This window comes from Dama dama, chromosome 9 (assembly GCF_033118175.1).
Source record: "Dama dama isolate Ldn47 chromosome 9, ASM3311817v1, whole genome shotgun sequence".
Classification (NCBI taxonomy): domain Eukaryota; kingdom Metazoa; phylum Chordata; class Mammalia; order Artiodactyla; family Cervidae; genus Dama; species Dama dama.
This window is the reverse complement of record NC_083689.1, coordinates 32,787,065-32,931,243: the sequence shown is the minus strand read 5'-3', so window position 1 is coordinate 32,931,243 and position 144,179 is coordinate 32,787,065. Positions and strand designations below refer to the sequence as shown.

At 39.8% G+C, this 144,179-nt stretch overlaps 1 long non-coding RNA gene across 2 annotated transcripts; it reads left to right on the top strand.

The window, feature by feature from the left end:
• Positions 1–38,573: 38,573 nt before the first annotated feature.
• LOC133061318 (uncharacterized) lies at positions 38,574–143,560 on the top strand. Of its 2 annotated transcripts, XR_009693975.1 has the most exons (4): positions 38,574–38,725; positions 119,948–120,081; positions 133,322–133,409; positions 142,856–143,560. It is a non-coding gene; the product is annotated as an uncharacterized LOC133061318 (long non-coding RNA). The 2 variants fall into 2 exon arrangements; XR_009693974.1 differs by lacking the exon at positions 133,322–133,409.
• The last annotated feature ends 619 nt before the right edge of the window (positions 143,561–144,179 follow it).

The following is a 144,179-nucleotide window of genomic DNA, read 5'->3' as shown; positions in this document are numbered from 1 at the left end:
GATGTATTACAGAGAAAAGATTCAGATCAAAATCAGCAAAAGGAAAAAGCTCAGGGGCGAAATCCAGGAGAAACAAGCTTCCAGGTATCCCCTTCCAGTGGAGTTGAACATCGGCATGCTTAATTCTCCCAGCAATGATTTATGACACGTGTGAAGTGTTGCAAAACAGGGAAGCTCACCTTTGTGTCCAGGTATTTTATTGGGGGTCACTCACATAGGCATGTAGCACCTATGTGGTCAGGAAACTAAGATTCCACATCCTGTCTGGCGTGGCCAAAAAAAAAAACCAAGAAACAAAAACAGATATAATAGGGTCCAAGACCTAAGGCAGTCTTCTTTTAGATAAGCTATTTTTGGAGTCATTTTTCTTTTAAAAGCATCTGTATTAATAATTGGCTTTTCCAATAGCTCGGCAGTAAAGAAACCACCTGCAGTGCAGGAGATGCAGGACACATGGGTGGGTTTGATCCTCGGGTCCTGACGATCCCCTGGAGGAGGGCATGTCAACCCACTCCAATATTCTTGCTTGGAGAATCCCATGGACAGAGGAGCCTGGCAGGCTACAGTCCACAGGATCACAAGGAGTCAGACGCAGCTGAGCATGCACACACTTATACCAATCAAAGAATGCATTCCAGTGTCTCCAAGGGGGGTTAAGATCTTCTCTTTTAAAGGGTGCCCCTTCATCAGTAGTTTCTAAGTCCAAGTTTCCCCAAAGCGGCCACTGCAATTACGAGTGATCCAAAAGTTTACCCATTTTCCAAAAAGACACAATATCCTGATCTTCAGTGGTTATACCTATAGGAAGCAGTTTTTGAGAGAGGCAGAGTTTTTTACCAGGTGGAACCCATATTGCCTTTAGTATCCCTAGACCATCTTAACGATGAGGGGCCCTTTTTCCAACAGCTGTTACCAACCACAGGCAATCACGTTTCTTCTCTTTGGAACAGGGTAAGAAGACTTACTAAGAAGTATCACCAAACAAAATACAGGTGTGCACAATAAAGTCAGACAGCGCAGAGCACAGAGAGTGGAGCTCAGATCCAAGAGAGACCCTCGAACTCCCGGATCTGAGAGAAAGCAGTGAATCAGTGGGCTCTGTGGATGTTGACACCTAGTTACTCACTGTCCTCAGAATCTTTGGGAGTTTTCCTTGGGTCCTTCTTCTGATACCAGAAACTGTAAAAATCCAGGAATAGTGAAATTAAAACCACTAATCAATAGACAGTACTTAGTAAGAGTTTATTGTCCATATAAGAAGAGTTCGTAAACTGGGAGCTTTCAAAGTCAAAGACTGATCTGAAGCTCAGGGGCTGAAGTAACAGGATGGTTTATAAAGTGAAAATGAGGAAGCTGTTACTCTTTCCAGTGATTGGTTATTACAACCAGGGTTTCCAGATTGGAGGAGATAGGTTAAAAGTGATTTATTGTTTTGTTATTGTGTTGGTCCCAAAGTCGTGTCCAGCTCTTTTGCGACTCCATGGACTCTAGCCTATGGACTGTAGTCTGCCTGGTTCCTTCTGATTGTTCCAGGCAAGAATACTGGAGTGGGTTGCCATTTCCTTCTCCATGGGATCTTCCCCACCCAGGGATCAAACCCATGTATCCTGCATTGGCAGATGCAGGTTCTTTACCACTGAGCCAGCAGGGAGGCCCTAAAAGTGATTACCTTATATCATTTTTAGGAAGATGACTTAAACTTTTTTTATGATTGTCATTTATGGCATTTATTGTCTTATGTGGCATTTCTAAGAAATAACATATTCATGTAATAAGAGGTTTCACTTAATGTTCATGTAATAAGATATGTTCAGTTTTGTTTACATGGCTTAAATGGTTTTGTCTGCTCAAGGAATTTTCAAGTGCAATCTCCATTTTGTGTTTAATTGTAAGAGAAGGTATATGGTCCCTGTTACTCCACGTTAGCCAAAAGAAGAAATGCCTCAATGTTTTAAAGCATGAAAATGCTTCCATTTCAGAAAGTACTGCATACGATTCAATGACATATTTAGCAATCATTCTTTTTCATAATTTACATTCTCTTCAGCAATCTAACAATTCCATCTGAGAAAGGCATTATGTGGAAAGATTTTCTCTCCCTTTAATTAGGAATACAATCCCCTGGAAAACTCAAAGGAGAGGTAGAATCAACATGTCTCCCTGTTAAAAAGAAAGGGGAAGACAATTTAGGTGATGTAAAATGTCTTACTTAACACTTCATGACGCGGACAACCTTTTTACAGAGAATTGCAAGATGAAGAGGAAAGCGGGAAGCTTTAACAGGGTTCTCCAGGTGAGAATATTGGAGTGGGTTGCTATTTCCTTCTCCAGGTTTAACAGGGTAAGGAATACAAAACAGCTAGGAGACAAATAGAAACTATCTGATTGGCTGGGGCCACGCGGTCACGTAGTTGCTTCAGGTGAGAAGGCGGGACGTTGGCTTGGCGTTGGGGAGCGGCTCACGCCGTAGGCTGCGTGAGTTCCTGGTCACGTGATGCACTTACACGTGTTGCGCCGTGTTTGATGACGTGGACCCTGGGGGCAGAAGCAGCTCCATCTTGGGCTTAAGACGGTTAGTTCAACAACTGAAGTAGAATTTGCTTGTGCTGACCCTCACCCCTTCTCCTCATCCTACCTGGGGCTTTGTTGACTTGGAAAGCAAAGCTAGAGCGAGCCAGTTGAGCCCGGTCTGTGTGAACGGTGGAAGGACTTGTCTCTGCCCGCTCAACGGAACATGGGAAAAAGTACGTGAAATCTTAAGAATATATTTATCAGGCATGTGAATTGTAATGTTTCGGCTTGGTAAAGGAAGTAAGTGGATTAAACTGTGTTGCTCCTAAAGTAGGCTCTTGGACGGAAGACCCTCTGCTTTGAACTTAGAATTGGCTTGGTTTGGTGGGTAATTCAATCCCTCTGGCTTGTGTTATTATTACAGGATTGGGTTAGTGTGTTACAGTGTAAGCCTAAGGGGTTATGTCTGTGATTGTACCCTAATGTCCTGAGTTTAGAGTTGTTTGAAGTTCATGGCTTATTTTATTAGAAAAATACCTGGGCTTTGGGAGAGAGCCAGTGGTTCTCAAGTTTCATATATTGTGGTAATGGCCGCGTTTTCTCCCTTGTAAATATCAGCGGCATAGATTTTATTGGTATTCAACAACTTTTCAATCCAGCGAGCCATAGATTCAGCACAGATGTCTGGTTCTTATGACTGTCACGGGAATGTACCTAGTGACATTGCCTCAGCTGGTTACCACGAGCCTTTAATATCTCACCCCCAAAGGAAACTTAGAACTGCAGTCTGAAGGTCTCCCAGCTACCACTGCATCTGGCTTTCCTTAAGTCCTCCGGGCTTTTCCTTCTCCTCTCGAGGGAATTTGGCACTGGAATAGCTTCCATTCCACACGAGACAGGAAAACACATCGTTTGGATCAAAATAACTTCTTTCTTTTTTCAAGGATTATGATATATTTTTAAAATCACAAACATCTGTCAGCAGCATGAAGCCCGCATGATTTATAAAAGGCATTTCCTTAAGGGCTTTTGTGTATGATGACTTCTTACTGGTCTGACATAATTTAATGTAGGCATCTTTCTGCGTTTATTTACTTTTAAGTTTCAATGTACCGTGTGAAGGCTATTTTTGGCGCCACTGTGAGGAAACTACTCACATGGAATGCATTTCCCAGGAAGACCATGTGTTTTCAGTGATGAATCAAACAAAGCCTTGCCCCTTATGCTAATAGAGAAGAATGCGTCTCCTTCTGTCTGTCTCTCTCTGTCTCTCCACTCCTTGTATCCTGAGCCAGGGAGACAGCTGTTTTCTCCCGCTCGCGGGAGGAGAGGATGAATGCTAAACTGAGGTATCTGGCTGTCTGTCAGAACAATAGGAAACTGCCCACCTGTGGGCTCTTGGCAAGCAGGGCTGGTGAAATGACTAACGTTGCTTTCCTAGCTCTCCTGACAAGCACACCACTGGCGACGTTTCTCTCTCTCTCGGTTCACAAAGGCTTAGATTTCTCCCCTGAGGCCTGGGGGGGTATTAAGCAGTTTTACTACTGCTTCTAATAAACAGCTTCCTTTAGACAAGGTGGATTTTCTTTGCAGGAGGTGGTTTATGGCCACTTCTCTGCCCCTTTCCCACACTGGTCCCCTCACTCTCCCTGGAGCACTGGTAACCAGGGTTCTTTCTCGCTGGGTAGTCGCTGCTTTGCATCTGTAAGCGTTTTTCTTGTGCAGCCTCACTTGGCTTCCTAGAGGCAATCTGAAAGCCCCTTCAGCTAATGGCTCATTTAGCAATCAATTTGTCAAATAATGTTCACAGATGTTTTTCTGATGGAGCAGCATGCAGTGCAGGTAATGACTGAGTGAGTGATCATTTATGATAGGTGACAGGATCAAGGCATTGCTTTGCCAGGCGACTCGGGAGTTAGGGGTTACTGGTCACCTTGAGAGAGAACATACTCCTTTTAAACACATTAAACCAGCCCTGCGATTCCGTTACCACTGAATCATGGGCTTGCAGCTGAAGTATTTCCTTCTATCCACAGCTGGAAGAGTCACACCAATGTGAGACCTAGAGGAATAGAAAAGCAGTGTCTCTCTTAACTTGGTGCTTCCTGGTGTTTGAGCTTTGACCATAATGCTGGCGCTGGGAACATAAAAAGAGCAGAAAAATATTACACACATAATAATATCATAGTGGTTTGCAACTGTCTTCATACCTGTGGACATTTTCCAGCCTCAAACACAATTCAGAGTCAGTCAAGAGAAACACTTATTTTACCAGAAATGTGGAAAACTTTGTAGCTATTAATGTGGAATGATCTGTCAAAGTTCTAGAATATTGGAATCCAACTACTAAAGCCAGGACAGAATTGCTGAGCTGAGCAGTCTTAAGATTCCCACAGCTGTGCTGGCTATGCTTTCTTTCATGGTCCTGAATTGTTTCCATTACCCTGAAAAGGGTTATAAAACCTACAATCAATTTAGTTTCTGGGGCATTGTGTTTTGAATACCGTTTAATAGGGTGTGACAAAAACACATAATTTCTCCACATGTTCTTACGTTGCAAGCAGATCTTCCGTGGTGCTCGGCAGTGCACCAAATCATGTGAAGAGCACCGGAAACTTTGGGATTAGAAATAAAGGAAGAGCAGCAGATAGCCAGAATGTTAACTGTGTGAGGAGAATTTTAAATTTACTAGTTGACCACAACGCCATCAGCAAAATCTTTATCCTCTACTTTCAACTGAGCTCGGTGCTAGCCGGGAGATAAACAAATTTAATTATTTCATACATGAAAAAGAGAATCATGTTTCAGAATGCACAAGATGAGCTTGAACACAGATGGACAGAATACATTTAATAAGAACATTAATAAGGAGAGATTGGTTGAATCTGATCTGCAGCTGTGGATGTTGGAGGATAAGGATTTCTATTCCTTTTGATGAGCAGGAACTGAACTGCTCTTCCAACTCAATGCCCCAAACGTTTGTTTTTTTCTTCCTTCTCAAATGAGCAGGCTCATTTATTTTAATGAGAGTTTTTGACTAAGGAGAGAGACCAGTGTGTAGCTCTGTCACTGCTCCTAATCCGTTTCGGCACTGAGAGTCTAGATGTCTCTCTTTTACGGTTGTGCTGTCTTCTTACACTGCATCAGATTACTGAGGAACAGGATCTGTTGGTGCTTATTAAAATTGCTAAATTTACATACTCCGGAAATTGCATTATTGGGCATATGTGTGATGTGGATATTTTAGGTAACTTAACAGCATACAGGAACACACGTTGTTCAGCTGTAATAGACAACTTACGGGAACAGATGAGCCAAAAAATTGTCAGAGTGTTCCTCAGTGGCACCAGCCCCACATTACTCTGTTTCAGAGCAGGTATAGGTTTGTATATTTTGAGCTGCCTATGGAGATCTTTCTCCTACAGGGCAAGAAATACTCTGTTGTTCTAGCTTTACTTGACCTCCGTGTCTGGGAACCTGGGTTGGTGGAAGTTTTTAATAGCCTTAGCTGTCCAAGTTTTGTTTGGAAATTCAGCTAGGTTGTGTGAAAAGCTTTTCTAGGCAAATTGATTTACCATTTACTGAACATTATATTAGCACTTTGTAGATATAATTTATGCCTCAAAAGAGGTATATGTGTTAGATGTTACTGTCTTGTTTATAAGTGAAGAATCTGAATGTTAAGAGAGATTTTTAAAAATTGCCAGCACATTTTTAAAAATCACAGCACAAGCTGTGATATGAACTGAACTCTTAATCCAAAATTCATGCTGTCATAGGCTTTCATTAAAAATATGTTGCCAAAATTTCAAGCAATCCAAAAATGTCAAAAAGAGTTAAACTCAGTTCATGCTAATGCAAGTTGTGAATGTTTTGATCATTTCACCATACATATATACACCTATACTGTGGGTCTGAAATTTCATATAAATGAGATCATAGTAAACTTTGTAAATTGTTTTTAAGAAGTAATATGGATATATTTTCAGTAAATTTCTATGCCATTATTTAAAAGGCTGTGTAATATTAATGTATATATCAACCAAATTGATATAACCAGTTCCATATTGATGGGTATGTAAGTTTCACTATTAAATATAATGTTATAATTTTTGTGCTTACCTCTTCCCTTTTTCAGTTATGTTTTAACATCTCTCTCTCTCTCTCATTTTAGAATTTCTTTTTTTTTTTCTTTCTTTATTAAATGAGAGAAATTTTTTTTTTCTTTTTAGAATTTCTATTTGGGTTGAAGATGACGTGCATTTAACTGTTGAGGAAGGTTATAAATATATACTTAATGAGGATCATAGGCTCTGGAGTCAGTTTGCCTGGGTCTGAATTTCAGTTCCTCTACTTAATTTTTAAAATCAGGAGGATAATAAAAAAGAAACTACTATTTGAAGTTTGTTGTGAAAATGAAATGACATGAGTGGGTAATGTAGTGTCCAGTGTGTGGATACATAGTATGAAGTGGTTCATTACTGATAGCTCTGTTGTTGTTGTTATTACTGGATATATTTTGGAAAGCTATTTCCTAGAAAAGATTTACCAATTTATATTCCCACCAACAGTCTAAGACTGCCCATATCACCTGTTTCCTCCTTCCTGAAAAAAAAAAAAAAAATCCGAAACAAACTCTGGCAAATTGCATTCCTGGGATAAACTTTCCTAGCTCAGGCTTGTTACAGTGCTGAATCTAATTTGCTAATACTAAGGCTTTTTATGTCTTTGTTCGTGAGGCAGTTTGGCTTGTAGTTTCCTTTCCTTGAAATGTCTTTGTCTGATTTTGGTATCAAGCTAGTACTGGCACATTCTTGTGTGATTTTCTGGAAGATTGGTATGTCACTGGTAATGTTTCTTCTGTAAATGTTTGATAGAACTCACCACACCAGTGAAGCCAACTTAGGGTGTTTTCTTTGTGGCAAGGCTTAAATTGAATAGATATAGAAATACTCATATTTTCAATTACTTCAGGGTCAGTTTTGATTAGTTGCTTTTTCAAGGACTTACTCAAATTAGCACTTACTGTAACTTTTTCCTTTTAAAATATGCTGGATCTTATGATACATTTTTCAGTCTAGACATTGATATTTTGTGTCTTCTTTTAGTTTCCTCACCAGTTTTTCTAGAGGACTATCATTTTATTAATCATTTTAAGGAACCAATTTTATCTTTGTTGATTTTTCTCTATTTCAGTGATTTCTGCTCTTTATCTTTGTTCTTCTGCTTACATTAGGTTTAATTTGCTATTTTTCTGTGTTAAGGTAGCATAGTATTTTAAATTTTTGTTCTTTTTAAAACTGTAGATTTTACTCAATGCTGTATTTCATTGTGTCCCACAAATTGATGTATAATATTTTCGTTGCTCATTTCAAGATATATGCTAATTTCCTTTGTGATTTCTTTACTGACCCATTGGTTATTTAGAGATATGTTCCTTAATTTCCAAATATTTGGAACTTTTCTAGAAATCATATTGCTACTGTTACTTTCTAACTTACCTCCATTGTTGTTGATCATATTTGATAAGCCTTCGAATGATGTTTATTGGACTTGTTATGCACAGCATATGGTTTAATCTAGTGAATCCATAGTTTGCACTTGAAAAGAATGTTGGGTATAGTGTTACATCAGTGTCAGTTAAGTAAATTGGTTGGTAGTGTTGTTCATATCTTTTATATCTTCTGTACTCTTGTTAAAAATTTTTATTTTGGGCTGCAGTTGGTCTTTGCTGCTGTGCGGGGGCTTTCTTTAGTTGTGGCGCGTGGAGCTACTGGCTAGTTGTGCGTTGGCTTCTCATTGCAGTGGCTTCTCTTGTTGCAGAGCATGGGTTGTAGGGCACGTGGGGTCAGTAGTTGTGGCACATGGGCCTAGTTGCCTCTTGGCATGTGGGATCTTCCTGGACCTTGGGTTGAACCTGTGTACCCTGCATTGGCAGGTGGATTCTTAACACCTGGACCACCAGCGAAGACCTTTAGAACAGTTTTAGAATCACAAAAAAAATTGAGAGACTTTCCATGAAGTACATGCCCCACATAGTAACAGCATCCCCAGCTATGAATATTCTGCATAAAAATAGCACATTTGTTGCAGGTAATAAGCCTATAGTGGCACATCACTATCTCCCAGAGTTTATAGTGTACATTACGGTTCATTTCTGGTGTTGTAAATTCTTTGGACTTCTGCAAATGTATAATGCCATGTGTCCACCATTATAGTATCATGCAGAATAGTTTCACTGCCTTCAAAATCCTCTATACCTATTTGTCCTTTCCCTAATCCCCAGGCCCCAGCAACCACTGAACATTCTATTGTTGCATAGTTTTGCCTTTTCCAGAATGTCATATCATTGGAATCATATAGTATGTAGCCTTTTTGAATTGCCTTTTTAAAATGATACCATTCATTTAAGGCTTCCCTGTTGGTTCAGATGGTTAAGAATCTGCCTGCAGTGTAGGAGATGTGGCATTGATCTCGGGGTTGGGAAGATGCCCTGGAGAAGGGAATGTCTACCTATTCTAGTATACTTGCCTGGATACTTCATTTAAGATTCTTCCAGGTGTTTTCCTGGCTTGATAGTTCATTTTTTAAAAAAGAGATGAGTAATTCTCTATTATCTGGATGCAAATTTAGGAAATTATAACTAAAGCTGATGTAAACATTCATGGACAGGCTATGGTATGGACATAAGTTTCCATGTCATTTGCATAAATATCAAGAAGTATGGTTGCTGGATCATATAGTATAAATATGACAATATTTAGTTTTGTAAGAAACCACCAAACTGTCTTCCACACTGTCCCATTTTGCATTTCCACCAGCAATGAATGAGAATTCCTGTAGTTCCATATCCTTCTGAGTATTTGATGGTGTCAGTGTTTTCAATTTTGGTGATTCTAATAGGCAGAAAGTGATATATCATTGTTCTTTTAATATCCATTTACCTCGTGGCATATGATGTGGAACATCTTTTCATATGCTTACTTGTCATCTGTATGTCTTCTTTGATGAGAGATCTGTTAAGGTTTTGGTTGATTTTTAAATTTCTTTTTTATTGTTTTAAGGGTTCTTTGTATATTTTGAATGACAGTCCTGTATCAGTTTGTGTCCTTCACAAAATACTTTCCTCTAATATATGTCTTGACTTTTCATTCTTCTTTTTTTGGCTGCACAGTTTAGTCTTTTACTTCCCTTACCAGGGATTGAACCTGGGCCCTCAGCTGTGAGAGTGCAGAGTCCTAATCACTGGATTGCCGGGGAATTGCCTTGACATTGTCTTTTGCAAAGCTTATTAACTTTCTTTCATGGATCATGTTTTTGGTGTTGTATATAAAGTGTCATCACCATACGCAAGGTCATCTAGATTTTCTCTCTCATGTTATCTTCTAGAAACTTTGTAGGTTGTTACATGTAGACCTCTGATCCAGTTTGTGTTCATTTTTGTGATATGTTTAAGATCTGTGTCTACGCTGATTGTTTTTTTTTGACATATATATGTTCCGTTGGTCCAGCGTTGTTTGTTAAGGTTATCTTTCCTGCATTGTAGTGCCTTTGATCCTTGGTCAAAGAATAGTTGACTATATTTTCGTGGGGTTTCTGTCCTATTCCATTGGTCTGTTTGTCTCTTCTTTTGCCAGTACCACGTTGTCTCAAATACTGCAGCTTTATAGTAAGTGTTGGGTATTGTGGATCTTTTGCCTCTCCATGTAAACTTCAGAAATTGTTGCTATCCATAAAATAACTTGATAGAATTTTGATTTAGATTGCATTGAATCTATATATCATGGGCTTACCTGGTGGCTCATATGGTAAAGAACCTGTTTGCAATGTGGGAGACCTGGGTTTGATCCCTGGGTTGGGCAGATCTCCTGGAGGAGGGAATGGCAACCTGCTCTAGTATTCTTGCCTGAAGAATTCCATGGACAGAAGAGCCAGGTGAGCTACAGTCCTTGGGATTGCAAAGAGTTGGACATGCTGAGTGACTCTTTATTTCTGTATATCAAGTTATGAAGAATTGACATCTTCACAATTTTGAATCTTCCTATTTTGGGGATCTCATGATATTCCTTTTCATAAAATGGAATATCTTTCTACTTACTCAATTCTATTTCTCATATGAGGATTGTGTAATTTTTTTCATATAAATTTTATACATATATTGTTAGATTTATACCTAAAGCTTTCATTTTGGGGGGGAGCCGCTAGTGGAAACAGTATTACATTTTTAATTTTAAATTCTACTTGGTCATTACTGGTATGCAGGAAAATTAATATTTGTATATTAGCTTTTTATCCCCAGACTTTACTGTAATCACTTATCAGTTCCAAAAGGGTTTTGTTTTGATTTTTGGTTGTTTCTTTGGGATTTTCTACATTTATGACTATGTAATCTGTAAATACAGTTTTGTTTCTTCCTTCTTTATATATATAATGTATTTATATATACTCTATACACGCCTTTTAGTTGCTTTTCTTGTCTTTTATTTATTTTTGGTTGCGCCGGATCTTCATTGCTGTGCAGGCTCTTCTCTAGTTGCAGTGCGTGGGATTCTCACTGCAGCGGCTTCTCCTGTTGCAGGGCAGTCTCTCCAGAGTGCACCGACTTCCGTGGTTTCGCACGTGGGCTCAGTATTGTGGCTCCTAGGCTCTAGAGCACAGGCTCGATAGTTATGGCACATGGGCATAGTTGCTCCATGGCACGTGGCATCTTCTTAGATCAGAGATCAAACCCCGGTCGGTTGCATCGGCAGGTGGATTCTTTACCACTGCACCACCAGGGAAACCTTTTCTTGTCATATTTCATTACGTAAGACCTCTAGTAAAATGTTGAAAAGGAGTAATAAGATGGATATCCTTGCCTTTGTCCTAATAAAAATGGAAAAACTTCTGTTTTTCTTAACTTTAGGTATGATATTAGCTATAGGTTTTTTGTAGATATTCTTGATCAGGTTGAGGAAGTCATTTCCTATTGCTAGCTTGCTGAGGATTTTTATGAGTGTGTGTGTATTTTGTGAAATGCTTTTTCTTCATCTATTATCATGTAATTTTTCTTCTTTAACCTATTGATGTGAGGATTATATTGATATTTTTTTTAAATTTTGAACCAGGTTTGGATACATGGGATAAAACTCACTTGGTTATGGGTATATGATTCTTTTTACACCTTGTTGGATTCAGTTTAGTAAAATTTTTTGAGGGTCTTTAAGGGTATGGTCATGAGAGTTACTGGTCTGCAGTTTTTGTTTTTTTTTTCTTAATTGTCTTTGTTTGGTCTGGTGTTAGAATAATTTTGGCCTCATAGAATAAGTTAGGATGTATTCTCTCTGACATTCTGAAAGAAATTGTAGAGAAGTGATATTATTTTTTCCTTAATTACTTGGTAGAATTCATCTGGGCCTCATGCTTTCTGTTTTGGAAGGTTATTATTCAGTCTCTGTAACAGATGTAAGCCTATTCACATTATTTATTTATCCTTGTGTCCATTTGGGAAGATTGTATCTTTCAAGGAATGAGTCCATTTCATCTAGGTTATCAAATTTGTAGACACAATTGTTCATATTCCTTTGTCTTTTAATGTCAGTGGGATCTATAGTGATGTCACTTCTTTCATTTCTATTATTAGAATTTGTGTCATCTCTCTTTTTTCTTAATTAACTTGGCTGAAGGCTTATCAATTCTATTGATCTTTTCAAAGAAAATTATTTCTTCTGCTTACCTTGAATTTAATTTTCTCTTCTTTTGCTAGTTTCCTAAAATAAGAGCTTAGATTATTGATTTTAGACCTATCTTCTTTTCAAATATATGCACTCAATGCTATAAAATTTCCACTAAGCACTACTTTTGCCACATCCCACAAATTGTGATAATTAAAAACTTTTCATATTTAGTGTTTAAAATTTGAGATTTCATCATTGACCAGTTGTGTTATTTAGAAATATGTCGCTTAATCTCTAGGTATTTGGGGATTTTCCTGATGTCTTTTATTGATTTATAGTTTAATTCCATTGTGCTCTGAGAAAAGGCATAGAATAATTTATATTCTTTTAAAGTTGTTGTGATGTGTTTTATGGCCTAGAATGTTATCTCTGTTAGTGAGTATTCCATGTGAGCTTGAGAAAAAGGCATATTATGCTGATTCTAGAAGGAGTGGTGTTATATAGATGTCAGTCATATCCAGTTGATTGATATCTTCTTTAAGTTCAACTATGTTCTTATTAATTTTCTACCTGCTGTAGCTGTCCATTTCTGAGTGATGTTTAAGTCTCCAACTATCATAGTGAGCTAATTTATTTTTCCTTGCAGGTCTGTCAGTTTTTGCCTTATATAGTTTGATGCTGTTGCCAGACACATACACATTAAGAATTGTATATTCTTAGAGAATTGACCCTTTTATCATTATGGAATGCCCTCTTTATCCCTGATAAGTTTCCTTACTCTGAAGTCTGCTGTGTCTGAAATTAATATAGCTCTTCCTACTTTCTCTCAATTAGCATTAACATAGTTTTTGTGGTTTAGTTGCTAAGTCATTCCACAAAAAGAGTCGAACTCTTTTGTGACCCTGTGGACTGTAGTCTGCCAGACTCCTTTGTCCGTAAGATTTCCCAGGCAAGAATACTGGAGTGGGTTGCCATTTCCTTCTCCAGGGACTCTTCCCAACCCAGGGGGTTGAATCTCTGTCTCCTGCATTGGCACACAGACTCTTTACTGCTGAGGCACCAGGGGAGCCGTATTAACATGGTGTGTATAAGTATAGATTTTTGTTGTTGCTGTTCCCTACCCCTTTACTTTTAACCTATATATGTGTTTTTAAATGGATTCCTTGTAGATAACATATAATTAGGTCTTATTTTTTATCCACTCTGACAGTCCCAATACAATTGTAATACCAATACAGTTAATTGGTGTTTGTACCGTTGATATTTAAGTGATTATGAATATTATTCCGTGATGTGCGAACTGAAAGGAACACTTGTTAATAGGTTTTTAGTAATGTGGTGGTAAGGTGTGGAGGTAAGAGAAGCATTTGTTCATCTTAAGATTATATCTCAGGTTTTTAGTGAGCCAGTGGCCCTGGGATGTGAACTTCCTAAGCGCTTATCAGTTTTTTTCCCCAGCCTTAAGTGGGCCCAAATGACCGAGGGGCTCTGAAATCCAGGATTTCCCTTCCCTCCTGTGGAAAAGCTAGGGCTGGCCTAACTGGAATATTTCCTTCCTCCAGGTTGGTTAGGCACTGATAAGGTAGTTTATGGTGAGGAGGGCTAGTGTGGTTAAAAATTATAAAATACTCTGGCATATTTCAAAATGACTGCTTTCTCCCTTCCCATGCCAGAAGCCTAAGAGGACTTTTTCTTCAATATTTACTGTGAAAACCTGGTGGAATTACAGGAAGTTATTAAAGCAAGAGTGTGAGAGCTTCCCTCCCTCATTTCTTCTCTGGAGTATTTACTCTTCAGACTTGTCTGCACTGAGCATTTGGCAGTTCCTGTATTAAAGTCCAGTTTTGCCTATCCTGGCACTGGATCTCATGGAGGTTTCTGTTTGTGGGTTTCAGCTTTAGTAAGTTAATGCTTCTCTGTAACCACATGTTTGTCTCTCCAGTGTTGGGAACAGCAGTCTGCCCTGTGACTTGACCTCCCAAGGCGATCTGAGAAGAGTTGTTGATTTTTCAGTTTGTTCAGTTTTTAACTTGTTAGGATGCAGTAGAGATTTGTAAGTTCCTTATATGCTAGCCTGGAAAATGGAAGTCCTCTAATTGGCTATTTTATTTAGCAATTTTTAGTCATATTTTCCTTTCTCTTAATGCTTAGTTTTTTTTTTTTTTTTTAATTATATGCTGGAAATTATAATTGTATGTTGTAGGGGGAATGTTGAATTTTGTTCATGAAGGCAGTGAAATTCTAGCATATCCTCTTGATCTTGTCAGGGTTTGTTTTTTTGAGTCACTTGTGTGGGAATGTTTTGGTTTTGTTCTTAATCCTAGGTCATGGTCCTACTCTAGTCTGTCAGCATTATTACTAATGTATGATCTTTTGTGGTCTCTTATGAATGCCTGAAGTGGTCAAGAAGATAATTCTTTTATGGATTGGCTGAAATTTAAACATGATCTTGTAGTCATCTCAGTTAGACTGTTCTGCTTGGGTTCCACTTCTTGTTTCACAGTCCCGAGAAGGATTCAAAACAGGAAGGAAAGGTAACAGGGGGCTCACCTCACATGTTTTTTTTTTTTGTCCATGATCTGTTTTGTGTTGCCTGTTGTTGAATACCTAAAAACAGTGACTTCATAAGTTTTGTCTGGTTTTAGAGTTCACAGTGGGAGAGCATGGTTGATACTTTTCACTTTTGTCTTTCCTTTTTTTTTTTTTCATTTATTTTTATTAGTTGGAGGCTAGAAACTGGAGCCCATTATACAGAGTGAAGTAAGCCAGAAAGATAAACACCAATCACTTTTGTCTTTCCTGGATGAAGTCCAACACCCTCTTTTACTAATGTTAAGCTTTACTATGTTTTAATATCTTATGAAGACACTCTGTCTCTTTTCTCAAAACATTATCTTTAACTTTGCTTTAATTGTTTGTAGATATTCTCTCATAAGTACATAGGTAACTTTGCCAAGAAATAATTTTGTTGAGATTTTGATTGTGATTGCATTACATTTGGCCTTAATGTAGGGAGAATTTACATTTTTTTCAACATACGTTTCTTTAGTAGCAAGAGTTTATATCTTTACATTAAATCAGTTTCCCTTAATATTTCTCACTTTTAGTAATTATGCAAACATTAATAGCTTTTATACATTTAAGTTTAAGAAAAATACATTGTTGCTGTTGTGATTTTGTTTTATATTATAAATCTCCATTATTTATATGAAATAAGCTGATTAAAAAATTTTTAACTTTAACCAGTCTTTGAAGTCTCATTCGCTTCTAGTTTTCTAGTTGATCATTTTGTGTTTTCTATCTATGCCATCTAGATACAAGCAATAATATTTTTTACTCTATCTTTCAGATGTATAGTCTTAATTATTTATGTTGTCATTATAGTAGATAGTACTTCCAGAATATTGTAATCTAAAAGCATTTTTCTTATCATCAAATTTAATGGTGTTTCAAAATTTAGTGTCATGTCCCAGAAATAAACCCATGTACCTATGGTCATTTAACCTATGACAAAACAGGTAAGAATGTACAATGGAGAGAAGACCGTCTCTTCAATAAATGTTGCTGGGGAAACTGGATAGCTACATGTAAAAGACTGAGATTAGAATATTTCCTCATACCATATACAAAAATAAAGTAAAAATAGTTTAAAGACCTAAATGTAAGACCTAAAACCACAAAACTTCTAGAAGATTATATAAGGAATTCATTCTGATATAGAATGTAGTAATAGGTTTTTGGGTCTTTCTTCTGAGGAAAAAGAAAAGCAAAAATAAACAGGTGGGACCTAATTAAACTTAAATGCTTTTACACAGCAAAAGAAACCATCAATGAAATGAAGAACCTAATGAATGGGAGAAAATATTTGCAAATGATATGATAAGATAATGGGTTAATATCCAAAACATACAAACAACCATATACTCAGTGTCAAAAAACCTACAGACAGCCTAGTCAAAAAATGGGCACAAGACATGAACAGACATTTTTCCAAAGAAGAGACGTGTATGGTGAACAGGTACATGGAAAGATGCTCAACATCACTAACCATCAGAGAAATGCAAATCAAAACCACAATGACATATCACCTCACACCTCTCAGAATGGGTATCATTGTAAAGTTTACTAATAACAAATATTGGTGAGGGAGTGGAGGAAAGGGAACCCTTGTACACTGTTGGTGGGAATGTAACAACACAGTGTGGAGGGTTCTCCAAAAACTAGAAATAGGACTACCATATGATCCAGCAGTTCCACCCCTGAGTATATATCTGAAGAAAGCAAAAACTCTAATTCAAAAAGATACATGCACCCCAGTATTCCAAGTAGCATTATTTATAACAGGCAAGATATAGAAGCAACCCAATGTTAATCAATGGATAAAGGGATACAGGAGATGCCGTGTGTATACACACACACACACACACACACACAGAATGGAATATTATTCAACTAGTAGTTGAATAATAAGAATGAATGAATGAATAAAAAGAATGAAATTCTGCTGTTTGCAACAATGCAGATGGACCTAGGAGAAGGAAATGGCAACCCACTCCAGTGTTCTTGCCTGGAGAATCCCAGGGACCGGGGAGCCTGGTGGGCTGCCGTCTCTGGGGTTGCAGTCGTACACGACTGAAGTGACTTAGCAGCAACAGCAGGAGCAGATGGACCTAGGGAGTCATATGCTTTATTAAATATTAAATAGACACAGACACAGAAAGACAGATACTGTATGTTATCACTTATATATGAAGTCTGTAAAACAAATATATATTAAGAAAAACAGACTCACAGATAAAACTAGTGGTACCAGTGGTGAGAGGGAATGGGGAAGGACAAGATAGGGGTATGGGATTAAGGGGTACAAACCACTATGTATAAAAAAGATAAGCAACAAGGATATATTATAAAGTTCACAGAAATATAGCCATTATTTTTTTAGTAGCTTTAAATGGAGCATCATCTATAAAAATATTGAGTTACTCTGCTGTACAACCTCAGATATGCAGATGACACCACCCTTATGGCAGAAACTGAAGAGGAACTAAAAAGCCTCTTGATGAAAGTGAAAGAGGAGAGTGAAAAAGTTGGCTTAAAGCTCAACATTCAGAAAACTAAGATCACGGCATCTGGTCCCATCACTTCATGGGAAATAGATGGGGAAACAGTGGCTGACTTTATGTTTTTGGGCTCCAAAATCACTGTAGATGGTGATTGCAGCCATGAAATTAAAAGACGCTTACTCCTTGGAAGGAAAGTTATGACTAACCTAGATGACATATTAAAAAGCAGAGACATTACTTTGCCAACAAAGGTCTGTCTAGTCAAGGCTATGGTTTTTCCAGTGGTCATGTATGGATGTGAGAGTTGGACCATGAAGAAAGCTGAGCACCAAAGAATTGATGCTTTTGAACTGTGGTGTTGGAGAATACTCTTGAGAGTCCCTTGGACTGCAAGGAGATCCAACCAGTCCATCCTAAAGGAAATCAGTCCTGAATGTTCATTGGAAGGACTGATGCTAAAGCTGAAACTCCAGTACTTTGGCCACTTCATGCGAAGAGTTGACTCATTGGAAAAGACCCTGATGCTGGGAGGGATTGGGGGCAGGAGGAGAAGGGGACGACAGAGGATGAGACGGCTGGATGGCATCACCGACTCGATGGACATGAATTTGAGTAAACTCCGGGAGTTGGTGATGGACAGGGAGGCCTGGCGTGCGACTGAGCAACTGGACTGAACTGAACACCTGAAATGAAAAGAATATTGTAAATAAGCTACATTCCAATAAAGAACTTGAATTTAAGAAAAAAATTTAAATATCATGTCTTGGATTATGAAGTTACATACATCTTTTATTGTAGTTTTTAAAATTTTCAAAAATTTTGCAATATTATTTAACATCTCATACTTCTTTGGGCTCCATAAATATTGCCCTATTATTTTTCTTCATTGGCTTATTAATTTGGTGATTAATATACTTGGATATTTAAAATATTTAATCTTGAATTTTTAGTGAAACTCACTAGATTATGCTGGCTTATAATAAATATTTTGCTGGCTCTATTTGATTAGTGTTTTTTGCTAAGTAACATTTTGGCCAGCATTATACAAGTAAGTTTAATTTGTTTTATTTTTGTTTGTTGACATTTTCAAATCAGTGTTATGCTGATTTACTGTCTGAAAAATTTAAAATGGGTATGGGAAGTTTTTACATTTTTGGTATATTGACAGAAATCAACTCCAAAGTCATTTGAGCCTGATATTTATTGTTGGTGTTGGTGGCCGTAAGGAATGGGCTAAATAACTCTTAGATAGCTCACAATTTTTTCCTTGTTTGTGATTGTTTCCGCTCTCTAACCCATTGTGAATCAGTTTCGTTAAACATAGTTTCCTAAAAGTCATTCATTTTATCCAAGATTTGGATACATTAGCATGTGATTGTACAATGCATTATTTTATGGTGCTGAGTTTAACAGCTTGTTTTTTTGAAGGAAGAAATAAATGATGCTCATTGTAGGAAAAGAATCAGCAAATACAGAGTATACAGAGTCATGTAAACACTAGTTTCATGACCCATCAGTAACCTCTGTTACTATTTTAGGTGTATTGCCTTCCAGAGTTTATCCTGTAAAACCTGAAGTATTTATCTCTGTAGTTTGTGCTGTCTCCAGGAAAGAGGCTTTGACTTGGTTGGACAGAGAGCATTATATTTCCTCCCTCCTGGGGTTTTTGATTGCTGGAGGTGGATGTGGAAGTGTGCAGATCCAGTCCACACTGGGAGGAACACCAGAAAGGAATCAGTTCCTGGTGAAAAGGGAGACCGTTCTCTGCACAAAAACTGGAGAAATGGATGGACAGTGGGAAGTTAGGTATCTAATGCAGTGAGCTTAGAAATAAGTTCTTGTGCAGAATAAAGACACTGCAAGTGTAGAAAAAATATGACTAATTCAAGTGGCAGAACCAATGTGTTACACAGAGCGAGAGGTACTCTTGAATGATTTATGAATTCTGATAAAGAGTGGGTAAGTGTTCAGCATTGATTCAGATGAAAAAGTCAGATTCTTTGACTTTATCATAGTGGTGTTTAAGGTTTTATACATTCAGATGCTCTTCCACGCAATGAGAGAAGCTGTACTTATTCAGGTATTCCAAGTATATACATTTAAGTGAACTCAGAGATCGAGGCAGATTTGGGACTTTGAGTCAGTTGTCTATTTTTAGCTCTGTGATTTATATAGTGTCTTTGTATCTCTTAAGTATAAGGTCCAGTGCCTTCATATGCCATTTGCTGATTTAATGACTTCAGTTAGATTTCCACTTCCCGAATTGATATATTTTCTTTAACATATTGAGAGACTGTGAGATGGAATATTGGGGGCAGACAAACAAATGTGTGATCCTTACCAATAAGTAACTATACTAGTTAAAGCTAAGAGAAAACAGGATTGGAAAAAAACAAGTGTTTTTCAGAGTATGTGAAAAAGGAGAAATAGATAGTTTAACTATACTGAAATGAGTGAAGCACAGGCTTTTGGAGTAAAGAAGACCTCAGAAGTGGAGAACTTAAGTGGAAAACAGGTTTGTGTTTCTATTCTGATATGAACTAGCTGTGTAATCTTTTTACAATCTGTTAGTTTCTGAACCCCAGTTCTTCCTCAGTAATTGAGGATAGTAGTCATTAATTTGTCAAAGGATTTGAGTTTCAGCTTAGATAAAGAATATGAACTAAATGGTTTTGTAACTTTTACTTACTGAGTAAGTGAGTATGTTCTATGTTTGGGCCACACGTGTGCTAGCAGTTGTTGCTAGAACAATAAATGAGACAAAAATCTCAGTGTTTAAGAGTCCACTGGAAGGTGGGGCTTATGGTTCATAAGTTACTGATTCTTTAGGACAGGAAAAGGCAGCCCTCCATTTCAGCAAATATCAAAATAATGTATCTTCTTCAGAAGAAAAGGAACTATAGAAAAGAATAAAGGAGAAAGGTGAAAAAAAACCGTAAAAGTCTACCACTGTGGAATAAATATATCACCATGAGGTAAGCATGGCTGCAGGTCTCCCGGGTTGGGAAGGTCCCTTAGAAGAGAGGGTGGCAGTACACGCCAGTCCCTTGCTTGGGAAAGAGGAGGTAGAGGGGCCTGGCGGGTTACAGTCCAGGGGTTGCAAAGGGCGACCTGACACGGCTCTCTGACAGACCAGCAGTAATCACCCTCTGAATCTCTGTGGACACACAAAATCGAAAGTCTGACAGATATAGGCAAGAAGATAACAGGCCCCACTGTTTATGTGAAAATGGAGTCTTATATATTTAAAAATGAAATTGTTGAACTTAATTTTATTTGTATCTAAATGAAAAATATGTAACTACACTGATAGAAAAGGAATTGCTAAAACTTGCAAAAATTTTTCCTTCACTGCAAATGATGTGAAATTCTAAAAGATCTTGCTAGGGCTCAGGTGAAACATTATGTATATTCAGAAATTCAAGTCATTTTTTTTCAATGTTTATGTTTCAAATTTAGTGAATAATAGATTTTTTAATTATGAAAGTTGAGAAAATAAGCACTTTCTCGACCTTATTATACCTTCTATCCCCCATTCCCAACTTTTGTTTTACTTTATAATTATACTGCTAAGATTATCCTCTCGGCTACAATCATTTCCACAGTCATTTAGGCTTAGTTCTATTTTGATTGCTCATTGAGTTCTATATTGATGCTCATCGAGATAGGTTGCGATACTGATGCTCATTATCAGTCCTTTAATAATTTCCTGTTTGTTTTGATTGACCTCTGCTGAATGGAAAATCCGGCCAAAAATTGCAGAATCAGGAGCCTGGAGAGAATGAGGGGCAGGAAAGGATGACCTGCACTCAGGAGTTTTCCTAATGAGGCATTTGCTAAGTGTATTAAGCTGCAGAGGTGCATGGCTAAGATGAATGGAGTTTTTGGTGTTTTCACTGTATCACGGTAAAGAAGGTAAAGAAGAAACAGGAGATCGTTCCGTGACAAGGAGGAGGGACCACAGTAAACACTCTAGATCATCATCTGAGATGTCTGAAGAACCAAATGCTAGAAGTGAAGGCAGACCAGAGGCCAAAACCTCGTGAAAACTATGATGCAGCCTAGGGTAGCTCAGCCACTGATTACATTAAAATATCCCCATTTGATCTGCTCACTGGAGATTAGCGTGAGTTCAGTCTGCAGGAAGATAGTCTTTTCCAGAGCTTCTATTACTTTTCATTTGTATTTCATGTATCTTTCATATATGTTAATCTCTTTAAAAAACACCTGCCACCTGCACCAGAAAGCAAGACCAAAAAACAAATGATAAAAATAGACTCATAGACGTCCCCGCACATTATCAAGCACAGACGATGTCATAACTGTGATTAATATGTTCAGAAAAATATATGACAAGATGGAGAATTTCTCCAGAGAAACAAGCCTATTTTAAAAATCAAATGGAAATATTCGAACACTAGAATGTCTCAAAGGAATAATCTATAATCTCCATTAGAGTTTGAGATCTGAATCAGTTCTTCCCCTCTTTCATGGAAATCCTTCTTGTTTCGTTTTAACCTATATTCTATATTTTTTTCAGAGTGGTCATTCCTGTCATTTTCTGTGACAGTATAAATATTTTTCAGTATGTTTCAAGACAGTCACAGTTCATTACCAAGCATAGTAGACTTGTGAAACTTCATTCTGTTATGAAAGAAAATTAAAAATCTCACATGATGTGACTGAACATATGGTAGAGAGATATTTTCTTAAAAAATCATCTTTAACATTCCAGAAATAAATGCTAACATTTGGAAGTTTTTATTTCTCAAAAAAAAGGCCATCTTTCATTTTTGAAATTACATATTTTATTTTTTAAAGCCCAACTTTGAATAGAAACATTTTTATGGTGACATAGCATATTTAGAAGTTCTGTAAAGTAATACTAATTACAGATTCTAAATTTATTGAAAATTGTATATACTATCTTCTCATGCCTGATTTTTCTATGTAAACACTGAAAAAAAAGGGGGAGGGGATAACAGTGTAACATCTGACTGTTGATAACTCTAATACCTATAGTCAGCATCCAGACATATCTTTGACTAATTATTTGTAATTCAGTCATCCAGCCAAGTATCTGCCGAGTATCTGCCATGAGACTGTCCTTGCTTTTGAGAAATTTGAAATCTCGTGGTAGAGGCAGACATTTTTAATTTGAAAAAGTACCACAAAAGTGGCAAGTGAGTTTGAGCAGGAATGCTTCATCTTACTGAGTGCGGATGTGGGGAAGGGGTTTTCGCAGAGGTCCTCACAGTGGAGGGAGTGTTGAATGTATCTGGAAGATTTTAATAGGAGCACACCTGCTAGAAAAGGGGACGGAGCAAAGAGCAGAGCTTTGGTGGGGTTTTGTTTTGGTGTTTGTAAAGAGTGCTCAGTCGTGTCAGACTCTTTGTGACCCCACAGACTGTAGCTCGCTGGGCTCCTCTGTCATGGAATTCTCCAGGCCAGAATACTGGAGTGGGTAACCACTCCCTTCTCAAGGGGATCTTCCCTACCCAGGGATCAAACTTCGGTCTCTCACATTGCGGGCAGATTCTTCACCATCTGAGCCAGCAGATGAGTGTATGGCGTGTTGCAGTACATGGGGTCACAAAGAGTTAAACACCACTTAATGACGAACAACAGAGTCACTCCTGCCTTCCAGGAAATGATAATTTAGCGGCCTCACAGAATCCCCAGAAAAGCACCCCCCTCACCCCCAGCTTGGCTGGCACTTGTTTTATCAAGGTGGGAGTCAGGTTTCCATCCGTGGACCAGCTGTACTCTATGATCCTCTCCAGCTCCTCCTCTCGTCATCTGGTCTTCGGATCTGTGCTAAGATCCCATTGTTTCCAGAAGCAGCTTCCTCATGGAGCTCAATTTAGGGATGAAGAAGCTAGGAGGGCAGACTCTTTCCTCCCAACCCCAAGACTCCTAGCACTGAATCAGGCAGTGAAAGTTAAAGTCGCTTAGTCCTGTCCTACTCTTTGCGGCCCCATGGACTATACAGTCCTTGGAATTCTCCAGGCCAGAATACTAGAGTGGGTAGCCTTTCCCTTCTCCAGGGGATCTTCCCAACCCAGGGATTGAACCCAGGTCTCCTGCATTGCAGGTGAATTCTTTACCAACTGAGCTATCAGGGAAGCCCAAATCAGGCATTCCTAATAGCTAAAAAGACCCAGTGAAAAACTGCCAAAGGTAAAGAGAGTGGGGTAGTACAAGCATGTGAGTGGATGTCTCAAGCTTCAGTGTATATCAAAGTACCTGGAAGGCCTACCAAAGCACAGATTTCTAGGCCCCAGAATCTCCTGTGTGGTTGGTCTGGAGCTCTTCTGAGGATGTTCCCAGATAAAGCTTGGTCCAGTAATAAGCACACTCAGAACTGCTGCTTAGAGAAAGTGAATTTTCTTGTCTGTAAAAGGAAGGGGCTGAATTAACAACAACAAAAACAGTACTTTGATATTTCACCTAGGCTAATACTCACAGATTTGATAATTCTTCAAAATTATGTCATATCATTAATAGCTTAATTTGGTAAAGTAATGTGTTAGAGAATGGTAATCCTTGAGCTGTGTTCATAGATGAGATATAGAATGACTCCAAATTTAGAAACTTGAAAATTATAAACCTTAAAAGGGAAGGAGAACACAGATTACCTTATGAAGAAAAAACTTGAAATGGCCTTTAAAATTTAACTTTTTCCTGTTTTGTTTTCCTCATTGCATCAGTCTGTTCTTAATAAATTTAGAAATAGAAACTCTAATGTCAGCAGTAGCTGTTGTTATTTTTGGATGTGTAACCTAACTCAGGTTCATACTAAATAACAAAAAATGCATTGGTATATTGGATAGGGCTGTCATTTTCAGCTCTGTCTGAATACCAGAAATACCTGAGAAAATCTGGGTTTAGTGAATCTGTGGTCTAGGCATTGGCGTTCTCTTTAAAACTCACCAGGTACTTATAATTTAAGTCAAGGGTTGAGAATCACTGGTGCAATAATTGAGCACAGGGTAACCTATATTTCATGGGTTGAGATTTTACTAATTACTTTTCTGCTAAAGCCCACATCAACTAATATTTCTATGAAAGTTTTATTTTACGTATGCCTTCATAAACCAAAACTCCCCAATTTTGGTGAAAAATACTTGGAAATAATGCTGTTTGATTTATTGCCAACTGGTAGGGAAATTGTATCTTTTCTTTTTAATGAGTTTCATTATACATGCAGATTAGGGATAAATGTTATAGTAAGTCATGACAGTGGGGAAACCAGGCAGAGTCTGTTCCAGCAACAGGACAAAAATGATGGAAGTTTTCAGAAATGTCCTGGCAGCAAATTCACTGCCAAAGAGCCACAGATCATGTTGACGCCTTGTTGGTTGTCATCCTGTTAGTTAAATTGAAGGGAGTTTTTGATTAAGAGTGCAGTTCAACCTAGATCAAAGTGGAAACGACTCTTGACACTTGGGTTCTTTTTAAGAAAGAGGAGTTTGATTAGTCACTCATAAGCTTGAATGACCACATAGAAGGATATAAATTATTTGATGAAATAGCTTCCTATTTAGAATCATAGGGATTACAAGAGAAATCTTACCAATTAATCTTTTGTTCTAGTTGCTTAATTCAGGCTTTATTTTCCCCAGGTCCCCAGATTTAATAAATACAAATAAAGGATGTTCAATTAAAAATGAGCTTCACATGAAAACATATAATTTTTAATATAATTTAATCATAAATATGTATTCTAATAATTATTCATTTTTTAATTTTAAATGCACATTTAACAGGGCATTCTGTATTTTATCTAGCAAGTTTAAATCTTACTCTGTCTTCCAAAGGGGTTTTGGCAGGATTGTGTAATAAAAAAAGGACTATCTTGAAACTACTATCTCAGAAACATTAGATCTCACTATTATTCCCCTTGTAAATGATCATCACAGAAAAGTACACTCCTCTGCTTTATTATTGTGAAGTTAGGAAGATAAAGTACAGGAAAGATAGATACACCCAATATATCCAATGAACAGAGGTAGCTAAATCTCTTCCTATTATTCCATTGTTTGCCCTCCATGTTTATCAAGATCTCCCCAAAACTTGACCTTCTCTTAGTCTCTGAGTTTAGCACCCTTTATGATCTCATTGTCTCCTTTCTCATCCTGGATTCTATGATTCTGTCTTTGATACCTCATTCTTACCAACAGTCTCAAATTATTTGTTTTTCTGGTCCATCTACTCAAGCAGATCCTTATTGCCAAGGGGAAGGAGTTGTAATATTAGAATGACCTGGGGAGCTCTTTCTAGCTGGACATTCCTGGGCTTCCTTTCTGCATCCCTGATAGAGAAGCTTGGTTTAGTGTGAATGAGTGGGAGGAAAGTTAGGCTACTCCTCTCAAGTCTTCATTGGTAGAAAAAACCCCATTGTCTGTGTCTAGTTTGCCTTTTTGGAAGGTGTTTCCAAGAAGAAGGTACAAACAGTCCTAGAAGTAAATATGTGGTTCTTCAGTGGTGCCTCCCTAGTTATCATTACTTCTATTAAAGGAATTAAAAGGTAGTGTAGACTTGAAATGAGTATAATTTTATATGTCAAAGATATCCTAATTTAAAAAGGGGAAATGAGTTTTTCCTTCTATTATCTCAGTGGCCACACTTCCCTGCGTTAAGAGCACTTGCCACAGAGATCATGTGAGGCTTCCAGGCATCATGGGGGTAGCAGAGTGCCTTCTGTAGCATGGGTTGCTGATGCCCCGGCATGTAATCACTGCAAACCCAGAAGTGATAGGAGACAGGTGTAAAGTACCTTTACTGCTTGCCAACCGGTTCAAAATCATGGCGACAAAATAAAAGTGGGAGAATCTCCAGCTTCACACCCACACTCCAGAACAAACCCACATTATCATGTGTTTAGCTTTGGGCACATATTTACAATGGAAAGTGAAAGTGAAACTTGCTCAGTCTTGCCTGACTCTTTGCGACCACATAGACTATACAGTCCATGGAATTCTCCAGGCCAGAATACTGGAGTGGGTATCCTTTCCCTTCTCCAGGGGATATTCCCAACCCAGGTCTCCCACATTGCAGGCAGATTCTTTACCAGCTGAGCCTCAAGGGAAGCCGAAGAATACTCGAATGGGTAGCCTATCCCTTCTCTAGAGGATCTTCCTGACTCAGGAATTGAACCAGCGTCTCCTGCATTGCCGGCGGATTCTTTACCAACTGAGCTATGAAGGAAGCCCTTTACAATGGAAAAATATATTGCAAATTGCTGCTTATTTTTAATGTTAGGATTTCTTTTTTTTTCTTTTACCCTTTTAACAGTGGATATTTTTTGTAAATATTGAAAAGGTAAAACATTCTTAAAAAAAAAAGCTAACCTTTAAAACCATGTGTTTTCTTGGCTGCTTTATTTACTTGTATTTATCGAATGTAACTGTTCCTGCCTGCATGACATGTGAAAACTCATTTACTCTCAGTTGAGCTAAAGCAGTTTGAAGCTCAAGAGAATGACATTTGGCTCTGCTTGTCAGACAAGCTAGTTGATTATGTAAAAACACTTAGTTTGAATGCAGAGTTTTCTCCGGGGAGGAGCAAAAGCAATGATTGAAATCACCATCATATTTCAGTCATGGAGTTGGCCATTTGGAGGTAGATGAACTTATCAGGAATTCCTGAGCAGTACTTTGCCCAGGCCCAGTGGACTCGTCCTTGGAAATGGGAAAGGTGAGCAGAGCGGTTCAGCAAGTGCCCCCAGCACCCTGGACTCTCGCTCTTTGGAAAGTGGGCTCATGTCTGTGGTGGAGCTGACACCACGCCAAAAACACCTCATTACCGTGGTGTGATTGAGGTCATGCCCTCGAGTCACTTCATCCAAGTCTCCAGTGTTCACTGGAAAGTAAAACACCTTCAGTGAGTCTTCGTGAGGAGGAAAAACCCTGCTTCGACTTTTCTTCCCATAAAGTCCCTGCCTGCCAGGCCTGAGTGCCAAGGTAATTGTCTGTCTGTCTGCAGCTGCTTGCAGCAGCCCAGATGGTAATAATGCTGACACCTCGGGGTCAGAACTCCCCATCCAGATGTATTACAGAATCTCTGACAGAAATGGCAGCCGAGTACAAGAGGGAGGTCCTTGCAGGTGGGTCTGGGTGGGGTGGGGCAGGGCGGGCATTTCTCAGGCGGAAGAGAAAGTTGAGCAGTGAGTGGAAGAGACGTGGAGGAAGTAAGGTGAAGCCTGGGCTCTGTGGCTTCCAGAGCAGATTTGCAGAGCTGTCGGAATGGAAGAAAGTGCTGCTCTAGCTTAGTGGTTCTTATGCCCAATAGGATACAAGCAAGTGCTCTTAAATAGCCTTGGAAGATTTGTTGTTGGTGCTGAGGTTGTGATTAGGGCAAATGACACATGGGGTTGCTGGGACCACAAACAAGGTCTAAGCTAGAGAGCTGCATGTGTGTGTTTCAAAAATGAGGGATAAATTACGAGTTTGGGATTGACAGATACACACTCCTATATATAAAAAAGATAAGAAGGACCTTCTGTGTAGCACAGGGAACTATATTCAGTGTCTTGTAATAACCAGTTGTTGCTTAGTCACTCAGTTCTGTCCCACTCTTTGCAACCCCACGGGCTGCAGCACTCCAGGCTTGCCTGTCCTTCACCATCTCCCGGAGCTGCTCAAACTCATGTCCATTGAATTGGTGATGTCATCCAACCATCTCGTCCTCTGTCATCTGCTTCTCCTCCTGCCTTTAGTCTTTCCCAGAATCAGGGTCATTTCTAATGAGTCAGATCATTGCATCAGGTGGCCAAGGTTTTGGAGCTTCCACTTCAATATCAGTCCTTCCAATGAATATTCAGGATTGATTTCCTTTAAGATTGACTGGTTTGATCTCCTTGCAGTCCAAGGGACTCTTCAGAAGTCTTCTCCAACACCAATAATAACCAATAATGAAACATAATCTGAAAAAGAATATATATTTAGTATATATATCATCTGTATAACGGAATCACTTTGCTATATACCTGAAACTCTTTGCAACTCCATGGACTGTAGTCCACCAGCCTCCTCTGTCCATGGGATTTTCCAGGCAAGAATGCTGGAGTGGGTAGCCATTTCCTACTCCAAGAGATCTTCCTGATCCAGAGATTGAACCCGAGTCTCCTGCATTGCAAGCGAATTCTTTACTGCTGAGCCAGAGAAACACATATACCTGAAACTAACACACTGTAAATCAACTATACTTCAATAAAAGAATGAATTAGAAAAATGAATCTTTGAGACATAATCTTAGAAAAAAATTCTAATGTGGGAAGACATTTGAGTCTTAACCCCTTTAGTTTTTGGAGGTTGGTAAGGTCAATAATACAGGGAAAGTTAATGGAAGAAGTGTCACTTAAATACTTATTAATCAGGGAGTGGTTCCAAAATTTCAAATCTAGTGATGTTATGAATATGAATTGGGACTACATCTCCTGAGAAGAGTTTTCTCTTTATTTCTCATGTGTGTGTATACATACACAAACATATGGTAAATGTATATATTTGCCATTATATGTATAAACAACATCGAAAGCTAAGGGACTGAGAATTTGTGTTGCAGGGTAAGTGTTGTAAGAAATTGATTTGATGAGAGCCAAGTGTGTCGGTTTACTATAAGAAGCCAAGAAAGAGGGTGAACTATGTAACTTCTGGTTTAGCACAGCATTCTTTAGTATGCATTATATGATCTTCTGTCTCTCAGTGAAGGTTTGCAACATACACTCACAAATTTGTGTCCTAAAATGCCTAGAGAGAGTGTATATATATATATACACACACACACGGCAGTATTTACAGTGGAGTTGTGGCTTATGTTGGGATCAAGTTCTAAAGTCAACAAGTGAAATAGAAACCATGAATTATAAACTTACCCCTGGAACGCTTTGAAGTTGCTTATAAAAACAGTATGTACAATTTTGTTTTTAATAGTAACACTTGTACATGCTAAAGTGTAAGTGCACATAGAATGAGCTAGACTGAAGAAAGAACAAATACAAAGTTTTCATGCTGATATTTGGATGTTAAAACCATTCCACTTGGTATAGACAGCGGGCCTCAAAAACAGCTTTCAAGTCCCTACTGGGATGGGAGACTGCATGATTTTATGGGATTCCTGCTTTCTGGCATTTTATCTTAATAGTAGGGCACTGTACTCCTAATAAATACTTCTTTTAGTCTGTAATGATGAAGATTTAGAGAAGGTACTGGAATCTCAGCTCCTGGAGGTTGAGTTCTAAAGCCTGTGCAGAAAATAATATGATGCAGTTCCACTTCGCTTTGAGGAAATAAACTTCAAGTTGAGTTGATTGCACTTCTGGAAGTCATTTTCTTTACACTTTGTCTACCTGCACTCATTTTATTTTGGTGGAAAGTGGATTTCATCTCCTGAAGTCAGTACCAATTAATTGGTTTACTGTATCTGGTATATTATATTTACCATAAAACATACACTGTCAGTCTCTCTTTTTTTTTTACAATTCAGTTTGCTTATGTGGTGTCTGTTGGGATGTGTGTGTGTGTCTGTGTGTGGTGAGTGCCTGAGTGTATCAGGACATCTTGTACAAACCTCTGTCAATGCTTGAGTGTGAGGGAGATGCAGACATGTCTGGAATTTCCTAAACCTTGTGGGAGTGAGTCCAGCAGAAGCCTTCTGATTGGAAGACAAAGGAAGTTTGTGTGAAAATTCAATCTGAGGGAGGAAGGAGTCTGGCACGGGGAACTGGGCCCAGTGAGAAAGACTTAGCTGTCAGTGCTTGTGAGGACGTATCTGAGGACAGCATGGCATTTTTCACTCAGGTCTCTCCCCTAACCCAACGCTCCATGTACTCTTTTCTGACTCCTCTAGAGAGGAGCAGGGTGGACTGTTTTTCTAGAGACTCTGTAAGAGATGTGGCCCAAAGAGCATTGCCTTGGTAACCCTCTGATAAGGGCAGCTCAAAAGACAGAATTGGACAGAAGCTGTGACCGTTTGGCGCCTTGACACCTGCCTGATACAACAGCCGAAGTACCAGTAGAATGAGATTTATGAACGTGTGAGTCTCTCTCGGGGGACTTCCAGAAAGTGGTGGAAGTGCAAAGCAGAGAAATTTGAATTCTTACTGTTAATGTGACCACATCTGTACCTACAGGCCAGTGAGGCTGAGACACAATTTGTTTTTAATCTCTATGATTAAACATCCTGGTGAATAGTAATTATTTACATAACCACTCCCCTCCTAGGCTCTAAGGCCTGCCGGTCAGGGCTATATTTTATTCATCGTTACTTTTCTAGAGTCTAGCTTTTGCCCCACTACACAGTAGGTGCTCAGCAATTGGTGCTGGTATTTTTTAAGTTGAAAGAGTGATTTCTGTGTGTGCTGATTATGGAAGTAACTGTCTGAAATATGAAATTATTGGACTGAGAGGAAGAAGGGAAGGCTGGGTTCTGACTTTGTCTCCATCTTTGTAGCATCTTCCTTTACATGCTATTGCCATGGGCATGAATAAAGTAGCAGATAGAGCATCCTGCCCGAGAAGAAAATGCCAGATTAGAAATTGGGAGAAGACCCTCAGAATACCCCATTAGATCAGAGCAGTTGTGTTTTTATACAGAGGTTGGATAAAGGAGAAAAGAGTATTTCAGCTAGAGGCTTTGAAGGGCGGACAATGAGTGCAGCATAATATAGGGCTCAGTTTATTGTGTCTGAATGAATGCTTTGGCATTTCTAGACTGTAACCTATACATGTGTTTTATGGCGGGGAGGGGATGAGTGAGGCAACCCGGGAGAGGAGGGATTAGGGTTGTGAAAATAGAACCAGTGTGAGGGGCTGAAGAAAGGGATGTTAGCAGTGACCCGGCTCAGCCACTTAGGCAGCCCTGCCACATTCCTCAGAACAAACAACCATTAAAATCCAAGTGCACAAAGCCTGTGGCAGGCTTGGTAATGACAAGCTCTGTCAGCACACTGTAATTAACATGAGGTGGTATAATTTATAAGAAATGTACTGTGCAGTTTAATGCCAGCACAGAGCAGGGAATATCTGTAGCCTCATCCCTCGATGCAAGCATCTTTCTCTCCATATGGGCTTTATTTATTTATTTTTTTAGACTCACAAAAGCCTTTATCACACTGAGTGAGTTTTGCACAAGGCACAAGTGAGCCTTGCAGGTGACCCTTCACCTTCCCTCCCCCTCCCATATTAATCAAGAAGGACAGTCTCAGCAGACTGTCTTTACTGTACATAATTAAGCAGTTCTGAATGCTCAGTGAAACTCAAATGGGATGGCACGGAGCCTGGTAATATGACAGTTAATGGGATGAGACTAGCACTTATTCTGCCTCTATAATAAGCAAAGGCTTTTTGCTTTCCACCTGAGGACAGGAAGAGAAGGAAGCAGTCACAAAAGATAACAACAGTGACAACATGGGGTTGTTGGGCACCTCTCTACCTTTTGTGATTGTCGCCAAAAAGGAAAGTGCACCTGAACTGGAAGAGATCACTGCTTAATTATCCCTGCTTGGTGACTGTAATAAGCACAGGCTTTTACTTCTGCATAGCTGTGGATTGGTGTGAGAAGCATTCCCAGAAAATAATTCTAATGGAAGGTTTATAACCTCTCTACTCCTCTTATGCCTCCTACAAGCCTTTAAGCTATTTGGAATATTGCCTTAATCCTACTTCTTTGGTGATGTGGGTGTTTAAGAAAATGATGTGTTATTTTGCCTTTAGAGGATGGTCAACATAAGTATGTGTCATAAAGGACCTTTTGCCAGGACCTTGTGGCTTTCCTCTGCTGACCTGCACACACAAAAATAGCATCTCTTTCCTTCCCCCTAAAGAAAGAAGCTGGGTAAAATTACCCTTGAGGCAAGAAAAAATATGGTAACAGGAACCAGGCATCATTTTTAGCCACATAATCTTGGTATCACAAATTAAAAAGGCTTGTTGGCTTTGTCCATTGAACAACTTGGTAAAAAAAAAAAAAAAGAAAAATCTGTTTGTGCTTTGTGAGCTGTGGGAATAACTGGCGTAAGGCAGTCATTAAATGATCCCGCCAAAGAGAAAACATATCAGACATTCATCTGAGAGGCAACCACGCAGCACCAGGATTCTGTACTCTTGTGTTAGGAGACATCCCTGGGAGGCAGAAATCCAAAGGATCAGAAACCGGCACTGTATTGAGAAATCAGTCCAAGTGACTACTCTGAATCACTTAAAATGTAATTGTCTATAGAGAGATCCTGAAAAAGGATCACTTACTATGACCGTTTCCAGGGAGGAAGGAGGGGCTGGTGGCCTGACAGTCATAAGATTTGTGGAAAGCTGAGGCTTGGAGCTAGGGGTTTGTATTTTAGGCTCTGCTGCTGACCTTCTGCATTTCCTTTAGAGAGTCTTGATTTCCTGAAGGATAAAGGAGAAAAACGTCACTCAGTGATTTGAGGCTTTCAAGTGAGAGGGAGTCATCTGAAGCCTGCCTGATCAGCATTCCATATTCTCTTCCTTTAGGGACTGTTTTCTAAGATTAGAGATGGCATTTGGCTCCTGAGAGTGTTTTCTCTGGTTTTAGCTGAGAATGCAGGTGTTTTGCTTGAGAAACTGCTGCTGGAAACAGTGAGAAAACACTCTGTTTCGGAAAGGTAACAATTTGGAGAACTGAAAACCTTCACTTCCTTTCCATAAGGAGGAACAGAAGTCCTTTCATTCACATCCATCATATTTTATTTCAGATTCAGAAACCTTTTCATTTCAGCAGAAATCTCAGCATATGTTATCTTGCTCCAAAACAGCAAACGGTGGCTTAAAATACACTTCATGCATTTCAAATGCTTGCTCTCAAAACAATATATATAGATGTATATATACATTTCTACTCACATGGCTCCCATTTCAGCAATTTTGTAGGGTTTTTTTCCCCCCTTCTTCCCTTTTCTGTAAACCGTGCAAGCATGAAGCACATGTAAAGAGATTTCAGGAGCATTTTGTAATTCTTGAAAGGTTAATTGCACTATTTATAGACCAGACTGTAAAGCAGAAACCCTCTGCATGACCTTTTGGGGTCACCGTAGTAATAGCAACCTCAGTGGAGCCCTGACCAGTCATGAATTACTGTCTGTGATACCAGGAATGCTGACAGTTCAATCACAGCACTGTTTCAATAGAGAACTCCATATATTTAAAGCGCTGATACTGTTTTCCCTCTAAATGACAGCCTTGACAGATGGGCCAAAAGCACCGCAGACGTTTGAACAAGGAAATAGAGAGGGAGCCGGCTGGAAGCTGGGCTTCACGCAGCCAGCCGAGAATGATGAATAGAGTGTGATTGTGTCTGACAGGTAGTAATATAACTATTCATTCACCACAGCACACCTGCAGCACACTATATTAAATGGTACAAGATGGAGAGATTCTGGGAACAGAATAGGAAGTGTGAATCCAAGGCTGAGTTAGGTACAGCAAGAGAAGAGGTCAGGGGTCAGGCAGTACCGACTACCTCCGAGAAGGCTGTAATTAAATTATTTGCTTACCAAAGTGTTTCTAATGTTTTGCTAACATGTTGCCAGGATCATTACTTCAGCACATCTGAACACTTCAAATAAAAGGATTTCCACCCCCCGCTCCCTGACAAGTCCACTTATTTCTTTTCTCAGCTGAAGTTGCTTTCTCTCTTGCTGCTGGTGTTGCTGCTGCTCCAGGTCATTGTCCTAGAACAGTCGAGAGAAAGGTTGATCAGCTAGAGGGTCATCACCCTGAGTAAAAGCAGGCCCTCCTGACCCCAGCACAGTTCTGCTTGGACTAGGACATGGAGACCAGTCATTGCGAGTCACAGAACTGGTGGACATCCAGCCAGGTGTGGAGCAGGAGCCAGGGACCTAATGGGGGAGAGGGTTGTCAGCAAGTATTTGCCTTTTGCCTGGAAAGTCAGCAGAGACCCTGAAATGCCGCTGACCAGTCAAAGAATTGTTTGCAAATCAAAGCGCAAGAATGGGGGGGCAAGGCTCCCCCCCAGAAAGAGTGTAGGACTGTTTTTTCAGAACTTGTGACCTCTTTTCCAGCCTTCCACTGCACCCATGGCTAAATATTTTTCAACCTGCCTTAGCAGTAATTTCTAATTACCAGGTCTGACTGTCACATTCTGAAAGCTTTATTCCTAGAAAGTATTGTCTCATCATAAAATAAGATTGAACGGGCTCTCAAATCTGCATTTTAACTTTACTTACACATGTCTTATGTAGTAACACCTCCAGAAGGAACTTAAAATGTCAGCACTCAGATAGTGCTATTTTATAGTGTGTGTGTGTGTATAAAAGAGAGAGAATATATACCACATTCTGTGCTCAGTCTCTACCAGATAAACAGGGAGCCTGCTCTGGACCCTAGCTTATTTCTAAGATCCTTGGGAAAGGAAACACTCGGTGGTGGCTTTTACATGGTGAGTGTTCATCAACTGCCTCCTCAGATTAGTTGTGCTTGTCACTTCCTTTATTCCCAGATCCTGTGCTGGCCAGGGAGGTTACGCTGCTGCCATGGCTGTGCTGTTTGGAGGGTCCCTCTGGGAGCCGGGATCCTGGTCACTGTTGTCTCCCTGCATTGCATTTTCTCTTCGTGTCTCCGTGGCTGACTGGGCTAGTCTGAAGCTGACTGACAGCAGGGTCGCTGCCTATGTAGAAAGCTCTCTGCACCCGACTTCACCATTTCAGCTTTTCCTTTCTCATGAAAATTTTTAATAGATGGGAGTTCTCTTTCCCCAGCTTACTGCGGGGTGGTACCATGGGCGTAACACTAGAGAAGATTTTGCATGTGACCTCTCTGATTAGCTATGGAAAACCAAATCCAGTTAGAAGTGCCCCCACCCCACCCTGGCCCTGACAATCCAGGTTTTTTGCCTCCTTCACATCCTTCTTCTCTAGCTGGTATTCATCCTGTTGGTTACCGGGTTATGGATATATCTTTTTCTGTGTCTTCATCTGTGTCTATAAATCTATATATATTTTATCTGTCTGATCTCAAGAAAGAATGTTTAACAGCTGTTGGTTCTAATCTGACCTCAAAACGTGCATTTCAGAGAATTGGGCAAAGTGCAAAATCCTATTTGATAGGTTTCTTAAGAGAACTCAAATGAAAGCTTATAATAAAACCTCAAATTTTTTGAAACCTCTCAGTAAGATACCCCCCTTCCCCATTCATCTTTGCTGTAGGCATTTTACATATACTTTTAAAAGCACAAACCAATGTTTCTCCAAATGCCTCTCTCTGCCTTCTTTTTAAGTGGACTCTGGTGTGTATGTACTGAATTGAGTTGAGCGCCTTCATTGTGTAGCCTTGTATCTAATGCGTATCCTTTTTCACTCTAGTTGAGAGGCTGCACAATGCTTAGTGCTGTCAATAAGGGGAAAGGGACTGTTTTGCAAAATAAGCAAATTGGATTATCCAGTGTATAAATAGGCACTCAGTCTTTTTTTCCCATGTAAATCAGGAAAAGCAATTTGCTTGTGTAGAAAAAAAACAGCACTGCTACCCACACTCCCCCGTCTTGGCTGGATTGGGAGTTCATTATAGGTGAGGAGAAGGAATTTGTTAGCACCCTCACTGGTTGGGGACAGTAATTAATTTGCTTTCATTTTTCTGCAGTTTAAACATAGGTATTATGAAAAATATTCTTTTGAATAACCCAAAATCCTTCGGGTTGCATTCATATTAAGACAGTAAAATGAACAACTGGGTTTTTAGGTTCTTTAGCCTTGGCCAAAGAAAAAAAACTACATGCAAATTTGCCCAGTAACTTACAATTTGTGGTTAGTGAGACTCAGGCTTGGGCATCAAAAAGATAAATTGAACTTGGTTTCTTTTAAGAAACAGTAGGTCAAGGTTGCCATGGTGTAAATTGGGCATTATTTGAAATGAGACACCACATCACTTCATTTGTGCATTGAAGAAAAATTGCTGATTTTTAACAACTGTTTTCATCTTACTAAAATGAACCTGAAATGTAGTCAGAATTAATATTAGCAACTTAATGGTCTTGGACACCATGCTGGTTAGGGCTTCTTTAATCATGGCTAAAAAGGTAGAATTATAGTAGAGTGAAAAGAAACTTAGCCATCATTTTGTCCTCTTCTTACTCTAAATGTGAAGTGGCAAAGCCTAAAGCTATAGCGCCTTGTGGTGGCTGGTGGTTGGACTGAGCACCCATGCCTGCAACATCTCTGTTGATTGAACAGAAGAGATGAGCCGTAAATTATTGACCTATCCAGAGAAATGCTACACAGAATGGCTGTAGATAGCAGTTTATAATGTTTAGTTAGGAGTTTATGTAAAATGTATAATAAGTGTACATATGATTTACACTTATTCTCGCTTGCTTTCTCTTTTAATCATGTCACAGGTGGGCATTTGCTTTTTATTCAAAGAACATTTCATTGAAATATAGTTGATTTACAATTTCATGTTTCATGATTTACACTTCATGTTTCTGGTGTACACCAAAGTGATTCAACATACATATGTATATGTATGTGTGTTTGTCAGTATATATATAAATTCTTTGTTTAAATTCTCTTCCATTGTAACTTACTGCAAGATATTGAGTAGAGTTCCCTACGCTATACAGTAGGCTCTTGTTGGTTATCTATTTCATATATAGTAATGTGTATATTTTAATCCCCAATACGTAAGTTATCCCTCCCCCCAACTCCAACCCCTATTTTTTATTCTTTCTACTCTTCCATCCCATTAGTCTGATTGTCAGTCCTGGGTAGATAATCACAGAAAAATAAGGGGAAAAAATTGGAACTTTCTAATTAAGTGATCTTCAGGGAAAAAAAAGAAGAAAAGAAAGTGGGTCTGGGGGGCATAGGTCAGATGTATAAATTATTAATCTTTGTATCCTTGTTTACGGACCATTGCTACCTTGGGTAGGTTTTCTAATCTCCATCGCAGAGTTTAACATAGGTGCAACTCATGGTAGCTCTGTCTAAGTATCCCGTATGTCAGCGCCAGTTAGGGATGCTTCCTGGTCACCTTTCTCATTGTTCTGCTCCTTACGTTTGATGTCTTGAGCAGAGCAGTATTTGTAACCAAAGATTATGATCGGTGCACACAGTTCTGAGGAAGTGGAGTTTATAGCATTCCTCGCATCAAGGGCAGCAGCCTCTGAAGCAAACCACAGTGTCCCTAGGCAGAATGAAGCCAGGACTGTAAAAACAAACTGAGCAGACAGCCAATAAACAGACAAAATCACATCTTCCATAGTTTTAATTTACGGGGGCAAATTATAGAGGATAAACAGAAAAAAGAGCCAGATTGAATGAGGCATTTTGACTAATATTGTATTTTAAAGTGCAAATGGCATGCTTGTAATGGGGGAGAGAGAATCGGGAGTAAACTGGTAAAAGAGCATTACACAAAAGCCTGCAGGTAAATATTAGGCTTGAAGATGAAAAGCGGCATTTTGGAGAAGTGTTATTGATAGGAATTTTCTCTGCAAGTACTATTTTAGGACACATCTATAGGATTTATTCCATACAATAGAGGATTGCAGTCACCGTGTCAGGATCCGCCTTGCTCGGGCATCAGACTTCAATTAGATAATGACCATGGCAGGGAGTGAATAGCCAGAGAGTCATTCATCTTTCTCTCTACACGACACAGTGTAACGGGTGTTTCTGACGATCCGTGCACATTGAATTAGGTCACTGCCGAGTCTGTTGGCCTTTGAGAGCCTGTGCATTTACATGCGATGATTTCACCAGCCCCTTTCTCTTTCCTCTCCCTCCTTGCAAACAGCGTCTATTGTTCAGGAGCCCATATTGTAGTGGAGATCTGAATTTATGTCCACAGATTATAAGCAAGGGATACCACCACAGTCCATAATCAGCTCATGAGCATTCGGCTCACATGAGCCACTGTGAGTACAATTTTCAGTGGCCTAATGTGACAGGTAATCATAAATTAGTATTTGCTTTAAAACAGTGGCAGAGTACACAGCCTGCATACTTAAGGAGAATGACTCAGTAAGTAGTCGAGCTCTGTAATGAAGTGGGAGCTCATTAAACAGATGCTATCTACTTCACCGGGCTGCACCAGCAGCAAACAAACCAAATGGAAATGTTTCAACAGAACACTGCAGTCAACCAGGACAAGTTCAGGTTCATTAGCTGTGGCACCATCTACAGGAATTAGTCACAGTAATAATTAAATGGTTGCTTGCTAATTTATCATTTTACATTTGCTACTACATTTGCATAATGTGTCATGTCTCCCCCTCCCCATCTCTGGTTACATTAAAATGCCACTCGTCTGCATGTAAAAACTGATAACTCTGTGATTTAAAAAAAAGGCATCAGAAGCACCCATATTTGGCAGTTGGTTGGTGATAACCTTGTTGTTTACTTCAAGTATTTAAGCTGCGTCTCAATTATAATACTGGCATCCTGTGACTTTAACAAGCTGCACTTAGACCATCCCGGGAGGAGCGAAAGACCCAGACTTGTCTTTAAGCAGCTAGTTGGTGAGTTGGGTGAAATAGGGACTCAGTAGCCAATATTGTTAAATTCACCTGCTGTTAGGAAGAGCTTGGTATGCAACTCTGTAATTTCAATGTCCAAAGATAACAAAGCCGTGGAGTGAGACTTAATGCCATACAGAGATCAGGACCAGTTACTCTGCGGGTTCCTTGGGGCCCTGTTGAAATAATCTGTCCTAATTGAGAAACAAAGTTACACCATCTTTTTCCTGTGAAGCATAGTCTCTTAAAGCTTATGGAAAGTATCAAAGTTCAGTAGTTACAGAAGGATTTAGGTTCTTAGAGGGAACTACTCAAAACCTTAGTGATCAGCACTCAAATGTTCATGAAGTCACAGGATTCAGATAGCGGGGTGGGCTGGTGGGGGGAGTGGGAAGATTGTCAGGCATTCAGGATGGGAGGGGCAGAGTTAAAGGACTAGAGAGAGAGAGAGAGAGAGAGAGAGAGATGCTGCTCCTTATATATTGTGTCTGTGTTTGGGTTGGTTGATGAGGTGGTAATAAATTACTCAGTGGAACAACACAGAACAGGGACAATTTTTCAGGGTTTTCATTAATTATCCCTCATTGTTATTGATATAAGGTCCCTTTATAATGTAAAATAAATCACTGAATGCTTTCTTTCTGTTCTTAATTCTCTTCTTTCTCAGGGTTTCTCTAGCAGTCTAGACAGTGTGTTTTGGGTTGGAATAGTGACCTGCAAAGCTAGGGGTCCTTGAGAGAGAGAAACCAAGAGTGAGGCAGACACCAGAAGCACATTTTACTTCTTGTTTGGTCAAAGTTGGAGCACAGACAGAGAACATAACATGCTCTTTTTCTCCCCTCTTCACCTTTGTTGTGACCATTTGGGGACATTATCTCTTTAGCAGTGTAAACTAATTAGGTATTCTGAAATGTTAAAACCTTCGTGAGTGTGTGGGTAAATTCTACCTCAGTGGTGCGCTGCAAGAGAAGGTGAAGACATTCAGAGAACATTAGTGGCCAATTAAAAATAAAGATGTGTAAACTGAGGAGCAGGGAGAAGCCCATTATGTTTATGACAAATAAACAGGCAGTGGAAACTGCCGTTAGTGTGTTGGCAAGGGCCATTAGAGCTTTCTTAGGAAATCAAAACAGACGCCTCATTGTAAAGTCTCAGAGTATGCATATCACCTCTGTTTTGTCAGTAAATTTAGGGTAGTAGAACATGAATTTTTTTAAAGGTTAAAAAATTCATAGAGTGGTCATTCAAAGATATTATCTGTTCAGCAGCATCTTTTCCTTTCAGGGATTATCCATCCTTTGCATGCAGAGACTGGAAAGCACAGGTGTCATATCCCAGTCCCCATGGGTGGGCACACTCGCTGGGCTGGTCACCAGGGTACTGCATGCCCGGCCCCAGTGATTGGCTGGCTCTGGGATGGTCACATGACCCCACAAGCTAATTAGAACCTTTCCTGAGAGTTTTCCTGGGGTAAGGAAGGAACTCTCCATTTCCATGAGGAGTGCTGCCTATAAAGTTTTGAACTGCTATGGCTATCCTACGTGGAAAGGACTTTTCTAAACATGAGTCCAATGTGAAGAAAAACCAAAAGGAGAGAGAGAAATAGGAGTAAGCCATTATTATTATTTTTTTTCTTGCTTAAGCCATTTTGTGGCTGTTTGAACTTGTAACTGATAGAGTCTTGAATAACATACTTACCCACACTTCCATTTTATGATGGACACTGAGGTATAGTTGGTAGAAATGCATAGACTGTTAACTTCCAGCCCAGTCCCCTTTTCTCTTGTGCCCGTATCAGCATAGTTTAGATTAATTCTGTGGTCTGAATGAGTCCTTGTAAGTAATTCAGTGACTCCTTACAACATGAAATGGTATTTTTTGTGTTAGAGTAATCAGTGAAAATATCTATAATAATAATAAACAAAGATGTAATATTTGAAGAAACATCTTTTTGGGGGTCATTTTCAGAAACCAGATCTTCACTGTACTTAGCTCAAACCCATCTTCATTTACAAACTGGTTTCTTCCCTTTTCATGCCATCATCATCTCCACTTCTCAGCCTGACTCAGAACTGTCTTTCTCAGGAAGACTTCTCTATCTCCACAGCCTTGGGAAGCCAATCTGCCTTGATATGGTTCATCATTTCCTTCTGAGTCTTATCACATTTGCTTTTCATTCCCACCTCCATCCCCTATGTTTATTTGCTTAATATCAGTTCCTTCTGCCACTAGACTTAACACCTTTTGAAGGCAATAATTGTTTTTCTCCACCACACTGTATCCTCAGGATAATACAGTATTTAGAGCAATCAGGAGATTTTTTTCTGTACACAGTTATATGGATATATCTACATCTGTTTATAACGAATAACTTTGTTATAATAAGAGACATTTTTGGTCTTTGTCCTTGGTTCCTGGGACAGTGATGCTAAAACCCATGGAATTTCCTTAGTGATAAGAGTGTCTTTTATTATTCATAAGGATCGAGTTTCCATGAATGAGAGGACATAGGGTGGGGCCCTTCTATAATCTCAGGATGGAAGTATTGTGATCAGAAATCCAAGTGCTTAGAGGGTGGGAATTTTCAGACCCATTCACCCAGCTTGAGGAAGGGGGAGAAGATCCTGAAAATTAAGCTCTGTAAGAACTCTGTAACAGGGAGATTTTATGAGCTTCCACATTGACAAACTGTTGTTTACTCACTTAGTGGTGTCCGACTCTGTGACTATGGACTGCAGCATGCCAGGCTTCCACGGCTCTCACTATCTCCCAGAATTTGCTCAAACTCAGGTTCATTGAATTGATGACGTCATCCAGCCATCTCATCCTCTGTCACCTCCTTCTCCTCTTGCCCTCAGTTGTTCCCAGCATGAAGGTCTTTTCCAATGAGTCGGCTCTTTGCATCAGATGGCCAAACTATTGGAGCATCAACATTAGCCCTTCCAATGAATACCCAGGGTTGATTTCCTTTAGAATTGACTGGTTTGATCTTCTTGCTGTCCAAGGGACTTTCAAGAATCTTCTCCAGCACTACAGTTTGAAAACATCAATTCTTTAGCACTTAGCCTTCCTTATGTTGCAAGTCTCACAGCCATACATGACTCCTGGAAAAACCATAATAACTTTGACTATACAGACCTTTGTCGGCAAGCAATGTCTCTGATTTTTAATATGCTGTCTGGGTTTGTCATAGCTTAAGGAGCAAGCATCTTTTAATTTCATGGCTGCAGTGATTTGGGAGCCTAAAAAAATAAGGTGTGTCACTGTCTCCATTTTTCTCCATCAATTTGTCATGAAGTGATGGGACCGGATGCCATGATCTTAGTTTTGTGAATACTGAGTTTTAAGCCAGCCTTTTCACTCTCCTCTTTACCCCTCATCAAGAGACTCTCTAATTCTTCTTCACTTTCTGAAATTAGGGTGGTGTCATCTGCATATCTGAGGTTGTTGGTATTTCTTCCAGCAATCTTGATTCCAGTTTGTGAGTCATCCAGCCCAGCGTTTCTCATGATGTACTTTGCATATAAGTTAAATAAGCAGGGTGACAACATACAAGGAGCCTTGACATACTCCTTTCTCAATTTGGAACCAGTCTGTTGTTTCGTGTCCGTTTCTAACTGTTGCTTCTTGACCTGCATACAGATTTCTCAGGAGGCATGTAAGGTGGTCTGGTATTCCTATCTCTTTAAGAATTTTCCACAGTTTGTTATGATCCACACAGTGAAAAGCTTTACTGTAGTCAGTGAAACAGAAATAGATGTTTTACTGGAATTCCCTTGCTTTTTCTATGATCCAACAGATGTTGGTGATTTGATCTCTGGTTCCTCTGCCTTTTCTAAATCCAGCTTGAACATCTGGAAGTTCTTGGTTCATGTACTGTTGAAGCCTGGCTTCAAGGATTTTAAGCATTATCTTGCTAGCATGTGAAATGACTGCAGTTGTGTGGTAGTTTGAACATTCTCTGGCATTACTGTTCTTTGAGATTGAAGTGAAAACTGAACTTTTCCAGTCCTGTAACCACTGCTGAATTTTCCAAATTTGCTGTTATATTGAGTGCAGCACTTTAAAAGGATCATCCTTTAGGATTTGAAATAGCTCAGCTGGAATTCCATCCTCCACTAGCTTTGTTCTTAGTAATACTTTCTAAAGCCCACTTTCTTTGCACTCCAGGATGTCTTGCTATAGGTGAGAGACCACACCATTGTGATTATATGGGTCATTAGAGCTTTTTTTTTATACAGTTCTTCGTGTATTCCTGCCACCTCTTTCTTAATCTCCTCTGATTCTGTTAGGTCCTTACTGTTTATGTCCTTTATTGTGCCCATATTTGCATAAAATGTTCCCTTGCTGTATCTAATTTTCTTGAAGAGATCTCTAGTCTTTCCCATTCTATTGCTTTCCTCTGTTCCTTTGTATTGTTCACTTAAGAAGGCTTTCTTCTCTCTCCTTGCTGTTCTCTGGAACTGTGCTTTCAGCTGGGTACATCTTTCCCTTTCTCCTTTGCCTTTCGCTTCTCTGCTTTTCTCAGATATTTGTAAGTCCTCCTCAGACAATCACTTTGCCTTGTTGAATTTCTTTTTCTTGGGGATGGGGTTGGTCATGCCTTCTGTACAGTGTTACAAAACTCTGTCCCTAGTTCTTCGGGTTCTCTATCAGATTTAATCCTTTGAAGCTATTTCTCACTTCCACTGTATAATCATAAGGGATTTGATTCAGGTCATACCTGAATGGCCTAGTGGTTTTCCCTACTTTCTTCAATTTGTCTGAATTTTGCAATAAGGGGCTCATGATCTGAGCCCCAGTCAGCTCCATGTCTTGTTTTTGCTGAGTGTATAGAGCTTCTCCATCTTTGGCTGAAAGGAATATAATCTGTCTGAGTTCGGTGTTGACCATCTGGTGAGGTCTTGTGTGTAGGGTTGTCTTTTGTGTTGCTGGAAGAGGGTGTTTCCTATGACCAGTGTGTTCTCTTGGCAAAACTCCGTTAGCCTTTGCCCTGCTTCATTTTGTACTCCAGGACCAAACTTGCCTGTCACACCAGGTATCTCTTGACTTCCTACTTTTGCATTCCAGTCCCCTGTGATGAAGGAGGACATCTTTTTTTGGTGTTCATTCGTAGCTCTTCATAGAACCTTTCAACTTCAGTTTCTTCAATATTAGTGGTTGGGGCATAGACTTGGATTGCTGTGATGTTGAATGGTTTGTCTTGGAAATGAACCAAGATTATTCTGTTGTTTTTGAGCTTGCACCAAAGAATATGAAGGCTACTCCATTTCTTCTAAGGAATTCTTGCCCACAGTAGTAGATATAATGGTCATCTGAATTAAATTGGCCCATTCTGGTCCATTTTGGTTCACTGATTCCTAAAATGTCGTCGTTCACTCTTGCCATCTCCTGTTTGACCACTTCCAATTTACCTTGATTCATGGACCTAAGCTTCCAGGTGCCTATGCAATATTGCTCTTGACAGCATTGGACTTTACTTTCGCCACCAAAGACATCCACAACTGGACGTCGTTTCTGCTTTGGCTCAGCCTCTTCATTCTTTCTGGAGCTATTTCTCCTTTCTTCCCCAGTAGCATATTGGACACCTACCTTCCTGGGGTGCTTTTCTTTTGGGGTGCACCCCAACTCCACAGACACAGAAGCTTATGTGCTCAGGGCCTATCCAGGCCTCATCCTGTGTACCTCTTCATCTAGCTATTTATTTATATCCTTTATAATAAGCTGTTACACATAAATAAAATATCTTCCTGCATTCTGTGAGCTGTTTTAGTAAATTACTGAAGCTGAGTATGGGGTCCTGGGAACTTCTAGTTTATAACCAGTTGGTCAGAAGGGGCCTTGGAACTTGTGACCAGTATCTGAAGTGGGTATATTCTTGTGGGCCTCCATTCTTAACCCTGCAGGGTTTGTGCTGATTCTGGGTAATATCAGAATTTAATTGAATTCTTGGGTAAACAGTTGGTAACAGAGAATTGGAGTAATGGTTGGTGTCAGAGAAAAATCCCCCCAACATCTTGATCACATAGAATATCTAGATAACATCAATAAGCTAAAATTGATATTTTATAAAATGTGTTTTATATTTGTCAGATATGGTTAATAACTGCACTGTGACAATGTTGATGTTGTTAATGCCAAAGTCCAGTTAATGTGCACCTTGGGAGATACTGAGGGGCAGTGTCAGTGATATTTTATCATAGTTTCTTTAAGATATCAGATGTCATCTCAGAGCAAGAAAGCTTAAAGAATACTACTAACTCAACCTGAGGCTGGGTGAAGATTTTAGGAAATTCAATTGATATTGATTTGAGTGTTTTATTACTGAATTTTTTAAAAGTTCAGTTCAAATAACTCACCTTTGTTTCCTAAGAAAATATATAAGGTTACTTGATTAGAGTTAGAGAATAACTTATTTTGACTGTTTGATTGAAAGGATAGGCAAGAGGTTTGAAAGTCCTGAAGTGTGTTTAAGCTTGGGCTTATTTCTGGAAGTGCTATAATTCTGTTTCCCATTCATAAACTCTGGATTAATATTGCCTTACTATCACTTCCTATAACTTCATGGATGTTAGGAAAATAAGTTGGCCTTTAGCAATAATTTTAACTTCAAATGGAAGATAATCAGTAAATACAGAATGTTTTTTTCTCATTGTGTCTGTCTCTGCCGCCACACTACAGCTGTGCACTGGAAGAACAAAAATGCCATCCTGTTTAGATTCTAAAAATGTGAGTAGGGCATGCAATTTCTTCTCTCTCTTCCTTGGAAATGTTCCTTCTGGGGAGAGTCCAATGACTGTCATACTGAGTCAACACCCTGGTTAAGTCCCTTGTCATTCTCTAGTTTGGGACTCTAACCATAAGATGGGATAGGACCACATTAAGGGGAATTTCCATGCAGTGTGTGTTGCATTGGGAATAGTGAATGAGCATTTGATAAATGAATTAATAAGTAAAAAATTGATAAAAATGATAGACTGTGAAGCACAGCACCACTTGTACTGGATAGAATCAAATATTATTTTATCTTAAGGGCCAGGGTCTTCCAGCTCCTGCCAGATTTCTTTAGCACTAATTTAGGGTCTATTTGAAAGAGTAAGAGAAAGCACTAAAGTAAGTAAGATCATGATTAATATATTGAACAGTTGTATATGACTTGAAGGATGGAAATACCTTCATCATTCTTGGTCTGGTTATATGTTTTCATTTTTAATCATCTCCAAAGGCTTCTTTTTGAGAAAGAAACTACATTTATTGGTCTCATAAAAGGTATATAATATGGTGATAACCACCACTTTTGACAGATCTAAATTCTCTAAATAGCTGACATTTAATCTATAGGCTGTGAATTCAGTCATCATTGGAAAAGAGAAATCAGAAAATTGAAGGAAGGCAGAACATCTTTAACTGGTCAGTTAGTTAAACTATATCTATGGACATCATTTAATCTTTTGTTGGGGGAAAATATTTCCATTGAAGAATTTGCATGAGTACTTTATAAACATTTCTATACCAGGAATTTTGGGAGAAGACAACCTGACTTGACATCATTAATTAAAACTGGTCCAAGTATTTTAACCTCTGAAGGTAACTTCCTACTCAGAAACCTGGTTCTGCTTTTATGAAATAAATTCATGCAAGAAAGAATCTGCACACATAGTGTGTGGGTTCATGTCTACTAGTGCATTTCAAAACATGAAAAAATCCATGTACAAGATAAGCCATTATTGATTACAATTTCTTATCTGCAATCTGTATTATTTTCTGGATGCTTCCAAACAGCAAATATCTTTACCTGCAATTTGCCTAACACCTAATATATTTTTGTAAGTGCAAAGTTTGTATAGTAACCCAGTGATTTAGTTTTTTATTTTTCCATTTACTGAACTTGTTTAAGTGCTTTGAAAAGTTTGTAGTGATGATTACTTGGATATGATCAGTTTTACATTAATCAGATGTGATGCCTACGCAGTTTGAATTCCTAATTCTCTTAATTGTATTCATTATATATAATGAAATTGCCTCATTTGATAATTTTACTTGGAGACCATGTGGAAAATTAACTAGGATAATCTATTCTATTTAATACCTACCCTAATGTAAAATTATTAGAATAAAATTATAATCAATAATAACTCAGAAAATAAGATTTTGTTTATTGAAGTCATGTGTTTGTTCTTAGGGAAAAAACTCAGTTGTTCAGGATTGATATTTCACTCCATTTGATTGCTTGATTGATAGATAAAAATGGATGAACAGATAGATATTGGCAACAGAGTTTTTGAGCTACCCAGCAACGTTGAATTTCTTTGCTCTGATAGCCTATTCCTGCTCTCCCTGTTTACCTTTAGAGGATGACTTATATGTGACTATATTCCGGAGGAAAATCAGTGTCTCCATCTCTTTGACCAAGTATTGTAATGTCATTTTTTGTTGCTAAAAAAAAAGCCAACAAATTACCTCACGTCCTAAGAAAGCTGATGGAGCTTTTGGTCTTCAGATGTCATCTGCAAGACCCTAGCCAATCAATTCTGTGCTACCCAATTTATGAGCCTTCAAAGGGTGAAGGACTTAGTTGAAGCTTTTGAGATTGGAATCTCTAGTTCCCGGGAAACTTGAGTATTTTGACCCTGGGGTCTCTACTGCTAAGCCAGTCCTCTGGCATCTGATAGTTCATATTTGTTAAATTCCATAACCTTGATCCTGGTCCTGTTCCCCTGTGAAATGTGTCATCATTTTCGTTTGCTCCTGAAATGTGTAGCATATGAGGCAGAATATATCTGCTTCTCAGTAGCAGTCAAGCCACAGGAATTCTGAAACTTGTGTCACTGAAATGGCATTTTCAAGGAACTGGATGTGTCTGCATTAATAGCTTTCACATGGCAAGTCGGTCACAGTACAAGGCCTCTGTAGCAATTCTTGGCAACTTTTCTATACATATAGATGATTTTCCCAAATACATTGGTCTTTCAGTTCTTTAATTTCCTTTTTTTCCAATTATCTTGACCACTACCCTAATTCAGTTCAAGGAGGGACACAAGAGAACTTGTCATCATCAAAATGTCAACCACTTTTCCATATTCACAGTTCAGTCTCTCCCTCTCCAGCTATAGCCTGCTATCTTTCAACTTCACTCCTTCTGATACCATGACTGCAAAAAGTGTTTTCTGACCTCTCCAGGACCCACTGTTCCTGCCACCTTTTCATGATTCTTGTCTTTCCCTCTTACATCCTTATTTGCATCCTCATTTAATTTAGCTTCTGTGGTCCACCCTGAGAATCCTCCTTTGCATACGTGCTTAACTCCCTTCAGCTTCTTACTTTGCATAATCATCTTGCAAAGCCCCATCCCTGGTTACATCCTACTCTGACTAATCCAGGCCTGCACCTGTTCATCTAAATGTGCCTAGGGGGAAAAACAAATGACCATGCTTCCTTTTGTCACTTTAAATTCATGCCATCTCAAGTTGTTTCTGAGTGCTACTTGGCAATCCTACTGCATTTCATTCTTCCACTTCATGGATGGCTGTTTCACACCTATTTTTCCTCAAAGCTACAAACCTCAGTTTCCCATTATCACTGTCAGCTATCAACTGTGTTTTCTATGTATCTCAGAAAGCAGAAGCAGAGTGTTTCTTTGATCCCTATGACCATGTCATCCTACCTACCAGTGTTTGTGCCCATATACTCTGCCTTCCATGCTGTTACTGTGAATGAATTGTCCATTCTCTCCTTTTCCATTTGTAATTAGATCCCATTGCTTGCTGTCTCTCCCATTATTTCTCCTGCATCACCAGTCTTTAGTCTCTACCTTTGGTCACTTATATTAGCACATACTGTTTTTAAAATTTTTGTTTTCTATTATGGTTGATTTACAATGTGTTATTTTCAGGCATACAGCAAGGTGATTCACCTATACACATATCCATTCTTATTCTTTCCTCATATGGGTTATTACAGGTGGAGCTCTAGGTCCTTGTTGATTATCTATTTTATGTGTAGTTAGTGTGTGTAGGTTAATCCCAAACTCCTGATATATCCCGCCCCTCTCCCTTTCTCCATTGGTAAGTTTGTCATCGAAGTCTGTGAGTCTGTTTCTGTTTTGTGAATAAGTTCATGTGTATCATTTTTTTAGATTCCACATATAAGTGATATCATATAATTTTTGTCTCTGACTTACTTCACTTAGTATAGTAATCTCTAGGCCCATCCATGTTGCTGCAGATGTCATTATTTCACTCTCTTTTTTCATTGTATATATGTACCAAAACTTGTTTATCCATTCCTCTGTCAGAGGACATTTACATTGCTTCCACGTCTTGGTTTTATAAACAGTGCTGCAATGAATATCGGGGTTGTTAGTTGCTAAGTTGTGCCTGATTCTTCTGTGATCCCATGGACTGTATCCCACCAGGTTCCTTTGTCCATGGGATTCCCCAGGCAAAAATACTGGGGTGGGTTCCCATTTCCTTCTCTAGAGAATCTTCCCAACCCAGGGACTGACTACACGGCTTCTGCATTGGCAGGCAGACTGTTTCCCACTGAGCCAGTAGGGAAGCCTGAATATTGTGTTGCATGTATCCTTTTGAACTATGATTTTCTCTAGATAAATGCCCCACAGTGAGATTGCTGGATCATATGGTAGTTCTATATTTAATTTTTGAGGGAACCCACATACTGGTCTCCATAATGGTTTTACCAATTTACATTGCCACCAACAATTTCTCCACACCCTCTCCAGCATTTATTGTTTGTAGACTTTTTATGATGGCCATTCTAACTGATGTAAGACAGTAGTTTTGATTTGCATTTCTCTAAAAATGAGTGAAGTTGAGCATCTTTTCATGTGCTTTTTGGCTATCTGTATATCTTCTTTGGAAAAATGTCTATTTAGGTCTTCTACCCATTTTAAAAAAAATATTTTTTATTGAAGGATAATTGCTTTACAAAAATTGTTTTCTGTTAAACCTCCACATGAATCAGCCATAGGTATACATGTATCCCCTCCTTTTCCAACCTCCCTCCCACCTCCCTCCCCCTTCCACCCCTCTAGGTTGATACAGAGCCCCTGTTTGAGTTTCCTGAGCCAGACGGCAAATTCCGGTTGGTTGTCTATTTTACGTATGTTCTACCCATTTTTTTATTGGATTGTTTGTTTTTTAAATAGTGAGCTACATGAACTATTTGTATATCTTGGAGATTATTTCCTTGTCTATCATTTCATATGCAAATATTTTTCTCCCATTATGTGGGTTGTCTTTTCATTTGTGGTTTCGTTTGCTGTGCGAAAGCTCTCAACTTTAATTAGGTCCCATTTGTTTATTTTTACATTTATTTTCATTACTCTGGAAGGTGGATCAAAAAAGATACTACCGTAATTTGTGTCAGAGTGTTCTGCCTGTGTTTTCCTCTAAGAGTTTTATAATATCAGTCTTACATTTTGGTCTTTAATCCATTTTATTTTTGTGTATAGTACTAGAGAATGTTCTAACTTCACTCTTCTACATGTAGCTATCCAGTTTTCCCAGCACTACTTATTGAAGAGATTGTCCTCGCTCCATTGTATATTCTTGCCTCCTTTGTTGTAGATTAATAGAATATAGGTGAGAGAGTTTATCTCTGGACTTTCTTTCCTGTTCCATTGATCTATATTTCTGTTTTTGTGCCAGTACCATACTGTTTTGATGGCTGTTGCTTTGTAGTATAGTAAATCAGGGAGTGTGATTCCTCTAGCTCTGTTGTCTTTAAGATTGCTTTGGCTATTCGAGTGTTTTGTGTTTCTGTACAAATTCATTTTTTTTTTTTTTTGGTTACAGTTCTGTGAAAAATGCTATTGGTGATTTGATAGAATAACATTGAATTTGTAGATTGCTTTGGGTAGTACAGTCACTTTCACAATACTGATTCTTTCAACCCAAGAACATGGTGTACCTTTCCATATGTTTTCTGTCATCTTCAGTTTCTTTCATCAAGGTTAATAGTTTTCCAAGTATGTAACTTTTGCCTCATTAAATAGGTTTATTCTTTTGTACTTCATTCTTTTTGATGCAGTAGTAAATGGGAATGTCCTCAATTTTTCTTTGTGATATTTTGTTAGTGTATAGAACTGCAAAAGATTTCTGTGTTTTAATTTTGTATCCTACAACTTTACTATAGTAGTTCTCTGGTAGTGTCTTTAGGATTTTCTATGTATATTATCATTTCATCTATAAACAGTGACAGTTTTACTTCTGTTGCAATTTGGATTCCTTTTATTTCTTTTTCTTCTCTTATAGTCATGGGTAGGACTTCCAAAACTATTTAGAATATGAGTGGTGAGAGTGTACATGCTTGTCTTGTTTATGATCTTAGAGGGAATGCTTTAAACTTTCTGTGGTTTTCTGTTACGTAGTTTTTATTATGCTGATGTGCCCTCTGCGCCCACCCTCTGGAAAGGTTTTTTTTTTTTTTTTTTTTTTAATCATAAATGGGTGTTGAATTTTGTCAAAGGCTTTTTCTGTGTCTGTTGAGATGATTGGACTTCCCTAGTGGCTCAGACGGTTAAGCATCTGTCTACAATGAGGGAGAACCTGGGTTGGATCCCTGGGTCGGGAAGATTCCCTGGAGAAGGAAATGGCAACCCACTCCAGTACTCTTGCCTAGAAACTCCCGTGGATGGAGTAGCCTGGTGTGTGGTTTTTATTCTTCAGTTTGTTAATACGGTATATATATCACACTGATTGATTTGTGGGTATTGAAAAATCCTTCTGTCCCTGGGGTTAAATCCCACTTGATCATAGTGTATGATCCTTTTGATGTATTGTTGAATTTGGTTTGCTAGTATTTTGTTGAGGAGTTTTGTGTCTATGTTTATCAGTGATATTTGCCTGTTAACTTTCTTTTCCTGTTTGTCTGGTTTGGTATCAGGATGATGGTGCCTTCACTTGATGAGTTTGGGACTTTTCCTTCCTCTGCAGTTTTTTGGAAGAGTTTCAGAAGAATCAGTGTATTATTGCTCTTGTTCAGTGACCAAGTCATGTCCGACTCTTTGTGACCCCACAGACTGCAGCCCACCAGGCTTCTCTGTCCCTCACCATCTCCTGGAGTTTGCCCAAGTTCACGTCTATTGAATCAGTGATGCCTTCCAACCATCTCATCCTCTGTTGCTGTCTTCTCCTGCTTTCAATCTGTCCCAGCATCAAGGTCTTTTCTAGTGAGTCAGCTGTTTATATCAGGTGGCCAAAGTATTGGAGCTTCAGCTTCAGCATCAGTCCTTCCAATGAGTATTCAGGGTTGATTTCCATTAAGATTGGCTGGTTTGATCTGCTTTCTGTCCAGAGGACTCTCAAGAGTCTTCGCCAGGACCACTGTTCGAGAGCATCAATTCTTCAGGACTCTGTGTTCTTTATGGTCCAGCTCTTACATCCACACATGACTACTGGAAAGACCGTAGCCTTGACTATAAGGACCTTTGTTGCCTAAGTGATGTCTTTGCTTTTTAGCACATTTTCTAGGTTTGTCATAGCTTTCCTGCCAAGAAGCAATTGTCTTCTAATTCCATGGCTACAGTCACCAGCTACAGTGATTTTAGAGCCTAAGAAGAGGAAATCTGTCCCTCCTTTCATCTTTTCCCCTTACATCTACCATGAGGTGAGGGGACTGGATTGGATGATCTTAGTTTTTCTAATATTGACTTTTAAGTGGGCTTTTTACTCTCCTCCTTCACCCTTATCAAGAATTTCTTTAGTTCTTCTCTTTCTGCCATTAGAGTGGTATCATCTGCATATTTGAGGCTGTTGATATTTCTCCCAGCAATCTTGATTCCAGTTTGTAATTCATCCAGCCTGGCATCCTGCATGATGTGCTCTGTGTATAAGTTAAGGTGACAGTTAAACAGCCTTGTCGTACTCCTTTATCAATCCTGAATCATCAGTTGTTCCATACAAGGTTCTAACTGTTGCTTCTTGACGTGCATACAGGTTTTTTAGGAGACAGGTAAGATGGTCTAGTATTCCCATCTCTTTAAGAATTTTACACACTTTGTTGTATCCACACAGTCAAAGGCTTTAGCGTAGTCAATGAAACAGTAGTTGATGTTTTTCTGGAATTACCTTACTTTCTCTGTGATCCAGCAAATGTTGACCATTTGATCTGTGGTTTCTCTGCCTTTTCTAAACCCAGCTTGAACATTTCGAAGTTCTCAGTTCACATAATGAAGAAGCTTAGCTTGAAGGATTTTGAGCATAACCTTACTAGCATGGGAGATGAGTGAAATTGTCCAGAGGTTTCAACATTCTTTAGTACTGCCCTTCTTGGGAATTGGGATGAGGACTGACCTTTTCCAGTCCTGTGGCCACTGCTGGGTTTTCCAAATTTGCTGACACATTTTGTGCAGCACTTTAATAGCATCATCTTTCAGGATTTTATTTATTTATTTATTTTTTGAATAAGCAAACATTTTAATTTCTACCAGGTAAATACCTAGAATTAGATGTTCTGAGTCATATTATAAATGTATATTTAACATATAGCAAACTGCCTAATTGCTTTTTATTTTATTTTTTTTAATTGTTTCCTTATTATCTTTATTTTTTTTAAATTTTTTTTTTTATTAGTTGGAGGCTAATTACTTCACAACATTTCAGTGGGTTTTGTCATACATTGATATGAATCAGCCATGGATTTACATGTACTCCCCATCCCGATCCCCGCTCCCACCTCCCTCTCCACCCGATTCCTCTGGGTCTTCCCAGTGCACCAGGCCGGAGCACTTGTCTCATGCATCCCACCTGGGCTGGTGATCTGTTTCACCATAGATAGTATACATGCTGTTCTTTTGAAATATCCCACCCTCACATTCTCCCACAGAGTTCAAAAGTCTGTTCTGTATTTCTGTGTCTCTTTTTCTGTTTTGCATATAGGGTTATCGTCACCATCTTTCTAAATTCCATATATATGTGTTAGTAGCTCTGCTGAAATCCCATCACCTTCACTAGCTTTATTGGCAGCAGTGCTTCCTAAGACCCGCTTGACCCCACAATCCAGAATGTTTGGCCCTGGGTGAGTAACCACACCATCATGGTTATCTGGGTCATTAAGATCTTTTTTGTACAGTTCTTGTGTGTATTCTGAACATCTCTTCTAGATCTCGTCTGCTTCTGTTAGGTCTTAACTATTTCTGTCCTTTGTTGTGCCCATCTTTGGATGAAATGTTGTTTTGACATTTCCAATTTTCTCGAAGACAGCTCTAGTCTTTCCTCTTCTGTTGTTTTCCTCTATTTCTTTGCACTGTTCTTTGAAGGAGGCATTCTTGTCTTTCCTTGGTATTCTCTGGAACTCTTCATTTAAGTGGTTGTACCTTTCCCTTTCTCCCTTGCTTTTTTCTTCTCTACTTTTCTCAGCTATTTGTAAAGCCTCTTCAGACAACGACTTTGCCTTCTTGTTTTTCTTTTTTTGGGAGGATGGGTTTTTATACTACCTCCTATACAATATTGCTAATCTCTGTCCATAGTTCTTCAGGCATTCTGTTTACTATATATAACCCCTTTAATCTATTCATCACCTCTACTGTATATTCATAGGGGATTTGATTTTAAGTTGTACCTGACTGGCTTAGTAGTTTCCCCCACTTTCTTTAGTTTAATCATAAATTTTTCTATGAGGAGTTGATGATCTGAGCCACCGTCAACTCCAGGACTTGTTTCTGCTGACTGTATACAGCGTCTCCATCTTTGGCTACAAAGAATGTGGTCAATCTGATTTCAGTATTGACTGCTTATTGATGGCCATGTGTAAAGTGTCTCCTGTGTTGCTGAAAAAGGGTGTTTGCTGTGACAAGAGTGTTCTCTTGGCAGAATTATATTAGCCTTTGCCCTGCTTCATTTTGTACTCCAAGGCCAAACTTGCCTGTTACTCCAGGTATCTCTTGACTTCCTACTTTTACATTCCAATCCCCTATGATGAATAGGGTGTGTGTGTGTGTGTGTATTTATTTATTTTTTGGTGTTAGTTCTAGGAAGTCTTCTAGGTCTTCATAGAACTGATCAACTTTAGCTTCTTCAGCATTGGTGGTTGGGGCATAGATGTGGATTACTGTGATGTTGAATGGTTTGCCTTGGGAATGAACTGCGATCATTCTGTCGTTTTTGAGGTCGCACTCAAGTACTGCATTTCAGAGTTTTTTGTTGATTATGAGAGCTACTCGATTTCTTTTGTGGGATTCTTGCCCACAATAGAAAATATAATGGTCATCTGAATTAAATTCAGCCATTCCTGTCCATTTTAGTTCACCACTTCTTAAGATGTGGATGTTTACTCTTGCCATTTTCTGCCTGACCATGTCCAGTTTACCTTAATTCATGGACCTAACATTCCAGGTTCCTATGCAATACTGTTCTTTATAGCATTGGATTTTACTTTCATCGTCAGACACATCCACAACTGAGTGTTGTTTCTGCTTTCTTTGAGAAAGCCACTTCTTTCTTTCTGGAGCTATTAGGCGTTGTCCTCCACTCTTTCCCAGTAGCATATTGGACACCTTCTGAGCTGGGGGGCTCATCTTTTGGTGTCACATCTTTTTGCTTTTTTATGCAGCTCCTGGGGTTCTCACAGCAAGAATACTGGAGTGGTTTGCCATTCCCTCCTCCAGTGGATCACATTTTGTAGAACTCTCCACTGTGACCTGTCCATCTTGGGTGGCCCTGCTTATCAGGGTTCATAGTTTCCATGAGTTATGCAAGCCCCTTCACCATAATACAGTGATCCATGAAGGGGATAGGTATGTTAACGCCTCTCTAAATGTTTGATAGAATTTGCCTGTGAGGCCATCTGGTCCTGAACTTTGGTTTGTTGGAAGACTTTTAATCACACTTTCAGCTTTAGTGCTTGTGATTGGTTTATTCATGTATATATATTTTTAATTTCTCCTTGGTTTAGTTTTGGAAAGATGTGGTTTTGTAAGGATTTTTTTTTCTGGGTTACCCATTTTCTTGGCATATAGTTGCTTGTAGTAGTCTCTTATCCTTTGTATTTCTGTGATGTCCATTGTACCTCCTTTTTCATTTCTGATTTTATTGATTTGAGCCCTCTCCCTTTTTTTCTTGATGAGTCTGACTTAAAAGTTTATAAATTTTATCTTTCCATGCAGCCAGTATATTTAGAGAAATTGATATTTTCTATTCTTTGGTCTCATTTTATTAATTTTTGCTCTGATGTTTATTATGTCTTCTGTTAACTTTGGGTTTTGTTTGTTATTTAATGTTTAAGATTGAGACTTCTTTTGGTGGGGAAACCATGCCACACGCATGTGAGATCTTAGTTCCTTGACCAGAGATTGAACCCATGTTCCCTGCACTGGAAGCATGAAGTCTTAACCACTGGGCCACTAGGGAAGTCCTCTTCTTTCTTTAGTTGTTTTTGCTGCAGGGTTAGGTTGTTTGAGATTTTTCGTGTTTCTTGAGTTAAGATTGTAGTGCTATAAACCTCCTCCTTAGAACTGTTTTTGCTGCATCTCATAAGTTTTGGATCATTGTGTTTTTGTTGTCAATTGTCTCTAGGTAACTTTTTATATCCTCTTTGATTTCTTCAGTAATCTATTGATTGTTCAGTAACATATATTTTACACATGTGTTATTATGTGTTTTACAGCTTTCTTATAGTTGATTGCTGATCTCATAGCATTGTGGTTGGAGAAGATGCTTGATATGATTTCAATTTTATTAAATTTACCAGAGTTTGCATGTGATCTATCCTGGAGAATGTTCCATGTGTCCTTGAGAAGACTGTGTAGTCTGCTTTTGGATGAAATGTTTTGTAAATATGAATTAAGTCTTTCTCGTCTACTGTATCATTGAAGGCTGTATTTCTTTATTGATTTTTCCATTGGGATGATCTGTCCATTGATGTAAGTGGGTGTATTAAAGTCCTCCAGTATTATTGTTACATAGTTGATTTCTCCTTTTATGACTGTTAACATCAGCTTCATATATTGAGGTGCTCTTATGTTGGATGCATATATATTTACAATTGTTATATTTTCTTCTTGGATTGATCTCTTGATCACTGTGTAGTGTCCTTCTTTGTCTCTTGTAACAGTCTTTATTTTAAAGTCCATTTTTTCTGATATGGGTTTTGCTACTCCAGCTTTTTTTTTTTTTTTGCATTTCCATTTGGATGGAACACCTTTTCCCATCCCTCAATTTCAGTCTGTATGTGTACCTAGATCTGAAGTGGATCTCTTGTAGATAGCATATACCTGAGTTTTATAAATTGTATAAATAAAATTGAATTTTATTGTATAAAGTTCAATACCCTCCTCAGGTACAGTTTCCTTCGTTATTACTATCTTACCTTAGTGGAATGTATTTGTTATAGTTAATGAACTGATACATTATTATTAATTATAATCCATAGGTTACATTAAGATTCACTTTTTCTGTTGTATAGTTCTATGAGTTTTGACAAATGTATAATGACATGGATTCACAATTACAGTTCTGTATGCAACAGTTTAACTGCCTTGAAAATCCCCTGTGCTCCACCTAGTCATCCCTCCTGAAACAACTGATATTTTTATCTCCTTCACAGTTTTTCTTTTTCCAGAATGTCATATAATTAGTCATAGAGTCTATTCAGGTTAGCCTTCTTCTCTTATTAATATGTGTATAAGCCATGTCTTTTCACAGCTTGATAGCTCATTTTTTTTTTTAAGTAGGGAATAACATTGCTTTCTGTAGCTACATCACAGTTTATCCTTTTATCTATTGAAGGACATCTGGATTGCTTCTTGTTTTTGGTGACTTTGAGTAAAGCTGCTGAAAAAGATTTGTGTGCAGGCTTTTGCGTGGAGGTTAGTTTTCAAATCAGGTGGGGAAAATTCCTAGAAACTTGACTGCTGGATCACATGAATGACAATGCTTAGCTATGTCATAAACTGCTGAACCATATTCCATGGTGTACCATTTTGCATGCCCACCAGCAATAAATGAGTGTTTTTATTGCTCTGTAATCCTGGCAGCACTTTGCATTATTAGTTTAATAGATTTTAGCCATTCTAACATGTATGTACTGATATCACTGTGTTGTTTTAATTTGCAATTATCTAATGATGTAAGATGTTGAACATATTTTTTAATAATTATTTGCCATCTGTGTATCTTTTCTGGTGAGATATCTGTTCAGATATTTTACTCATTTTATAATTGGATCCCCCTTCATGGATCATAGTCTTGTCACAGCAAAGGGATTTGTGTAACTCAATGAAACTTGAACCATGCTCTTCAGGGCCAACTAGGATGGACTGATCATAGTGAAAAGCTCTGACAAAACGTGTTCCACTGGAGAACGAAATGGCAACCCACCCCAGTATCCTTGTCTAGAGAACCCTGTGGAAATTATGAAGAGGCAAAAGATATGATGCTGAAAAGTAAGTTTCCCAGGTTGGAAAGTGTCCAATGTACTACTGGGGAAGAGAGGAGGGCAATTACTGATACCTTCAGTAAGAATGAAGCAGCTGGGCTAAAGCAGAAACAATCCTCAGCTGTGGATGTGTCTGGTGTGGAAAGTAAAGTCCAATGGTATAAAGAGCAATACTGCATAGGAACCTGGATTATTAGGTATGTGAATCAAAGTTAATTGGACATGGTCAGGCAGGAGATGGCAAGATTGAACATCAACATGTTAGGAATCAGTGAACCAAAATGGACATGAGTGGGCAACTTTAGTTCAGATGACTGTTATATCTACTGCTGTGGGCAATAATCCCTTAGAAGAAATGGAGTAGCCCTCATAGTCAATAAAAGATTCCGAAATGCAGTACTTGGGTACAATCTCAAAAACGACAGAATGGTTTCAGTTTGTTTCCAAGGCAGACCATTTAACATCACAGGAATCCAAGTCTCTGCACCAACCACTGATGCTGCAGAAGCTGAAATTGACCAATTCTATGAAGACCTGCAAGACTTTCTAGAACTAACACCAAAAAAAGCTGTCCTCTTCATTATAGGGAAATGGAATGCAAAAGTAGGAAGTCAAGAGATACCTGGAATTAATAGGCAAGTTTGACCTTGGAGTATGAAATGAAGCAGGGCAAAGGCTACAGAGTTTTGTCAAGAGAACACATTGGTCATAGCAAATAACACCCCAAGAGATGACTGTACTGGTGGCCATCTCCAGATGGTCAATATTGAAATGAGATTGATTATTCATTTGCAGCCAAGATGGAGAAGCTCTATTCAGTCCATAAAAATAAGACCTGGAGCTGACTGTGGCTCAGATCATGAGCTGCTTATTGCAAAATTCAGGCTGAAATTGAAGAAAGTAGGGAAAACCATTAGGCGATAGGCCATTCAGATATGACCTAAATCAAATCCTTTATGATTATATGGTGGAGGTGATGAATAGATTCAAGGGATTGGATCTTGTAGACAGCATGTCTGAAGAACTGTGGAAGGATGTTTATAACTTTGTACAGGAGGCAGTGACCAAAACCATCCCAAAGACAGAGAAATGTGAGAAGACAAAGTGGTTGTCTGAGGAGGCTTTACAAATAACTGAAGAAAGATGAGAAGCGGAAAGGCAAGGGAGAAAGGAAAGGATATACCCACCTGAATGCAGAGTCCCAGAAAATAGCAAAGATATATAAGAAGGCCTTCTTAAGTGAACAGTGCAAAGAAGTAGAGGAAAACAATAGAACTAGAAGTCTCTTCAAAAAAATTGGAGATACCAGGGGAACATTTCATGCAGAGATGGGCATAATAAAGGACAGAAACAATAAGGACCTAACAGAAGCAGAAGAAGTGGCAAGAATACACAGGAGAACTATACAGGAAAAGTCTTAAGGACCTGGATGACCATGATGGTCACTAACCTAGAGCCAGACATCCTGGAGTGTGATGTCCAGTGGTCCTTAGGAAGCATTGGTATGAACAGAACTAGTGGAGGTGATGGAATTCTAGTTGAGCTATTTTTAATCCTAAAAGATGATGCTGTTAAAGTGCTGCACTCAAAATGCCAGCAAATGTGGAAAACTCAGCAGTGGCTACTGGACTAGAAAAGGTCAGTTTTCCTTCCAACTCAAAGAAGAGCAATGCCAAGGAATATTCAGACTACCTCACAATTACACTCATATCACATGCTTGCAAGGTAATGCTCAGGATCCTTCAGACTAGCCTTCAGCAGTATGTGAACTGAGCATTTTCAGATGTACAAACTGGCTTTTGAAGAGGCAAAAGAACCAGTGAGTAGATTACCAACATTTACTGGATCATGGAGAAAGCAAGAGAATTCCAAAAAAGGCCTCTACTTCTACTTCATTGACTACACTAAAACCTTTGAGTGTGTGGACCTCAGCAAACTTGTGAAAAATTGTGAAAGTTATGGGAATACCAGACCACCTTACCTGTCTCTTGAGAAACCTGTATGCAGATCAAGAAGCAGTAGTTAGAACCAGCCATGGAACAACTGACTGGTTTACAATTGGGAAAAGAGTGTGACAGCGCTGTGTATTGTCACGCTGCTTATTTAACTTATACACAGAGTACATCACGTGAAATGTTGGGCTGGATGAATCACAAGCTGGAATCAAGAATGCTGGGAGAAATATTAACAACCTTAGATATGTAGAATGATACCACTCGAATGGAAGAAAGTGAAGAGGAACTAAAGAGGCTCTTGATTAAAGTGAAAAAGCTGACTTTAAACTCAACGTGAAAAAAGACTAAGATCTTGTCATGTGGTCCCATCACTTCATGGCAAGTTGAAGGGTTGAAAAATGGAAGAAGTGATAGATTTTATTTCCTTGGTCTCCAAAATCCCTGTGGATGATGACTGCAGCCATGATATTAAAATACGCTTGCTCCTTGGAAGGAAAGCCAAGACAAACCTAGACAACTTATTATAAAAGCAGAGGTATCACTTTGCTGACAAAAATCTGTATAGTCAAAGCTATTATTTTTCTAGTAGTCATGTACAGATATGAGAGTTTGACCATAAAGAAGGCTGAGTGCTAAAGAATTGATGCTTTTGAACTGTGGTGTTGGAGAAGACTCTTGAGAGTCCCCTGGAGAGCAAGGAGACCGAACTAGTCAATCCTAAAGGAAATCAACCCCTGAATATACATTGGAATGACTGTTGCTAAAGTTGACGCTCCAGTACTTTGACCACCTGATGCGAAGAGCTGACTCATGGAAAAGACCCTGATGCTAGAAAAGATTGAAGGCAAAAGGAGAAGGGGGTCACAGGGGATGAGATAGCATCAGCAATTCCATGGACATGAGTTTGAGCAAACTCCAGGAGATAGTGAAGGCCTGAGGAGTTTGGTATGCCATAGTCCATGGTGTTGCAAAGAGTTGGACATGTCTTAGCAGCTGAACAATAATAACAGTAATTGGGTTCGTTTGGTTTCCCTTTTTTGAGTGTTAAGTACTCTTCATATATTTTGTATGAAAGTGTTCATCGCTCAGTCGTGCCCAACCCTTTGCGACCCCATGGTCATGTGACCCTGCTAGGCTCCTCTATCCATGGAATTCTCCAAGGCAAGAATACTGAAGTCATTTGGCATTTCCATACCAGCCCTTTATCAGAAATGTGGTTCACAGATATTTTCTCTTGGTCTGTGTCTTGTCCCTTGATTCTCTTTAAAAATGTTTTTCACAGAAGTTTTAAATTTAATGAAACCCATCCAGCCCAAGCTCCCCTAGATTTTCTTTGTGTTATTCTATAGAACTTTTGCAGTTTTATATTTATGGATATAAATTATTTTGAGTAAAAGAATGTGAAAGGTGTCAGGACTCTTTCTAGATTGATTTTTTGTATGTGGTGTGAGCGAGTGTTTCAGCTTCATTAATTTACATGTAGTATTTATGTTTTCCAAAACCACCTGCTGAAGAGACTCTCTTTTCTCTATTGTATATCCTTGCATGCTTTGTCAAAGATTAAGTGACCATAGGTGTGCAGGTTTATTTCTGGGCTCTCCATTCTGTTTCATTCATCTATGTCTTTTTTTTTTTTTTTTGTACAAATACTATACTATTTGATTACTGTGGCTTTATAGTGCTGTCTCAAGTTCGGGAGAATTATGCCTCTTATTCTCCCCTCCCCAGTATTTTGTTGGTAATTCTGCATCTTACATGGTTCTATATAAAGTTTTGGATTATTTTTTGCAGTTCTGCGAAAGATATGCATAATTCGATAGAGTTTGCATTATATCTGTAGATTGCTTTGGGTAGTATTGCCATTTTAACAATATTTATTCTTCCAGTCCAAGAGCATGGTATATCTTTCCATTTCTTTGAATCTTTAATTTCCTTTGTTACTGTTTTATAGTTCTCAGTATTAAGTCTTTCACCTCCTTGGTCAGGCTTATTTCTAGATATTTTATAAAGGTTTAATTTTTACATTTCCTTTCTGATATTTCGTTGTTAGTGTTGAAAAACACAACTGATTTTGAATGTTAATCTTGTATTCTGCTACTTTGATGAATTCATTTATTAGATCTAGTAGTTTCTGTGTGGAGATCTTAGGGTTTTCTGTATATAGTATCATGTCATCTGCATAAAATGAGAATTTTACCTCTTCCTTAACAGTTTGGATACATTTTATTTCTTGTCTAATTGCTGTGGCTAGGACTTCTAATACTATGTGGAATAGAATCAGTGAGAGTGGGCATTGTTTCCTTGTTTCAGATTTTAACAGGAAGGCTTTCAGATTTTCACCATTGAATATTACATTGACTGTGATCTGTCATAAGTAACTTTTATTATCTTGAGATATGTGTCCTGTATACCAACTTTGGTAAGAGTTTTTTTTATCATGAGAGCATGTTGAATTTCATTAAATACTTTTTTCTGCATCTATTGAGATGGTTTTTTTTTTTTTTCCTTTTCTTTTGTTTATGTGATATATTACATTGGTTGATTTGCATTTGTTGAACCATCCTGGTGTACTTAGGGTGAATCTCGTTTATTTGTTGTGTATGATCTTTTTTAGGTGTTATTAGATTCAGTTTGCTAATATTTTGTTGAGAATTTTTGCATCTAAATTCATCAGAGATACTGGCCTGTAGTTTTATTTTTTGGTGGTGTTTTGCTTGGTTTTGATATCAGGTGATGGTGGCTTCATAGAATGTGTTTGTAAATGTTCCCTCCTCTTCAGTCTTTTAGAAGAGTCTGATAAAGATGGGTATAAGTTCTTTGTATCTTTGGTAGAATTCGCCTGTGACTTTTGTTTGTAGGGAATTGTTTTTAAATTACAGATTCTAAACATTTCACTTCTAGGGATTGGTCTCTTCAAAGTATTTGTTTCTTCTTGATTCAGTTTGGGTGGGTTGTATGTTTCTAGAAAGCTGTCCATTTCTTCTAGGTTGTCAAATTTATTGACATACAATCATTCATAGTATTCTCTTGTGGGTTTTTTTTTTTTTTTTTTTTTTTTGGTATTCTGTGGTATCAGTTGAGATTTCTCCTTTTTCATTTCTTATATGTCTATTTGGGTTCTCTTTTCTTTTCATCTTGGTGAGCCTGGCCAGAGATTTGTCCATTTTATTTACCCTTTCAAAAAACTCTTGACTTTAGGTTTTGTTGTATAATTCTTTTAGGTGGTATGTTAGGTGGTTTATTTGAGATTTTACCTTTTCTTTTCTTTTTTTTTTTTTTTTTGAGGAAAGCCTGTATTGCTATGAACTTTCCTCTTAAGAACTGCTCTTGCTGTGTCCCATGGATTTTGTATGGTTTTCATTGTCATTTGTCTCAAGGTATTTTAAAATGTTCTTTTTGATTTTCACATTTACCCATTGATTTTTTAGTAGCATGTTGTTTATTCTCCTTGTAATTATTATTTTCTCATTTCTTTTCCTGTGGTTGATTTCTTGTTTCATGCTGTTGTGGTCAGAGATGATGCTTGAAATAATTTCTGTATTCTTAAATTTGTTAGTTTTGTGCTGTAATGTGATCAGTCCTAAGGATTGTTCCATGTGCACTTGAAAAGCATGTGTATCCTGGTGTTTTTGGATGTAATGTTCTAAAAATATAAATCAAGTCTTAACTGTTCTGCTGTACCATTTAGGATCTCTGTTGCTTTATTGATTTTTGTCTCCATAAGATCTGTCTTTTGATGTGAATGGGGTGTTAAAGTGTCCTACTCTTTATTGTGTTCCATCAGTTTCTCCCTTTCTGTCTGTTAGTATTTAAGTGTTTGGGTGCTCCTGTATGAGGTGTATGTGTTGATGAGTGTAAAGTGCTCTTGTAGTAATCCTCTTACTATTATATAGTATCCTTCTTTGTGTTTCTTTATTGCCTTTGTTGTAAAGTCTATTTGTCTGATATGAGTGTTGTAACACCTCCTTTCTTGCCATTTGTTCGCAGGAGTATTTTTCCAATCTTTCATTTTCAGTCTTACCTGTGTTCTTTACCCCAAGGTGGATCTCTCATAGATAGCATTTTGTAGCCTCTTGTTTTTAGTCCAGCCTGCCACTCTGTGTTTTGATTGGTGTGCTTAATCCATTGACATTTAAGGTAATTATTGATGCATACATATTTATTGCCATTTTTAACCTTGTTTTCCAGTTGATTCTAAGTTTCTTCTTTATTCTTTTCTTTTTCTCTTTTTCTTTTGGTGGTTTGATGATTTCCATTTATTTTATGCTTGTATTCTCTTCTTTTTTTTTTTTTTTGTGATTCTGTTGTATGTTTTTGATTTGTGGTTGCCCTGTTTTTCAGGTATGCTAACTCCTTCCTATATCTGTTTGCTTTAGACCAATAGTCATATAGACTGAAGTCAGTTCAGTCACTCAGTCATGTCTGACTCTTTGCAACCCATGGATTGCAGCACGCCAGGCCTCCCTGTCCATCACCAACTCCCAGAGCCTACTCAAACTTATGTCCACCGTGTCAGTAATGCCATCCAACCATCTTATCCTCTGTCGTCCCCTTCTCCTCCTGCCCTCAATCTTTCTTAGCATCAGTGTCTTTTCCAGTGAGTCGGGTCTTCACATCAGGTGGCCAAAGTATTGGAGTTTCAGCTTCAACATCAATCCTTCCAATGAATATTCAGGACTGATTTCCTTTAGGATGGACTGGTTGGATCTCCTTGCAGTCCAAGGGACTCTCAAGAGTCTTCTCCAACACCACAGTTCAAAAGCATCAATTCTTTGGCGCTCAGCTTTCTTTATAGTCCAACTCTCAAATCCATACATGACTATAGGCTGAAACACAGTCTTAAAAAAAAATCTGTAATTTTCTTACTCTCTTTCCCCACAGTTTATGATTTTGATGTCCTTCTTTATATCTTCATGTTTCTTTTTGGTGTTGTGTTTTTATCATCACTTTCACAAATAGATTTTCTTTCTTTTTTATCTGTATACTAGTTAATTTTAAGTGATTTAATTTCCAATTGTGATTCTCCTTATATCTTCTTGCTACTTTTTTTTTCCTGCATCATTCATTCTGCTATTCATTTTCTTTTGCTCAGCTTCTGTCTCAGCAAATGAATTATCTAATTTTTCTTGGCTCATTATAGTTTCTAGTTCCTTTTTACAGTACCCCGAATTTCTGTCAATAGCCTTTCTTAATTCTTTCAGTGTTTTTGTTACTTGTGTTTTGAACTTGTTGTCTGTGAGACTGAAGAGGTCTGTTTCATTGTTTGTTCCTTCAGGGTAATTTTCTTGGTCTTTTAACTGGGAGTTGTTCCTGTGACTCTTCATTTTGCTTGTATTTCTCTTGCTCTGTGAGAAACACTAACCTACTATAGTCTTGAGGAATGTTCCTATATAGCTTGTGTTGGTTTAATATGTTTTTGGTGTGAGGGCAGTTTTTGCTTTGGTTGCTTGCCATCCCCCTGTTAAGTGTTTGCTGGCTGTTACCCCCTTGATAGCATATTAAAAAGCAGAGACATTACTTTGCCAACAAAAGTCCATCTAGTCAAGGCTATGGTTTTTCCAGTGGTCATGTATGGATGTGAGAGTTGGACTGTGAAGAAAGCTGAGTGCCAAAAAATTGATGCTTTTGAACTGTGGTGTTGGGGAAGACTCTTGAGAGTCCCTTGGACTGCAAGGAGATCCAACCAGTCCATCCTAAAGGAGATCAGTCCTGGGTGTTCATTGGAGGGACTGATGCTGAAGCTGAAACTCCAATACTTAGGCCACTTCATGCGAAGAGTTGACTCATTGGAGAGGACCCTGATGCTGGGAGGGATTGGGGGCAGGAGGAGAAGGGGACGACAGAGGATGAGATGGCTGGATGGCATCACCAGCTTGATGGACATGAGTTTGAGTAAGCTCTGGGAGTTGGTGATGGACAGGGAGGCCTGGCGTGCTGTGATTCATGGGGTCACAAAGAGTCAGACACGACTGAGCAACTGAACTGAACTGAACCCCCTTGATAGAGGATGTGCAGGTACATGGCCTGTGCACATTCTCAGGAAGGTGGGGGCCGCAGCTGGAGCCCAGTGGTGGCTCTGGTGGCATCAGGGTCTGTGCCCTCCTCTGGAGTCTGAGAGGGCAGCAGTGGCTTGAGCCTGCTCTCGGAGCTCTTGTAGGTGACGCCCTCCCCCTGAGAGCGCCCTCATGAAGAGCTCCTGCGGTGGGCCTGCCTCTCCCCCTGCACCCCTCCCAGCTATGGCACCCTGCCTCTCTAGAGGGCCCAGGCCTCCTCCGTACCCCCTGGGTTGTGGCAGGGTGCATCACAGCGCCCCCTCAGGCTGTCTCCACACAGCCAGTCCCAGCCTTCTCCCTGGTTCTGCCCTCTGAAGCCTAAGCCTCAGCACCCAGCCCTCACCCTCCCCGGAGGAGGAGTATCTCAGGCTGGGCGGTTCCAGGCCGTGGCTTGGCCTCCTGTGCAGGTCTCACTCCACGTTGCCCTCCGTAACGGGCTGCTGTGTCCTCCTCTGAGGTTCTAAAACTCCCCCTCTGTCCCAGCTGATCTTCCTGCCAGCAAGGGAACTTCTTTGAGTACAGAAAGCACTCTTCTTTCTTGGCTTCCTCCCAGGAGCACAGGTCCCATCTCAGTTCTTCTTTCTCTCTTCCTGTTGTGTTACCCACCTATGTGGAGATTTTTTTCCCTCTTTTGGAAGTCTGCAATCATCTGCTAGCATTTAGCAGATGTTCACTGAGAATCATTCTACATATACATGTACTTTTGATGTATTTATGGGAGAAGGTGAGCTCCATGTCCTACTCCCCTCTCCATCTTGATTCGATCCTCAACTTTATAGTAAGTCTTGAATGGGGAGGCATCAGTCCCCTGAATTTTGTTTTTTTTTTTAATTTGATACTATGTTGGCTTTACTGGGCCTTTTATGATTTCCATGTCAAATTTAAAATAACTTTTTTGATACCTACAAAATAACTTGCTGGGATTTTTATTAAGATTACTATGTATATATAGATTAATTTGGAGAGGATTGACATCTTAAACAATATTGAGCCTTTCTATATGTGAACATGGAATATCTCTTCATTTAATTAGTTCTCTGATGTGACAAATAGATGCAAGGGATTAGATCTGATAGGCAGAATGCCTGAAGAACTATGGATGGAGGTTAGTGACATTGTACAGGAGGCAGTGATCAAGATCATGCCGAAATAAAAGAAATGTAAAAAGGCAAAATGGTTGATTGAGGAGGCCTTACAAATAGCTGAGAAGAGAAGAGAAGAGAAGTAAAAGGTAAAGTAGAAAAGGAAGGATATACCCATCTGAATACAGAGTTCCAGAGAATAGTAAGGAGAGACAAGAAAGCCTTCCTAAGTGATCAATGCAAGGAAATAGAGGAAAACAATAGAATGGGAAAGACTAGAGATCTCTTCCAGAAAATTAGGTACCAAGGGAACATTTCATACAAAGATGGGCATAATAAAGGATAGAAACGGTATGGACCTAGCAGAATCAGAAGATACTAAGAAGAGGTGGCAAGAATACACAGAAGAACTATACAAAAAAGATCTTCATGACCCAGATAACCAGGATGGTGTGATCACTCACCTAGAGCCAGACATCCTGGAGTGTGAGTCAAGTGGGCCTTAGAAAGCATCAGTATGAACAAAGCTAGTGGAGGTGATGGAATTCCAGTTGAGCTATTTCAAATCCTAAAAGATGATGCTGTGAAAGTGTTGCACTCATTATGCCCACAAATTTGGAAAACCCAGCAGTGGTCACAGGACTGGAAGAGGTCAGTTTTCATTCCAATCCCAAAGAATGTTCAAACTACCTCACAATTGCACTCATCTCACACCCTAGCAAAGCAATGCTCAAAATTCTCCAAGCTAGGCTTTAACAGTATATGAGCTGAGAACTTCCAGATGTTCAAGTTGGATTTAGAAAAGGGAAAGGAACCAGATATCAAAATGCCAACATCCACTGGCTCATTGAAAATACAAGAGAGTTCCAGAAAAACATCTTGTTTCTGCTTTATTGACTACTTATTTACTTCTGCTTTCTTTCTTTTTCTTTTCATTTTCTTTCTTTACTTCTGCCTTATTGACTATGCCAAAGCCTTTGATTGTGTGGATCACAACAAGCTGTGGAAAATTCTTAAAGAGAGGTGAATACTGGACCACCTTCCCTGCCTCCTGAGAAACCTGTATGCAGGTCGAGAAGCAATAGTTAGAACAGGACATGGAACAACAGACTGGTTCCAAATTGGGAAAGGAGTACGTCAAGGCTGCATATTGTCACCCTGCTTATTTAACTTATATGCAGAGTACATCATGAGAAACGCTGGGCTGGATGAAGCACAAGCTGGTATCAGGGTTGTTGGGAGAAATATCAGTAACCTCAGATACTCAGATGACACCACCCTTAGTGGCAGAGAGTGAAGAGGAGCTGAAGGCCTTGTTGATGAAAGTGAAAGAAGAGACTGAAAAGGCTGGCTTAAAACTCAACATTCAAAAAATGAAGATCATGGCATCTGGTCCCATCACTTCATGTCAAATAGATGGGGAAACAATGGAAACAGTGAGAGACTTTGTTTTCTTGGTCTCCAAAATCACTGCAGATGGTGACTATAGCCATAAAGGTAAAAGATGCTTGCTCCTTGGAAGAAAAGCTGTGACCAACATAGACAGCATATTAAAAAGCAGAGACATTACTTTGCCAGCAAAGGTCCATTTAGTCAAAGCTATGGTTTTTCCAGTAGTCATGTATGGATGTGAGAGTTGGACCATAAAGAAAACTGAGTGCCGAAGAATTGATGCTTTTGAACTGTGGTGTTGAAGACTCTTAAGATTCCCTTGGACAGCATGGAGAGCAAACCAGTCCATCCTAAAAGAGATCAGTCCTGGGTGTTCATTGGAAGGACTGATGCTAAAGCTGAAACTCCAGCACTTTGGCCACCTGATGCGAAGAACTGACTCATTTGAAAAGACCCTGATGCTGGGAAAGATTGAAGGCAGGAGGAGAAGGAGAAAACAGAGGATTAAATGATTGGATGGCATCACCGACTCAATGGACATGAGTTTGAGCCAGCTCCGGGAGTTGGTGAAGGACAGGGAAGCCTGGCATACTGCAGTCCACAGGGTCACAAAGAGTCGGACACGACTGAGCAACTGAACTGAGTGTCATTGCTGAATAAAGACAGTTTTTTTTTCTTTCTTCACAATCTGTATATCTTTTATTCCTTTTTCTCATCTTATTGCATTCGCTATGCATTTCAGTACAGTAAATAGGAATGGGGAGAAGGGGCATCTTTGTTTTGTTCCCAAACTTAGGGCAAAAATATACAGTTTGTCACCATTAGATATGATGCTATCTGTGGACTTTTTTTGGTAGATATTCTTTATCAAGTTGAGGAATTTCCTCTCTATTCCTAGTTTACTAAGTTTGTATCGTAAGTGTTGGATTTTTGTCAGATTTTTTTCTGCATCTATTTACATGATTATATTATTCTTGAGTCTGTTGTGATGAATTACATTAATTGATTTTTTTAATGTTGAATAAGCCTTGCATATTTTCCTGTATTTTTATGACTAAAAATCTATATATTGGCGACCTCCAAACTTAACATCTCCAGCTTAGACTTACCCTTCTCTGTCAGTCACCCCATAACATTTCCTAAACTCCAGATCTTTGTTAACAAAAATGCTTCTATGGTCTTCTCATCTCAGCAATCATAAACTCTCTTCTTCCACTGCCTCTTCTAGAAAGGACTACAGTCCCAGGCTCTTCGGCAGTGGAACCCAGACTAGGGTTAGTGACGCTGCTGTGATTTTGTAGCATGTTTCCAGGATATAATTGGCACTCTGGGGGAGGTCAGGGACATGCAGAAGGCAGAGGCAGATGGCGTGCCTGGACTCCAAGGCTATTCTACCCAGTCATGAACAGTCAGCAGGAGAGGAATTGTGTAGAGACAGAAGGACTTTGGTATTAGAGTCCCTGAGGGAGCATAAAGTTCAGAAATAAAAGTTTCCATCAGAAAGCCAGGATTCTGCTCTACTGTATGAATCCATTAAGCTGATTCCAGCAGGAATTTTCTGCACAAGATCTCAAGTGAAGGTAGCCTATGGCAAGAAAATTGTAATTAGGGAGACCATATGTCTCCTAGGATGGTCTCAGGTTATACCTGTTGTAAGTCATGTATTTATTTTCAGTGTCTTATTTCATTTTAAAAAGTGTCCCAATTTAAGGGTGATGCATTATTTTGTTAATTGCCTATAATCCAAGAGACATTAGATACTTGGATAGCTTCTGGAGATGGAAACTTCATGTGGGAGATTTATAGGGAGGATTCAAACCATTTTCCTTCTCACATCAGGGTCTTTTGCTGGTAGCTTCCCAGAAGCATTGGGACTAGGTTGTCTTTAAACTTCTGGGTATGAAACCGCAGAATTATTTCAGGATGTTATAGAGATGCCATTGCCAGGGAAAGAAGATGACGTGACGTATAATAGGATCAATTAGGGACAGGTGCAGAATGGGGGTGTTTCTAATTATGAGAATTCAACATATTAGAGCTGAATCTGAGGGAGGGCAGCCAGAAAGAGCCCCTGGAAGGAAGTCTAGTCTTCAAGATAAGAAATTGATGAGAAATTAAAGGAAAGGGACAATGAGCAAGAATTGCTGATGCTACTGCACCAACTAGTTAATGCATCTCTACAGACTTTTGTGGCCTCTGGCAAGTTCCTCAAAGTACACACACAAATATCAGCTTAGAAAGCGTGAGGACCTCAGGAATATGAGAGAAAGAAATCCATGGCCTTTTATCATTAAGTCATATTTGACATGGGACTGTATACCCCATTTTCAAACTTGAGTTTTTAGTTCTGATGTGATTTTAGGAGTATGTATATTGTATGCACATACATTATATGCATATATATACAGAGTATACATATGGTATACATAGAATATAAGGATAAGCAAATGCATATACTAATTGGGTTGGCCAAAAAGTTTGTTTGGGTTTTTCCATAGGATGCTGTGGGAAAACAAACTTCTCGACCAACCCAATACAATACTTTATCCTAGGCACAACAAACTGTGGAATAGTCTTAAAGAGATGGGAATACCTAACCCCATTACCTGTCTCTTGAGAAACCTGTATTCAGGACAAGAAGGAGCAGTTAGAACTGGACATGAAACAATGGACTGGTTCAAAATTGGTAAAGGAGTACGTCAAGGTTGTATATTGTCACCCTGCTTATTGAACTTACATGCAGAGTACATCATGTGAAATGCTGGACTGGATGAAGCACAAGCTGGAATCAAGATTGCAGGGAGAAATATCAACAACCTCATATATTCAGGTAATACCACTTTAATAGCAGAAAGTGAAGAGGAGCAGAAAAGCTTCTTGATGAAGGTGAAGGAGGAGGGTGAAAAAGCTGGCTTAGAAGTCAACATTCAAGAAACAATCATGGCATCTGTTCCTGTCACTTCATGGCAAATACATAGAGAAAAAGTGGAAACAGTGGCAGATTTCATTTTCTTGGTCTCCAAAATCACAGCAGATAGTGACTGCAGCCCTGAAATTAAAAGATGCTTGCTCCTTGGAAGAAAAGCTATGACCAACCTAGACAGTGTATTAAAAAGCAGAGACATCACTTTGCCAACAAAGATCCATATAGTCAAAGCTATGGTTTTTCCAGTAGTCATGCATGGATATTAGATTTGGACCATAAAGAAGGCTGAGAGCCAAAGAATTGATGCTTTTGAACTGTGGTGTTGAAGAAGACTCTTGAGATTCCCTTGGACAGCATGGAGAGCAAACCACTCAATCATAAAGGAAATCAACTCTGAATATTCATTGGAAGGGTTGATGCTGAAGCTCCAATACTTTAGCCACCTGATGGGAAGAGCCAGCTCATTGGAAAAGACCTTAATGCTGGGAAAAAATTGAAAGTAGGAGGGGAAGGGGACAATAGGATGAGATAGTTGGATGGCATCACCGACTCAATGGACATGAGTTTGTGAAAACTCCGGGAGATAGTGAAGGACAGGGAAGCCTTGCGTACTGCAGTTTATGGGGTCACAAAGAGTCGGACATGACTAAGTGAGCAACAACAGTACAATACTAATCACAAATACATATAACATATACAAATACAATATGTAATACGGAAAGAAACACACATTCATACATACATTGAATGGAATGTCCTCTTAAAATTGTCTGATAAAATCACTTCTGAAATATCTTTATCTGTATTAATAAATGCCACATCCAACAAGACAGCACTGAGTGGCTATTAGGGGAACAAGATATTAGAATTTATTATTGATTGAGGTCAAGAAACAGAACTAAATTGAAAAACTTGAAGAGTAAGAAAAAAAAATGGTGGCTGCTCAGGGAAGACGTGGTCCTTGCCTTTCCCTGAACTCCTGTGCATTACAGTGGGGAATGGGGTAGATAATGAATGAGAGAGAAGGATTGACAACACCTGGAGAATGGGGCTCCTTGGCTTCCCAGCTTCTCCTGAGGGTGATGTGCCTCTACCCACCACCCTACGTGATAGGGATGTCCTCCTCCTACATCCTTCCTCCATAGGCGTCAGGGTCCAGGAATTGTGCCTAGGATAAACAGCTACCTAACTATATTCCCAAAGTAGGGGAGAGTGTTGACAACAAGGAAATGACCTCAGAGTTCATTGTGGACCAGCGGAAGTACCCTTGTAGAGGATAAACATTTGATTACCTGAGGCAGGAAGAAGCAGGTGGAGGCAGACAGCTTATAGTCTGGAAACAAGGAAAGCTAAAAAGAGATGCTCTGTGAAGCAAAACAAGTGAGCACAAGTTCTGTGCTCTGCCATGTTTAACCAGCAGTGGTAGGTGGAGCTAGAATTGGCTGGTGAGGGCTGATTGTGCTGTCTCTCCCCAACTCCTCATTCATGAGATCAATAGGGAGCTTGAAATAAATCATGATGGAAGTATTTATACCATCAGTGAACCAGTGAATCAGTGAAGTTGCTCAGTCATGTCTGACTGTCTGTGATCCCATGGACTATAGCCTACCAGGCTCCTCCATCCATGGAATTCTCCAGGCAAGAGTACTGGAGTGGGTTGCCATTTCCTCCTCCAATTTATACCACAGAAATAGGCAAATGATGTATACCAGAGTTCACTTAAAAATCTTCCAGAGAACCAGATGTTAACTATTTACTGACACACCACTGGGTTTAGACTCTTTGGAAATAGAGGTCAGAAATTCACATGTCAAATTGTGTTTTAAACTGAGCTCTTAGACATCTGTCAACCTGCTTTGTTGACAGGGAGGCTGGTTATGACCTTATTCTGGAGTGACTGAAGGAGGCCTGTCTCATTAGACTACTGTGGCCCAGTATTTGATTCTGAGTCAGAGCAGGCATTTCTGCCCAGAGTATGTCCTCAAAACTCCAAAATAACCCTGTCATGAACTTAGTGCCCTGGGCATATTGTTGCCTCAGAACTGCCAGATTGTTTATCCAGGGGTGAGAAGGTTGGGGAAAAAACAACGGTATGACCCTTCCTGAACTTCACTGCATACCAAAAGTCTGTGGTTGGTAGCCTTCTACCAGTCTCTCAGGACATTATTTCTGAATATCAGAATTATTTAAAGAAACTCAAAGCCCTAAAAACCCCGTATGAGTTTGATAAATTGCAATTTGATTCTGATCACATTTTGCCAGAATCTCAAATCCAAATATGAGGTCTGTGATTCTGTACACAGTGGTTAACCATGCTTTTGATAATGCTGTTTAAATGTTTGAAAAAAAAAAATCATTGCTACTTGTAAATAGAAGACTTACATGGACAATAGAAGAGGTTAACTTTCTTAGAGTGAGTTTGTAGGACCAAGACTAATTCTGTTATTTTCACATAGTGAGAAATCATGTGTTTGATATAAAGAAGAGAATATCATCCTATATGTATAAGAGGTGAAGTTAGTTGTTGAAAATATATGTCTCCAGATTGACACTTGCAGGGGACAGTTGGCCTATGGTATGTTGTATGGCAGCATCTAGCTGACTGGTGGCTTGTGAAGTCATATTTTGGAAGAAGAAAAAAAGCTGGCTAGTTTATTTATGGATTCCAAATAATTTGATAGCATTAAGAAGTTATCTGGTATAATTTGCTGTTTTAAATAATTAATTGAATCTGTTTATAATCTTTATAACTTTTCCTTTCAAATTATAACAAGCCTAAAAATATAAGTTAAATGAATAAAGTAATTTCAAAAGGGAATTTTTAAATTATTTACTTATTTGCTTACTGGCTGGATTGATTTTTTTTTTTTTAGCATTTCTTTTTTTTTTTCTCGTTATACATACATATGTATCTCTTTTTTCCAGATTCTTATCCATTATAGGTTATTATAAAATGTTAAGGATAGTTCCCTGTGCTATGCAGTAGCTAATTTTTGGTTATCTCTTTTATATAGAATGTGTTTACGTTAACCCCAAACTGCTAATTTTTCTCTTCCCATCCCTTTCCAATTTGATAACCACAGGTTTATTTTCTATGTCTGTAGATCCATGTTTTCTATGTTTTGTATTGATATATGTTCACTTGTATAATTTACTTAGATTCCACATATAAGTAATAACATATTTGTCTTTGACTTCATTTTAGTATGATAATATCTTGTTTTTCAGTCGCTAAGTTGTGTTCGACTCTTCGTGACCCCATGGATTGCAGCATGACCAGCTTCCCTGTCCTTCACTGTCTTCAAGAGTTTGTTCCAATTCATGTCCACTGAATTGATGATGCCATCCAACCATCTTATCTTCTGTCATCCTCTTCTCCTCCTGCCCTCGATCTTTCCCAGCATCAGGGTCTTTTCTAGTGAGTTGTCTCTTTGTATCAGGTGGCCAAAATATTGGAGTTTCAGCTTCAGCATCCATCCTTTCAATGAATATTCAGGGTTGATTTCCTTTAGGGTTGACTGGTTTGATTTCCTTGCTGTCCATGGGACTCTCAAGAGTCTTCTCCAGCATCACAGCTCAAGAGCATCAGTTCTTCAGTGCTCAGCCTTCTTTATGGTCCACCTCTAACATCCATACATGACTACTGGAAAAAGCATAGCTTTGACTTGATGGACCTTTGCTGGCAAAGTGATGTCTCTGCTTTTAACATGCTGTCTAGGTTTGTCATAGCTTTCCTCCCAAAGAGTAAACATCTTTTAATTTCAGGGCTGCAGTCACTGTCAGCAGTGATTTTGGAGCCCAAGAAAATGAAATATGACAGTTTACATTTTTCTATCCACCTATTTGCCATGAAGTGATGGGACCAAAATGCCATGTTTGTTTTTTGGATATTGAGTTTTAAGCCAGCTTTTTCACTCTCCTCTTTCCCTTTCATCAAGAGGCTGTTTAGTTCCTCTTCACTTTCTGCCACTAGGGTAGTGTCAGTGTGTCTGAGTATTTCTCCTGGCAGTCTTGATTCCAGCTTGTGCTTCATCCAACCCAGCATTTCTCATGATGTACTCTGCATATAAGTTAAATAAGTAGGGTGACAATATACAGCCTTGACATACTCCTTTCTCAATTTGGAACCAGTCCGTTGTTCCATATCTGGTTCTGACTTTGCTTCTTGACCCTCATGCAGTTTTCTCAGGAGGCAGGTAAGGTACTCTGATACTTCCATCTCTTTAAGAATTTTCTACCGTTTGTTGTGATTCACACAGTCAAAGGCTTTAGTGTAGTCAGTAAAGCAGAAGTAGATGTTTTTCTGGAATTCTCTTTTTCTATGATCCAACAGATGTTGGTAATTTAATCTCTGGTTCCTCTGCCTTTTCTAAATCTAGCTTGTACATCTGGAAGTTCTTGGTTTACATACTGTTGAAGCACTAGCTTGAAGGATTTTGAGATTACTTTGCTAGCACGTGTAATGAGCACAGTTACATGGTAGTTTAAACATTCTTTGGCGTTGCCCTTCTTGGGGGTTGGAATGGAAACTGACCTTTTTCAGTCCTGTGGCCACTGCTGAGTTTTCCATGTTTGCTGGCATATTGAGTGCAGCACTTTAACAGCATCATCTTTTAGGATTTGAAAGAGCTCAGCTGGAATTCCATCACCTCCACTAGCTTTGTTCATGGTGATGCTTCCTAAGGCCCACTTGACTTTGCACTCCAGGATGTCTGGCTCTAGATAAGTCATCACACCATCCTGGCTATCTGGGTCACAAGACCTTTTTTGTACAGTTCTTCTGTGTATTCTTGCCACCTCTTCTTAATCTCTTTTGCTTCTGTTAGGTCCTTGCCATTTCTTTCCTTTACTGTGCCCATTTTGCATGAAATGTTCCCTTAGTGTCCCTAATTTTCTCAAAGAGATCTCTAGTCTTTACCATTCAATTGTTTTCCTCTATTTCTTTGCATTCTTCACTTAAGAAAGCTTTCTTATCTCTCCTTGCTATTGTTTGGATCTTTGCATTCAGTTGGGTATATCTTTCCTTTTCTCCTTTGCCTTTCGTTTCTCTTCTTTTCTCAGCTATTTGTAAGGCCTCCTCAGACAGTTGTTTTGCATTCTTGCATTTCTTTTTCTTGGGGGTTGCTTTGGTTACTCCATCCTGTGCAGTGTTACAAACCTCCTTTCATAGTCCTTCAGACACTCTGTCTACCATATCTAATCCCTTGAATCTATTTGTCACTTTCACTGTGTAGTCATGAGGGATTTGATTTAGGTCATACTTGAATAGCCTAGTGGTCTTCCCTGCTTTCTTCAATTTAAGTGTAAATTTTGCAATAAGGTATAGATCCTAGCCACAGTCAGCTCCTGGTCTTGTTTTTGCTGACTGTATAGAGCTTCTCCATCTTCAGCTGCAAAGAATATAATCAATGTGATTTCATTATTGTCGATCTGGTGATGGTCAGTAATCTCTAGGTCCATCCAAATTGCTGCTAATTGCATTATTTCATTCATTTATTTTTTTTTAATGGCTGAGTAATGTACTGTTGTGTGTGTGTATAAACTGCACACACACAAGAGACGCACACTACACACACACAGACACCCATCTTTATCCATTCTTCTGTCGATGGACATTTGGGTTGCTTCCATATCTTGGCTATAGTAAATAGTGCTGCTGTGAACATTGGATTTCGTGTATCTTTTTGAATTATGGCTTCTCTGAATATATGCCAATTACAGGGTAATATGGTAGCTATATAAATTTAGTCATCAGAGCACACAGTAATTGTTACTGGAAGCTCTTGGGGCTCTGGAATTTGTCCTTGATTTTACCCATGTATGTGTACTTGGAGTGACCTGAAAGTAATCAAGGGCCTCTGAGATTTCTTACTGCATGAAGCTGAGGTGCTGAAAAGGGGGTGATGTCAAAATTGGCACCTGTCAGTGATTCCTGCCTGCCATTAAGCTGGGTGCACTTCTTCCAAATTCAGAAGGGGATGAGGGAATATGTGTAGAAGCAAGCACTATTTTAGGTACTACATGCATTTTATATATCCAGTCATTTATCTTCCTCATATTAGTTTAAAAAAATTTTTTAAGGACATTTAAAAAATATGATATAATACAGTTAAAGTAGGAAAGATTTGAAGTAATGAGAACAAGGGTAATGAATCTTGAGCCATAGTTCATGTATGAGAGATGGAACACACATTCACTCTAAACTTTCCAGTAGCTACCGCTAAAGACAAAAGTTGATTGGCTCTGGGTCTCACAATGTCCATAAAAGTAAAACCAAAGTGAAAGTGAAAGTCACTCAATTGTGTCTGACTCCTTGTGACCCCATGGACTGTATAGCCCATGGAATTCTCCAGGCTAGAATACTGGAGTGGGTAGCCTTTCCCTTCTCCAGGGGATCTTCCTAACCCAGGGATCGAACCCAGGTCTCCTGTGTTGCAGGTGGATTCTTTACCAGCTAAGCCACAAGGGAAGTCAAAACCAAAGAAAGAACTTAAAATGGGGAAAAAACCCAATTGCTCAGAAGAAGCAAAGCACTTCCTCCCATTAAGAAAGATTTCTCCTCCGGGTCCCCTTAAAGAGGACACTTTCCTAAGTATTGAGCAGAATCCTCAATAGCATCCTTAAAGAAAGGTTGCCATGAAATTCTGTGGCATTCTGTCACATTGTTTCCTGATGTGAGCTGCTGGGGCTGTATCAAAATATAGTTAAGGAAGCATATATACCTGCGCAGGACCACTGGGATGCACGTAGGCCCAGAGCTCTCTGATAATCTGGCTTAATGTGGGAGAAGGTTTTAGAGTTTTAACATAATGGACAGACAGAATGGATAGACTGAATATCCTTTAGATGATTCTGCATAACTAATAAATCACTTACATGAAATTTTGATCAATATGTAGCACAGTAAATTCAATATTAGCCTCTTTTCCCCTCTCAGGCTAATTTTTTTAAACTTTTTATTTTATACTGGAGTATAGTTGATTAATGATGTTGTGTTAGTTTTAGGTGTACAGCAAAGTGATACATATACATACATTCATGCAGATACATATACATATGTTCAGTTATACATGTGTAGATTCTTTGTAATTCTTTTTCCATTTTAGGATGTTACATAACATTGAACAGAATTCCCTATGCTATACAGTAGATCATTGTTGGTTATCCATTTTAGTACAGTAGTGTGTACATGTCAAACTCCCTAACTGTCCCTCCCCTTACTCCTTACCCTTTGGTAATCATAATTTTCTTCTCTAAGTCTGTGAGTCTGTTACTGTTTTGTGAATAAGTTCATTTGTATCTTTTTTTTAGATTGCTTGTGTAAGTGATATCATATCTCTCTCTCCGACTTCACTCAGTATGACGGTCTTTAGGTCCATCCATGTTGCTGCAAATGGCATTGTTTCATTCTTTTTTATGGATGAATAATAGGTATATGAAAATTACATATCTTAAAAATTGTTCAGGATGACCTCCAAGGAAATAGCGGGTGGGGGAAACTGGTAAGTAAACAATAACAGTTGGAAAACCTAGGCTCAGGGCAGCTTTGACAAGGCGATGTTGCTAGGTATGATCATGAGACCAACAGACACAAAGTGATGTCTTCTCTTTGGAATGTCTCAGAGCATTTCGGAGGCTGATGTGCTCTGTGAGATACCATGAACCCATGTACCATAAGGGGCTCCCTAAATGTATTGGACACAAGACCTTTCTTTGTAGAGGATCCTGTAGAAGCGTGCATGGTTCATTTGGGAAATGTTAGCCTAAAAGAGTAGTTCTGCTTTGGAGCCACCTGGGGAGACTTAAAAACTCCTTAATATTCTAAAGCATAGCCAGGATTCAGAACAGTCTAGAGGGACTAGGTCTTCAGTAGTTGGAGATCTATTTCGCCCTGGCTCTTAAGGAATTTTTGCCTTTCTAACAAGAATAAACAGGTAGAAAAGTTGATATCAGTGTCTTTAATCAATATACTCCTCTCAGACTCTTTTTTTTTTTTTTTTTTTTAAAGCTATGATGACCTTCTGCTCTCCCTGTGGCCCATCTGTGCAACTTGCCTTGCACAATTCCCAGTCAGTCCAAAGTCAAAAGAGCTCTGGATTTTGTACATTACTTTTCTCAACTCACTGTTGATTAGATTAGTAACTAATAACCACCTTGTCCAGGTGGTTATAATTCTGGGATTGTTAGAAATATGAGGACTATATTGCAGCATTTTAACTTTGATTGGTTCCACTGGAGCTTTCAATTCCCTCCTTTCCTTATAACCTCCTTTATCTCTTGCCCCTGACTTGGACAGAAATGCAATACAGTTTTATAAAAATTTAAAATAACTTGCAGATGTGCATATATATAGATAGATTGATTCAGGCTCTATTTTTAAAGAATAGGCTCCTTTTTACTACTGATATGGTTACCTATTCATGAGATGTTGCTTTTCCCTGAGACTCTCACCAAGTTGATAGAGCACAGAATATATTCTTAGAAGTTTTTGTTTTCAGATTCTGCTCATGGCCAATCTAAGACTGGAGCATAAAGGCAAAATACCGGAAAACGTGAATTTTTAGCGCCCCATGCTATGCACAGCCTATGGATTGGTCTGGAAGAACAGACCAATCATCTCAATAGATGATCTAATTTGAATCTGAATGCTATAGAGGACAAAAAGGTTATAAAGATATCTGTAAATCCCTTTTCCATGTATTATGATGTACATTCTGAATTTCAAGCTCTGAAACATTGACTGTGACAATAGCTTAGGAAGCCAGCACAAGGCTAAGATACCCGAAACAGAAATGCATGTCAGGTGCATTGGAGTGCTTGGGAATATGAGTACCTAATAGGGAAATATCAGCAAGTGCATCATCAGATCTTTTTAGGAAAGTTGAAACTTTCCTAAAAATGTAACTTGAGAGGGAAAATAGAGTGAATCATGGTGTTTGTTTCAGGAGCCCTGGAAGACTTAAATTGAGTTCTTAGGGTGTATAATTACTCCAGCCACAGAAGTTAAAGTGATTTTGACTTAAAAAGTCTCAAAGAACCCTAGCATTAGAATAGTGGAGAGAAACAAGAGGAATATGACAGGAAAAGGGTCGTGAGTAACCTAAGCTGAGAACAGAAACGCAGTGTGAGGAAGCTGGTAAGGATAAATGTGAGTCATGATCTAGCTGAAAAACCTCTTAACTGTCTGAAGCTTTGAAAAGGAACATAAACTATAAAGGGGAAGAAGAGGAGGGATAAATAAGGAGTTTGGGATTAAAATATATATACTACTGTACATAAAATAGGTAATCAGCAAGAACCTAGAGTATAGTACAGGGGTACAGGGAACTATACTCAATATCTGGTAAAACTACAGTGGAAGAGAATGTAAAAAAAAAAAAAAAAAGTGTGTGTGTGTGTGTTTATAACTGAATCACTTTGCTGTAGACCTGAAACTTAACACAACTTTGTAAATCAGTCATACTTCAATAAAAGTTAAAAAAAATTTTTTTTTATTAAAAAAGACAGCAAGTGTCAGATAGTCAGTTGAAAGTAAACTGGACTTAACTGAAATAAGCCCAAATCGCACACAGTTCTTCTTGGAAAGAATCAACAGGCAGAAATGCAGAAATGAACAGTATAAAACGACACATCAAGGTTAAGTTAAACTGATACAGAACATTTTGTCCTGGTCATTAGAGTTGGCTGGTAAATAGGGAGATGCAGGGAGCAGGACGGTGGTGTGGGGAATGGACAGTATAGGAAGTGGGCCAGAGGACTTTGGAATTTTTGTAATGTTGAAAAAAGCTTTCTTAACAGTGCAAAGAAACAGAAGATAACAATAGAATTAGAGATTGCTTCAAGAAAATTAGAGATACCGAGGGAACATTTCATGCAATGATGGGCACAATAAAGGACAGAAATGGTAAGGACCTAAAGTAAGCAGAAGATACTAAGGAGACGTGGCAAGAATACCCAGAAGAACCATACAAAAAAGGTCTTAATGACCCAGATAACAGTGATGGTATGATCACTCACCTAGAGCCAGACATCCTAGAGTGTGAAGTCAAGTGGGCCTTAGGAGCATCACTATGAACAAAACTAGTGGAGGTGAAGGAATTCCACCTGAGTTCTTTCAAATCCTAAAAGATGATGTTGTTAAAGTGCTGCACTCAATATGCCAACACATTTGGGAAACTCAGCAGTGGCCACAGGACTGGAAAAGATCAATTTTCCTTCCAGTCCCAAGAAGAGCAGTGACAGTGATCAAGCTACCGCACATCCTATCAAGGTAATGCTCAAAATCCTTCAAGCTAGGCTTCAACAGTACGTGAACGGAGAACTTCCAGATGTAAAGCTGGCTTTAGCAAAGGCAGAGGAACCAGAGATCAAATTACCAACATCTGTTGGATCATAGATAAAGCATGGGAATTCCAGAAAAACATTTACTTCTGCTTCATTGACCTAAAGCCTTTGACTGTATGGGTCACAACAAACTGTGGAAAATTCTTAGAGATGGGAATACCAGAGCACCTTACCTGCCTCCTAAGAAACCTGTATGAAGGTCAAGAGGCATCAGTGAGAACTGGACATGGAAAAATGGACTGGTTCAAAATTGAGAAAGGAGTATGTCAAGGCTCTATATTGTCACCATGCAGAGTACATCATGTGAAATCCTGGGCTGTATAAAGCCCAAGCTGGAATCAAATTGCTTGGGGAAATATCAATAACCTCAGATATGCAGATGATACCACCCTAATGAAGAGCCTCTTGGTGAAGGTGAAAGAGGAGAGTGAAAAAGCTGGCTTAAAATTCAGTATCAAAAAATCTAAGATCATGCCATCTGGTCCCATCACTTTATGGCAAATATATGGGTAAAAAATGGAAACAATGACAGATTTTATTTTCTTGGGCTCCAAGATCACTGTGAATGGTGACTGCAGCAGTGAAATTCATAGACACTTGCTCCTTGGAAGATAGTGAAAGTCACTCACTTGTGTCCAACTCTTTTGTGACCCTATGGACTATACAGTTCATGGAATTCTCCAGGTCAGAATACTGGAGTGAGTAGCCTTTCCCTTCTCCAGGGGATCTTCCCAACCTAGGATCGAACCCAGGTCTCCCACATTGCAGGTGGATTCTTTACCAACTGAGCTGTCAGGGAAGCCCAAACCTAGAGATGCAGTTTGCCAACAAAGGTCCATATAGTCAAAGTGGTGGTTTTTCCAGTAGTCATGTACAGATCTGAGAGTTGGACCATAAAGAAAGCTGAGTGCTGAAGAATTGATGGTTTCAAACTGTGGTTTTTGAGAAGATTCTGGAGAGCTCTTTGCACAGCAAGGAGATCAAACCAGTCAATCCTAAAGAAAATCAACCCTGAATATTCATTGGAAGAACTGATTCTGAAGTTGAAGCTCTAATACTTTGGCCACCTGGTGCGAAGAGCTGACTCATTGGAAAAGACCATGGTGCTGGGAAAGATTGATGGCAAAAGGAGACGGGGGTGGCAGAGGATGAGATGGTTAGATAACATCACCAACTCAATGGACATGAGTTTGAACAAACTCCAGGCGATAGTGAAGGACAGGGAAGCCTGGTGTGCTGCAGTTCATGGGGTTGCAAAGAGTCAGATGTGACTTTGCGACTGAATTACGACTGTAATTAGTCTCAGAGTATGATAAAGAGGTTCTCCAACTAATCACCATAGCCAATATACATGATGACAATATTGGATAGAAAGGGGAGAAGACTCAAGTGTCTGTCATTCCCCCCCGCCAGCCCTGTTCTTTCTCCAAGTTTGATATCATTTGGAGTATGACTCCAGATTTACTTTTACTCCCGTTTTTTCCCCTTGTAAAGTTGTTTTCTCCCATCATTTCCTCCACTTTCCACCTGTGATAAAGCTGAGTCGTGGTTTTGCTTATGGTCAGGGAAGTTCTGTTACCTTTTGCTAGAGAGTGGTTAATGGAAGGATTTCGTACTTTTTGCTATTATGGAGATAATCTTGGAGTTTCCTTGTAAAATTAAATCTTTGCATATAGAACATGCTCTTTTCTTATCATTTCATGGATACCTTAGCACATATGCTAAGATACCAGAGAGATAGTGTAAAGAAAAAGTACTAAACGATTACAAAGTAAAGTCAGGATATGTTTTTTCTTAGGGTAAGTGCCATATATCAGCATGGTTGCAGAAATTTAAGCTTAACTGCAAAAGATAAGAGGCAAGGAAATGGGTGACTGGACAGTTAACTCAAGTATGAAATATGCGAGTCTGGTTTAGGAGTCTTGACAGATCGGAATGTTACAGATACTGAAGATCATGATAAAAGAGAGAGAGAAAAAAAAGATTAAATGGAACTGCTTTCCAGGAAAAATCAGTCAATAGGTTGAAGATTAAAGGAGTAAGAATAAAGACCTATTGATACTAAACAAGAAAAAAAGACCACATAAAATAAATCAAGTTTGATACTGACTTTTAACATAGTTTCCAGTCATGCTGTATCTATCACTTGTCTTTTCCATAAATTTGAAGAGATAATAAAAAAAATATGCATTTCCATAAACTTCAATAGCAGTTTTTTAATCCCCACATGACAAGGCAAAGCTGTAAGCTAAGTGACTTTGTTTCTGCTAGGGTGTGGGTTAAAGGGAGGTGGTTAAAAGAAATTCCTGATTGCTTATGAATCATTAGGAGGCCTAGTGGTACAAGAATTACAACTTGTCTTTTCCTGCCAACTAATTTCTGTTCCACCTCCCATTTGATAGCCACAAGTTGTGCCTTTTGTAAAGAAAATAGGTCTGTTGAACCCTTCACAGCACAAAGAGACAGAAAGGCTGTGTATTATGGTGTTTCAGATTAAAGTAAGTCTTAGGCCCAGCTTTTCCTTCTTAGCAGTGGTGTGTCCTTGAGAAGTCTTAATTTCTCTGTTATTCCCAGCTAACAAAGTGGAGGTACCAATATGTATTTCATAAGATTGTTTTAAAGATTAAATGAGAACACATATATAAACCACTTGGTACATAGATCCATAGTTGATAGCTATTATTGTTAACCTTTTAGGCTTAATGTTAAGAGGTTGATGAAGCTCAATGACAAAACTTCAAAGGAATGAAAGTTCTAAGTGTTTTACATTCATCATCAAGTCATCCCACTTTTCCTTTCTTTGTCTTTGGTCTTGGCTCTTGTCTTTAAAGTTGTGTTTTGTTAAGGCAGTGATGAACTCTTGAAGGACTGAAAGCTGGTTACACATCCACAGGCAGTCTCTTCATTCAGCCCCACGGAGATTTGGGGTTGGAAAATCTTTGTTACTGGGGTTGGTTTTATGCATTGTAAGATTTTTAGTGGCATCCATGGTTTCTACCTGCTAGATGATAGTAGTGTATCTCTTCTCAATTGTGACAATAAAAAGATATTGAACATGTCCCTCTTGGGGGACAGAATTACCTCCACTTGAAAACACTAAGGAGAGAAATGTGATTTAAATGGTTTAGTACAGGAAACAGGCATTTGTATTTTTAGAAACACCCTAGATTTTTTTTCTTAATATATATATTTTATTGAAGTATATTTGACTTACAGTGGTTCAGGTGCAGAGTAAAGTGATTCAGTTATACGTATACACATATATTATTTTTGAAATTATTTTCCATTATGGATTATTAACAGGATACTCACTGTAGTTCCCTGTGCTATACACTAAACCTTTGATGCTTGTTGTTTATCATTTTTTAAAAATTAGAAATCTAGCATTCTATTCAAATTAAGTCAAACAAGTGGAATCAAAATGTTGTAAATTTGTAAAAATCCATAACTTTTCTAAAGTACGTATACATATTATTTATATATATGTATACAAAAGCTTTCCTACTATGCATGATAAAGGCTTGAGAGAGAATATAAAAAAAAAGTTGGAGAAACTGGAAAGCATAAACTAAATGAAATTGGAGCACTGAATATGAAATAGAAGTGAAACAAATGAGGTAAAAGTAGAATCTCATCATACAGTCCAGTTGTTATTATTTAAACATGACTGCTCATTAGAAACGTTACCTGGAGCTCTGGAGAAAGAGAAGCAATACCTGGGCATTTGTATTTTTCAAAAAATTCCAAGACAATTCTGATCGGCATCTGGCTTTTAAAAAGTGATTACAAGTTTTTCTGTTAAGTCATAGTTTTGGTGAAGCTGGGCTTCCCTGGTGTCTCAGATGATAAAGAATCCACCTTCTCTGTGGGAGACCTGGGTTCAGTCCCTGGGTTGGGAAGGTCCCCTGGAGGAGGGAACAGCTACCGACTCCAGTATTCTTGCCTGGAGAATTCCGTGGATAGAGGAGCCTGGCAGGCTACAGTCCACGGGGCTGCAAAGAGTCAGACACGACCGAGTGACTTTCATTTCACTTCACTTTGGTGATACAGAGTTCTATTATTTTTCTGTTGACCAATCATGATGCAGTGGTATTGAGTAATAGTTACATAATCACAATAGTAAAAGATATTTATCAGTTTTCAGAAGCAATAGCCAGACAAAAAATAAAAGATCATTACAATTGCAAGCCATAATGGGAACATAATTAACTTAACGATATAGAATACTTACATACAATTTGGGGGGGGGGTCAAGCAGAGTGATAGGGCAAGTGGATGAGCATACATGCACATGTTTTCATCTACTCAGTCAGTGTCTTTTGGTTGGTGCATTTAAACCATTTACATGTAGGGTCTGACTCTGTGAGCCCGTGGACTGGAACCCAGCAGGTCTCTCTGTCCTTGGGGACTTTCCAGGCAGGAATACTGGAGTGGGATGCCATGTCCTCCTCCAGGGGATCTCCTGAACCCAGGGATCAAACCTGGGTCTCTTGCATCGTAGGCAGATTCTTTACCGTCTGAGCCAGTAGAGAAGCCCACATTTAAGGTAATTATCAAAATACATGATCCTGTTATTGTTTTCTTGTTTTGGGTTTATTTTCTGTACATCTTTTCCTTCTCTTGTGTTAACTGCCTAGAGAAGTTCCTGTAGCATTCCTTGTAAAGCTGGTTTGGTGGTGCTGAATTCTCTAACTTTTGCTTGTTTGGAAAGCTTTTGATTTCTCCATCAAATCTGAAGGAGAGTCTTGCTGGGTAGAGTATTCTTGGTTGTAGGTTCTTCCCTTTCATCACTTTAAATATATGACCCCATTCCCATCTGGTTTGTAGAGTTTCTATTGAGAAAACAGCTGGTAGCCTGATGGGGCTTCCCTTGTATGTTATTTGTTGTTTTTCCCTTGTTGCTTTTGATATTTTATCTTTGTCTTTAATTTTTTTCAGTTTGATTACTGTGTGTCTCAGTGTGTTCTTCCTTGGGTTTATCCTGCCTGGGGCTCTCTCTGCTTCCTGGACTTGTTTGAATATTTCCTTTCCCTATGTTAGGGAAGGTCTCAACTGTTATCTCTTCAAATATTTTCTCAGGTCTTTCTCTTCTCCTTCTGGGACCCCTATAAAGCAAATGTTGGGGTGTTTAATGTTGTCCCAGACATCTCTTAGGCTGTCTTCATTTCTTTTCATTCTTTTTTCTATATTTTGTTGTGTGGCAGTGATTTCCATCATTCTGTCCTCCAGGTCATTTATCTGTTCTTCTGCCTCAGTTATTCTGCTTTTGATTCCTTCTAGTGTATTATTCATCTCTGTTTTTCAGTTCTTCTACGACTTCAGTAGACATTTCTTGCATCTTCTCCATTGTTTTTCCTGAGATTCCTGGATCATCTTCACTATTGTTATTCTGAATTCTTTTTCTGGAAGGTTACCTATCTCCACTTCATTTAGTTTTTCTGGGGTTTTATCTTGTCCACTCATCTGGGACATAACTTTCTGCCTTTTCATTGTGACTAGCTTTCTGTAATATGGTTTTGTTTTAGCCACTCTGGGACTGTGCTGCTTCTGTTCGCCCTCTGATGGAGGATGGTTAGAGGCTTGTGTAAGCTTCCTGATGGGAGGGACTGGCAATGGAAAAAACTGGGTCTTGTTCTGGTGGGCAGGGTCTTGCTCGGTAAAGCGTTAATCCAGTTTTCTGCTGATGGATGCAGTTGTACTCCCTCCCTAGTAGTTGTTTGGCCTGAGCTGACCCAGCCCTGGGGCCTGGGGGCCGTATGGTAGGGTTGATGTTGAACTCCAAGAGGGTTTACGCCAAAGGGGACTTTCATGGCCTGCTGCTGCCAGGGCCCCTCTCCCTGTGGTGAGCCCCTGCCGACCCACGTCTCCATGAGAGGCCCTCAGACACCAGCAGGAGACTTGGTTCAGTCTCCTGTGGGGTCATTGCTCCTTTCCTCTGGTGTGAGCAAGGTTTTGTCTGTGCCCTCCCAGACTGAAGTCTCTGTTTTCCTTGGTCCCATGGAAGTTCTGTAATCAAATCCTGCTGGCCTTCAAGGCCAGATTCCCTGGGGATTCCTAGTCCCTTTGTGGGATCCCCAGATTGGGAGTTCCAGTGTGGGGTTCAGAAGCTTCATAACACTGGGAGAGCTTCTTTGGTGTTATTGTACTCTAGTTTGTAGGTCACCCACCTGGCAGATATGGGATTTGATTTTATCATGATTGTGCCCCTTCTGCCATCTTGCTGTGGCCTCTTCTTTGTCTTTGGACTTGGGGTATCTGTTTTTGGTGGGTTCCAGCATCGTCCTGTTGAGGGTTGTTCAAAAGCTAGTTGCAGTTTTGGTGCCCTTGCAATAGGAGATGAGCTCATGTCCTTCTACTCTGCCATCTTGAACCGAAACTCCTAGATGTTTTTAATATGGAATCAGAATCAAATTTAGAATAATGTGCGAGGGAATCTATATTTTGTTTTATTATAAATATTTGATATTTTTAGTGTGATATAATTGACATATTGCTTTAAGGTGCATCAGTGATTTGCTGTATGTACTGCAAAATGATCACCACAAGTTTAGTAAACATCTGTCACTGCACACAGTTACAATTTTTTTTATGAGAACTTTAAAAATTTACTCTTAGTAACTTTCAAATATACAATGCAGTATTATAAGCTATAATCACCATGTTATATATTATATCATCCTAGAACTTTTTTTCTTTTTATAATTGGAAGTTTATATCTTTTGACTCCCTTCACTGATTAACTCATGTTGCACACCCCACTTCTGGTACCACTAATAGATTCTCTGTTTGTATAAAAACATGACGTTTTTTCTTTTTCATATTGTATATCATACAGTATTTGTCTTTCTCTATCTGACTTATTTAACTTAGCATAATGCCCTCTAGGTTCTTCTGTGTTTTCACAAATGGCAGGATTTCCTTCTTTTTGTGACTGAGTAATATTCCATTGTGTGTATGTGTGTGTGTGTGTGTGTACCACATTTCCTTTATCCATTCATCCATTGATGGACACATAGGTTGTTATAAATAATGCTACAATAAAGATGAGGTGCAGATATCTTTTCTAATTGGTGTTTTTGTTTCCTTCAGATAAATACTCAGGAGTGAAGTTGCTGGATCCCATGGTGGTTCTATGGCTGCATTAATTTAAATTCCCACCAGCAGTGCTTGAGGGTTCCTTTATCTCCTTATTCTCACTAGCACTTGTTATTTGTTTTCCTTTTGACAGTAGCCCTTATAACAGGTGTGAGGTAGCATCTTATTGGGATTTTGATTTGCATTTCCTTGATGATTAATGATGCTGAACACATTTTTACCCATCAGCCAGTCTGTATATCTTTTTGGGAAAAATGTCTGTTTAGGTCCTCTGTGCATTTTTAATTGGATTGTGGATTTTTTTTTTAACATTTTTTAATTGTTAGGTTGAATTCTTCATGAATTTTGATGCTAAACTCTTACCAGATATATGACTTGAAAATATATACTCTTATATGTTCACTTATTTATTAATTTATATATACATGCATCTGTTTTTTTTTCATATTCTTTTCACATATAGTTTGTTACAGAATTTTGAGCAGAGGTTTCTTTATTTATTTACATATACACTCAGCTATTCTTTTTCAAATTGTTTTCCCATTTAGATTGTTACAGAATATTGAGCAGAGTTCCCTGTGCCATACACTAGGTCCTTTTTGGGTATCTATTTGAAGTATAATAGCATGTATATGTCACTCCCAAACTCTCAATGTAACCCCCCTAGCACCTTTCTCCTTTGCTAACCAGAAGTTTGTTTTCAGAGCCTGTGAATCTGCTTCTGTTTAATAAATAAGTTCATTTGTATCCTTTTCTTAAGATTCTGCATAAAAGTGATACCATATGGCATTTTTCTTTCTCTTTCTGACTTCATTCACTTGGTAAGATAATCTCTAGTTGCACCCATGTTGCTGCAGATGGCATTATTTCATTCTTTTTAGTGGCTGGGTAATACTCCATTGTCCTGGAGTAGGACATGGCAACCTGCTCCAGTATTCTTGCCTAGAACATCCCATGGACAGAGGATCCTGGTGGGCTACAGTCCATGGGGTTGCAAAGTGTCAGGCACAACTGCGCATGTACCACATCTTCATCCACTCATCTGTCAGTGGACATTTACATTGTTCCATGTGTTGGCTGTTATAAACAGTGCTACAGTGAGTGTGGGCAAATGTATCATTTGAAAACATAATTTTCTCTGGATATATACCAGGAGTAGGATTGCTGAATCATATGGTAGCTCTGTTTTTAGTTTTGTAGGGAACCTCCACAATGTTCTCTGTAGTAGCTGTACCAATTTACTCCTACAAACTGTAGGAGGGCTCCCTTTTCTCCATACCCTCTCCAGCATTTATTGTTTGTAGACGTTTTGATGATCGCCATTCTGACTGGTGTGAGGTGATATCTCAATGTAATTTTAATTTGATTTCTCATAAATAACATTGTTGAGCATCTTTTCATGTGCCTCTTGGCCCCTTGTATGTCTTCTTTGGAGAAATGTCTGTTAAGGTCTTCTGCTTGTTTTATGATTGGGTTTTCTTTTTTTTTTTTATATTGCATTGCACTATTGAGTTACACTATTAGAGCTATTTGTACATTTTGAAGACTAATTGTCAGTTGTATTATGTGCAAATATTTTATCCTGTTTTGTGGGTTATCTTCTCGTTTTGTTCATGGTTTCCTTTGTTGTGTAAAAGCTTTTGAGCTGAATTAGGTTCCATTTGTTTCCTTTTCTTTTTATTTCTGTTACTTTAAGAGATGAATAAAAAAAGATCTTGCAGCAATTTATGTCAAAGAGCATTTTTTTTTGCCTATGTTTTCCTTTGTAACTTTTATGGAATCAGGTTTTACATTTAAGTCTTTAATCTATTTCGAGCTTATTTTTGTGTATGATGTCAGAGCATGTTCCAATTTCATTCTTTTACATGTAGCTGTCCATTTTCCCCAGAATCACTTATTGAAGAGACTGTCTTCTCCGTTGTATGCTCTTGCCTCCTTTGTCAAAGATTAATTGTTCATAGGTGTGTGGGTTTGTCTGGGTTTTGTATCCATTGATCTTTCTGTTTTTAGTGCCAGTACCATACTGTTTGGGCTTCTCTGGTGGCTCAGTGGTAAAGACTCCACCTGCCAGTGGAGGAGATGCGGGTTTGATCCCCGGGTTGAAAAGACCCCTTGGCGCAGGAAATCACAACCCACTCCAGTACTCTTGCCTGGGAAATCCCCTGGACAGAGGTGCCTGAAAGGCTCCAGTCTCTGGGGTCACAAAAAGCGTCAGACACAACTTAGCAACTAAACAACAACTGTACTGTTTTGATGGCTGTAGCTCTGTAGTATACCCTGAAGCCCAGAAGCCTGATTCCTCTCTGTTTTCCTTTCTCAAGATTGCTTTGACTACTCAGGATCTTATGCGTCTTCATTTAAAAATTTTTGGGTCCTAGTTCTATGAAGAATGCCTTTGGTAATTTCATACGGATTGCACTGAGTCTATAGATTACTTTGTGTAGTACAGTCATTTTGACAGTATTGATTCTTCCAGTGTAAGAACATAGTATAATTTTCCATCTGTTTGTGTCATCTTCAATTTCTTTCATTAGCATCTTGTAGTTTTTTGATTACAAGTCTTTCATCTTCTTAGGTAGGCTTATTACCAGGTATTTTACTTTTTATGCAGTGGTAAGTGGAATTATTTCTTCAATTTCTCTTTATGATATTTTGTTCTTAGTGTATAGAAATGCAACAGGTTTTTGGGTTATTAATTTTGTATCCTGCAACTTAATGTGAATACATTAATGAGTTCTAGTAGTTTTATGGTAGCATCTTTGGGATTTTCTATGTATAGTCATCTATCATGTCCTCTGAAAACAGTGACAGTCTCACTTCTTTTTCAATTTAGATTCCTGTTATTTCATTTTCTTCTGTGATTGCCATGGTTAGGACTTCCAAAACTATATTGAATAAAAGTGGTGAGAGTAAATATCCTTGTCTTGTTCCTGATCTTAGAGGAAATGCTTTCAGCTTTTCATCATTGAGTATGATGTTAGTGGTAGGTTTACCATTTATGGTTTTTATTATGTTGAGGTGTGTTCTGTGTCTACTTTCTGGAGAGTGTTTGTCTTAAGTGGATATTTGATTTTGTCAAAAGGTTTTTCTGTATCTATTGATACAATCATATGATTTTTATTCCTCAATTTGTTTATGTGGTATGTCACAATGATTGATTTGTAGATATTGAAAAATCCTTGCATCCCTGGGATAATTTTCGATCATGGTGTATGAGTCTTTCAGTGGATTGTTGGATTCGGTTTGCTGGTATTTCACTGGGTATTTTTGCATCTACGTTCATCGATGATACTGGCATGGAATTTTCTTTTTTGTGTGTGTGGTATTTTGGTTTTCATATAAGAATCATTGTTTTGTCATAAAATGAGCTTGGCAGTGCTCCTTCCTCTGTAGATTTTTGGAATCATTTCTGAAGGACAGGTGTTAACTCTTCTCTAAATGTTTGATAGAATTTGCCTGTAAAGCCATCTGTTCCTGGTCTTTTGTTTGTTGGGAGTTTTTTAGTCACAGTTTCAATTTCAGGACTTGTGATTCGTCTGTTCATATTTTCTGTTTCTTCCTGGTTCAGTCTTTGGAGACTGTACATTTCTAAGAATTTGTCCATTTCTTCAAAGTTGTCAACTTTATTGGCATATAATTTTCTGTAGTAGTCTCTTATGATTCTTTTTACTTCTGTGGTGTCTGTTGTAGCTTCTCCTTTTTCATTTCTAATTTTATTGATTTGAGCCCTCTCTTATTTTTTCTTGATGAGTCTGGCTAAAGATTTGTCACTTAAAAAAATCTTAAAAAAACCCCAACTTTTTGTTTCATTGATCTTTTCCATTTTTTCTTCTTCTCATTGATTTATTGCAGCTCTGATCTTTATTTCTTTCCTTCTACTAACTTTGGACTTCGTTTGTTCTTTCTCTTGCTGCTTTAGGTATAAGATTAGGTTGCTTATTTGAGGTTTTTCTTGTGTCCTAGGTAAGATCGTATTGACACAAACTTCACTCTTGGAACTACTTTTGCTCCATCCAGTAGGTTTTGAATTGTCATGTTTTGGTCGTCATTTGTCTCTAGGTATCATTTGATTTCTTTTTTGATTTCTTAAGGGATCCATAAGTTGTTCAGTGGTATATTGTTTAGCCTCCTTCTGTTTGTGTTTTTTACCAGTTTTTCATCTTGTAGTTGATTTCTAATCTCACAGAACTGTGGCTGGAATAGATGATTGATATGAATTCAGTTTTCTTACATTAACTGAGTCTTGATTAGTGGCCTAGTGTGTGATCTCTTTTGGAGAATGTTCCATATTCATTTGAGAGGATGTATTCTTTTGCTTTTTGAATGGAATGCTCTATGAATATCAACCAAGTTCATCTAGGCTAATGTGTCAATTAAGACATGTGTTTCCTTATTTTCTGTCTGGATGATCTATCCATTGGTATAAGTGGGATGTTGAAGTCTTCCACTATTACTGTGTTACTGTTGATTTCCTCTTGTATGGTTGTTGGCATTTGACCCATACATTGAGGTGCTCCTATGTTGGAAGCGTATATATTTACAGTTGTTACATCTTCTTCTTGGATTGATCCCTTGATCATTATGTAGTGTCCTCCTTTGTCTCTTAAAACAGTTTTAATAAGTCTGTTTTGTCTGATATAAGTATTGCTACTCCAGCTTTCTTTTCCTATTTGTATGGAAAAGGTTTTTACAACCCCTCACTTTCAGTCTGTATGTGTCCCTAGATCTGAAGTGGTTCTCTTGTAGGCAGTATACATATGAGTCTTGTTTTTGTATCCATTTAGCCAATCTTTGTCTTTTGGATAGAGCATTTAATCTGTTTAAGATATTTATTGATAGGTATATTCTTATTGCCATGTTAATTGTTTTGGATTTGTTTTTGTAGGTATTTTTTCTTCCCTTCTTCTTTTGTTTTCTTCTCTTGTGATTTGATGACTAACTCTAGTATTGTTTGGATTGTTTTTTCTTTTTGTGTGTATGTATCTATTGGAGATTTTATGGTTGTGGTTCTCATAAGGTTTTGATAATGCAGTTTGTATAAAACAAGGTTGTTCTGAGTTGCTGATCTCTTAATTTTAAATGCATGTCCAATATCCTTGTAATTTGTACTCTCACAATTGCTGGTTTTGATATCACATTTGTGTGTAGATGGTTTCCTAGCTTTACGTTATGTGTGCCTTTACTGGTGAGCTTTCCTACTTATAATTTTTTAAAATTTCATTTGTGGCATCTCACTTTCTGCATAGAGAATTCCTTTAGCATTTGTTGTGAAGCTGGTCTAGTGGTTTTCTTAGATTTTATGAGTTCTCTTAGAATTTACTTGTCTGTAAAGCTGTTGATTTCTTTGTCAAATTCTCAATTATAGTCTTGCTTGGTGTAGAGTATTTTTGGTTGTAATTTCTTCCCTTTCATCACTTTAAATATATGCCATTCCCTTTTGGCCTTGCAGAGTTTCTGCTGAGAAATCAACAGATAAACTTAAGAGAGTTTCCTTGTATGTTATTTGTTGCTTTCCCCTTGTTGCTTTTAATAATTTTTTTTTTTTAAGATAGCTTGATAACTATGTGTGTCAGTGTGTTCCTCCTTTTGTTAACCCTTTCTGGGAGCCTCTGTGTTTCTGGACTTGGATGACTGTTTCCTGTCTTATAGGGAGGTTTCCAGCTATTATCTCTTCAAATATTTCCTCAGGTCCTTTTTTCTCTTCTCCCCTTCTGGGACCCATATGATATGAATGCTTTCACATTTAATGTTGTCCTCATTTCTTTTCATTCTTTTTTCTTTACTCTGTTCTGTAGCTGTGATTTCCGTTATGTCTTCCAGCTCTCTTATCCATTATGCTGCCTCAGTTATTCTGTTGATTCCTTCTAGGATATTCTTCATTTCAGTATATACATATATATGTAAATATGTATGCGTGTGTGTGTGTGTGTGTGTGTGTATGCATGTATGTATTTGGCTGCACTGAGCAGCTGGCAGTATCTTACTTCTTAACCAGAGACTGAACCCGTGCCCCCTGCAGTAGAAGTGAGGAGTCCTCACCACTGCACTGCCAGGAGATCCCCCAGTTATTGTATTGTTCATCTCTCTTGTCTGTTCTTTAAATCTAGAATTTTGTTAAATATTTTTTGTATCTTCTCCATCTGTGCCTCCATTCTTTTTCTGAGATCTTGAGTCATCTTTCCTATCATGACTCTGAATTTTTTTTCTGGGTGTAGTTAGCCTGTCTCCACTTGAGTTAGTTGTTCTTTAGGGGTTTTATTTTGTCCCTGCATCTGGGATATATTCCTCTGTGACTGCGATTTCTGTTCTGCAGGCTGTAGGGTTGTAGTTCTCCTTGTTTCTGCTCTCTGCCTCCCATGGATGAGAGGCTTGTGCTTGAGCAGGGTTCCTGGTGGAGGAGACTGGTGCCTGCTCACTGCCGAGTGGAACTGGGTCTCGTCTCTCTGGTGAGCAGGGCCACGTCATGGGGTGCGTTCAGCAGGCATCTGTGTGCTCAGGAAGATATTCATCACTCTGTCTGTTGATAGGTGCGGCAGTGTTCCCACTCTGTTGGTTGTTTGGACAGGGGCATTCCAGCACTGGAGCTTACAGGCTGTTGGGTAGGGCCAGGTCTTGGTGAGGAAATGGCAGCCTCCAGGAGGGCTCGTGGCAGTGAGTACTCTCCAGAACTGCCACGGCCAGTGTCTTTGTCCCAGTACAAAGCCATAGCCGCCCCTCGCCTCTACAGGAGACTCAATGCCACCAAGTAGGTCCGGCCCACCCTGTGAAGTCACTGCTTTCTTCCCTGGGTCCTGGTCCACATAAGATCCTGTGTGCACCCTCCAAGAGTGAAGTTTCTATATCCTCAAGTCCAGTGAAATTCCAGTAATCATACCCTGCTGGCCTTCAAAGCCAGATCTCTGGGGGCTGCTCCCTTTGGTAGACCCTTAGGCTGGGGAGCCTGAGGGTAGGGCTCAGAACTTTCATTTCTGTGGGAGAATTTTTTTGGTAGGATCATGTCCTTCTATTCTTCCATCTTCCCTCTTACTTTTCTCCCACTTAGTAGGTTGCCTTTTCATTTTGTTAATGGTTTCCTTTGTGGTGCAGAGGCTTTGTTAGTTTGATGTTGGCACACTTACTTTTCTTGCTGTTATGGCCTTTGCTTTTGGAGTCAGAGCCAGAAAACTTGTTGCTAAGAAGGTTGTCAAGGAACTTACAGTTTATATCTTCTAAAATCTTGGATTTAGGACTTCTGTTCAAGTCTGTTATCCATTCTGAGTTACTTTATATATATGGTACAAGATAATGTCTAACTCAATGAAACTGTGAGCCATGCCATGTAGGGCCATCCAAGATGGACGGGATATGGTGGAGAGTTCTGACAAAACGTGGTCCACTGGAGAAGGAAATAGCAAACCACTTCAGTATTCTTGCCTTGAGAATCCCATGAATAGTATGAAAGGGCAAAAAGATAGGACACTGAAAGATGAACTCCGCAGGTCAGTAGGTACCCAATGTGCTACTGGAGATCAGTGGAGAAATAACTCCGCAAAAACTGAAGAGATGGTGCCAAAGCAAAAACAACATCCATTTGTGGATGTGACTGGTGATGGAAGACAAGTCTGATGCTGTAAAGAGCAGTGTTACATAGGAACCTGGAATGTGAGGTCCATGAATCAAGGAAATTTGGAAGTGGTCAAACAAGAGATGACAAGAGTGAACGTGGACATGTTAGGAATCAGTGAACTAAAATGGACTGGAATGGGTGAATTTAACTCAGATGACCCTTATATCTACTACTGTGGGGAAGAATGCCTTAGAAGAAATGGAGTAGCCATCATACTCAACAAAAGAGTCCGAAATGCAGTACTTGGATGCAGTCTCAAAAATGACAGAATGATCTCCATTCATTTCCAAGGCAGACCATTCAATATCACAGTAATCCAAGTCTATGCCCCAACCAGTAATGCTGAAGAAGCTGAAGTTGAACGGTTCTATGAAGATCTACAAGACCTCCTACAGCTGACACCCAAAAAAGATGTCCTTTTCATTATAGGGAACTGGAATGCAAAAGTAGGAAGGCAAGAGATATTCCTGAAGTAACAGGGAAATTTGGCCTTGAAGTACAAAACGAAGCAGGTCAAGGCTAACAGTTTTGCCAAATGGAACGCACTGGTCATAACAAATACCCTTTTCCAACAGCACAAGAGAAGACTCTACACATGGACATTACCAGATGGTCAATACCGAAATCAGATTGATTATATTCTTTGCAGCCAAAAATGGAGAACCTCTATACAGTCAGTCACAACAAGACCAGGACCTGACTCTGGCTCATATCATGAACTCCTGATTGCCAAATTCAGACTTAAATTGAAGAAAGTAGGGAAAACCATTAGACCATTCAGGTATGACCTGAATCAAATTCCTTACGATTATACAGTGAAAGTGACAAACAGAATTAAGGGATTAGATCTGATAGACAGAGTGCCTGAAGAACTATGGACAGAGGTTTGTGACATTGTACAGGAGACAGAGATCAAGACCATCCCCAAGGAAAAGAAATGCAAAAGGCAAAATGGTTGTCTGAGGCAGCATTACAAATAGCTGTGAATAGAAGAGAAGCAAAAAGCAAAGGAGAAAAGGAAAGATATTCCCATTTGAATGCAGAGTTCCAAAGAATAGCCAGGAGAGATAAGAAAGCCTTCCTCAGTGATCAGTGTAAAAAAAAAAATAGAGGGAAACAATAGAATGGGAAAGATTAGAGCTCTCTTCAAGAAAATTAGAGATGCCAAGGGAATATTTCATGCAACTATGGGCACAATAAAGAACAGAAATGGTATGGAACTAAGTGAAGCAGAAGATAGTAAGAAGAGGTGGCAAGAATACACAGAAGAACAGTACAAAAAAGAACTTCATGACCCAGATAACCACGATGGTGTGATCTCTCACCTAGAGCCAGACATCATGGAATGTGAAGTCAAGTGGACCTTAGGAAGCATCACTATGAACAAAGCTAGTGGAAGTGATGGAATTCCAGTTGAGCTATTTCAAATCCTGAAAGATGATGTTGTTAAAGTGCCACACTCAATATGCCAGTAAATTTGGAAAACTCAGCAGTGGTGACATGACTAGAAAAGGTCAGTTTTCATTCCAATCCGAAAGAAAGGCAATGCCAGAGAATGCTCAAACTACCTTGAAATTGTACTCCTCTCACACTCGAGCAAATTAATGCTCAAAGTTCTCCAAGCCAGGCTTCAACAGTACGTGAACAGTGAACTTCCAGATGTTCAAGCTGGATTTAGAAAAGGCAGAGGAACCAGAGATCAAATTGCCAACATCTGTTGGATCATCAAAAAAGCAAAAGAATTCCAGAAAAACATCTGCTTTATTGACTACGCCAAAGCCTTTGATTGTGTGGATCATAGTAAACTGTGGAAAATTCTGAAAGAGATGGGAATACCAGACCACCTGACCTGCCTCCTGAGAAATCTATATGCAGGTCAAGAAGGAATAGTTAGAACAGGACATGGAACAATAGACTGGTTCCATATAGGGAAAGGAGTACGGCAAGGCTGTATATTGTCACCCTGCTTATTTAACTTATATGCAGAGTACATCATGAGAAATGCTGGGCTGGATGAAACACAAGCTGGAATCAAGATTTCCGGGAGAAATATCACTAACTTCGGATATACAGATGACACCACCCTTATGGCAGAAAGCGAAGAAGAACTGAAAAGCCTCTTGATGAAAATGAAAGAAGAGAGTGAAAAAGTTGGCTTAAAACTCAATATTCAGAAAACTAAGATCATGGCATCCAGTCCCATCACTTCATGGCAAATAGATGGGGAAACAGTGGAAACAGTGGTTAACTTTATTTTTTTGGGCTCCAAAATCACTGCAGATGGTGATTGCAGCCATGAAATTAAAAGACATTACTCCTTGGAAGAAAAGTTATGACCAACCTAGACAACATATTAAAAAGCAGAGACATTACTTTGCCAACAAAGTTCTGTCGAGTCAAGGCTATGGTTTTTCCAGTAGTCATGTATGGATGTGAGAGTTGGACAATAAATAAAGCTGAGCACCAAAGAATTGATGCGTTTGAACTGTGGTGTTGGAGAAGACTCTTGAGAGTCCTTTGGACTGCAAGAAGATCCAACCAGTCAGTCCTAAAGGAAATCAATCCTAAATATTCATTGAAAGGACTGATGTTGAAGGTGAAACTCTAATACTTTGGTCACCTGATGCGAAGAACTGACTCATTGGAAAAGCCCCTGATGCTGGGAAAGATTGAAGGCTGGAGGAGAAGGGGATGACAGAGGATGCAGTAGTTGGATGGCATCACAAATTCAATGGACATGAGTTTGAGTAAACTCCGGGAGTTGGTGATGGACAGGGAGTCCTGGCTTGCTGCAGTCCATGGGATCTCAAAGAGTCGGACACGACTGAACGGCTGAGGTGAACTGATGTATGGATGTGAGAGTTGGACTATAAGGAAAGCTGAGCCCCGAAGAACTGATGCTTTTGAACTGTGGTGTTGGAGAAGACTCTTGCGAGTCCCTTGGACTGCAAGGAGATCCAACCAGTCAATCCTAAAGGAAATCAGCCCTGAATATTCATTGGAAAGACTGATGCTGAAGCTGAAACTCCAATACTTTGGCCACCTGATGCGAAGAACTGACTGATTGGATAAGCCCCTGATGCTGGGAAAGATTGAGGGCAGAAGAAGGGGCCAACATAGGATGGGATGGTTGGTTGACATCACAGACTCAATGGGCATGACTTTGAGTAGGCTCTGGGAGTTGGTGATGGACAGGGAAGCTTGGTGTGCTGCAGTCCATTGGCTCGCAAAGACTCGGACACTACTGAGTGACTGAACTGATAAGATAATGGTTCAGTTTGATTCTTTTCATATATCTGTCCAGTTTTGCCAACATCATTTATTGAAGAATGTTTTTTCCCCACTGTATTTTTTTTGTGAGGTGGGGCAGAATCTATGTTTTAATTAACTTGGTAATGAATTTCTCTGAACTTCAAAATTATTTACAATTGTTTAATAAAAAAGTTACATTCTTAGATGTTAATGAAAGTTATTGCAGGTGATAGTGATAGTCATTGACTCCAATTTGGGTAGAGAAGTTTCAGGAAATTTTTTATGAATTAAAAAATGAGCTGGACAGGGACAGTTAAATATGTGACAGTCACACTCTATTTAACAGATTATTGACCAGAGATGTATTAATATGTCTTTTGTTACATGTTTTGTTATCTGAGGGATTCCCTGGTAGCTCAGCTGGTAAAGAATCTGCCTACAATGCAGGAGACCCCAGTTCGATTCCTGGGGTGGGAATATCTGCTGGAGAAGGATAGGCTACCCACTCCAGTATTCTTGGGCTTCCTCGGTGGCTCAGCTGGTAAAGAATCCACCTGCAATGTGGGAGACCTGGGTTCGATCCCTGGGTTGGGAAGATCCCCTGGAGAAGGGAGTGGCTACCTATTCCAGTATTCTGGCCTGGAGAATTCCATGGACTTTATGATGGCAAAGAGTCAGACACGACTCAGCAACTTTCACTTTGTTATCTGAATATTACTGACAGGAGTGTTTCAGTGTTCCCTTACATAACAAATCACCAGCCATGGGCATTAGTTTCTGCAAAATTCCCCGGTCAGGAACATGTTAACATTAGTTTTGGTTACTGTTTCAGTCAGCTCTGGCTGCCATAATGAAATATTATACTAGGTGGTTTAAACAGTGGAAATTTATTTTCTCGAAATTTCTGAAAGCCAGAAGTCCAAGATCATGGTGCCAGCACAGTTGTTTTCCAGTGAGATCTTTCTTCTTGCCTGTGGATACTTGCCCTCTTGCTGTCTCCTTTCATGGCAGGGGTTGAGAAAGAGAGAGAGAAGGGGTGGGTTAGGATGGGGAGTTTCTTTGGTGCTTCTTCTCCTAAGGGCTCTAATCCCATCATGAGGTCCCCATGCGCATGACCTAATCTGAACTTAATTATCTCCCAGAGACCCCCATCTCCAAATACTACCACATTGGAGGCTAGGACTTCAATATATGAATTTAGGTGCCAATTCAGTCCAAAGCAATTATGAAGAATTTTGCATTTCTCTGTAAGCATAGAACCAAGTGCAATAGGCAGAATACTGTTTCCCTCACATACATAACATTTTAACCTCCATATAGTGTGGATTTATTACCTTTCATGGTAAAAGGGACTCTGCAGATAGCATTGTTATGGATCTTGATTTGGAGCAATTTTCTGGATGGTCCTAGGGTAACCACAAGGGTCCTTAAGTGGGAGAGGAAAACAGAAAAAATAGTGACTATTGTGTGTGTGTATAGAATCTTTATAATTGTGTTTTAACTTCCTCTATATTGCATTTAAAAACAAATCATGTGTCATTTAACACATACTTAAATTTATATCTACTATCAAATCATAATATTTTATCCACAAATACCCTTTACTATTCCTTCTTAAAGTATTATAAAATCTTCCTTCATTCGTTTTTGAGTTCAATACTTGTCCTCTCAGGTAGAACCATATCTCTTATCTTTGGTCCTGCAGAGAGGTCAGGCCAGATACAAAGTTACAGGGATTATAGTAGTCAGTACAGATCAGAACTGGAGTACAGTAGCAAAACAAAACCTCCTGGGACTAAAGGTGGTGCAAGCTCCACCTAATACCCTGAGACACTTCACTCTTGGAACCCAGACCTCATGACACGAGGAAGCCAAGCAACCATACAGTGGCCCCCTGTTTCAGCCCTAATCCCAGCCAAAAGCTAGTACCAGCTACCATACAGGTGAGTAGTGAGCAAGCTTTTGGATGATTCCAGTCTTCAGCCTTCAATGTATCCCTATTTTGACAAGGAAATGACTTATCCCAAAAGTCCTGACCAAATTTCAGATAGTGAAAAAACAAATGCCATTGTTTTAAGCAACTCATTACATTTTGGTGTAGTTTGTCACATACCCATAGAGAACTGCAATAACCTCTACATTTCTACCAAACCAAACATACATTCCTCTGTCCCTCAATACTCGCAGACACCTGACATTAACTTTCCTAGTTCGATCTATGGTGCCTCATCCCTCATGCATGTAATGCTTAACTGAGTCTTAGCATTAGAACCTTACAGTGTTTTCCATATAGAGCCTAGCTACTCCACGTTCAAGGTCAGGAGAGGCAGCCGTGAGAAGATAACCCCTTGTCCAAGGTAAGGAGCAGCGCTGCGCTTTCTTGGAGCAGCTGTGAAGAGATACCCCACTTCCGAGGTAAGAGAAACAAACCCAAGTAAGATGGTAGGTGTTGTGAGAGGGCATCAGAGGGCAGACCCACTAAAACCATAATCACGGAAAACCAGCCAATCTGATCACAGGGACCACAGCCTTGTCTAACTCAATGAAACTAAGCCATGCCCTGTGGGGCCACCCAAGATGGATGGGTCATGGTGGAGAGGTCTGACAGAATGTGGTCCACTGGAGAAGGGAATGGCAAACCACTTCAGTATTCTTGCCTTGAGAACCCCATGAACAGTATGAGAAGGCAAAATGATAGGATACTGAAACAGGAACTCCCCATATACTACCCCAGGTCGGTAGGTGCCCAATATGCTACTGGAGATCAGAGGAGAAATAACTCCAGAAAGAATGAAGGGATGGAGCCAAAGCAAAAACAACACCCAGTTGTGGATGGGACTGGTGATAGAAGCAAGGTCCGATGCTGTAAAGAGCACTATTGCATAGGAACCTGGAATGTTAGGTCCATGAATCAAGGCAAATTGGAAGTGGTCAAACAGGAGATGACAAGAGTGAATGTCGACATTCTAGGAATCAGTGAACTAAAATGGACTGGAATGGGTGAATTTAACTCAGATGACCATTATATCTACTACTGTGGGCAGGAATCCGTTAGAAGAGATGGAGTAGCCATCATGGTCAACAAGAAAGTCCAAAATGCAGTACTTGGATGCAATCTCAAAAACGACAGAATGATCTCTGTTTGTTTCAAAGGCAAACCATTCAATATCACGGTAATCCAAGCCTATGCCCCAACCAGTAACGCTGAAGAAGCTGAAGTTGAACGGTTCTATGAAGATCTACAGGACCTTTTAGAACTAACACCCAAAAAAGATGTCCTTTTCATTATAGCGAACTGGAATGCAGAAGTAGGAAGTCAAGAAACACCTGGAATAACAGGCAAATTTGGCCTTGGAGTACGGAATGAAGCAGGGCAAAAGCTAATAAGAGTTTTGCCAAGAGAACGCACTGGTCATAGCAAACACCCTCTTCCAACAACACAAGAGAAGACTCTACACATGGACATTACCAGATGGTCAATACTGAAATCAGATTGATTATATTCTTTGCAGCCAAAGACAGAGAACCTCTATACAATCAGCAAAAACAAGACCAGGAGCTGACTGTGGCTCAGATCATGAACTCCTGATTGCCAAATTCAGACTTAAATTGAAGAAAGTAGGGAAAACCACTAGACCATTCAGGTATGACCTAAATCAAATCCCTTATGACTATATAGTGGAAGTGAGAAATAGATTTAAGGGACTAGATCTGATAGACAGAGAGCCTGATGAACTATGGATGGAGGTTCGTGACATTGTACAGGAGACAGGGATCAAGACCATCCCCAAGGAAAGAAATGCAAAAAGGCAAAATGGTTGTCTGAGGAGGCATTACAGATAGCTGTGAAGAGAAGAGAAGCAAAAAGCAAAGGAGAAAAGGAAAGATATTCCCATTTGAATGCAGAGTTCCAAAGAATAGCCAGGAGAGATAAGAAAGCCTTCCTCAGCGATCAATGCAAAGAAATAGAGGAAGACAACAGACAACAATATTCTTCAAGAATATTAGAGATACCAAGGGAACATTTCAGGTGAAGATGGGTTTGATAAAGGACTGAAATGGTATGGACCTAACAGAAGCAGAAGATATTAAGAAGAGGTGGCAAGAATACACACAAGAACTGTACAAAAAAGATCTTCACGACCCAGATAATCACAATGGTGTGATCACTGACCTAGAGCCAGACATCCTGGAATGTGAAGTCAAGTGGGCCTTAAAAAGCATCACTATGAACAAAGCTAGTGGATGTGATGGAATTCCAGTTGAGCTATTTCAAATCCTGAAAGATGATGCTGTTAAAGTGCTGCACTCAATATGCCAGTAACTTTGGAAAACTCAGCAGTGGCCACAGGACTGAAAAAGGTGAGTTTTCATTCCAATCCCTAAGAAAGGCAATCCCAAAGAATGGTCAAACTACTGCACAATTGCACTCATCTCACACGCTAGTAAAATAATGCTCAAAGTTCTCCAAGCCAGGCTTCAGCAATACGTGAACCGTGAACTTCCAGATGTTCAAGCTGGTTTTAGAAAAGGCTGAGGAACCAGAGATCAAATTGCCAGTATCCGCTGGATCATAAAAAATGCAAGAGCGTTCCAGAAAAACATCTATTTCTGCTTTACTGACTACGCCAAAGCCTTCGACTGTGTGGATCACAATAAACTGTGGAAAATTCTGAAAGAGATGAGAATACCAGACCACCTGACCTGCCTCTTGAGAAACCTGTATGCAGGTCAGGAAGCAACAGTTAGAACTGGACATGGAACAACAGACTGGTTCCAAATAGGAAAAGGAGTACGTCAAGGTTGTATATGGTCACCCTGCTTATTTAACTTATATGCAGAGTACATCATGAGAAACGCTGGGCTGGAAGAAGCACAAGCTGGAATCAAGATTGCCAGGAGAAATATCAATAACCTCAGATATGCAGATGACACCACCCTTATGGCAGACAGTGAAGAGGAACTAAAAAGCCCCTTGATGAAAGTGAAAGAGGAGAGTAAAAAGTTGGCTTAATGTTCAACATTCAGAAAACTAAGATCATGGCACCTGGTCCCATCACTTCATGGGAAATAGATGGGGAGACAGTGGAAACAGTGTCAGACCTCATTTTTTTGGGTTCCAAAATCACTGCAGATGGTGATTGCAGCCATGAAATTAAAAGACGCTTACTCCTCGGAAGGAAAGTTATGACCAACCTAGATAGCATATTAAAAAGCAGAGACATTACTTTGCCAACAAAGGTCCATCTGGTCAAGGCTATGGTTTTTCCAGTGGTCATGTATGGATGTGAGAGCTGGACTGTGAAGAAAGCTGAGGGCTGAAAAATTGATGTTTTTGAACTGTGGTGTTGGAGAAGATTCTTGAGGGTCCCTTGGACTGCAAGGAGATCCAACCAGTCCATCCTAAAGGAGAGCAGTCCTGGGTGTTCATTGGAAGGACTGATGCTGAAGCTGAAACTCCAGTACTTTGGCCACCTCATGCGAAGAGTTGAGTCATTGGAAAAGACCCTGATGCTGGGAGGGATCGAGGGCAGGAGGAGAAGGGGACAACAGAGGATGAGATGGCTGGATGGCATCACCGACTCGATGGGCATGAGTTTGAGTAAACTCCGGGAGTTGGTGATGGACAGGGGGCCTGGTGTGCTGCGATTCATGGGGTCGCAAAGAGTCGGACACGACTGAGCAACTGAACTGAGCTGAACTGATTGATGTTTTGTTCCATCTTGGCTCATCTCAGTCCTGTTCTTCATGGTCCACAATTTAGATCCTGTAGTGCACATCTATTGCCTAGTTTTTACCATATCCAAGATTACTCGTCTGGTGCCAGCAGCCTAATTTACTTTTGCAGCAACTCTCTTTTCTTTACACTCCATCTAGAGGCTTCTAATAAGGTAAACTTCACCTTCTAGTCTAAGGTGGGCAAAGAGCCCAGACTTTGCCAGTTGGCATCATTCATCCTCCTGGCCAGTTGATTCATTCAATAATAGACACACACCCCGAGTTGATCCAATGAGGTGAAATCCTAGGCTTTTCCCAGAACAACATTCCTACAGTGCCTGCTGAACCACGAGACTGTCAGCAGGCTGCCAGTGGCCAGGGCAGGATGAAAGCCTGTCTGAGAACGAAGCCAACCCAGAAGAAAGCAGAGCCCAGGGTCAGACGTCTCACGGCATCACTGGAGCGTCTGGACTCAGCCAGGCCTGAAGTTCCATCCGTCCTCCCACCCACAACTTCTCAGCTGTGTGTGCTTAGCAGTTCCTTTTGGGCTGAAAGCCAGATTGCGTTAGATTGATATCACTTGGTAATGATAGAGTCCTGAATAGTGTAAGACCACATTTTCTTATTCATTATGGCAGTTCCTGAGTCATTCAGTCTTAAACACTGAACCACCAAGGAAGTTCCTATAAATACAGTGTTGTTGACTATAATCACTATGCTATGTATTAGATCTTCCCAATAAGTTTTATTTTTCACATCAAATCTTTCCTGCTGTTTTTCTCCCTATTCACAGTCTTTTAGACTTTTCCCGTGGTTTTTCCTTATTGAAATTATATGTCCCAACTTGGAAAAGTTTGCAGTTTCATTTCAAACTTAGAGATTAATTGTTTATGTGTTTTAAAATATAATTCAATATCTAATCACCCAGTCAAATAGCAACCACTGAGGTATCTCATTATTTAAAATTTTCTATCTAGAAACATTTTTGTTCATTTCTTCCTACCGTTTGTTCTCACTCTTTTAGCAAATTGTACTTATATTGATAAAATACTGCCCTCATTCTAATAAATAGTTTATAGAATTTGAAAAAAAAATTTTTTTCACATGTGATTCTCTAGTTGGAGTTGAGGCATGAACACTGGGTATGGCAGGGTCCATGAGGCTTAACCTTACTGTCTTCTGCTTCCATCCCTTCAGTGAAGAGTTTTTCCTGATACCATTTGTTTACAGGGCTCCCTGAAGCCATTTTACAGTATAATTAGCTGTATGCATGCCATCGTAAGCTTTGAGAAGACAGGAATAAAGACATCTTGATTTGATGACGTAAGAATCCATGTATGAAAGCGCAGGCATTATAGCATGTACTCCATACATATTTCCTTTCTTTCATGTTGCACCTAGCATGGGGCTTATGCCTAGTTGTTGAATGATACGTAAGTTAAATAATCCTTGTCTCTAATATTAGATAACATTTATGGAACAATTATTGGATGCCAAACTTAAGTACCAGCTCAATTCTCACAGTAACTAACGTGAGGTAATATGTGCTATTATTCTTCCTTTTATATAGGTAGGAAAAGTCCCAACAAATTAAAGCTTGGAAAGTTAAAAATCTTGTCCTTAGTCTCACAGTTCATAAGTGGCGGAGTGAGGACTCCCAACTCATTCCTCTCTCTCACACACTTAGCTTATAGCCAGTTCACCATATAAAATGCATGTTTTCCTTGAAAAACATTCTAAGTATCTGTTCTGAATGAAGGTTAATTGGTTTGAAGCACAGGAAATCAGTCCTCATTTTTGTGGTCTTAGCCCTGATATTAGCTGCCTAGGCTACAGAAGTGACTTAGCAACATTTTGGGAGGTGGATAGGGTAAGTGGAAATTTGGAAGGCATGGCCATAAGCCAGATAGAAGGAGCAAATTGCCTGAGCAAATCGCCTTTGTTCTTCCTGCATCTGCCACAGATGTGAAGAAAATGACGAGCGAAAACTGCAAAAGCCTTTTCTAAAAAGTGTTGCAAATTTGGTGGCTGCCAGCCAGGAAAATGTAGCGACCCTGGTTGTCACAAGTGCATAACAGAGCAAAGAATCTCAGGCTGCCGGGAGAGATGATAGGGTTGAAAATGAAGAGCTTATGAGGAAGCAAAACATAAAAATCTAACCAAGGGTATATGGGAATAAATGGTCCTTGAAAGTTTCAGGAAGACCCATACAGAGTTCCAATGAGTATGTGTAGGAAAATATGCTCTTGGTAGAGTTGCATGTAGGTTTCCCATCCCACCCCCTCAAGGAACAGAACAGGCTCACTGTTAACATTCCAGTGGTTCTTTAGAAGAAAATGCATTCTTAGGCAAATTGAAAAGGATGACCAGCACATGTCTTTTTCTTACAGTGCAATGAAAAATTAAATATTTATTACAGATTTAAGAACTCATGTAAGAGGCAGATTTTTTTCATCTCAATTTCCTCTGGGTGCTCTGCAGAGCTGTTGAGGGGAACTGCTCTCCTGAGTCATGATTCCTTCCCCAAGCAGTCTGGTGGCCAGACTGAGAACTGGAGACAGAGGAGAATTCTCGAGGCACTTCAGTGCATCCTGAGTTTTGAGGGCACCCGGGTGGGACAAGGGTAGAAATGAGAGGATCAACTTCTTTTAGACTGCATTTTGACTCCTCAGTTTTGACATCTGAAAAACAGGTCATGGAAACACGTTTCTCACTTGATCATTTTCAGGATTAAATGGATAACACACAAAAAGTCTGCTGGTCCATCCCATTCATTCAATCACTTTCCTCCTGTTAGTCTGAGAGCCCCTTGGGGGCAGAGGCCAGGTCCTGCTTGCTCACTGCTGTGCCCCAGCGCGGGCACAGAGCCTGAACAGTATGCGTTGGCTTGAATCGATGCCTGTTGTTTGTCTGTTTAGGAAGATGCAAAACCAGTTTTCTATTATGTTTATTCTGAAGCGATTTGTTTCAAGTAAATGCTTTTCTAAGAATATGAAATTTGTCCCTAAGTGATCTGAGAGATCCTGATGATGGATTAAAATGGCCAGTTGCATTTTATGACAGAAATGGGGTTGGAGGGGCCAAATGGGCCAAGAACTTCTTCCCACAAATGATAGTCCTGTCTAACTAATATACTCTATCTAAAGATCATTGTCTTAATCAAAAAGCACCTTAAGTGACAATTTACATGTGGTCTTTTAAGGACGCCATGTAGCAAGAACAAATCCTTTGAAATAGACGTTGTTCTTTTTTGCATCTGTTCCCTGAAGGAAAGAAGATGATATAGCAAGTGACATTTGCTAGGCTCTGCTTAAAGCTGTTGGAATTTTGCTAACTTCCATTCGAATTGCAGCTTAGAGCCATCTCTTCCAAAAAAGCCTTCTTTGGCATGAATGATACATATATTTGAGAAGTATGAGTAAAAGACAGTAATAGTATGAACAGGTAAGAACAGATAAGAGTTATTGAGGTCTTCGGCAGCACATATGATAACTGGGTGGTGGGGGAAAGGAATATCATGGAACTAATGGTGTCCAAGTAGAATACTGAGGATAAGAGAGTTAGCCAATTTATTTAATTCTTTCAAAAGTTCTATAATGAAACCATTGTTCTTACTTCATAGATAATAAGATAATATAACACATCAACTTTAGAGTAAGTTACTTTCTAAAATTCATACTTTTTGCCATACCAACATTTTGCAGTGTATTTTTTTTTTTTTTTGGTCTTATCCCTTTCACCAGATTAAATATTTGTGAACCTATTAAGGATTATTTTTTGGTCTTATCCCTTTCACCAGATTAAATATTTGTGAACCTATTAAGGATTATTTTTTGGTCTTATCCCTTTCACCAGATTAAATATTTGTGAACCAATTAAGGATTATTTTAATCATTTCCTAATATTTTGCATAATAAATTACTTTTAAAATTCTAAAATAGTTAAGTATATGATTAATGGCTATATTACAGTGTTTACTTTCAGTATAATTTTTATCTTTGTGTTTATGATGTATAATAATTACCTTTAGTCCTTTAATAAATATGGCACTATTTACTACCAAAAGTATAAGAAAAAAATGATGATTTGGCTATAAATTTATAAGTATTAGATTATCTTTAATAAGCGATCAAAACCATAATAAAATATAAAGTTATTTTAAGGATTATGAACATAAACAGTGGTCAATAACTGCCTTCCTTTAATGTTTGGAAGTTTTGATTTCTCCAGTTACAAACTGGTTAATTTTTATGCTTTATTTATCAGTGACAGGATAAGCTGGAAGGTATTAGACTGCTGTTTGCAATCATTTACCCATAAGTAAGGCATTCCAGATGTTGGTAGCCTTAATTACCACTGAATGAAAATCTTAACTCAGTTATAACTGTCACAGGGCTTTCTGTTGTGTGCCTTTTCTTTATTAGCAGAGACTTCTTACAGGTCTGTATTACGAAGATATGTGTCTGAATAACAGATCTGGTGGGGAGCATCTTAAAATACATGTCTTAACTCAGGCTGCCATGACAAAGATACCACAGACTGGGTGCCTTAAACATAGGGATTTGTTTCCCACAGTTCTGAAGGCTAGCAGTCAAGATCAGGGTGCCAGCAGATTTGGCTCCCAGGTAAGGGCCCGCTTCCAGATGGCTGCCTTCTCACTGTATCCTCCTCAGAAGGTGGAGAAAAAAGAGCGCTGGTCTCTCTCCTTATTTTATGGACACTAATTCTGTCGAGGAACCCTATCCTCATGACCTAATCTGAACCTAAACAGGGGCCAAGGTCCCCATCACAAATAGTATCACATTGGGAATCAGGGCTTCGACATATCAAGTTGAGGGGACACAAAGCTTCATTCAGTTCCTAACAGCACATTTATAGAAATGTTTTGGCCCAGAGAAGAGGGGTCCCACATGACTCTTTGGGATCTGTTCTGACCTTCCTCCTAATAAGGGGAGGAATCTGCAGGGCCAAAAGGACAAGAATATTCTGAGCTAACTTGCTGCCTTGCAGGTTACACTGACTGCCTGGGACCCCAGAATTATTTCCTAACTAAGCAACGTGCACCCTGCCAGGGCCGGCAAGACTCCTTCCCTAGATTGCCCCTGTTGCCTGAGAACTGCAAGGCCACTGTGAAACATCTCCTCCCAGGACATGGCCAAGGGGTGGCAGTTTTGATTCAAGGGAAGAATGATTAGAACTTGTTACCTGCTGGCTGGGGGTCCACAGGCACGTATACATGATGGAATTGAGGACACAAAGGGAGAGAAGAGAGTTGGCTCTCCCCACACCACTGTGTTCCAGCACCAGACTTTGAAAAGTATAAGAATTGGGCATGCAAACCTCAGCTCCAGGTTATTAAGAAGGTGCAGTTGTGAAGGTATGAGGATAGAACATACTTGATTTCAGATACGTTCCATTCAATATTGTTGGATTTTTTCCCCCAGAACTGCTATACCTGTTTTGACTTCTATGAGCAATTTACAAGTGTTTCCATCTCTCCACATATTCACCAACACTTACAAAATGTCTTGAATGGTAAGACATTCGCTGTGTGGTCTCCATTTGTACTCTTGATTAACTTTTCATGAGTGATAGGAGTGGGTCTGATTATGACTAATGCTGCTCATTAACTGGTAACTAATATTACTAACAGTACTATAATATTAGTAATTTTATGCATCTTCCCTTTAATATTATAGACATCAAGCAGCATATGGCTGAGAATAAGAGCTACTGTAAACTCAGTACTGTTTGAAACCACCTTGGTAGTTGACTGTTGAACCAAGTGAGAAACCAGCTAATTGAGTCATGAGTTTGCTCATCAGAGCTCTACTAAATTGCCATGAGGATGAATCTGATATACTCTCAGTATCCCAAATTGCTTCTTTTTGAAAGGAAAATGGATACAGAATTACTATTCTGTTTGATTCATTGGCTAAAAAGTGTCTTTTTCATTCCTAATTGCCACTGCTATTCCCTACCTCTGTTCCCCTCATAGGCTGCCTTTCTAATGCACTTGTCATATGACCTGAAATTTGTACTTTTAGAAGGAATGTACTGTTGTTTTGTATGTGTATCTTAAAAGCTTTACACCACAGGCCTTGAAATTTACATCCAGTTCTCTTTCTTGCTTTTTTCCCCACTTAATGGTCTATTCATATTGCCATGTGGATTGAATTTATTGCTTCTATTTACTGCATAGCAGCCATAGAACATATATATTAACTTTTACTTATCTGCTCTCCTAGTTATAGGCATCTAGGTGACTTTCACTCTCTATTATCGCAGATAAAATATGACCATAATAAATATATGTGATCCACACTAACTCATGTGAGAATTTCTTTGAGGTATTTACCCCAAGAGTGGTATTGCTGGTAGGATACGAGCATACTTATTACATTAAATATTAGTGGATTGTTTTCTAGAACTTCTGTACCTATTTTAATTTCTATGAGCTGTTTACATGTGTTTCCGTCTCTCGGTATTGTCACCACACTTGGTATATCACACTTGATATTATCTACTTTTTAAAATTTTGCCATTCTGATGCATTCACATGGTTCTTGTTTAGTCTCTAAGTCATGTTGGATTCTTTGTGACTGCATGGACTGTATCACACCAGACTCCCCTGTCCTTCTCTGTCTCCTGGAATTTGCTCATACTCATGTCCATTGAGTCAGTGATGCTGTCTAACCTCAGAGGATATCTAATCATATCCTCTGCTGCCCTCTTCTCCTTTTGCCTTCAGTCTTTCCCAGCATCAGGGTCTATTCCAATGAGTTGGCTCTTTGCATTCACATGGTATCTTATCATTTCAATCTGGTGATATCTTTGTATTGCTTTCCACAATTATTAACAATTAAAAAAGAATAAATATTGTTACAAAAAATTACACTGTCCTTTTTCATTCTCTTTTTTTGTACATTGTTTCACTCAGGGCTTCCCTGATAATTCAGATAGTAAAGAATCCACCTGCCATGCAGGAAACCTTGGTTCATTCCTAGGTTGGGAAGATCTGCTAGAGAAGGGAAGGCTACCCACTCTGTATTCTTGGGCTTCCCTTGTGGCTCAGCTGGTAAAGAATCCACCTGCAATGTGGGAGACCTGGATTTGATCCCTGGATTGGGAAGATCCCCTGGAGAGGGAAAGGAGAATTCCATGGACTGTATCTCCATGGGGTTGCAAAGAGTCGGACACGACTGAGCAATTTTCACTTTACTCACTCAGGTTGGTTTTTATGTTCTTGTTCTCAATAGATAATGTAAGGTTCTGCTACTGTGTACCAAGAATATAAAAAAATAACCTGCCAACCTTGTAAAAGGAGGTGGTAGTGGTGGTGTGTGTGTTTAATTAACAAAAAGGGCATTGTTGTTGTTCAGTTGCTCAGTAGTATCCAACTGTTTGCGATCCCATGGACTGTTGCACGCCAGGCTTCCCTGTTCTTCACCATCTCCTGGAGCTTGCTCAAACTCATGTCCATTGCATCTGTGATGCCATCCAACCATTTCATCCCCAGTAGTCCCCTTCTCCTCCTGCCTTCTATCTTTCCCATAATCAGGGGCTTTTCCAATGAGTCAGCTCTTCGCATCAGGTGGCCAAAGTATTGGAGCTTCAGCTTCAGCATCAGTCCTTCCAGTGAATACTCAGGGTTGATTTCTTTTAGGATGGACTGGTTGGATCTCCTTGCCGTCCAAGGGACTCTCAAGAGTCTTTTCCAACACCACAGCTCAAGCATCAATTTGTCGGTGCTCAGGCTTTTTTATTGTCCAGCTCTCACATCTATACATGACTATTAGAAAAACAATAGCTTTTACTGTATGTACCTTTGTAGGCAAAGTAATGTCTCTGCTTTTTAATATGCTGTCTAGGTGTCATTGTTTTTCTTCCAAGGAGTAAGCTTCTTTTAATTTCATGGTTGCAGTCACCATCCACAGTGATTTTGGAGTCCCCCAAAATAGGTCTGTCACTGTTTCCACTGTTTCCCCATCTATTTGCCATTAAGTGATGGGACTGGATGCTGTGATCTTAGTTTTTTGAATATTGAACTTTAAGCCAGCTTTTTCATTCTCTTTTTTCACTTTCATCAAGAGGCTCTTTATTTCCTCTCTGCTTTCTGCCATAAGGATGGTGTCATCTGCATATCTGAGGTTGTTGATATTTCTCCCTGAAATCTTGGTTCCAGCTTGTGCTTCATCCAGCCCATTGTGTTGCATGATGTACTCTGCATGTAAGGTAAATAAGCAGGGTGACAGTATACAGCCTTGACGTACTCTTTTTCCAATTTTGAACCAGTGTGTTATTCCATGTCCAGTTGTGACTATTGCTTCATTACCTGCATACAGGTTTTGCAGGAGGCTGGTAAGGTGGACTGGTGTTCACATCTCTTTAAGAATGTTCCACAGTTCGTTGTGATCTACACAGTCAAAGACTTTAGCACAGTAAACGAAGCAGATGTTTTCTTGGAATTCTCTAGCTTTATCGATGATCCAACGGATGTTGGCAATTTGATCTCTGGCTCCTCTGACTTTTCTAAATCCAGCTTGTACATCTGGAGGTTCTTGGTTCACATACTGTTGTAGCCTAGCTTGAAGGATTTTGAACATAACTTTGCTAGAATGTGAAATGAGTGTGATTGTGTGGTAGTTTGAACATTCTTTGGCATTGCTCTTCTTTGGGATTGGAATGGAAACTGACCTTTTCCAGTCCTGTGGCCACTTCTGAGTTTTTCAGATTTGCTGGCATATTGAGTGAGGCACTGTAACAACATCATCTTTCAGGATTTGAAATAGCTCAACTGGAATTCCATCACCTCCACTAGCTTTGTTTGTAGTGATGCCTCCTAAGGCCCACTTGACTTCACATTCCAAAAATTCTGGCTCTAGGTGAGAGACCACACCATCATGGTTATCCAGGTCATTAAGTTGTTTTTTTTTTTTTTTTTGGTATAGTTCATCTGTGTATTCTTGCTACCTCTTTTTTAAATATCTTCTAGATCCATGCCCTTTCTTTCCTTTATTGTGCCTATCTTTGCATGAAACGTTCCATTGGTATCTCTTGATTCTTGAAGAGATCTCTAGTTTTCCCATTCTATTGTTTTCCTCTATTTCTTTGCATTGTTCACTTAAAAAGACTTTCTTATCTCTTCCTTGCTATTCTCTGGATCTCTGCATTCCGATAAGTATACCTTTTCTTTTCTCCTTTGCCTTTCATTTCTCTTCTTTTCTTAACTATTTGTAAGGCCTCCTCAGACAACCAGTTTGCCTTGTCGCATTTCTTTCTCTTCGGGATGGTTTTGATCACTGCCTTCTGTACAGTGTAACGAATCTCCATCCATAGTTTTTCGGGCACTCTGTTTACCGGATGTAATCCCTATTTGTCACTTCCACTGTATAATCGTAAGGGATTTGATTTAGGTCATACCTGAATGGCCTACTGGTTTTTGGCAATAAGGAGTTCATGATCTGAGCCACAGTCAGCTCCTGGTCTTCTTTTTTATGACTGTATAGAGCTTCTCTGTCTTCAGCTGCAAAAAATATAATCAATCTGATTTTCAGTATTGACCATCTGGTGATGTCTATGTGTAGAGTTGTCTCTTTTGTTGTTGGAAAAGGATGATTGCTATGACCAGCACATTCTTTTCGCAGAACGCTGTTATCCTTGGCCCTGCTTCATTTTGTACTCCAGGGCCAAACTTGCCTGTCACACCAGGTATCTCTTGACTTCTTGCTTTTACATTCCAGTTCCCTATGATGAAAAGGACATCTTTTTGGTGTTAGTTCTAAAAAGTCTTGTAGATCTTCATAGAACCATTCAACTTCAGCTTCTTTGGCATTAGTGGTTTGGGGCTTAGACTTGGTTTACTGTGATGTTGAATGATTTGTCTTGGAAATGAACCAAAATCATTCTGTTGTTTTTGAGATTGCACCCAAGTACTGCATTTTGGACCCTTTTGTTTACTATGAGGGCTCTCTGTTTTTTCTGAGGGATTCTTGCCCACAGTAATAGATATAATGGTCATCTGAATTAAATTCACCCATTCCTGTCCATTTTAGTTCACTGATTCCTGAAATGTCAATGTTCACTCTTGGAATATGTTTGATGACTTCCAGTTTACCTTGATTCATGGGCCTAACATTCTAGGTTCCTATGCAATGTTGTTTTTTTTTTTACAGCATCAGACTTTACTTTCACCACTAGATGCATCCACCCCTGGGCATTGTTTCTGCTTTGGCCCAGCCTCTTCATTCTTTCTGGAGCTATTTCTCCACTCCCCTCCAGTAGAATGTTGGACACCTACTGATCTGGAGGGTTCATCCTTCAGTGTCACATCTTTTTTTCCTTTTCATACTGTTCGTGGGGTTCTCAAGGCAAGAATACTGATGTGGTTTTTCCCATTCCCTTCTCCAGTGGACCATCTTTGTCCAAACTCTTCACCATGATCCATTTGTCTTGGGTGGCCCTACATGGCATGGCTTGTAGTTTCACTGAGTTAGGCAAGGTTGTGATCCATGTGGTCAGTTTGGTTAATTTTCTGTGATAGTGGTTTTCATTCTGTCTGCCCTCTGATGCATGAGGATAAGAGGCTTGCTGGTCTCCCCACTGGTAGTGGGGAAAACTGGGTCTTGTTATGGTGGGCAAGACCATGCTCAGTAAGTCTTAAATCCAATTTTCTGCTGATGGGTAGGGCTGTGTTCCCTCCCTATAGTTTGAACTGAGGCCAAACTATGGTAAGGGTAATGGTGATAATGGCAACCTCCTTCCAAAGGACTTACGCCAGCATGCCAGGCCTCCCAGGACTGTTGTAGTCAGTGCTCCTGACCGTGTGCAGGCCACTGTTGACCTCCACCTCCAACGGAGACTCCCAAGCGCACACAGGCAAGTCTAGCTCGGTTTCTTACGGGATCACTTCTCCTTTCTCCTGAGTTCTGGTGCGCACAAAGTTTTGTTTGTGCCCTCCAAGAGTCTCTGTTTCCCCAGTCCTGTGGAAGTTCCGTAATCATAATCCACTGGCCTTCAAAGTCAGATTCCCTGGGAATACTCAGCCCCTTTGCCCAATCTCCAGGGTGGGAAATCTGTTGTGGTCCCTAGAACGTTTGCCAGTGTGATAACTTCTTTGGTGAAATTGTTCTCCAGTTTGTTGTGTTGCCGCCCTGCGGTACTATTGTTGTTCAGTCACTCAATTGTGTCCAACTCTTTGTGACCCCATGGACTCCATGCTCCCCTGTCCTTCACCATCTCTCGGCGCTTGCTCAGACTCATGTCCATTGAGTTGATGATGCCATCCAACCATCTTGTCCTCTGTCGTCCCCTTCTCCTTCTGTCTTCTATCTTTCCCAGCATCAGGGTTTTTTCCAGTGAGTTGGCTCTTCACATCAGGTGGCCAAAGTATTGGAGCTTCAGTTCCAGTGAACATTCAGGATTGATTTCCTTTAGGATTTTCTGGTTGTATTTCCTAGTAGCCCAAGGGAGACTTAGGAGTCTTCTTCACCACCACAGTTTGAGAGCATCAGTTTTTCAGTGCTCAGCCTTCTCTGTGGTCCAACTTTCACATCCATAGATGACTACTCAAACAACCATGGCTTCGACTATATGGACCTTTGTTGTCACAGTAATGTCTCTGCTTTTTATTATGCTGTCTAGGTTTATCATAGAGCTCTTCTCCCAAGGAGCAAGTGTCTTTTAATTTCATGGCTGCAGTCACTGTCCACAGTGACTTTGAAACCCAGGAGAATAAGGTCTTTCACTGTTTCCCCATCTATATGCTGTGAAGTAATGGGACCAGATGCTATCATCTTAGTTTTTTGAGTGTTGAATTTTAAGCCAGCTTTTTCATTCTCCTCTTTCACCTTCATCAAGAGGCTCTTTAGTTCCTCTTCACTTTCAGCCATAAGGGTGATGTTATCTGCATATCTGAGGTCATTGATATTTCTCCTGACAATCTTTGATTCCAGCTTGTGCTTCATCTAGCCCAGCATTTCACATGATGTACTCTGCATATGTGTAAAATAAGCAGGGTGACAATATACATCCTTGAAGTACTCCTTTCCCAGTTTGAACTGGTCCATTGTTCCGTGTCCAGTTCTAACTGTTGCTTCCTGACCTGCACACAGGTTTCTGCTGCTGCAGGGCTGTAGTTCTTGCTTCTGGTGTCTGCTGCCTGGTGTGCACGGTTGGTTCTGGGTTTGTGCAGGTTTTCTGGTAGAAGGGACTGGTTCCTGCCCTCTGTGGGTGGATTTGGATCTCCTCCCTTTGGTGGGCAGGGCCATGTCAAGGGGTGTGTTTATAGTTAGCTGTGAGCTTGATACAACTTTAGGCATCCTGCTTGCTCTCAGGTGGGGCTGTATTCGTATCCTGCTGGTGGTTTGTTCTGAGGGGCTCAGCACTAGAGCCTGCATTCTGTTGGGTGGAGCCAGGTCTTCGTGCCAAAATGGCAGCCTCTTGGGAGAGCTCACACAGATCAATATTCTCTGGGGCCCCAGGCACCAATGTCCTTGCCCCAACAGTGAGCTACAGCCCAACCCCCCTCCCCTCCACTCCTCTTGGGGTCCCTCCAAGACCCACAGGTGGGTCTGGTCCAGGCTCTTTTGGAATCACTGCTTTGTGCTAGGTCCCAGAGCACCCTCCAAGAGTGGAGTCTCCATTTCCCCCAGTCCTAGGCGCTCCTTTACTCAAGCCTCCTTGCCCTTCAAGGTCAGATGTTCTGTGGCCCCTCCTCCTAATGTCAGACTCAGGCTGTACAGTCTGACTAGGGCTCAGAACTCTCACTGGTGTGGCAGAACCTCTGTGATACAATTATTTTCCAGCTTGTGTGTCAACCACCCAGTGGATATAGGATTTGATTATATTATGAAATCATCCCTCTTGCCATTTTGTTATGGCTTCTTCTCTGTGTTTGCATTTAGAATATCTTTCTCAGTGGGTTCAAGCCTGTTCATTCCACAGTTAGTTGTGATTTTAGTATTGTCATCAGAGGAGGTAAGCATAAGTCCTTCTACTCTGCCATCTTGTTGGGAATTGGGCTGCTGCTTTTAGTTGGGATGCTTGCTACCTCTTGCCTCAGTGTGTTGGCCATTGGCCCCTTGATATGGGGTATGCAGGTGTGGTGGCCGGTGTGTGCTTCCAGTTCGGCTCAGACAACGGCTGGAGCCCACCTGTGGGTCTCTCAACAGCAGTGGTAGCTTGTGCCTCCCCAGGACAGTGGCAGCAGTGATTGGCTTCTGCTCCCAGGCCTCCCAGTAGTAGAAGAAGCCCACTCACTCCCGGGACAGCAGGGTTAATGACCAGCGCTTGCTCCCATGTCTCCCAGCAGTGCCAGTGGCCTGCATGCTCCAGGAGAGCAGGGGCAGCAACTCGTGCCTGCTCTCGGCTCGTGCTTGCGCTCTGGGTGGCAGGGGCAGCAGTTGATGGCCATTCACAAGTCTCCCAATGGCAGCGCCTGGCCCCTCACTCTCAGGACAGTGGAGGGCAGTGCTTGGCTCCTGCTCGTGGGTCCTGCCGCAGTAGGGGTGGCCGACACACTCCTGGGACAGCTGAGGCAGCAGCCGGAGCCCACTTTTAGGTCTCTAGGTTGTTGCCAAAATCTGGACTCTGTCTCTGGTGCCGAATAGAAATAGAGACGGAGTTTTGGGTGAAGTAGAAAAGAGTAGCTTTTATTGCTTTCCCAGGCAAAGGGGGCCATAGTGGGCTAATGCCCTGAAGACCGTGTGACCCACTCTGGTGGGGGTAGTGAGGAGTTTTACAGTGTTCTCAAGGGTCAGGGTGCGATCAGCTCATGGACAGTTCTTGAATTGGGAAAACAAGATCAACATGATAGCTACCACTGCTAAGAGCTTCACGGTTGCATTAGCATCTTTCTACCTCATCTGAGAGAATAATGCCCCAGGGTGTTCCCCAGGAAAAGGTTCGATGTTGAGTCCGAACTTGATGCTGCAGTCAAATTGCACGTTTATGTTTGTTCATGGATATCTCGACTTTTTCTGTTTTTGTATTCATGCCATGGGCCTTTAATTTGGGTAATAAATCCATAGGGCTTTCTTTTTTGCTATTTGCCTTTTACATTACTGCTTGGTTAGTTGACTTTCAAGCTGTGTTTTTCACCAGTAGACAGGGAGAGTTTTGAGGGTAGACAGGGAACAGGGATTTCTGAATTTGCTATGTAGATGTTACCTTGTGGGTGAGCACAGTTTTGAACCCTAAAAATATTCTGCCAGGTAAGAACCACATCACGGGATAATTAGGAATTTGAAGAGGTATTTTTTTGGAAAATTTGAAATTACAGCATTGAATAGAGTTTCTTTTCTGAATGTTGACAGAACAACTTGACCTTGCTTCCTACTTAAAACTCTCCTTCTGGAACTGATGCAAGCATCTATTTAACTTGTGGCCTCTTTTCTGTACATTCCAGGGGCTCCACTGAGCAGAGCTCATTTCAGGATATGGACGCAATCATGGTCCCCATCAATGCCTACCAGATAGCCACACTGACACTGCTTAAGAAGATGTGTGTACTGTGACTTAGCATCTCATCTGTGCATAAAAGTAAGTCTGTCACATTGACTAATGTGATAGGTGATCTCCTGTGATATGTGTGGTTCACTAATTTTCTGTGGTAACATCCACTTGTATTTTCTGCCTCCTAGCTGTCCTCATCTAAAATTTATCATCCTGTCTATTATGAGCTGAGAAAAGGCCTCAACCTTCAGCAAATTCCTGTTTTCTCTAAGCTCTGCTCATTAATAAATACCAATAGGAAACAAACAGAAAAATAGCCGGAGAAGCAAAATGGATAGTCAGGGTAGGCTCATCTCAAATCCATGTTTAGATCATCTGTCTGTGAGTTTGTTTTCATGACTACTGTAAACGGTTTTTCTTTATGTTGGTAAATCATGGCAGAAGTTCTTGGGTGTCCGAATGAATCAGGCAGGACTTGTCTTCCACTGTCAGGGGATGTGATTCCACGGTGATGTTCAGGCTCCTTCCTCTGCTGATTTCCCTGCCCCATCCTGTTACTGCTGCCTGCAAGTTAGCAGTGATATTCCTTGTTCAGTATCAGTGTGTTTGTCAGATATTTCCTTGAGTGTTTTTGAAGGCAAAAAGAAGAGGAAGTTCAAAGACGCTGGTAAAGCTTACAGGATGCCAGACAACGTCCTGCCTAGAGCTGGAACTAGACCTTAGCCGAGGTGGCCTCAAACTTGTTTCTTTTGCTTTTTACCAAAAGTTCATGTGGTGGTGATGGAAATGGAAAGGGACTTAGTGGTCAAGTCCTGGATTCAAGTCTTGGCTCTCTCTAATCTCTCGTCTCCTGTGGTACACAGTGAGGATAATCTTTACCTCATTACACAGGAAGAGTCAGTCCAACTCAGTGTGATGTAAGATAAGACTTTTTGTTTTGTTCTTTCTTCTTCTTCGCTCTTTAGTCGTTAAGTTATGTCCGACTCTTTCTGACCCCATGGACTGTAGCCTGCCAGGCTCCTTTGTTGATGGGATTCTCCAGGCAAGAATACTGGAGTAGGCTGCCGTTTCCTTCTCCAGGGCATCTCCCCGACTCAGGGATTGAATCTGTATCCTGCAGGGCAGGCAGATCCTTTACCAGCTGAGCCAAGGGTAAGACTAATATTATTAATAAGTCTACAGAAATATTCCCGTTACTACCATTTCTAAAAGGAAACTTGAATATCATTCGCACCACACTGTGTAGAGACTCCTCCGTCCCTCTCGTGACTGAGACTGAGGGTGTTTCACGAGTCCCCTGCACCCCTCCTTACTGTCTTGGCGTACTACATGGTTGGGCGTGTGATAGCTTCGGGAACTTTCTTGTTACTGCTCCAGCTGTGGTTGCCGTTTGTTGTGCTGTATAACATAGTTCTTGGTCAACATTAACTTGTGTGTACTATTATCCAAAAATTGATAGGACAAGGGATGCTTTTCATTAAAAATACATATTGAGATATAGAAATATTTAAATAAAATTATAGGCCCACAGGATAACGTCTTTTTTTTCTGTCTACCTCCAAATGTCTAAAGTACATCCCTAATGCTAGAATTTGGGAACTTAAGTCCTGTGGACTTGCTATCACATCCCCTGAGGCAAAGCTGCAGTTGTTAAAATATGATGTGTGATTTTAGAAAAAGGGCTAGCATAATTCTGTATCATCTAACATGGTCTTAATAGGTCTGTTTCCTTTTGCAAGCATTTATTAATAGTGTGGTAACTCATACTGTAGATTTGGGGAAATCACATTTTTAAGACTCAACTGATGTAGCCAGAGGTGGTCACCAGCAATTAGACTTCCTAATATTTGACTTTGCTTAGGTTAATGAAACATTTATATGCCAACACCTGCATCATATTAAAGCCTGACTTGCCTTAGTCACCCTCTGCTCCTGGGCCAGCAGCAGCACCGGGGAGCTTGTTAGAAATGCAGAGTCACAGGCCTGCCTCAGACCCAGTGATCAGACTGTCTGCTGGTGAGTTACACGTACATTACAGTTCAAGAATCCTGCCCCAGTGGACCTCACTCTTAGTTTTCAGAAGGAATGAAGAAGGCAAAATAACTTGCTGCTCCTGTTACTCAGTGATCAGAGTGAGCAAAGCAGCTTGCTCATCTGTGTCGACCTGCACTATCAGAAGAAACATACTGTGAGGTACATGTGTAGTTTTAAATTTACAGTCAGCATGTTAAAAAAAAAAGAAATGTAAAATTAATTTTAATGTATTTTATTTAAACCAATACATCCAAAGTAATATTTCAGTGGGGAATCAATGTGAAAAAAAAAATGATATTGTACAATTTTTTTCAAAACGATGGCTCACAGTAAATACTCATGTGCACATATACTTACACCACATCTCAGTTCATGCTGACTAGCCACACATTTCAGGTGCTCAGCAGCCACAGGTGGAGAGTCGCTGTCATGGTGACAGGGCAGTTGTAAACAATGATGTCTCTGCCATCCACTCCAGGGTGCAGTGAAGTGTCTTTCCTGCAGGGGTGTGCACACACTTCCTTCCTTGACTTTATTATTGCATCAGACTTTGTGCTTACCTCCAACCTTAAGATGCACATGTTTTAAAAAAAAATACAGTATCACAAGATAAATACAGTAGAAGACATATGTGCCAAGTGCTCAGGAAGCGTGGGAGACAGGGTATCAAATATTGTCCAGGGCAGAAGGCAGCAGCAGGCTCAAAAACTTGCACCATGGAGACAAACAGACCCATGCTTCAGGATTTACCTCAGTCCTCTGGGTTTTCAAGAGGTGCTTTTCATAGAGTGTCATAAGGATAAAATGAGAATTGGATATAAAGAATAATATTATGCTTTATTGATATCATTATTAAAAGAAAGATAAGGGTAAATTTGATTGTCTATGGATAAGTGGAGTTTCAACAGGTGTATCTGCCAGGATCCACTAAATATAAACATTTGATTTCTCTACTTTCTCTCTCTCTATATATGCAGTATAGTATAATATATGAACATACACGCGCGTGTGTGTGTGTGTGTGTGTGTGTGTATATATATATATATATATGTACATTTTCCTTAAATTGTTGGAGAATAATTTATAGGCAGCAAGACTATCCCTATATATTTCCTGAGAATGAGAACATTTTCTTACATGATTAGGGGTGTGATTATCAAATTTCAGAAACCTTAAGACACAGTTTCTGTAATCTATCACATCTCTGTGGTCTCCTGGAATCTAGAACAGTTGCTCAGTTACTTTGGGGTGGAGAAGGGTGTGTTTGTGTATAAAAACTCGACATTTTTAGAGAGATGAGGCTAGTTATTTTATGGACTATCCCTCAACTTGAGTTTATCTGCTCTTTTCTCATATATTTTGGCAGGTTAGCTAGGATATTTTAAAATCTTTTTTATTTAAAATAATGTTTTTAAAAATATTATGTAAGTTTCAGTATAGTATACAATATAGTAATTCACAATTTTTAAACCTTACACACCATTTATAGTTATTATAAGATATTGGCTATATTCCCTGTGCTGTAGAATATATCCTTGTAGCTCTATTTTAGACACAGTAGTTTGTCTCTCTTAATCCCATACCCTGATCTTGCTCTTTCCCTCTCCCCACTGGTAGCCACTAGTTTGTTTTCCCTGTTTCTCCTGTTATATTCACTATTTGAGAAGATTTTAGATTCTACATATAAGTGATATCATGCGATTTTTGTCTTTGAGTTGTATCACTAAGCATAATGCCCTCCGAGTACACCCATGTTGTTGCAGATAGCAAAATGTCATTTTTTTTATAGTTGAGTAATAATCCCTTGTGTGTATATATACTGCACAATTAAAATTTTTTAATTGAAGGATAATTGCCTTACAGAATTTTGTGGTTTTCTGCCATACATCATTGATTTGTTGAAAGCCAGGTAGGTTGCGTCTGTATCTTGGCAGTTATAAATAATGATGCTATATGAACATAGGGATGCTTGTATTTTTTGAATTAATGTTTTTTCATTTTCTTTGGCATATATACCTGGGAATGGAATTGGTGGACCACATGGTACATATTGCTGCGATTTATTCAAAGTGTGCTCCCTTTCTTTTTCTCTGGAGGTGTTACAGCATCCCAGTCTTACATTTACATCTTTAACACCTTTCTCAGCTGGTGCGTGAGACTAGCAGGGTAGATGGTGGGCTGGCTCAGGGATCTGGGGACTAGTGCCTGCCCCTGGTGAGTAGAGCTGGGTTTTGGGGTCTTAATGCAGCCTGTCTACTGGTGGGTGGATCTGGAGACCTTGTGTACATTCTGTAAGACTGGAATTTCTATCTCCCTTGGCCGACAGAAATTCCAGTCTTATAGGATGCATACAAAGTCTTATGCTCCAGACTCACCCACCAGTAGATGGATTGCAGTAAGACCACCTGGAGTAGGAAACGGCAACCCACTCCATTATTTTTGCCTGGAAAATTCCATGGACAGAGGAGCCTGGCGGGCTACAGCCATGACTGAGCATGCACGCACACACACACTTCTGGGACTCCTGAAAGTAAAGCCCCACTGGCCTTCAAAGTGAGATGTTCTTGGGGTCATCTGCCTGGCACAGGACACCCAGGTTGGGAAGTCTGATGTGTGGCTCAGATGCCTCACTCTTTTGGGAGAATCTCTGCAATCTTAATTATTCTCTCACTTGTGAGTCACCAACCCTTGGGTATGGGACTGACTGTATCATGACTCTGCTTATTCCTACCTGTATTGCTGTGGTTTCTTCTTCTTTTGTGGAAGATTCTTTGTTTCTGGTTGAGTCCAGTCTTTTCTCCTGATGGTTGTTTTGTAAATATTGATAGCTGTAACTCGAGTGTGCTCTTAAGAGGAGACGAGCTCAAATTCCCATAGGCTAGGATTTTTGAAGATATTTTTAAATGAAGATGCCAGTAATAACAGGAAGGCAGCATTATTGCAAGGCCTAAAAACAGTGATGTGATTAGATCCTGCTTCCAAGTTGTAGCTGCAAAGGATGGACCACTTGAGAGAAGCTGTATTTACTAAAGGGTACCACCAAGCCCAAAACTGTGGTAGGGAAGAAGCGAATAAGTGAACACCCAGAGCTTGCTCTCTTTCTGTCGTTGGATCTCTTGCAGGTGCTCTCATTGGCTCAACTCAACAACAACAAAAAAAGACATTTAAGGTAACCAGGTGATTGAGTCCTTAGCAGTCAGACTCATAGAGCAGTGAGAATGGCATTACAGGGGAAAAGAGAATCACCCATGCTCCCAGCAGAGGAAGCAGTGAATGCAAAGGGAGTGTGCCGTATGAAGGGCCAGAAAGTGTTGAGGAACATTCTGGGATGCAGTCAATGAGGCTGAGAAACTAGGCTGGGCCCACTGTGTAAAACTATCACATAACAAGTTTAAGGGGGCTTCCCTGGTGGCTCAGACGGTAAAGAATCCACCTGCAATGCCAGAGACCTGGGTGCGGTTCTTGGGTTGGGAAGATCCCCTGGAGGAGGGGATGGCAACCCACTCCAGTATTCTGGCCTGGAGAATCCCATGGACAGAGGAGCCTGGCAGGCTATAGTCAGCAGGGTAGCAAAGAGTTGGGCACGACTGAGCACAAGGTGTTAAGGACTCTGGAGTTGATCCTGCTGAAATAATTATTTTTGAGCATGGGAGTTATTCAAACAATTCTGAGCAGAGATGAAAAAGTGTCACTAAATTACTTGCACAGAAGGTAGAGAAAAAGAAAAATATGAAGCTTTGGGGACATTTAAAAATCAGACAACATTTAAAAAGATACAAGGTGCTGGAAGTTTAGTTAATAATAAGTAATATTATTGGTAATGGCAGCTAATAGGTAGTGAATACCTACTATTTTACACCAGATTAGAGAGCTTCATCTTCAGAGCAACTCTGTGAGGCAGATGTGATTCTCACAGTTCTAATTATAAGAAATAAAAGTGTTTGGGTGAATGATAGTACCATGAATTGAGACAATGTTTGAAGTTGCCCATGGGGCATAATGAGTCCTAACCAGTAAGCTACTGGGAAATGAGATACGGAGCCATGGACACAGATCTGGGCTGGTACTGGGAACTTGCTGATGTGAGCTGTAATCATAGAATATATGAGGCTGACCAGGATGAACTCTGAACAAGAGGAACCACTACTCTATATGAAGGAGTGTTTGGAGAAAATGTCAGACATGTTTGAATGGCAGGAAGAATATCACATGTAACCCTTTTGTTGTTGATAATAACTGGCTTGCCCAACTGTGGTGTCGTCGTCATTGTGATCTTTCAGCTGGCCTAGACTTGTAAAGGATATACACTTTACAGCTTTGAGTAAGAGGTTCTGGTTCAAGGTGGTGATGTTGGCATATCCTGAACTTGCCTCCTTCCTGGGACACACCAAATATACAACCACATACTGAGCAATTTCTTTTGAAGAAATACTTGCAAGCTAGCTGAATGACTCCTATTGTTGTTGTTGAGTCACTCAGTGATGTCTTGACTCCTTTGTGACCCCATGGACTGTAGCCCAGGGCTCCTGCATTGAAGGTGGATTCTTTATCAGTGAGCCAACTGGGGAAGCCTAGATGACTCAGATATCTGGCAAGAGAAAAACCAATGGAAGCAGTTAGGAGAGGCTGAGACACAACCCTACCATGTGACCTACATTTGGGATGGAACTCAAACCTGGACTTTCTCCCCAGATGAGGCACCCCAACTTTTAAGACCTGCACCTGAGAAACAAGTGCTGAAAACATCTTTCTCTCAAAAACCAACAGGGCTTGCATCCATGAGACCCTCAAGGCCATAGTAAACTGAGAAATGGCTCTTAAGAATTTGTACACAAGGACTCACTCACCCATCCTCAAAGCGTTGTACTTACCATAAAGCGTTGGCCTGCGGTGCAGGCATCTAATTTAACAAGAATCTGGAGGTTTCCGGGGCACCAGCTTTACCTTCTGTCTTGCTCCAGCAAGTGGGTGCCGTCTTTGTGGTCTCCCTCTGCCACACTCCTAAACACCAGTGTCTTCTGGAGGGAAGCTTTCACATGCACCCGTTACCCTAGTTCTTACAGGTGCCACCTAGGGGACACCTGGCTTTGCTTGGCAGAGGGGCTTGCATTCCTGAATTTCATGGGATTGTAATCAGAGAGAGAGTTCTTGGCAGGCTGCTCCCTTTGGGCATGGTACAGAGCACATTAAAAGGATCATACACCATGATCAAGTGGGATTTATCCCAGGGATGCAAGGATTATTCAGTATCCACAAATCAATCAGTGTGATATACCATATTAACAAATTGAATAAAAACTGTACAATCATCTCAATAGATGCAGAAAGATTTTGACAAAAATCTTTTAACACCCATGTATGATAAAAACTTTACAGAAGGTGGGCATAGAGAGAACCTACCTCAACACAATAATGCTGAAAGCATTCCCTTCCCAGGTGGCTTAGTGGTAAAGAATTACTGGCACAAAGACAGAAATATAGATCAATGGAACAAAATAGAAAACCCAGAGATAAATCCATGCACCTATGAACACCTTATCTTTGACAAAGGAGGCAAGACTATACAATAGAGAAAAGACAATCTCTTTAACAAGTGGTGCTGGGAAAACTGGTCAACCACTTGTAAAAGAATGAAACTAGAACACTTTCTAACACCATACACAAAAATAAACTCAAAATGGGTTAAAGATCTAAATGTAAGACCAGAAACTATAAAACTCCTAGAGGAAAACATTGGCAAAACACTCTCTGACATAAATCACAGCATCCTCTATGACCCACCTCCCACCTTTCCTTTTAATGGAAATAAAAGCAAAAATAAACAAATGGGACATAATTAAACTTAAAAGCTTTTGCACACTGAAGGAAACTATAAGCAAGGTGAAAAGACAGCCTTCAGAGTGGGAGAAAATAATAGCAAACGAAGCAACTGACAAAGAATTAATGTCAAAAATATACAAGCAGCTCATGCAGCTCAATACCAGAAAAATAAACAACCCAATCAAAAAATGGGCAAAGACCTAAACAGATATTTCTCCAAAGAAGACATACAGATGGCTAACAAACACATGAAAAGATGCTCAACATCACTCATTATCAGAGAAATGCAAATCAAAACCACAATGAGGTACTATCTCACACCGGTCAGGATGGCTACTATCAAAAAGTCTACAAGCAAAATGCTGGAGAGGGTACGGAGAAAAGGGAACCCTCTTACACTGATGGTGGGAATGCAAACTAGTACAGCCACTATGGAGAACAGTGTGGAGATTCCTTAAAAAATTGGAAATAGAACTTCCATATGACCCAGTAATCCCACTGCTGGGCACACACACCAAGGAAACCAGAATTGAAAGAGACATGTGTACCCCAATGTTCATTGCAGCACTGTTTTACAATAGCTAGGAAAATGGAAGCAACCTAAATGTCCATCAGCAGATGAATGGATAAGAAGGCAGTGGTACTTATACATAATGGAATATTACTCAGCTATTAAAAAGAACACATTCGAACCAGTTCTAATGAGGTGGGTGAAACTGGAGCCTATTACACAGAGTGAAGTAAGTCAGAAAGAAAAACACCAATACAGTATATTAATGCGTATATATGGAATTTAGAAAGATGGTAACGATGACGCTATATATGAGACAGGAAAAGAGACACAGATATAAAGAACAGACTTTGACTCTGTGGGAGAAGGCAAGGGTGGGATGCTTTGAGAGAATAGCATTGAAACATGTATATTACCATATGTGAAACAGATGACCAGTCCAAGTTCGATGCATGAAACAGGGCACTCAAAGCTGGTGCACTGGGACAACCCAGAGGGATGGGATGGGGAGGGAGGTGGGAGGGGAGTTCAGGATGGGGGACACATGTACACCCATGGCTGATTTATGTCAAATGTGTGGCAAAAACCACTACAGTATTGTAAAGTAATTAGCCTCCAATTAAAATTAAAAAAAAAAAAAAAAAAAGAATCAGCCTGCCAATGCAAGAGATACAAGTTAGGTTTCTGGGTCAGGAAGATCTCCTGGAGGAGGAAATGGCAACCACTCCATTCTTGCCTGAAAACCACAGACAGGGGAGCCTGACAGGCTACAGTCCATGAGGTCACAAAGAGTCAGACACAATTGAGCACGCGCACACACAGGCACTAAAGTCAGGAACGAGACAAGCATGGCCACTCTCATATACTTTTCTTCAGCATAGTTTTGGAAGTCCTAGCCATGGCAATCAAAGAAAAAAAAAAAGGAATCCAAATTGGAAACAAAGATGGAAAACTCACTGTTTGCAGATGACATGAAATATATATATAGAAAATCCTATCAGAAAACTGCCTGTACTCAACAGTGAATTTGGTAGTTGCAGGATACAAAATTATTACACAGAAATCTGTTGCATTTCTATACACTAACTTATTGGCTGTGACAAATAAGATATTATTCTCTAGGAACATGACAACTGCTCTGGCTCATCACTGAAGGTAGAGCTTGCCTTGAATGAAGTATACCTGATTTGTTCTAGACAACATCACTATTTTACTATGTGTCCTTTCAATATATACCATTTAACTTCTACCTGGGCATTAGTACTTTCTGAGCTCCAAAAAGGAAAATTATATTTTCCCATTTGAAATTGTTTTTCCAAACTATTCCAAAGTCCTTGAATTACAAGGGATAGATTTTTAAAATGTTGGTTATATACACCATTGTGGCTAGATCTTGCTCACAATATAAAAGTCCTTTGCATTAGATAGGTCCTAAATTAGTTTTTCTTGATTGCCTGATGTAGATTTATTATGTGTTTTTATTTGAGGCACCACACTGAAAATATTTTGCATGTGGAATATGTTTCATTTAAGGAACTATAGAAACCAGTAATCTAGCTTGATGCTCTTTATTATTTTGGAAACATTTATTTCATCCCTTGGTTACTAGCAGTTCTGTTATGCTTTAGAGACAACAATAAAGATGTTATTGTTTCTGCTTCATTGGAAAAAAATAATAGTTCAGATATTTGACCTCAGATAATTGTGAATCCCATTGGGGAAGTGCTGCATATTTTTGAAGATGATGTGTTTTTAAACTATAAGAAAGAATAGAACACAATTTATCCTGGGAGCTTTTCTTTAGGATCTATAATATTTTTGTGGACTATTAATAAATACACTATATGGTTGTATTGTATATTATATCTCTTATTAACTCTAGTGTCATCACTAATGTTTTAATATATAACCATATGTTCCTCAAGGGAGCAGTTTGTGTGCTTTACTGGCAAGTAGCACACAAAAAATTCTCCCTGCTGTTCTCCTCTACTATAAATTAATATCCACTACCGGGGGACCTCTTATGATATAAAATTGTCATCCTGTGAGTGGTATGGATGAAATTACCATGGAGGAAAGCTTGAGCAGTTACCGGAGTATGAATAAGACAGCACCTCTTCTGCTGTACATGGGACCCCTGGTGTCTTATATTAATTTATGAGAAATAATTTACTTCACTAACTTCAAAGTTTACTACTCTGAATTATCTTTTTAGTCAGTCTTTTCTTAATGTAAGTGCATTTTCTATACTGAAAAGGAATACTCTAAAAGCATGGCATCATCTTTGCCAGCTCCAGACTATTCTGCAGTTTCTACAACACAAGATTTTATCCAGTAAGAGTGCCTGGAGGATGAATCCTTTTAAGTGACATTGTTGTCTGCACTGCTTTTCACTTTGGCAGTAAAGGAGTTACAGGAAAAGATGGATCCATAATGACAGTCCTGTGTGTTGTAATGTGATGGTTGCCTGGCAACTGTACCTGTAGAAATAAATATGGGACTTGTATCTGTATTAATCCCCTCTTGTTGTCAAGGTTTAGAGGTTTTTAATACATTAAGCTTAGAAAATGCTTAAAAGCAAAAAGGCTTGATCATTTGATGGTCCTTTAGAATTGTATGAGATTGCTGGATGTCGACAAATAAGGGGTCTTGGGGAGTAAGTGGTACATAGTGCTGTGAATAAATCTTGAATGTATTTGAACATCTCTTAAATGAGTCTGAGCCTTACTTTGGCATCTCAAATAACTTACATCTTCCAAGGACATATTTCTTCACTTAAGAACATTTATTGACTATCATTAAATGTGTTACTTCTGCAGTAGAAATGGGCTAGGGTATAAAGACAAGAAAGACGGAGCCCTGGGCTTTTAGTCTAGAGGTGACTTTATCATCTAGTGAAGAGCACATCTAGAGAGGAATGTTCTTACTTGTAACACTCAGGGAACACGCCCATCAGTACCAACTGTTCTTTTTATGCTCTCTCAGAGATCAAAGCTAGCTGTGGATTATGCCCCAGCGCACTGCTTGTGGCCACAGTACAAGCTCCCTCTTCCACCCTCTCATTGAGTGCGCCAGACCATAGGTTATCACACTGGTCTGCTGGTACCTGTATCTTCATTCTTTTCTTCTATGCCTCAGCTTTCACTTTCATAGACTTTACTATTTTGTACTTCAGTATAACATATTTTCATCCCATCAGTGATACCCGCTCTGTTTAAATAAGGATCTCAGAAAAGCTGTAAGGGAAAGTTGGCTAAAAAGATCACATATTTTACTGATGCAAAAACTCTTAAGGATTTCAAATTCTAGAAATAGACTAGGTCTCAGGATGATATATATTAAATTGTGTTTTCATGCATAGACTAAGAACCTATATTGCTAATGATAAGAAAGATCACCTTTTATCATTCCAAGCTCTTCCAAATGGTGACATTTTGTCATTAAATCTTAAATAAAATCATTATTTTAATTGGCTAAAGAAGTTAAAAGTAATGTCTGCTTTTATCTTGTTATAATCATATAAATGTTAAGCCTTCTCAGTGGTCACCAAAACACTCATGACTTGGATCAGTTGATTTTATTTTAAATCAGTACATCTGGTCACACGGAACAAAGGGATGAGGCATGAAATTATCTGTCTCCCCAAACTCTGTCATCTGCTAAGACAGCACAACAGTGTCTGCCACAGCTCATCAAGAAACCCCACATTTATTAGCTATGTGACCGAAGCCACTGGCATTCAGCTAAGGAAACCAAAGCAATTTATTGTGGGATAAAGATTCATTACAGGAATGAGGTCTTATGCAGTTTCAGAGAAGACAGGGAAATATCTAAGGATCCAGAAGAGAGAAAGGAAAGGTTAGAGCTGACTAGCTCCCAGCTCTCCTGAAGCACTAAGGCTGATGGGTGAGGGTAGGGCAGAGCTTGCAGGGGCATTTGAGAAGCAGGTTGTTGCCACTGTAGGGCGGCAAAGGGGAGCTGGGGAAGAGTATGAAAAGCCGTCAGCTGTGACGGCAACTGCTTCTGGAGGTGTTCAGGCACCTCTGCTGCCCAGCAGTGCTACCGTTCACAAGCAAGAGCTGGGCAGGGACTCAGGGTGTCTCCTTCCCCTTTTTATCACCGTGCTCATCTCTGAACCTGTAGTGGGAGAACAGGGGAAGAGAAAGTATGACTGCCTGTAGCTGTAACTTTATACTTAACTATAGCCCTGCCACAAAATGACTGGTTAGTGATTTGCCTCGAAAAAACTGGGTCTTCCAAGACATGCTTGTCCACTCCTTCTCATCTCCCAGCTGTAGCACAAACCCCTTAGCACAGATGGCTCACCAGTTAGGCTTTCCACGCCCATTCTATAACTCTGTAATACAAGCTCCTCTGCGCTAGTCATGAGGGACCCAGCGATCGATATAATTTGCTCACTATTTGGTTCTTAATAGAGTAGCAATCCCTGGTGGCTCAGACGGTAAAGAGTGCACCTGCGATGCTGGAAATCCGGGTTCAATCCCTGGGTCAGGAAGATCCTCTGGAGAAGGAAATGGCAACCCACTCCAGTATTCTTGCCTGGAGAATTCCATGGACAGAGGAGCTGGGCAGGCTGTAGTCCATGGGGTTGCAAAGAGTCGGACATGACTGAGTGACTTTCACTCACTTCACAGAGGAGCAATCCAGTAGGAGAAAGATGACAAAGTCATGGAAGGTTAAATATTATTAGTAATAGAAAATAAAAATGAGATAAACACATGCCACATGTACAGGAAAATTCACTGTGGGCCAGCACTATGAAGACGAGTTCTTGGAGGAGGTGGCAAATCAGAAAGGCATGTAGACCATGAGAGACAGGATAAGCTGAGCACCTGCAATCATTGCCAGTCAGCCTGGCATTGGGGACAGAGAGAGCATGTGTGACCTCAGAAGTCACCACTGGCAGAGGCTAAACTAGTCACCTTGTTTAATCCTACACAGGAAGAAAAATTTTAAGGACTAAAGTCAGAGTCACTCTGGAAAGAAGAGGAGGACAAAGATTATACCATGAAAAAATGAAAGAGAAAGAGTAGGTATCTGTTTTGAATCTTTTTTTTTTAATATAAAATCAGTAAAAATGACAACATATATGCTTGAAAATGTCTGTTATGGTAGGGAACAGGTTTTTCCTGTGTTTGAGACGTTTTTGTCTTTGAATGATTAATGTGTCGACTGTGGGTTTCCTCTCAGGATGAAACTGAATACAGTAAGTCCCCTACATACAAATAAGTTCCGTCCTGAGAGTGCATTCATATCTCTGGGTTCTTCGCAAGCACAACAAAATTAGCCTCAGTACCCAACTTTTACAGATAATGCCAAATACATGAACTAACTTATGTAAGTGGACATGTGAACACATGTTTGCATCTTTGAAAGTTTGCAACTTGAAGATTCACATGTAGGGGACTTACTGTATTGGATCAGCATGCAAATTTTTTGGATTATAAGTTTTAAAAAGTCCTATACCTTAAAAGGTATATTGGAAAGACTGATGCTGAAGCTGAAACTCCAGTACTTTGGCCACCTGATGCGAAGAACTGACTCATTGGAAAAGACCCTGATGCTGGGAAAGACTGAAGGCAGGAGGAGAAGGGGACAACAGAGGATGAGATGGTTGGATGGCATCACTGACTCAATGGACATGAGTTTGAGCAAGCTCTGGGAGTTGGTGATGGACAGGGAAGCCTGGTGTGCTGCAGTCCATGGGGTCCCAAAGAGTCAGACATGACTGAGTGACTGAACTGACTGACTGACTATATATACCTTAGTTGTCAATTCAGGAAAACTCCAGAAACAACCTTGCAGAATAAAGTAGGTCAAGGGTTATAAGTGAGATTGAAAGCCAAGAAGTGGATCTTTGAGGAAACTGTTTTCCACAGAAGACACAGAAATGGCCAGCTGGCACATGAGAAGATGCTCAAAATCACTAATCATCAGGAAAATGCACATCGGAACCACAAGAGAAACTGCCTACGCCTGCTAGAATGGTTATCCTCAAGAAGACACTTAAAACAAGTGTTGGTAAGGATGTGGACTGTTGGTAGGAATGTAAATTAGGGCAACTACTATGAAAACCTGTATGAAGGTTCTTCAGAAAATTAGAATTACCATATGAGCCAACAATTCTATTTCTAGTATTTATTTGAAGAAAACAAAGCCACTAACTCGAGACATATGCACCCCCAGTTTCAATGCAGCAGCCAAATAAGGAAGCAATCTGTCTTGTCAGTGGATGAATTGATTTTAAAAAATGTGATACACACACAGTAGACTACTACTCAGCCATAAAAAAGAATGAAGTCTTGTCATTTGTGATAACATGGATGAACCTTAAAGATATGTTACGTGAAATAAATCAGATGAAGACAAATATAGAATCTCATTTATATGACTCTAGAAAAACAAACTCAAACTGAGCTCATAGAAAGAGAAGAGACTGGTGGTTGCCAGACATGGGGGGTTGGAATTGATAAAATGGATGAAGGGAGTCCAAAGGTACAGACTTCCAGGTAAGAGGTCATACATATGTAACATACAGCATAGTGACTGTAGTTAACAGTTGTATTGTGTACCTGAAAGATGCTAAGAGTAAATCTTAAAAGTTCTCATCACATACACACAAAATTGTAACTGTGTGGGATTATGAATGTTAACTATACTTACGGAGGTGATCATTTCATAATATATGCAAATTCTGAATCATGTTGTATATCTGAAACTAATAGTCAGTTGCTGCTGCCGCTAAGTCGCTTCAGTCGTGTCTGGCTCTGTGCAACCCCGTAGACGGCAGCCCACCAGATTCCTCTGTCCTTGGGATTCTCCAGGCAAGAATACTGGAGTGGGTTGCCATTTCCTTCTCCAATGCATGCATGCATGCTAAATCACTTCAGTCATGTCCAACTCTATGAGACCCTATGGACGGCAGCCCACCCAGCTCCTCTGTCCATGGGATTCTCTAGGCAAGAATACTGCAGTGGGTTGCCATTTCATTCTCCCATATTGTCAGTTATATTTCCTTATAGAAAAGACTCATCTGATAGAAATAACACACAGATGAGGTCCTGTTGATGAAAGCACTATGTAAACTGTAAAGCACCAAACGAATACTAGTTATTGAGTGATGACACAAAATACCGCATGGTGGTATCACAAGATAAAGACTAAATTGATAACTGCATATGGGAAGCTTCAACAAGTATTTAATAGTAGGGATTAGAAGGTCACAGCAGAATCGCTAAATCAAACTGACAATGTTGGAGAATGTAGTTTCACAAAATGCCAAGATTTGTTCCAAAACATGGTTGCCTGAATTGCTACCCAATATCAGAACCTCCATGATGATTAGCCAGTCAAGTGTCTATTTTCTTTTTATCCTGCACTTCATTTCTTCAGCTTAGAAGCATGACCTCTGACTTTCTGAAGAGCTGTGTAGAAATTTCTAAGATCAATAAGGGAAAAACATCATGAGAAATGGCAAGTGGGTAGAACAGCGTAGTCAAAGGTTGACAAAAATACAGCCCCCAGTCAGTTCGTTGCTCTGTAACAAAGGGCTCTGTTACTAACAGAACTAACCTACTCTAAAGGATATATTCTGGCAGAAATACTTCAAAAATTTTTTTTGATGTGTGATGGTGATATGAAAATGAAGGGGTGTAAAATGGAGCCCCTAAATAAATATGTGCTTCTATCTGTCAGCAGTGGTCAGCCGAGAGAATTGTATTATTGGGGAAAGTAAATCTCTAAGCACTGCCTTGACCACAGAGGCCAGAGGTGTTTGTGTTTGTTTCAAGACACTGAGTCTAGAGTTGAGGTCTGGTATTTTGCTGGTGACTGCTGAAGAGGAGGGATTTGGCTTCTGGCAGCACATAAAGCCAAGCTGACAACAAAGCTTTCCTTTCAAGCTATCCAAATGAACACATTTCTAATCTGAAATTCAAATACTTGACAACAGAGAGCCTGTGAGCCGGGCTTTGAACAGGAAATTGCTTCATGGTTTTAGCATAATAAATTAGGCAGTTAGACTAAATCCATTTAGTAGGAAAAGAATGCTTTCACATGCTTTCTAAAAGAAACGAGAGAGGGGTGATCTTCTTAATTTCCCAAATTTCTCAGGACTTAAGAGACACAAATGCTCCATGTAAATTGTATCTGTTCTGTTCTGTGATTGGTATGTAAAAAGCCATCTTAGCCACAGTATTCAGAAATCATCTTTGTTAGAAAACGCTCTGCTTTTGAATGTTAGGAAAACCGAAGGTGATGAATAAAGGTTAGGAAGGTCTCATCCTTATTGTGTCCTGCACTTCCCATGATAATGGGGAATGCATTTTAATTCTGAAACCCTGTCTTAGACACTGGCAGTGTTTTCCAGTGGACACAGCACTGCAGTCTTTAGGGAAGTGGGGGGAGATGTGGACACAGAGAACAAGCTTGGACAGAGGTGCATAAGGACAAACACGCTCCATGGGGCAGAATCTCACATTCCTCATAATTTTTATCCAGAAAGGCACCTCTAGCCCACAGTCCTAACACAGAAGCAGGCTGGTCTACATCTGGGTTTGGACAACAGAGGCAGCTCTGAGACTTTTAGCACAGCCAAGGGAAGGACCACCATGAGGAGAAGGGGAATAATGTTTGCTTCTGTCCAGTCCATTTAACAAGGCTGACCTTAAGAGAGCCTGATGACAGACCTTCTTTAGGAAGGAGAGGACTAGAGAAAATGGAAAAAAAAAATCAGTCCCCATTTCTCCCCCTAAAAAGAAAAGGCAAGAGTAACAGCATAAACAAGAAGGAGACAGACCCTGGGAGAAGAGTGGGTTAAGTCTTGTGCTGGGGAAGTTTGCCAGAGATGGGCTGATGTGTAACCAAGCCCCAAGGGCACTGAACACAGACATGACTGTGCCTAAGACAGCCAAGGGAAAATTGTTCTGCGTAACCAGGCTTCCACCAGAGCAGACAAATACACAACAAGGTCTGCCATCTTTGCGTTCATAACTTGCTAGGTAGTATACCCAAACTATTTCCTGCTCCCAAGCACTATGGAAACAGGATGTAAGTAAATATGGTTTCTTTTTAGTCATTGTTTGCAATTTCCTATCAGAGGCAACAGTAAAGTTCTTCCAGTTGGCATAGTGATGAAGATACTATGACAGATTACATTACAAAGCGATATTTTAAAAGTCTTCATGTGTGCCAAGCATCTAATTCATGTTTACAGTTAAAAAGGACCGTGTCCCAGTTTGCTTGTTGCTAAGCAGTTGGTAGAGGATGGGAGACCTTGGCATATATACAGATCAGCTATATGGTCACCTACTTGAAAGGACACATGATGAATTAAGCTGAGAAATATTGACTTTAAATGTATGAGAAGAGTTCTGATCTAGAATAGTAATGATCACCCAGAAGCACAAAATGAATATTTACTAGACCTTATGAGTTGTACTGAGACACCAACTAGAACTAGTCCAATTCATTCACGATAGTACTTCAACCCCAGGAGTGAGACATGGGCAGAAAGGAGAGCGGGAGAGTCGAGGACCTTGCATCTATCTGGGTAAAGCGGGACACAACCCCACCTTTGAGCCTGCAGCCAGACAACGAGCTTTCCTTTACAGTCACATTCTGGAGTCTTGGGAGAGGAAGCGCCAGCAGAGGGGCCGTGTGGGCGAGGGAACATGCACAGCAGCAGGCCCTCTCTCTCGTCTGTGGAAGCAAAAGTCCTTTAGTTGAGGCAGTCTTTAATCCTATGATAAGAGATCAAATGTAAAGTCTCGGCAAGCCTGGGAGAGCTAAAGAGAATGAAATTTGTGTTGAAGGAGAAAGGGCTAGTAGCAGTGTTCTGTTGCAGGGTGGAGAGAAGGCTTCAAGAAGGGCTTGTTAAATTTAGGTCCTTATAGATACTGAAGAGATCTTTGTGGGCCTCCAAAGTTAAGGCCAAGCTCAGCAGGCTGCCACGGGCCAGAAGCACCGAGAGAAGGAAGTACATAGATGGGGATGGTTACAAGCCTCAGTTATGGTAGGGTTCCTTACATTTTTTCACCCAAGTCCTTGTTAGGTAGAGGAGACTGAAGGGGTGTGTTTCCTTCTGGGGAAGTAGGGTGGATTTAGCCTAAACAAGATTGATGCAAATTCAGTATTTCTTTCAGATGTGGTAGCTTAATCTTAAAAAGATCTTCAGTATTTTCAATTCCAGTGTTTATTCATTTTTGCTTTGATACAGAAAATAAGAACAAACTAATTTGAGCATTGGGAAGAGAGTGGGTGCAAAGTCACCTCACTCATGTCTGTCTCTTTATGACCCTATGAACTGTAGCCCACCAGACTCTTCTGTCCAAGGGATTCTCCAGGCAAGATACGGGAATGGGTTCCCATTGCCTCCTCCAGGGGATCTTCCTGACCCAGGGATTGAACCTGCATCTCTTATGTCTCCTGCATTGGCAGGTGGGTTCTTTACTGCTAGTGCCACCTGCAAGAGGGGCTACGTTTATTGTGTGGTGATGCCTGGCTCCCTGCCCATGGGCTGCATCCAAGTGAGGAGCACGGACCTGGGGCCCGCACTTGATATAATCGTTGCAAAGTGAGTTGCTAAAAGCCTAGTTCTGACTCTTGTTTTCCTATTTGGTCCTAACTTGGACTCACTCAAAACAGGCAAAGTAATCTAAGGAGAGTGCTTTTCTCCTAGTTCTTCCAATGCTGCCTCTAAAGTATTAACCCAAAAGGAAAACTAAATAAGATGACTTCAGTTTTGTCCCTACCCCGACTATGAGAGTTTTAGAATCTTCTTTGGTATGACTTCTCCCCAGTCTAGTATGTATAGTATAGTGAGAATTAAATTGCTAACAAGAAATACAAATTGATTATAAATGCATCCCAGCCACCAAGGTTATCATTCTCTTCTCAGCCCTCTGGGGAAAAAAACAACAACAGATTTTAACTAAGTGTTGGCATAGGCACAGGGCAAGCCTTGCAAGTAAAATATTGAGGATAACTTTCCTGGGTTCTGCCTTGTGGCCCCTTAGCATGGGGAGTCTCAGGTGTGGGTGACAGAACCCCATCTTGGTAGGCTGATGGAGCTTTTCCAACCCTGCAACAAATCATTCCCTTTTCCAAGTGAAAACAAAATATAACAAGTCAGGAGAAATGTTAGCCATGTATTTGTATCATTTCATTAGTGTTCATTAAAGTTTTTAGTGAAACAGATAATATTTAATGCTCACACTTGGGCATTGTTAGAGATCACTTCCTTTCCTGAATTATTTTCTTCCCTGATAGAAAAGGCAGAATCACACTGTTACTCTCAGCCATGACCCTGAGTCAGCCATATAGACAGGGTAGGACAGTAGCTAGAAAGGTCACTCATTTGTGTGCTGTCTTCAAGTATCATCTGTACATATTTATTTTTCATTGTATAACCATATTTTTTGTTTGTTTGGGCTTATTTCAAGCAAGGTGAAAGTCACTGAGGGTGTCTGACTCTTTGTGACCCCTTGGATGATACAGTCCATGGATTTCTCCAGGCCAGAATACTGGAGTGGGTAGCCTTTCCCTTCTCAAGGGGATCTTCCCAACCCAGGGATCGAACCCAGATCTCCTGATTGCAGGTGGATTCCTTACCAACTGAGTTATCAGGAAAGCCTGATTTGAAACAAAAATACTTACCAAATTATAGTTTTGTTGTGCTGATGTGTTTCTCAATATATTAAAGAAGTGCACAACTTAGACTGTAAGACAGAAAAAATTGTCCATCTGCCAACTAAACCATCCTGTGAAACCCCAGTAATAGACATAGAACCAGTAACACCAGATTACATCATATCCTATAGTGCCAATACTGGCTTAAACACAGAGGCAGGAAATAGGTGGGATGGCTTATATTCTGTCAGTGGTAGCAACTCCCAGAAATGAAGGTAGGCATTGAGCTCCAAGAAGGAGGATTTGGGGCCACAGGCCAGGAAGAAGGGATCTGGAGTCTCCCCTGGAATTTTTAAGGGAGGCTGAGGGCAAAGGAAATACACAGGTGAAATCATAGGTATGCAGAGCTGGGATTATAGCACTGTGGTCCAGGGACTTCGGGGGTGGTCCAGTGGCAAACACTCCACGCTCTCAATGGGTTTGATCCCTGGTCAGGGAACTAGATCCCACATGCCACAACTAAGTCCTGACACGGCCAAATAAATATTAAAGCACCGTGGTCCAACCTTTCTTCTGTTCAGCCTGGTTGGTGAGTGCTGCAGTAATGCAGACCAATAATGAACTTTTGGAGGATGAAGCAGAAAGTGCCTACTGAAGGGTGGCGGGATATGCCACTCTGACACAAGGCTTTGAACTGAAGGCAATTGAAAAGAAGCAGTTATAAGAAAAGCTCTCTGCCCTCTTAATAGTTGCCTTTAAAAGCAAGACAAAAATTTGTAAAGGAGTCCTCCTCCTCTCTCAGTTAAGTACAGAAGCTAGTCACCAGAGACAATTCTAGACCCTTATCAGCCCAGAGACAGCACCAGAAGAATTCACGCAAGACAAACCTTGTTAAAATCACTGCTCATCTGCCATTAGTCCTCACCCTCCCCACGTTATTTGCCTTCCACAACTCCCTAACCCTAGAAGCTCAAAGTCCCTTTCCTTTGTATTGTCACGTCTGAACATTTAATTATTGTTATTGTTAACATGCTATGTAAGCCCAAGTTCTAGCCACCCTTTTGAGTTACTGGGTACCCGTGTGAGTAAGTGTAATGTACGTACTAATAAACTACCATTTGTCTTTCTCTCGTTATTCTAATTTACAGGGTCATAGCCAGAGAACCTAAGATGAGTGGAGGAAAAGATTTTTTCCCTCCCGCACACTACCTATCTGATAGTTTCCTCTGCATTGAGAGTAACTGGAGATTATATTCTTTTAGCTCCTACTGTTGCGACAGAATGAGATATAATTTTTAAAATGGATGTCTCTTTTTTTCTTTTTGGGCAACTAAGTATTAGGGGCTGGGTGAATGATCCCTGCGTCTGTGCTTGTGGTCCATGAGCACAGCAAGAGAGAGAGGTATTTTCCTGGGAGACTCTGTAGATCCTGTAAAAAGTTTCCAGCTGAAGTCTAGTGTTAGCTTGCACGGTCCTAAGCGGCTGGCTGCTGCCATGGTGCCGAGCAGGCAGGGGAGCACATGAATGTCACATTCAGAGTGACCCTGTCAGGCCCCAGGAAATGGACTGCTCATTTTGCCCAGAACCATTCCTGTTTTGAGCCACGTTCCTCTTGGGGTATGAGTATTGTTGGGAAAACTAAAGAAAAGATAAAGCAAGGAATATGTCTTGCTGTTGTTGTTAGTTTTTCATCAAATCACTAAATAGATCAAAGTTTAAAAGGCTATTTAGCGGGAACGTTACTGAAGGGCACTCTTTTACTTCGGCTAATAGCTTACTATGTATGGGTTACTCTCTTGAATTCACTTAATCCTCACCGTAAGTTATCTTCAGTATGCATTATCCCCAGTTTCAAGATAAACTAAGCCCAGAGTGGCTAACTGACCCAAGGTCATATAGGTGTTTGAGGCAGAGCCTTTGAGAATGAAAGAAGTCTGGCTTCAGAATCTGTACTCCTGTGTGCTATGCCATTCAGCTTTGCTTATTAAGTATAAGATGGATGGATGGGAGAGAGGGTGGGACAGCAGCTTATATGACTTACTGAGACTGATGCATCTGGCCTTATGTGCAACCAGGACCTTAGTGGCTCTGATTGCTTATGCTAGACAGATAATGGGTTTTCTTTCCTCCATATTCAGAAATGAAATAAATGACCCACAGACATAGAAAACAAACTTTATGGTTACCAAAGGGGAAAGAATTTGGTATTAACATATACACACTGCTACATATAAAATGGGCTTCCCAGGTGCCCCAGTGGTAAAGAATCTGCCTGCCAATGCAGGAGACATTAGAGATGTGGGTTCCATCCCTGGGTCAGGAAGATCCCCTGAGGAAGGAAATGGCAACCCACTCTAGTATTCTTGCCTGGGAAATCCCATGGACAGAGGAGCTTGAAGGGCTACAGTCCATGGGGTTGCAAAGAGTTGGACACGACTGAGCACATATAAAATAGATAACCAACAAGGTGTACTTCCTGTACACCTCAGGAACTACACTCAGTATTTTATAATAAGCTCTTAGGGAAAGGATATACACACATGTATATATGAATCACTGTGCTATATACCTGAAACTTACACAACATGGTAAATCAACTATACTTCAATAAAATTTTTTAAAAATATAAAATGAATGGAATTTGAACTCAGGATTGCCTTTGGAGTGTTGAGGGAAAATGTTGCCAGATTCCTTTTAACAACAAAAACTGTGTGGACAAGCACTGTATGTTTCCTAATAGTAACATCATCTTTAAGGCATAAGTGGTCTCTCTTTGTTTTTTTCAACTTTAGAAGAGCAAGTGGGATATAAATAATCTGATTCTTCTTCTGTTTTTCCTTGTTATAGTTCCTGGTAGAAGTCCATTCACGGGCCAAAGATCTAAACAGACATTTCTCCAAAGAAGACATACAGATGGCTAACAAACACATGAAAAGATGCTCAACATCACTCATTATTAGAGAAATGCAAATCAAAACCACAATGAGGTACCACTACACGCCAGTCAGGATGGCTGCTATCCAAAAGTCTACAAGCAATAAATGCTGGAGAGGGCGTGGAGAAAAGGGAACCCTCTTACACTGTTGGTGGGAATGCAAACTAGTACAGCCACTATGGAAAACAGTGTGGAGATTTCTTAAAAAATTGGAAATAGAACTGCCATATGACCCAGCAATCCCACTCCTGGGCATACACACCGAGGAAACTAGATCTGAAAGAGACACATGCACCCCAATGTTCATCGCAGCACTGTTTATAATAGCCAGGACATGGAAGCAACCTAGATGCCCATCAGCAGATGAATGGATAAGGAAGCTGTGGTACATATACACCATGGAATATTACTCAGCCATTAAAAAGAATTCATTTGAACCAGTCCTAATGAGATGGATGAAACTGGAGCCCATTATACAGAGTGAAGTAAGCCAGAAAGAAAAACACCAATACAGTATACTAACGCATATATATGGAATTTAGAAAGATGGTAATGATAACCCTATATGCAAAACAGAAAAAGAGACACAGAAATACAGAACAGACTTTTGAACTTTGTGGGAGAATGTGAGGGTGGGATATTTCAAAAGAACAGCATGTATACTATCTATGGTGAAACAGATCACCAGCCCAGGCTGGATGCATGAGACAAGTGCTCGGGCCTGGTGCACTGGGAAGACCCAGAGGAATCGGGTGGAGAGGGAGGTGGGAGCGGGGATTGGGATGGGGAATACGTGTAACTCTATTGCTGATTCATGTCAATGTATGACAAAACCCACTGAAATGTTGTGAAGTAATTAGGCTCCAACTAAAAAAAAAAAAAAAAAGAAATCCATTCACAATGGTCAAGCTCCTTGAAATAGCATATGTGCACATAAACTTTATTGTAAGTAGATTGGACTTGTTTTGAATTTTAGAAACAGTTAACCACAATTGGGTTTTCAAATGAAAGCTCTGGGCCAGTATATGGATATTAAACTATTAAAAAGCATAATATGGCCTGATCATTCTTTTAGTGACATTCAGGAACCATTATTGAAATACATCCCAATGGGTATTACCCAGTGGTTAAGCTCTGGAATCAGACACCCTACGTTGGAAAACCACTAGCAGGCTGTGTGATCTGAAGCAAACTACTGAACCTCTCTGTGCCTTTGTTTCTTCTAGTATAAAATGG